The sequence below is a fragment of the Emydura macquarii genome, unplaced genomic scaffold (genome assembly GCF_026122565.2).
Source record: "Emydura macquarii macquarii isolate MOO-44397 ecotype Brisbane River unplaced genomic scaffold, CSIRO-AGI_Emac_v2 contig_1348, whole genome shotgun sequence".
Lineage (NCBI taxonomy): Eukaryota > Metazoa > Chordata > Testudines > Chelidae > Emydura > Emydura macquarii.
Window position 1 is genome coordinate 16664493 of NW_027131485.1, and position 144179 is coordinate 16808671.

The window sequence follows — 144179 nt, forward strand, 5'->3', positions numbered from 1 at the left end:
CCACTAACAACACCACAACCAACCAACCAGCCAAAAATAATAACAACAATAACAATAATAATGCCATGACAGATTGTATTTAGTTTTGTTTTTACCTTGGGTCATTGGAAAATTGGGAAAAGGTTTGACCCATTCATCAAAACCTAAAATAATGCTTAAAATGAATGACTGCTGATCTTGTCCCGGGACCAAAAACAGGAGGAGATATAAAACCCCAGGCAGACAATGGTAACACAGCCATTAATTCTAGTGGGCAATGAATCAGGATCACATCGCATAATGAAAATAGGAGGGGAGCCCATTTTTCATTGCATGTGGGATGGTGCTGCTCACCATCCAATCTTTCTCCTGAGAATATCAAGAGTTAAAGGCAGTTTGCCTTTATGGTGTATACCTCAATTTGCCTCTAAAGAAAACTTTAGTTTAGAGCTATCAGATAAGGGATGAATTAAATGGCCTTTACTGTAAACCTTGTCATTATGTGAAGTAGAACGCACATTTTCCCTTAGGATTATCGCCTCAGATTGCTCCTACTTTGTATTTATTTATTTTTTAAAGGCTGTGTAATTAAATAGTATTAACTCTTTTATTCGTGGCTGTCACTCTAGCTCACATGCAGTGCTGGAATTATGTGGAAGTGTTGCCATTCCAGTGGCAGATCCCATGTGAGATTCCTGTAAGGGCACATCAGACAGCACTAGAGGAACGTTTGTTCCCGTATTCTTGTACATTAGATAGCATTGACACTATGATATGTGAAGGCTACTAGGGTGGAATTTTCAAGAGCATTCGGCATTGGTCTAACTTGATTACAACTGAAGCTATGCTTATTCCTTAAATAAACTACCTTTTTGTACAAGGTTTAAGGGTAAAAGTGAAGGCTCAACTTCTGCCTGGTCCTGAAATATAAATATTTTTGGGTGAGAAATGGGATGGGAGCCTTGGAGGAATTGGGTTTCATTCTCAGCAGAATCCTGCAGTCTTTACTCTTGTTTTGTCCATTATTTGTATTCTGACCCGAACACTTAACCCACACACGTGGGCCGAAGTCAATATGAATATTAGCCATTTAATGCATATTGCCATTGACTTGGAAATGTATACTGTATTTAATAGACTGTCTGACCTCAAAGAGGTTTCATGGGTGTGAATGAGAGTGCAGCTTGGATTGTTTCCACTACCAATGTTGTTTGCTGGCAAGAATTTGTGTAAAGCCACATTATACTTGAGACATTGGACGAGTGTACTAATTCTTGTGATATTCTATACCTATCATGTAAGCAGTAAAATGTAAAAATTAGCCTACTTATTCATACTGTCAAGAACAGTAATAAAAGGCATTTGAGATCCTAAAATGGGACTCCAATTCTGAATGTAAGCAAGCTTTACTGCTTACATAAAGTGGTGATCTACACCTCAGTAAGCACAGGTTCAATCAACTATATGGCTTATACATAACTATTTACAGTCAGTTATGAATGCAATCATTAACGTGTTCTGCATTTAAATACAATTTTAAATTTTTATATGTTCTGTTTTAGATATACCTATTCTTTGTTATCCAGAGCCTTGCCCCAGAAGTTTATGCTATATTTAATTTAAACTCTAATTGTGTCTTATTTTTTCATATGAAGCTATTTTGACACACAATATTTACAAGTTTATTTTGGCCTTTTCTGCAGTGCCCTTGAAACTCCCGAAGATACTCATTTAAAATAGAAATGCTGCATTTCATAGAAGTTTTTGGCAAGATGTGTCATAGAGATGAGAGAACTCCTGCTCTTTCACTGGTCGTTGCAGTCTTCTTTGTGAATATTACAGATCTCTGTTGTTTATTCCTAAATCCTCATGTTCCCTAGAACAGTGATTCCCACCAGTTGGCCAAACCAAGGATTTTCCCATCCATCCTCCTATTCTCTGTAGTCTCTCTCCTCTTCATCCAGCGACCTCTTCCTCTTACTGCCTGAAGGTCTGGTTTTTGCCTCCCATACTCATGCAGAGTAGCAATTTATTGCACAAATGATTTCAGTGAGAGTAATCTACCGAATCTGAGTGAAGGAGGCACAATCTGGGGTTAGTGATGAACTCATGGCCCTGGCTCTCTGCTGAGCTGCTGTGCACAGCTGCCAGCCACTGCCTATTGGGCTATACATGTTCTAACTCACAATAGAACTTGGGGCACATCAACCCTGCAACATGCCAGATTATACCAGACGGTTATCTGGGGTCACTTAACTTGAGTTCATCATTAATTCTGAGTGGTGCTGAACACCCAAATTCCTATTAAAATAAATGGGAATTGGGGATGCTCAGCACCTCTCAGGATCCAGTTCTAAAGCAGGTGATGATGTGGAGATAGGGGACATGACCAGCCAGATGTTCATGGGAAAAGCCTGAAGAACCAGTATCAGCATGCAGTGCAGTACAAGTGGTTGGAAATCACAGTGCTATACACAAGGAAATGATGTGGCAGCAAATTTCTTTCCTTGTGTAGCTAATAATAATTGTGGTGAGAAAGCATTCAGAACTGTTACACACACTGTTCTCAGCTGGCGAGAAGAGAGACTAGCTTCTTCTACAGTGACAATTCTGAGTGAGAAATTCCATCCCTGCCATGTTTCTTGCTTTAATTCAGTTTGCTTTGAATGGTCATTTCTGACTCGTTAATTTGAAACCATAACAGGAACTGTCTTTTTTCTTTTTGGCTCCCAAATTAATAAAAGAGACTGATATGTAACTTTCTCACTATTTATGCCCTCAAAAATCATTTTATTCTTTTAATCTTCAATTCAAGTAATGCCATCTCAGATTAGACCAATGGCCCATCTCGCTCAGTGTCCTTTCTGTAACAGATTCTTAAAAGGAAGGAGAAAGAAATCCTGTAATACACAATTATAGAATAACCTGCCCATAGAAGAAGTTTCTTCCTAACCATATGTAAGTTTAGTGTTTGGTATATGCTCAGAAACATGAGCTTGTAAAAAGAATTACTGTCTATATTGTATGTGTGAAAGTTTTCATTGTATTTACAACCAGAACAAGCTTTAACATTCTGAAAAGAGACAAAGTATGCATTTTAAGAGTGCAGTCAAGGACTTCTTTTAAATAATGTGATGAAGAGATAAACTTGCACATCAGTTGCATGTTAATATTTTTAAATAATAATTTTAAAGCTATTTAAACTAATCACCTTCACTTAAAAATGATGGATAAAAACCTTCTCTTGTTTACACCTGAGCAATCCCGGTGAAGTCCCATAAGATCACACTAGGATAAATGAGAGATTTATACAGTCTGTTATGTTCAGAGAAATACCATGATGTTCAGGGACAAGTGACTGTGTATCTCTGACTCATGAAAAAAATAAAGATGAGTGGAAATTTATGTTATCAACACTGCTTCCCTCCCACCTCAGAAAAGAAAACATCCAACTACTTAACAATAATTTAGAGGTAACTACATGGTTATTAGCAGGACAATCAATAATTTGTTATGTAGGGAAGTAATTGTCAGGTCCTCCATATGAGATTTCACTAGTAGGTATGCATTTTCAAATTGATGTGATGTGTTACAAAAAGTAGTAAAGCCTAGCGACATTTGTGGAAGTTAAGTAATGATGCATCCTCTGGACTTCTTTTCTTAGAAGCTTTACACTTATTCTTTCGGGTTGTCAGAGATACAGTTCATCTTAATTTTTGCCCTTGGGCTAAATCAATATTCTCAGGGTTGTGAAGTTTTGTTAAATGGTAGAATTAATGTACAACGTTCAAGTTCCTTCACAGTGGTGTATTGTATAAGGGAGACCGAGAGCATGTATTAGCGAAAAAATCACTCATTTTATTAGCAAATAGGCAACATTTTTATCATTACAAGCCTGTCAGACAATGTTTCCCAAAGGAGTGCTGTATCCTGAGGATTTTTTATTTAAGATCTGTAGCTTCTTATATATTTATATTCCTTATATCGAATTTCTACTGTGATTATTTGTGCAAGTTTGCCCAGTTTATATTTTGGTTTAAAATAAATACCATTTTTAAATGCATATTATGTTCATGCAATGAAGGAAGATTCCACATTGCAGGCTTATCTGTCTGTGGCATGGTACATTTCATGGTTGGCTGTTCCATAGGGGTGAAATATATACATATAGGAGTGGAGTGACTGGGTCACGTGTCAGGAGGCCATTTTGCAAACACACAATGCAGTGGCCATGCAAGAGTAATCTGAATAATGTGATTTTTAAAGTTTGATGGCTTATACGCCACCAAAGTGAGATAAACCATGTGTACATCACTATGTGTATAGCATGAATTTACCTCCAGTGGTGTAAAGAGTGCGGTTCTAGAGCTGTTTGCTCATGAGATCTCATACCTGGATATCTCACTGGATGCTTAGACTAGACTAGGCCTGGATTAACCAATGTGCACTTAGTGCACTTGCACAGAGCCACCATCTCAGAGGGTGCCCCCGACCGCTGCAGGGAGGGACAAATACACACACACACACCACAACCAAGGGCTGTGGTGCGAGCCAATGAAAGACAGCAGGGAGCTTGGCCAGCCCTGCAGGACAGGAGTTGCTGTGGGATGGGGTCACTCTCCAACCACTTCAGGGCCTCCCACTCCCGAGGGGTGGTACCTGACACCTCCTACCCTAGAGCCTTACATGCTGTGGGGGCAGGGAAATTGGGGGAGCCCCCAAATGCCAGAGTGCACAGTGCCCCAAAATATTTCATCTGGCCAAAAAATCCCCCCAAAAACAACCCCAAAACCTCCAGCTATCAGAGGTCATTTATCAGGCAGGTGAGTTTGTTTTCAGCATCCCAAGCACTCTGAGCCTGTGCATGTGTGGATGTGTGTACACGCTCATACTCATGTGCATGCTCGCATCAGCCTTCATCCACCTTTGGGTAAATGTTTGCCACTTCCAGTTACTCGGCCTAGTTCCTGTATGCAGAGTTATAAACAACATTAATGACAAGGTCCCCTGCTCCCTTCCATTCCATGCAGTAGAGGGGAGCAAAGAAGCAGGAAGGATGGATAGCCTAGTTATTAACGCACAGTATGGGACTCTGGAGACCTGCATTCAATTTTCTGCTTCACTTCAGACTTCCTATGACCTTAAGCAAGTCACCTGTGCCCTTCTGTTCCAGAGGGGTAGCCGTGTTAGTCCGTATACAGCAAAAACAACAAGAGTTCCGTGGCACTTTAAAGACTAACAAATTTAATTTCAGCAGGCATAAGCTTTCATGAGCCTCAGCCTCATTTCTATCTACTGCATCTGAGGAAGTGAGCTGAGGCTCATGAAAGCTTATGCCTGCTGAAATTAAATTTAAACTGCCACAGACCTCTCATTGTTTTTGCTGTGCCCCTCTGTGCTTCAGTTTCCCCATCTGTGAAAATGGAATATTAGCACTGCCCTATCATGCAGGGGTAAAGATAAACAGAGATTGGGATGCACTCAAAATCTACAATAGTGGGGGCTATGTAGTTATCTGGAATAAAATAAAAAGATACAATTTCCAACCAAATGTTGCCTAAACCTGCAGGAGTGGTGGTGGCTAGCTTGCATTGCTTCCACCTGAGAATGTGAATGATACTGCCAGGGGCAGTAGGAAGAGTCTGGAAATCTTTGTGTGGCTGCTTTGATAGAAATGGGAGAGAATTTCCAATGTATCCTCTGGACTAATGCATTTGCACTTGTCACATCCTTTTCCCCTCCCAGTCTTGCAGTCACAGCACCCTCCGCAAGGTCTCTGTAGCAGCAGCCTGACATTTTTTCTCATTATTCAGTTTTCCCTTTCCATGGGTGTTTAGCCCTAATACATTTATTCTCTCTTTGGGGAAATGATGTAACTTCATTCACCAATCACTGTGGACTAATATCATTTTGGACGTCACCAAACCTAAAAATCATCTTCCTCAGAATGAATAAACTCTGTGTATTAAGCAATTTGGCAACCTTTGGATGGGTGATATGTAACCAATTTATACTAACTAATTCCTTGGTTTTTCTGGAATATTACAATCTGGAGCTCTCAGCAGACATTTGTCAATTAAAACTTGGGGGAGGAGAGAATGAGGAATGTGTTTTGTTTTTGTTTTTTTCAAAAATGAAAGTTTTCTAAGGTTTTTGAAAAAAAAATCCAAAGTTTTTAATTTTTCAGTTTGTTGTTTTCTCCTTTTTTTTCTTTTTACTCTACTTTCTACCCTTTTATCTTTTTTTTTTTTTTTCATTTTGTATTGAAAAGGGGGAAAATAAAGAGGAAAAGTGTGAAAATTCATAGATTCCAAGACCAGAAGGGACCTTTATAATCATTTTCTCTAACTTTCTGTATAACACAGGCCATAGAACTTTCTCAAAATAATTTCTAGAGCAGAACTTTAAGAAAAACATCCAATCTTGATTTAAAAATTGCCAGTGATGGAGAATTCACCACAACCATTGGGAAATTGTTTCAGTGGTTAATTGCTCTCACTGTTAAAAATCTGCACTGTATTTCCAGTCTGAATTCAGCTAGCTTCAACTTCCAGCCATTGGATCAAGTTATACTTTTCTTTGCTAGGTTGAAGAACCCATTATTAAATATTTGTTCCCCACATAGGTACTTATAGACTATAATCAAGTCACCCCTGAACCTTCTCTATGTTAAGCTAAATGATTGAGCTCCTAAAGACTACCTATATAAGGCAGGTTTTCTAATCCTTTAATCATTCTTGTGGCTCTTCTCTGAACCTTCACCAATTTTCAACATCCTTCTTGAATTGTGGACACCAGAACTATACACAGTATTCAAGCAGCAGTTGCATCAGTGCCAAATACAGCAGTAAAATAAACTTTCTACTGCTTCTCGAGGATCCCGTTTTCTCATCCGTGGATTACATTAGCCCTTTAGGTGACAGTGTTGCACTGGGAGCACAAGTTCAGCTGATTATTCACCAACCCCCTCAAATCTTTTTCAAAGTCACGGCTTCCCAGGATAGAGTCCCCTATCTTGTTAATATCTCCTATGTTCTTCGTTCCTAGATGCATACAGTTATCCATATTAAAACGCACATTGTTTCCTTACACTCAGTTTACCAAGTGATATAGATTGCTATGTATTAGTGACCTGTCCTCTTCATTATTTACCACAACCCCAATTTTTGTTTCATCTGCAAACTTTATCAGTGATGATTTTATGTTTTCTTTCAGGTCATTAATACGAATGATAAATAGTATAGGGCCAAGAGCTAATCCCTGAAGTACCTCACTGGAAACACACCCACTCAGTGATGAGTCTCCATTTACAATTACATTTTCAGACCTATTAGTTAGCCATCTTTTAATCTGTTTAATGTGTGCCATGTTAATTTTGTATTATTTTAGATTTTTAAGTAAAGTATCTTGCAGTACCAAGTCAAATGCCTTACAGAAGTCTAAGTATATTATATCATCACTATTCCCTTTGTCAACTAAATTTGTAATTTAATAAAAAAAAAGATGTTAGTTTGACAGGATCTATTTTCCATAAACGCACATTTATTGGAATTAATTATATTAATCTCCTTTAATTCTTTATTAATTGAGTCCTATAGCAGCAGCTTCTTATCTTGCCTAAGATTGCAGTCATACTGACAGGCCTAGTAACCTGATTAATCTCATTTACCTTTTTTAAATATTGGCACAACGTTAGCTTCTTTCTAGCCTTCTGGAACTTCCCTGGTGTTCTAAAACTTACTGAAAATCAACATTCACGGTCCAACAAGCTTCTCAGCTCTGGGAGGCAAGTTATCTGGCCCTGTTGATTAAAAAACTCTAACTTTAGAAGCTGCTGTTTAATACCCTCCTGCGATGATATTATGGAATAGAAAGAGTGTCATCAGCGGGTGCTAGGGGAAACAAAACAATAAAATAAACAAACAAAAAAACCTCCTAAAATAATCATATTTTCTTTTTCTTCAAAAAACTGTAAAATTTTGAAAAAAAATTGTTTTTTAGAAATTTTGCTTGAAAGTTAACAGTTTTCCAACTAGTTCTGCTACTAACCCCTTGGAAAGCTCTCTCTTGTCCAGTCATAGCCAGTTGGATAGCACACCTGAACAGTGACAAAGCTCCTCTCATATGCACTTCCTTAGTAACTATTTATGTACAATGTATAATACAGCCCACAAAAAAGTGTCTTGAAATAATACTAAGGTTGCCAAGTCAAGCACTCAAGAGATAGGACATGACAGTACAGCATTAAGGCTGCAAAGTCTCCCCACTACCTGCCGCTGATTCTGGCCCCCACATACACACTCTGCTTCCTAGTATTGGTTTCCTTGTCCAACTAGTCCCTGTCAACCCACCTCCTCCAAGCTCAATGTCCCATTCCCACCCCCACTTCACCCATTACTCTCACCAACTCCCAGTCTCTCCACCCAACCACCTCCCAGCTTCCCTTCCCCATTCACTTCCAAGTCCCAGTCTCCCTGCCCAGCCAGTCCCAGTCTCCCATCTCACTCTCCCCTTGCTCCCTGTCTCAGTCTCACCAGATTCCTTGTTCCAGTCTACTTCTTTCTCTCCCCCTGGTCTGGCTTTTTGCCCCCTCTACATTGCAATCAGACGGTTTCTTCCTCTTCCTCTCATGCTGCCTAGGTCCTGGTAGGGATTCACTGAGAGCACCACAGTGACAGGCCTTCTGCTCTCAGTTCCAGGGCCCACCATGGAGCAGTCATTACAGGGAAAGTTTGTCTGCATGCCTGCAGCCCAGGGCTGGAGCATGCTCGGATGCTCCATAAGGATGATGGATAAGTATAACCCCCTTACACATGCTCGGTCTGGTCAGTATGAGGATGTGTGAGGGGACAGAGCATGCTCAGAGAAGGTGGAAATTTCCAAGGTTTTAGTTGTTAAGCTCTAGCAAGTCTCTACTGAGCATGTGCAAACAGTATTTTTTCAAAGGCTTATAACTTGGCCAAATTTGAGCAGATTTTCACTCAGAGGGCAAAAGGCATATCCCTCACAGGAAGGCCAAGTCTCTGCTCCAAAAGAAGGGGTAGGGGAAACAATAGTGCTGTTCAAAGAAAAGGTCACCAGAATGTGTTAACATGGGGCAAAACAATGTGTTTTCCCTAGTCTTGTTCTGAGAAAAGGCAGAGCCTTTTAGATGAAATCCCACAGCCCCCATCTTCCTTCCCCCCCACCCCCTGCAAAAAAAAAAAATCAGCCTTAGCAGATACCTAGCTTGGAAATTCAGCCCAAATGGTTAATGTTTTGGCAAAGTTATTTATAAGCAACTAGAAAGAGGGTCTTACAATGGGAAATGTCACCTGAATGTTTTAATGGTCTGCTGTGAGACTCCTCTGGCAGTTATTCATATGATATGTACAACATAGGAGCAATTAGTGGGTTCTTTCTAACTCTCTTTAGTACAAGATTGTCCTCTTCAGTGAACTTTTTTTATTCTTTACATCATGCCTTTTTGGGGGCTGTCCCTTTAAGTTTATCAGAGCTAGTATAGCTGCATCTCTAAAGCGGCCATTTCGTAACTCTCTGCCCCATACCACATCTCCTCCTCCTCCAGCTGGGATAAGTACCTGTTGTCTTTCCCTCCAAGTTTAGTTCTGGTTGTGGAGGAGGCAGCACTATTTATCTACCTTGTTTGTTATGGGTCAAGTTGTTTTGTATGGACATGCATGTGACTTAATTTACATGTGTCCTGTGTATTTGGTTGGTCTACTTCAGCGTGATTTGGGGCCAACAGGTAAAGTAGAGGTGGTGATAAAGAGTTTTGTGGGCTCTTTGTATTGCAATACGCATTTTACTGGAACCACAGTGGGTCAGACAGTTTTCATGCCAACTTGGTGCAAAGCCACAGTTACTCTAGTGCTGTCAATAGATATTCTGGCTTTTCACAGAGTTACTGGAACAATGTGTAACTCTTATCTAGGCAATCCTTTAAATATTTTCAACATGTAATTGCTTAAAAAGATACCCTTCATAAACAATGGAATTCAAAGAAACTTAACAGCTCTTGATCAGTGTTTGTATATTTCACTGCTGAAGGGAGAGAAGGTAAGCAAACAACTTGTATTCAGCTGAAGCAGAGGATAAATCTAAAGTATAGAATCATAGAAGATTAGGGTTGGGAGGGACCTCAGGAGGTCATCTAGTCCAACTCCCTGCTCAAAGCAGGACCAACCCCAACTAAATCATCCCAGCCAGGATTTTGTCAAGCCACATCTTAAAAAACTCTAAAGATGGAGATTCTACCACCTCCCTAGGTAACCCATTCCAGTGCTTCACCACCCTCCTAGTGAAAAACTTTTTCCTAATATCCAACCTAGACCTCCCCCACTGCAATTTGAGACCATTGCTCCTTGTTCTGTCATCTTCTGCCATCAGTGAGAACAGCCTAGCTCCATCCTCTTTGGAATATTTGAAGGCTGCTATTAAATCCCCCCTCACTCTTCTCTTCTGCAGACTAAATAAGCCCAGTTCCCTCAGAATCAGTAACACTATTGTGAACAAGTGAACACCAAAGTGAATATATTACTGCTATTACCAGGATCATCAAAAACATGCATCAGTTTATTTTTTAGCCCACCTGATCCAATCACTGAGGAACTCTGATTTAGCGACATGTCCACTGGACTTATTACTACTGTGTAATACACTGCAGTTGCATTAAAGCAACTTATGGAAGGAATCCAATGGCTCAGCTACATGGAAGAAAAGAGGGCAGAGAGAGAGAAAACTAGATGATTTTCAAGAGGTGCAGGATGTTTTGCAGGCACTTCCTATTAAACTTGTTTAAAGGGACACTCAAAGGATAGACACAAATCACTTTCTTAATGGAGCTGATTTTCCATTAAAGGTGGATTATGGAACAAGGGAGGTCATTTTAAACAGGAGGATCCCCAATAAGGTGTGCCTCTTTAACACAGGTTTGATTGCCGTAGGACATTTCATCACAGAGATTCTGAATGTCTTTCAACTTACAAGCTATTTATGTGTGAATCACTTATGTGCACTTGAAGGCAGCTACTTGTGGGGAAGAATTGCAGCAGGGTGCAGTAACACCAGACCACTGTGTAGGAGAGGAAGTGATGAAGGCTGTGTGTCTAGTTGATACTGCAGGTGTTCAAGTTTTCAATATTTATATTTTAGGTGTTCATATTTGCAAAACAATAAAACAGTCTGAAGTGGCTAAAGACAAAATCCTTGATGAAAATAAAATGGCTGTCAATGCCAAATGCCAAATCCTGCTGCCTCTGCAGTAAGAGTAGATATGGGTGAGTACTGAAGGCAACATTAGCAAGAAGCTCCCCAGAGTGACCCTAGCAGAGTTTGTGTCCTCTCTGCCCTTCTCTTGCAGCTTTTTCCTGGAGCAAGGTTCAATACGGCTCTTAGTTTGAATATCTCCTTTCTAGACATGCATTTGCTTCTCTTTCATGTTATAATCAGCATTACCTGTTTATCACACATTTTAAAGCAAATTTCCCAGCCATTTGATCATCATGCAGGAGAAACAGATGCTGTGTATCAGTGCAAAGATAAAAGGTAGAAGGGGAAGAAGAAGAATGCAACAATTGGTTGCAAATCAAGTTGTGAAGCTCAAGCAAAAATACAAGTGGAAGAAAGAGGGAAAAGAGCTTTATAACCTCAGTATCGGCAGGAATTACAATTCACAGAGAACAGTTGGTTTCTTTTACACTGAGTTAGTAGATAAGGATATTTATCTGATGTTGTTTGCTCTGCACATAAACTCTTCTGATTTAGATGATAGATAGAAACCATTTATACAGATAAACACAGTAGGGGTCTAAACATGGATCCCTGTGGAACACCAGATGTGAGTAAATGAACATTTGATTTTCCTCTTGTCTGCTTCTGACAACCTGATGGATAAGAAACCATCCCCCTGAATTCCCTTAAAACCTGATAGCAGTAATGCAGATGATAACATTGAGAGAGATACGGTATTTATTAAATCTGCTCTCTAAATATTAATAGGACAGCATCTGTGATCTTTCTACTCTTTACTGTACTTCTTAAGCATGGTGTCACTTGCTAACAAAGATAAATGCACTGTATAGAAGCAGAGGATTTAAGACCACAGTGGTGTTCAAATGCTTAAGGTTCATCTAATTTAGAAATTAATATCCTACATCACAATTGATTACATAAAAGGAATGTGAGAAGTTTACAAAATTGCTTTCAAAATGGAAATAGATTTTGTGAATGGAATAAAGACAGAGGCCACGTTAATTCCTTTTCACCTATTCTCCCACATGGTTCTAATGCCAACCACTGAAGAGCTTATTAGCAGCAAGAGCTTCAACGTTTTATAAATTAGAAATATCATCTTAAAGTGTCAGCATCTTTCTCTCCTTTTTACCCTCCCTCTCCATTTCCTCCATATCTCAAAGATGAAAGCTTTGCAGAGGAAAAGGCCACTGGGGGCTATGTCTTGGCCAGATGCTTTTATTCAGTATGTCATGTCTTTTCCAAAGTTAGCTGTCAAGTGCACTTGTAGTTCAAGCATTTCTGAAAATCTCTACTGCTGTAACTTCTCTCCTGAAGCTAAAGTAACCAATTTTCCTACCTTACAAAAAACTCAGGATCTGAACTCCCCTGAACTTTAGAGATGCTTGAAAACCGCCTCATGAACCAATCCCTGAGAGACAATTACACATGTCCAAATAAACAAAAAACTGGAGGGCCAATCCTCCACTTTGCTACCGCGTTGAATGCAATGAAAGTTGCAAGGGAATTGCAGTTCTATTGACACCAGGGGAGATTGAGGAGTGGTAAAGAAAGGTATCAGTTGGCCTACAGTATTTGGGCAAAATCCCCTCCACAGTGCTAAGGGCCCACACAAAGTTTGTGCCACTTGAATCCCTCTTGAGACCTCAAAATGCGGCATTAGTAGGAATTAAGTGCAGGACCTGTGCAGGCCCTCTGCACAACTGGGAATTGCACCCTTCCAGAGCTGGACTGATCCAACTTAATGCGATTGCACTGTTATCTCCTCCTTTTAGCACCCATGCTGTGCAGTGCAATGTGATGGAACCTACAGGAATAGAACAAACAATGGCTCAAAAGATGGAATTGACTGTAAAAAATTAGGCTCCTAATGTTATGCTTAGGACCCTAAATAAAAGTAGACTGATTTTTCAGAGATGCTGAGCACCTGCAGTTTTCATTAACTTCCATGGAAGTGATGGATTCTCCTCACCAACAAAATTCAGATACTTTGATGTGGATTTAGGAGCCTAACTAATTTTGGGGTGATGTTATTAAAGTGTTAACTATGAATTTGAAATGCATTTGGCTAGAGGGTACCCATTTCTTTTGCTGGCAGTTTTCCAAGCTCTTCTGCAGCAAATCTATCAGCCCAAACTTGAATCGGTTGATTGGTGATTGCATGCTTGTCTCACGCTGCTGGTTCTTTACTGGGAGTTGAACTCAGCCTTACCTGTGAGGTAGCAGCTATCCTCCAGCTGATCTCAATCTAGTGGCTTAATTACCATTAATGACCCAAGCTGTGGAAGGGTCAGTGAGGACAACATGGAGAGAGAGAAGAACTCAGTCAGGAGGAGACATCTCAGGAAAGAAGAGGTAGGGAGTTTCTGCTCTCTGGGAAGGGCCTGGTGAAGGCAGATGGAAGAGATCCCTAGTGGTGGAGTTAGTTCCTGTGGTGGCCCTGGAAAGGCAGCAAGCCCAGTGAGGCTGTCCTGTGGGTTGGTGTTACAGGGGAGAGTCAAGGAGCTGGGAACACCTAGAGAGGAACCAGAGGAGAGGCTGTATTACCATAGGCTACTGGGGAAACAGCACAAGTGGCCTAGGGAAACAGCAGCATGTCTAAAGGAGCAGACCTACCTGCTTAAGACAGGATCCCTGCTCCAGAACCCAGAGCAAAGGGCCTGGAGACAAGCAACATAGAACACAGAGTGTAAAAGCACCAACAAAAGGACTGTTAAGCCCAGGACTGTTAGGGCTGATGACTGAGTATGGGCTGAGGAGTAGCCCAGAGGGGTGAAGAAGGGAATCTCCTGTTGGGTCATTTGGACTTTTAGCTGGACTTTTGCTACCCCAGAAGGGGTCCCGACTAGACATGACTTAACTGAAGGGCCACTCTGGGGTCAGAAACAGGCCATTGCAGGACCAAAATGGCAGTAACAGGGTGCTAGAGGAAAGACCTTACAGTGCCATGCTCTAACACCAGAGGGAGCTATGGTGGTGAGTGCAACTGCTTACAATATTGAATTCGGTAAACACAATGCAGGGTGTTTAAAATAATTCCATTGATAAGAATGAAAAGCTAATGGTCTTCTACAAAAAAGATCCACACGGTTTTTACCACTCTGCTAGTTAGAAATTGGACTGTGGTATGTGAGATGGAATGAAACACCTTACAATATTTTAATCCATTAATTCCCATGCTGTCTTCTGCCTACATTGGGAGGTTGTTATGACAGCTTAGTTCATTAGAAACAATTTTGCCCCATTTGCTTTGGAATCCTGTGCTGGTTAGTCCATCAATGTGTGGAATGCAAGTTTGTAAATAAAGGAACTGCGCTAGTCATTCATGTCTCCACTCCACTGTTTTACAAAGGGGTTGGAGACAAATTTTATAAGTAGCAATGGCACATTTTGACACAGATGCTAGAATTCTGCTTAGAGACTAGTAGGATTATTTTTGAGGCAAAATGTGTGTAAGGCTTTATTTCTTTGAGTATTTTTGTGTTTCAGTACAGGAGTGTTTGCCACAGTTTTGTGACATAATTCCAGTTCAGCAGCAGGAGGCTTTTGAGAGCATCACGGTTAAAATCATGCTTCAGTCCTTTGAACTGTTATCATGTACTGTTGTTATTGGTGCAGAATGATTGCTACCTTCCCACTCTATAAACAACTGCTTTTCTGGAGGCATACAGAGGGAGTGTCATACTACATGTTATAGTACAATTCCTACTGCTGTAGGATGTTTTAATTTTGAGTGAAATTGTAACAATTAAGTAGCCAAGGGCTAGATTATCATGGGAGATGAGTGACAAAGACTTCTCCTACATCAGTCATTTGTACATGCCTTTGTAGCATGGCTTTTATTAAACGATTTTTAGGCCTTTCCCCAAATTTCCAGGATAATAGTTCAGAGACCTGCTAATTTCTCTCCTGAATGTATACCAAGCTGGCGGGTCCATTGTGCTGTCACCAGCAGAGTCAGTGATGTGTACCCTGCACTCTGTTCCTCCAGTTTGAAATGGTCTCAGGTCAGGGAAATCGGACCGAGCCTTTCCTCCGCTCCAATAAACTGTGCTAGCCTGAGTGCTCCAATCAAGCTAGCAACAGAGAAATTCTTTGGCAGGGGAGTAATTGGGACCCTAACGTTTATACTGGAAGAGCAAAAATTCTCACAAAATCCCAAGACCCCTCTGCTCCCTGTGTTTTCTTATTTACTGGCACATACAAAAATGCTTCCGAACCAGTGACCTCTCCAGTGTTGCAATTGACTTCATCCACTTTCAATGAAGGAGCCAAAGAACCTCCATTTTTTCTTGTCTGGATCTTCAAGAGGCTGATCAACCTAATGGGTGTAGAGGTCAGAAGCATTATTCATAGGCACATGTAGAGCACCCTTCGGGGCTCTTTTTCTCTTTCATTATCAAATTGACACTCCTGCCTTGGTAGATGCATTTGGGGACAGGAGGATGCTACAGGCTGTATTTCTGTCATTTCATTTCTTCCTTCATCCAGACTTGCCCTCAATACTTGGGCAAATCCTCACATTAAATCATTAATGGTGAAGAAAGGAATGCTTCATAAGCAATTACATTCTGATTAATGTTTTGTTGTATCCCTCTATTATATTCAATGCTATAGCTGACCCTCTGTGTATCCCCTTCATATTCATTTTCTTTTGTTCTTTGGTGCAGATTCATTACTCCTAGGTAAGAGTGCTAATTCGGGTTCTTTCTTAATTCAAAATCCTCAGGTATGATGCTTGAAACTCCCTCATTTGTCTACACCAAGGTAATTTTTGCAAAAAAAAAAAAAAAAAAAATTCCTTCCTTGCTAACACTCTTTCCATTTCGCTGGTGCTAGCTTGTTACCTCTTGTGCAGATGGGCCATTAGCATTTTAAACTCCACGTCTATTAGTCCTGAGCTGAGTAGGGTTAGATGGCATAAGGCTTAAAATAGACCGGACTTGAGTCACTTCAGTATCAAAGCATCCAGAGACCGGATGATTTTATACAATAGATGGGGAAAGCATGAACTAAAATCCTAGTGAAGAAGAATTGGATTTAGAGGGAAAAATGTTATTTTTCATGCTTCCAAGATGACACAAAAACAACATAAAAATAATAGGGCATTTGAAATACCCTGTGATTATCTCTGATTCTTTGATTGTACAAATACCAAAAGCTATAGAGCTACTCACTGATCAAGTTTCAGTTTTGATAGAATCACTGTTTTTAGTTATTTTACAGGAGAAAACCATCCTGAAACAATCAAATTCGACTCCTTACACTTACATTACCTGTTGCAAGGGGGGGGACTATGCAGGGCACCTGGGCCTGTACGGAGCCCATTGAAGTCATGGGTCTACCTGATGGAGCATATTGTAGGATCAGAGCTTAAGTGAGTGTTCATTTTACATATGCACAGAAAAAAAAATCAGTTCAATCTCCTCAGCCCAAAGGGTGCTGGAAATGCTAACCTTTAAACGTAGGAACATGAGTGAAATAGAATTTGTAATGGAATTGCTCCGTTATTAATATTGAACGGCAACTTAATGTTAAACTGCATTCATGTGCTTAGAAAACTGGTGACCAGAAAGGAAAGGAAAATGTCAATATTGGGTTTCAACTGAGAAAAGAGCTTTACTGGCTATTATGGACACTGTGTAACAATCTAACCCTTCCTTTTTAAAATCAAAAAAGGAGATATTGAAATATTACTGCCAAATTTCCATGAACCCACCCACGCCCCAAAATCCAGAGATGCTCACTTGAACTAAAAAGAATTTGCCTTGCCCAGACTCACTGTTCTTTGTGTTGGTGCTAGGCCTTTATAGGAGGCTAAAGGAGAAAATACAACTGGACTGGAGACAGTAGTAAAAGGGTCACAGAGGAGTGAATACTCATTTCTGTAATGTTCCCATTTTTCATTCTGGATGGAAGGTGCCCTTCTCAAACCCTTCTTAATGAAAGCCCAGTCCCACCTATCAATCTTAGGCATGAATATGGCTGCTGTTACCATGGTATGTGAGGCCTTCCCACCCTTTATTGTATGTATCCTTACAACCCTCATGTGAGGGAGGGATGTACTATTATCTCTATTTTACAGATGGGAAACTGAGACACAGTGATACTGACTTGTCCAAGGAAGTCTGTGTTGGAGCAGAGAATTGAAAGAGGCTTTCCTGAGTCCCAAACGAGTGCCCTAACCACTGGGCCATCCCTCTCTTTTACCTTATTGCTCTCTTCACCTCCCTTGTGTCCTAGTCTTTCACTTTGAAAATCCAAACTGCCTGGAGGATGGAAGGTTAGGTGGCAGCAGAGCTATAAGTTAAAAAAGAGGTGTGGTGCATGTAGGCCCACCACCATATTTTAGGTCCCAGCCTTCACCAGTCATGAACTATATCACTTCCTTGGATTACTAGGGAACCCTGGATTGGGAGCTGACCTCTCCCATAGTGTGGTGTAGCAGTAGGATGTGAACATTTGTTAACTTGTTGCCATGGCCATATACATATAGTCAGTCAGACACAGACCTACTCAGATGAGAATGTTTCACCTGTGAGTTGTTAGCAGCACTAACTTTTGTTCTGTGTGTTTTTGTTTTTATTTGTAAGTGCTAAAACATGCACTGTACCTAATTCCTGATAATATAAACATCCTGTACAAGGTTCTGTGCTAGTCTGAGGGCCAAATTGACTTGCACAGGTACAAAGGAGAGCAGAATTTGGCTCAAATGTATGAAGACCCTTTGTAGAATAAAAAGCAACAGAAAATGATAGCTCCTTCAAGCTTCCAAAAAATATTTTCCATGCAGTTCAGCAGATGACAATGAAAATTCAGTATGTATCATGTTATAAACAACAGAGACCCTCGGTACAAAGCACAAGCAACAAAATCACAAGTCACAGGGTGTGGGGCAGGAAAATCCAGTAATAAGTGCCCTCATTGTATTGCATGCGTCTGGAGGAGATTGTGCAAACCTGTATGCTGGGCAAACTCGCCTTTTATTATTATAAATAATCAAGTTTTGCAGGCAGAGCAGCTCAGGGACCTGGTGACTGTGTGCTCAGCAGCACTCCATATAGCTAATTTAGAAATGAACTGTGCATTATGTCATAGACTTTCCTGGGCCTCAACAGGTGAGCGTGGTGGGAAAGAGCCTGGGATTATGCCCTGGGGGCGAAGAAGAGTTGCTGGAAGCTATTAGCCAAGTCCTCCGCTCAGTGCCCAAGGTCACCTTTCCATTTGGCTTATGCACAGAATGGAAGAAAGAGCGAGCAGGAGTCTCTTTCTCTGGTGCGCCCACGTGCACTCACGCACAAGACAAGGCAGAGTTTAGCCCTCAGGATGAGCTCAATTAAAGTCAGTAGAAAGGAGAAAAGCAAGCACTTAAAGTGCTACAGTATTCGGGAGCTCACAAACCTGGAATAAATGAAAATATCAAATATTCAGCTGCTGCTGTAGGAGTTTCGGTAGTCAATGTTTTATTGGTCAATCTGTGTTTCTCTCTCTCTCTCTTTCCTTCTTTACTTCCACTGGATGTTTTGGGATGAAAAGGTCAATTAAAATAAATGAATTGAATGATTCAGTGTACTTTTTCCTCCTCTCTCCATCAACACAGCACACTTCAAACGCCTCAAGCACGGAATGAAATCACCCAGAGACAAAGTCTTTTCTTGAGCTTGGCAATGTTTGAATTGCCCATTGGAGAGGCACTGCCACTTCCAACTTCTTTTGCACAAAGCTCACTTGCTTATAGGCAGCCCGTTAAATGGACTCCATGTTGCAGAGAAAAGTGTGCCCATGGGCAGTTGCAGTAAGTGTGTGAGATTTTAGGAGTTTGACAATGTTTTTTGGAGCGGGGGTAGGGAGGAGGAGACGCATGAAGTGGGACTTGTAGTTCTGCTTCAGAAGAAAAACAGACATTTCCTAACCTCTCCAGCCGAGTCATAAGATTAACAGAAATTAAGTCAAAATTTTTCTGTTATGAGATGAAGAAAAATCTGCCTGCTATTTGGGAAGTGTTATACCAGTGCATTAAACTAAAAAAATGTGTATCTGCTAATGTTATAATGTTCCTCTATCTTTTTATGATAGGCAGCCTAATCCAGAGGGCAGCATGCTAGATTGAGACTCAGAAGATCTGGGTTCTCTTCCTGTCACTGGTATGTTCTTGGGCAAGTCACTTCACCTCTTTGTTCCTCCGTTTCCCTCCCATCTTTGTATCTGTCTTGTGTATTTAGCTTAAAAACCATTTGAGGCAGGGACTGTCTCTTACTATCTGCCTAGCACAATGGAGCCCTCATTTCAGTTGCGTGCCTCCAAGTGTGATTGTAATACAAATAATAGTTACTACAACTGCTAGAGCTTCTGAATCCAGACCCCAATATTGCAGTTCTGCTCCATCTTCATCTTTAATCTGGTAACACAATCCACAGGGTATCACTATCCCCAAACAAATTACTAGCATGAAAAGCAAAGGAATCATTTGCATTGCATATTATTCTAAACTTAAATTTCACAGTAATTGAATCTGCTCCTGGAACTACAGTTTTGTTAGTAAATTTTTGGGTGTTGGAACTAAAACGGCAGGAAGCCAAATCTTTTACCATTTGCCATAAAGGAACAGAACATAAATGTAAGCAGGGTAGAGAAGCTTGAGCTTCAAGCTCCCCATAATCGCTTATTAACCTTTCAGATCATGCTACAAATTCTATAGACTCTGTCTCACAGGCTTTCTTGCTTTCATGGATGGGAAACATTTACAAGCTTCTATGCATTTGCCTGCTAAATCAAACCCAAAATGTCTTATATGCTGAGATGTAATTTATATTATCAAAACTGCAGGACCCACAAAATGCAGAGCAAATGAAAAGTGACTCAACCAGTTTTTATGTAGAGGCACAGTGCAGAGCAAAAAATAAAACAGCGATTAACAATTGATGATGGGCAGTCAAGCTAATCCTATGCAAGCCATGCACAGAGGAACATGTCTCAGGGTGGAAGAAAAAGAAAATAAATGCAGTTGAGAAAGAAAGGCAAGAATACTAAATCTCAAAGTACTGCATCAGACAATGAATAGGTGAGTAGCGTAGTACTGAAAGGGTAGAATTACATATTAGGTAGGTCTGTTTGAAACTCCATGACGTTGGTTTACCTGGAATCATTTAAAAAAATTGCACTCATTATTGCTGCTATTTTTGTGTGCAGTGATATCCTTGTTGTGTCAAATATAAAAGGGTCGGTTCCTGCCTCAAGGACCTTGCGGTCTAAGGATGGACAGACAGATAAGTGAAGGAAAAGGCAACAGTGAAAGAAATTTCTATACAGATCAGCAAAATTTGTTGTAGGCATCCTTTAGGGTTTTTTTGTTTTTCTGTTTTCTTTTTTGTGGGTTCAAATCTGCTGAGAATGAAACAGAATGAAAACAAATTCTGAGTATGAGTCAGCCCAAATGATGACATTGGCCTGCCGCTCAAAGGACTGAGTTCAAACTGGTTTATAAACTAAACCTTAACTCCAGAAGCTCAGCTCAGTCTTGTTCAAAACTTAGTCTGATTTCTCAGAAAGTTCTGCTCAGTTGCACTGAATAATAATACTTCCGTTCTTCCATGATCAAAATGGTCTTTGGGGGCCTCGTATTATCTATTTAGATTGTAAGCTCTTCAGGTGTCCTGTTGTATTTGTACAGAGGTTTTGTACAATAGGGCCCCAATCTTAGTTGACTCCTCTAGGTGCTACTGGGATACAAAAAATTAATTCTAGCTCTAGAAATAACACCCCTGTCCAGATCCATTTGTATTTTTCACCTACAGTGAGGTCTGTTGGCAGACGTCACTCAAAGAGATGACAAAAATCAATTACTTGGAGGAGGTACTTTGTAATAAAGGCAGAGCATTGCAGATGATGTGCATTGAGAAAGGAAGTTGCTCAACGTAAAGCCTCACTTGCACAGGCTGCATTGCCCTTGCTTCTGGAAGTCAGGTTCGAAGTATTAAACTGTTTAGCTTCTGTTTAAATATTTATAGTTAAAAAGAAGAGTGGCAGGGGGCAACCCCCCCTTTACCCCATAGCCATGAACACCAGGACTATTAGTTTATCTCAGGGTTGCTTGGCATATCTGATGAGTCAGTCCAGTTACCCAGCACCAAGTGCATGGGTACTACTCCAGTGAAGCTGTGCTGTCAGGGAGTCGCCCACTAGCGCTAGTTCCAGAATGCTCCAGAGTGGTCTTCAGAGCACAGAGGGGAGCTCATGCCAGTTAATATTAATTTGGAAATCAGACTAGATGATCACAGTTGTCTTTTGGGGGCCTTAAAATCTATGAATCTATACCCCTCCCTACCAGAAGATCACTGGTCACTGATAACAGACCAACTGCTGTGCTTCTGTTGCACCTACCAATGTATTTTGACTATTATTTGCTGTCATAAGGTGATAAGGATCAAATCAAATCCTGCCTTTTGTTGCTGGGTGTTGTTCAGGCTACTTCTGAAAAATTACTGGCTGCACCAAAATGGGGTAGAGTTTGCTGTAAGCCCTCCCCAGATCTTTCCAAAAGTATCATATGACAATCTGTGGAGCAGATCTACATTCTGAGTTTCTAATGATTTATGAATGACTGTGATTTCCATTAAGCTGCAGAAAGGGGATAGTGTGTCTCTCCCAGTGCTCAGAACCCCATTTGTTTCTGTTCTTGTCAGCAGTTTGCATAAGTGAGTGATTTTATTTCATGTGAGAGAGGAGGCAAACACACAAGTTATCCCAGCAGTGGAAGATTTGTCAAATAAAGCTTTTAATAATGGTGTTGTCTGACAGTTTTATAGTGCTTCAACTTTTGAGCAGTTTGAAGGTGGTAGGTTTTCAATAAAAATTAAGTCCTTCTCTGGAGGAAACTCAGTCCCCTGTTGTTTTTAAAAGAACTAGTCCTGGGTGCATTGAAGCACCGTAATCCACTATAGAAAGTAAATCTCAATCCTTTTCTGTACTAATAAATCTTGCAATCCATCATCAGTAGGTGTTGTTTGTAATTTTCTCCCTAGTATGTCAAGGGGGCCTGATAAACCACATTCCTAACCAAACTTGTTGGGTGATCATTATGTTGCTCACAAGAATAAATTATTCAGTGTAGTTCTCTGTAGTTTAGTTAAATAGTCCAGTGATGTTTCCAGTCACTTTTAATTACTACTTTAATTTGTTTAAGGGGTTTAGTAAGTTATTCAGGTGAGGGGGAAAGGGAGAGGGAAGATGCTGGTTTTCACAAAGTTAAATCCCACCTCTGTTCATAAATCATTGTACATCATAGGACAACCACCATAGTGACTGAGGACGTGTTAATAGAACACCAAGAGTTCTGAACTGCAAGAAACTCTCTTGTTTAAGGCTGGGATTTTCACAGGAATCTAAGGGAGTTAAACGCTCAAATATCCCAGTTTAAGTGGAACAAAAGGAGATTGAAGGATTAATACATAGTATGCATATAGTGTTTCTTTGTCTCCAATTCTTTAAAAAAAATTAACTAACCCTTGCAAATATGCAGAAGTAGGTAATAATTAAATATTATTATCCCTATTTCACTAATGGGGAATCTGAGGAAGAGAGATCAAAGGCTTGATTTTGCCAACCTTGTTCACTTTATGTGTGACCTTGCCTTGAACAACTGATGGAATGAAACACTACTCACTCACAGTAAGGGGTGGGGAGTTGCAATTTACAGTGTCAGAACCAGGATTTGAACACGGGAGTTCCTGTGTTCCTCCTAGTTTTGTACTTCTACTACTAGCTTACTTCACTACCCAAACAGCTATCACTTAGCTCCTGCAGTTTCAGTCAATTGATACTTACAGGAAGAACAGGGTAATTAGGTGGCAAGTAACTTGAAAAATTCACCTCTATTCACTGGCCATGTATTTATAGCTCTCGTTCTAGTTTTTGCTTTCTTGTTGTAGGACCTGATCACCAACTGCTGAGCTTTCTTATTATTATGGTGGTGGTGGTGGTGGTTTTCACAGCACCCAACAGTGTGCCAGGTGCTTTATAGAAGAAACAAAGAGAGGTGGTCTGTGTTCCAAAGATTCTAGAAGTAGGTCTAATCAATGTAACAGACAATAGCAAAGGTAGGTGAGGGAAGAACAAGGTAACAGCAAGGAGATTATCTGATGCAGTTTAGCTGTGTGCGCACAGAGATGTTTCTGTCTAAAAGGATTTTTAAAATAATAATTAGAACTGATTGAAAAATGAATTTTTTTCATGCACATTTTTTTTAATTGCCCCTTTCTTGAATGGAAAATTTTGAAATGTGAACTTTTTGACCAGTTCTAGTAATAATTATCAACTCCATGTTCACAGTCTGATTCTGCTGCCTTCTCTTATTGCGGTGGTACCTACCTCTAGAAGTAACCTCATTGATTCTTGTAGCAAGGTTGCAACTTGTTGGGCAGTCCCTCGGGGCCAGAGTTCCCTTTGCTCTGCTCTTACCTCTTTAGGGCCCCTTACAGTGCTTCCACAGCCTCTCTTATAAGTTCTACGGCCCTCCACTTAGGACTGGTTTAAGGAGCACAAATGGTTCCAAACAGTCCCACCAATAAAGTCTATCACTGCAATCCAAAGGTTCACATGTCTCTTTTATCTCTTTTGCCATCCAGGTAGAGCTCTTCCCCTGCCAAAGCCTGCTCTTCACAGGGTCACCTCTCATAGCCGTCTTTCCCTGGAGATTAGCCTTCTGGTTGTGATTTCCTTTTCTTACCAGTGTGTCCCCTGTCCTGAGGGAGATGGAGGTCTATATACTACTCTCCCCCAGACAGCTCTTCCTGATTGGCTGGAAGAGAGTGGGAGCCCTGCCCCACCCTACACTACTGGGCTCCTGGGTTTTTCCCTCACTCAACTCCTTCTTTGAGCAGGGGGTTGGACTAGATGACCTCCTGAGGTCCCTTCCAACTCTAATATTCTATGATTCTATGATAATTCTAGAGGACTTTTCCCTCTTCTGCTACCAGTTCCTGGGCCTTTGTTCATTCCAACTCCCTGAAACAGGGTCTTCCGGTCCCCTCTACTCCGAAAGGGCTGATATGCCTCATTACAGATTATAATAGGCATGCTAATGGATTAAGGTACTACTGGGCGGGAGTAAGGGTGGAAGAACCTGATGCATGCTTCTCGAGTTTTCAGAGGATCAGGTAATGTGGTTAAGCCTCCTAATGGGACACTCAATATTAGATAGCTAGCTGACTGGTTACCCAGGGCCAGATTCTTCCCCCTTTTCTCTGAGGAGCACCTTACTCTTGTAGTATTCTCCTGGAAAACTATGATTAAGGGTGACAAAATCTGGACTGTAGATATTGGTGGCTTGAAGCCTACTCCAAATCCCATAGAAGTCAGTGGGAGTTGTGTTATGCTTATAAAATAAACAGCAGGATCTTATTCAGGGGGACAAGGCAATACGCCATGTTTATTGTGAATACAAAGATTTCAGAAAGCAATTGCCTGCACACTCCACACTCTCTCTCTCTCTCTCTCTCTCACTCACACACACACACACACACACACACAGTTCTACAAAGAACCTTAGTTGCTCATGTTAGTCCACTGGCCAGCTGGCTAAGACACAAGGGAGGGAGCAGGGGTCTGCCAGTGCACACTGATGCTCCTCAAGGATGATAGTAGAACCAAACCCAATGTCCTCATCTTTTTGTCCCCTTTTGATAGGGGTAAACTCTTACGCCACTCGATGGGTTCTGCTTCGTCATGCTGCATCTGCATCCTGGTGTGATTATCAATCCCCCACGTTTTGCAAGCATGACCATGGTTGTTATTTTTTTATAGTTTATTTTGTTTCTGTTTTTTAAGGTGGATTCCAGGGTCATCAGGGTGGGCAGTCTTTGGCCATCAGGGTCATAAAAGTTACCTTCACTCCCTTGAACATCGAGGCTGGTGCCTTTTTCCGTCACTCTCTGGTTTCACATACACAGATCACTCATTCATTTATTTACACCCTAATTTTTTAACATTTACTTAAAACTTGTAACTGGAAGACACAAGTGTCCTTCAGAAACAATAACATTTCTTTTTATTTAAAACATTCACTATTATTACAAAACATCCTCATTTAACATTGAATCTTTCTGTTTCAGAACTTTTGCTGATGTTACATTAAGCAGTATATTAAAACATGTGTACTTCAATAATAGCAACAGTTTCACAGAATGATCTTTGGTAACTTTACAAACAGGATAATCAATTATCAGATATTAGTTTCGGACAAACAGACGGTGGTTTCAAACAAACTTATTAATAGTGAATAGATTACCCTACATATCCAAAATGCAAAGCCTCACAGAAACTGCTGTGGTGGTTTGTCACGTGCCAAAAGAATAAGGGTATTTCACATTGAATCAATATAACAGAATCAAGCTTTGGGCCTACAGTTGGATCAGGCCCTTGGCCCCTGATTTTTCCCTGTTGTAGCCTCAAATTTAATGTACCAGTGTTTCCCTTTTATATTCAGTCCACTCAATGTGTCTCTCTTTTTTCTTATAATAGTGTCCAACTCCTTTCTCCCCTCTCATGAAAATCCAGCAAGCCCTTTCTCCTTCAGTTGCTCATCCTGTTTGTCTCTTTCTCTCTGCTTTCCTCCTGCTCCTTATTTTTCTTTACCTCCCTCCGTCTCTCTCCTGCTGTTCTTAGATGGCTTGCTTTGCTCAAGGTCTGCAGACTGGCATGAGAGCATGCATGGAACAATATGTTCCCATTAAATTTACTCTCTCTGAATCCTTCCCAAAATTAAATTGAATTTTTGTTTGTTCAAATTGCATAATCAAAATCTCCCTGGGTGCAATCACTTTTAATCCAAAACCTTGCCAACTTTTACAATGATAAAGCACTATTAAAAAAAGCCTTCTCCAATATTTTACAGGGACAAATAAATATACTCCTTAAAATGAGGGGTTTATTTACAGTTCAAATTAACCATTAAAACCTCAGTGAGTGCTGAGCTCCTTATATGCCGAGGTTGAGTAACTGGTGGCCCAGGTGCTAGATCTGGTCTGCTAGATCATTTTGTTTGGCCCACCAATCAGAGGAGACAGCTCTGTGAGCACCTGGAGTGAGGGAAGAGGTGAGAGATACTTGCCAGAGTGGAGTGGATTACAGAGAAAGGGGGTGTGAGGCAGCTCTTCCCACTCCTTTGAGAAGGAGACAAAGCTGCTTCCTGGTACCTGCTGAAGTAAGGGCAGGAGGCAGCAGCTCCCTGATAGCTGTGGGCTTGCTCTGGGATGGCTTTGGAGGACAACACCTGTAGATAACTGAACAGAGCTGTCCTGGGACAAGGGCTACTTCTTCTCAACTGCACCACCCCACCACATGATTTTAGTTGATTTTGTGGCCCTCTGCTACCTTGCCCATCCTTTTTATGTGTAGCATTTTTCATCCATATATTTTTTAAGCAGTTTACAAAGGAGCTAGCATTATCCCCATTTTATATCTGGGGAAACTGAGGCACAGAGGGGCAGTGACTTGCCTACGGTCCCGCAGCAAGCCAGTGACTGAGCCAGGAATAGAACCCATCCCTGCTGAGCCCCAGGCCAGTGGAGTGCCCCATCCAATGGTCCATGCTGTAATTCAGGCAGCTTTTAGTCATCCCATAAGCATAATTAACCAAATATCTGTTTATTAGTTTGTTTGATGTTCATGCTAATGCTGGAATCCTGCTTGTTGAAGATATGACCCTGCTAACCCTCTATGTAACCTTAGCCCTAACACTTACTCATCACCATGAGGATTTGATGGATTAAGCCTTTAAAGAATATCCTTTAGCCCCCATAGTACACGCACAGTGCTCACACCTGTGAGGTGCTGACTGCCCTCAACTCTTATTGAAGTCAGAGAAATTGAAGGTTGCTCAGGGGCTCGTGCATCAAGGTGTCCATTACAATCACAAATAGGAATTGGCTTAAGGCTGACCCTTGGTGTAGACCTGCCTCTTCAGTGAATGACTGACTCACTGTAGCCAGCGCTGCTTTCCACGGCGGTGGTACTGCCCTCATATGTGTCCATGATAGTCTGAACATACATCTCCAGTAGTTTGCATGACTGCGGGCACCATCATAACAATTCTCTAGGAACTCTGTCATAAGCCTTCTCTAAACCCACAAACACTCAGTGCAGTGCTTTATGTTTCTCCCTGTACATCTCCTGAAAGAGTCAGGCAGCAAACACTGCATCTATGGTTGACCTTCCTGGCATAAAACATTGGTTGTCACTTACTCAGTGCTCCAGCTCCTCCTGAAGTCTTTTCTCGAGAATTCTTTCCAGCCATTTCATTGAGTGGCTCGTTCATTGAGGGGTCTGTAACTACTACATTCTTTTATACTTGAAGATAGGGACCTGTGTGCTCTTCCTCCATTTTTCAGGCATTTTTCCAGTATGGAGAATTAAATTGAAAAAGTCTGTCGTTATATTCTACTCTTGTTTCACATGCAAAATTTTATTGACATGAATGGGAGCTATTGGAGCACGATGAGTAGAATATGCTATCAAAATTCATGGTGCTGTGAGAAGAAGCTATGTTGTCTGTAGTTTTGACAAATCTTTTTCACTTGTATTTTGGACTTTCCAACACCCTCACACTTCACCTGTGAAGAAATACAAACAAGGGTGGGCACTGTAACCTGTGACAGGTCTAGTGGAAATGTCCCTTTGAAATAACTGTTGGAATCTGTATTGTCTGTAGAGATTAAAGATCCTATCACGACCTGAGGTGTGGGTGGTCAGGTCTAGTGGTCAGAGCAGGGACAGTCAAGCCTACTGGTTGGATCAAAGGTGGTCATGTCTAGCTGTTGAAGCTGGAGTCAGTGCCATTAACAGTGCTGAAGGTCAGGGCCCACGTCAGGAACCAAGCAGGGAAGTAGGGCTGGAGTAACACTTCCTAGTCTGCTTCCTAGTGCACTGGAGTGGCACATCCTGTGGAAGATTTCTCTTTGTGTGGCCACATTCCAAGGCTTCAAAGTATTTAAAGTGACCTTAACCACTGTGGGCTAGATCTTGAAGTTCTTACTTGGGGCTACGTGGTGTCTTTACTCACAAATTGCACCACCATAGTAGCAGTACCGGACGGCATTGTTATTCAGAGGCATACTTCTGAAACACAACTCTCTCTCCCATTACTCCAAGTGAGGCTGTAATTTATGCTGGGCTATATCAGCAGCAGATTATGCCAGCCTTGCACTGACTCAGCTGTGCTGGTTGGTGGATTGACAGGTGGGGTGGAGCCAAGAAGATCCATTCCCTCTTCCACCTGCAACTGATTCCTGTGAACCTGGAGCCAATGTCAAGGTAGCCCCCTTAGGGCAGCAAAGGAGTTTCTTACTCTCTGGTACATCCTGCCTAGGTGAGAAGTCCAAGTCACAATGCTGGCAAAAAACTCCCAGTGACTTCACTGAAACCTTTTTGCCTACGTGAAAACAAAGGGGAACGAAATTGGGGAAGGTCTTCAGAATTCGGCCCTGAGTTATTGAATAAAAGAATACGTAAGTGCGAAGTCTCAGACAAAGCAGTAGTATTAAATGGGTTTTCTGCTTGATATGCTTGGCTATATTAATTGTCACCCACAAAAGCAGTTTTAATATTGAGAAGGCTAATAAAACACATGGTTTAGACCATAAGAAAATAAGAATCATTGCATTAATTGACTATTGAATAGCAATAACTCCAGGCTGGGAGGTGCTGAAAACTCAGAGACAGGTTTTTCAGCATCTTTCTGGACAGGCATTCTTCTGAGCTTTAACAGTCAGCTGGCTGCTTCCAAAATGTGAATTGAGAACATGGGAGGGGTGTGAGAGTTCTCAGGTGAAACTGGGAGTGTGAACCCTTTCCTCTGTAATTTCTGGGATGGTAACTGCAAGAATAAATAGTTCTCTATGTGAGCAGGACACAAAGGAAAAAGGAGTCAGACAACTGAGCTGGTTCTTGGACTTAAGGAGAGAAAGAGAGAATGATGACACCCATTGTCTTGTAATCTAAAAGGCCCTAAAAAGATAAAATATCTACTTTCCATTCACACTGAAACTCTGTCTCTTGCCTCACTTAAATAGAAAGCTTAGAAATAGCCAGGTGGATGCCTCCTCCAGAGAGAGCTGGGCAGTGCAATCAGTTTGTTTTCTAGATAACAGGAAAACAGATCACATTTTTTAAAAATGAAACCTAGTTGACAAGGTAGCTGATTCACATTTAAGTGTTTTTTTTTTTATAGTTTGCCTTGACATTAAGGTGGAGAACATAGCTCAGCTAAGGCTATTTATTTGCACAAACCCAACTTATAAATTGGGAACAAACAAATTCAGCAACACTGTAAAGAAACCCCAGCTAAATAGTTGGAGTGAATTGAACAAAGCTTTTGTGGGAAGAATCAAAGGGTAGAATCATAAACTAATGTTATAGGAGACAGGCTAATGATGTACCACTGATTTGTATTATCTAGGGTTATAAGACCTTGAGGGACCATATGGTCTTCTCTGGGATCTTAAATATTATCACAGTACCTCCCTAGCCACTAGGAATAGAATGGCAAAAGATTACCTCTCCATCACCTTAGAGATAAATCTTGAGACCTTGGCAACCTTTGGGAAAAAATATAATTGTCTTCTTAATTAAAATTGATTTTTCCCCCCAGTGAATGTACCCTTCTGTGGCTCTCCCTGTTGTATAGGCTGCTTGTACATCCCTTATTATAGCACATATTTATGGTCACTCCTCACTACCCCCAGCCCTGTATGATACTGGCATTGGCATCTATCCAGGGTAATTAACTCCTTCAGAATACACACACTTTGTTGAATACTGCCCAGAATAGCTGTGGGGCATTTTTTTCTTTTTGGTTCTGATTAAAGCCTTTTTAATGGACTGTGTACCCAAGACACTTAGAAAAACAAAACCCAAACCACATTCCTTTATTTGTAAATTGAGGAAAACTCCTATGAAAACACTGAGCAATAATAAATGTGGACCTCCTACAATGCCATATTACAGAGTCACATTTCAGAGTAGAGTACCACTTTCCAGATGATCTAAAATGCAGAGTCAGAGGGTAGGAAGAAAGAAGGCAGAAGGAAATGCTTTGAAAATTTTTCAGTGAATGATGTTAAAATATCAAGTATTTGACAAATGTTTGAAGAAATGCCAGGCTGTCACTACATTTTTTCGAGCATTTCCAGTTACAGTATGTCAGTCAAGCAGGTGCCAACAAAACAACTTTCCCAACAGGTGCCAACAACCGCGATTGAACCTAATACCTTCAGCAGTAAAAGCATAAAACTACCATTCGAGCTAAAGGAATAACTCAGGTAGGTAGGATCAATAGTAAGCTCTCATCTTTTGTGTATGAGCCTCTAGAGGTAGACACTACACACCTTGAACCAGTTTGTTAAGCGGGGCCTGACATAATCTTCATGTATTCTAATAAACCTTTATCCCCACGGTGTCATTGGGATGGACACTACCGTGGTTGACACACTGGGGATTGAATCAGGGACCTGCACAGTTTGATTTAATGAGCCAAGTTTCTGTAGTTGGGGGCTCTGACAGACTCATATCCTCTGCAGTTTGAGTACAGCGGGGTATGTGTAACACACTTGCCAGGAGAGGGAAGCCCCTTTTCCTGATTATTAATTGATTGATCATTCCCTACTACAGTAGAGTAGGATTTTTTCAATCTCTTTCAGATAAGCAAATTTGAAATCTACTTCTCAGCTTAGATGAAGCTATATTGATATTCTCAGATGTAGGGCACTGGAGGTGAGAGAGAAGAAACTTAGTAGCTTGGTTTAAAAAAAACCTAACTGAACATATTAGTCATCAAATATTTAAACCATCAATATCACACATAGATGTGCAAAATGTTTAATTATGTATCATTTCAGTTATTATTCATGTTAGATCTTAGACCTTAAGATGTACATACATTTAAAAAAAAAAAAACTTCAGGAAATATATCCAGGGTGTAGAGCAGCATGAAAAATCTGCAACATTACTATGCGCTTTCATCTGGTGAGTGAGTGACAGGGACGAGGGCTGAGTTTTTTGGGTTTTTGTTTTGTTTTTCTAGATCATTAAGTATTTTTACAGAGCCCTGTGTGAACAATAGGTCTGCCTTTAGTGAATGTTTCTGCTCATATACCTACATTTCAAAGGAAGATCTTTAAAGTTTTAAGCTGACTGTCTCTATAGGTTCTTATGCTGCCTCCATCACTGTAGAATCTGAGTGTCTTCCAGCTGCATTAAGTGATTAATTGATGTGATTAACATTTGTCACATGTGGTTTATTCTTTCTCTCTCCTCCCCTCCTTGGAGAGAACTGATGATGTTTTGTTTTGGTAGGGTTTTCTTTTGTTAAATGTTTAAATGTAGAGAAGGTGTGGTTCAAGGTGTGCTTCTTGTACTTGGAGTGGAAGGTGGTGAGGTGTGACAGCCTTTAGTTTCAGGGGGGTTTCTGATGCTGCAGATACTCTTATTTGGGAAAGCATTTCCAAGGTCAGGCCTTAAACTCTTAAATTCTTCTGTTTTGCAATCTGAGAAGCACTAAAATACAACACACAAGACCTATTTGTACCAGAAGTGCCTGTGGAACACCTTTATCCTTCAAGACTTAACCTGGATGTTCAGAATCTGCATGGAATCAATAGCAGGCCTCACAGGGATGGCCTGGAGGCAAGTGTGGGCAGAGTCAGGTGTTCACATTTTAATGGGGAATTCTGAAAATGGTGGGATATAGAAATACTGTGAAATACATTTATTAGGAAATACCTTCTTGTGCTAAATAGAGATTTTAAAAAGCATGTGCCCAAGTCCCTAAACAGACTAACTTCAAGACTGCTGGTAGTGAGACCAGAACTTGGCTCTCAGGCAGAATTCAGTCCTTTGTGTTGAGAAGTCTCCCTTTATGCAGCCTGATTAACAAGCATGTTCAATCTAATTTTACGCAGAAACAGCATTATCCAGTGGTCATTTCTGTTAATGCTAGTGAGTGTTTTCTATGGCTACCCCAGGAGCTACTTATACTACCATCTCCTCCTGAACAGGCATGCAGAAAGATAGTCATTGACACCGAATACAGACATAATCTTGTAATTCACATCTGACTCCACCTATGTGCTCTTCAGAAAAAAAAAAAAACATTAGCCAGACCTAACCTAGACCTGGTAGAATATTTCTCTAGTGCACTGGTCTCTCTGTGAAGGTCACAATAAATAAATAAAAGCCATCCCATCTCTTTTGTTAATGTTACAATAAAGTGACCAGCAAGCTGCCAAGTTTAGGAAAGCTCTGGTGGCTCTCATTGTTTTAGGGAACCATCTGTGACTGAGATGTGACCCTAACAGCATCCAAATCAAGAAGGCAAGGCACTCATTGCTATCTAGTAGTAATTTTTAGCTAGCCTGACCAGTTGGATACATTCAACTGACTTACGTCATAATCTGTATCTAAAAGTGTCAAGATATCTTAATAGAAAGCTAATAACGTATGTTGGCTGGGAGTGTCCCGACAAGAGAATCACAGCATAAGAGCCTTTTGAGACACTTGGAGTTACAGGGCAGGCAGTGACACAACCCCTCACTGGTCTGGATTGCACCCCAGAACATGACACCAGCAAAATTTTATAATCAGTCAGTCATTTAGGAAGAAACAACCTGAGAAAAACCTAAGATCCATATTTACAAAAGTGCCCTAGATTTTGGATGCCCATCTTGAGATGCTTATTGCTTGATTTTTTTTAGAATCTCCACTGCTGTCTTTTGGAGCAAATGCTCACAGCACCTCTGAAAAACAGGCTCTGCGTGTGTCAGGTTGGACACCTAAATATAAAGGCACCCAAATTTAGTGGACCCTTTTGAAAATTATGGCCTGTTGCTGGCTGGCTGTTTGGCATCGCTATGGGCCTTCCGATGGCTGCAGGATGAAGCCAGTACTTGTGATGGGTAACAGAAGAAATGACACTGAGAGCCCCACTTCCTTCTACATACACACACTCACCATCTTCCGCAGGGATAAAATAGCTTGATCACAGGCCTGGATGCCATATTCCACCACAGTCCAGAGTCAACATGCCCCTCCATGGTGTGTGGCCCATTTCTAGACCATCTTCATCTGTGAGGCAAACGGAATGGCATTTTTGGCACAGCTAAACATTTTTGCCCAGCAGGAAAGATTAGAGGCCATCTATGAGACAGGACAGTGAACTTCTAGCATCCCAAACAGTGGACTGTCCGCCCTAATCTTACATCCCCAGTTGCTGCATGGAAGTGTGGTGATTGCCCCACATTTGGCATATACCCTGTTAGGGACTTGATGGGGCAAAGTGAACCCTTTCACTCTCTTTAAGGACACACGTGCTTAACTAAAAGCAGAAAGTAAACCGGGAATAGTAAACTACAAGCCTGCAGGCTGTCTACCATTCCAGCAGCTAAATAATATTTGCCATTTATTTGTGAATAAAGTTTGTTTCCTTATGAATGGAGCTTTAGTTATATGTACCCTGATTTCAAAGCATCCAAGAGATTTATCCACATTAAAAAGTGGCTGTTAAGAAAGCCCCTGTTGGAGTCAGTGGGAAAAGAACTGGGTTCCCAAAGATGATACTGAACTCCAAGCATGTTCCTTTTTATATTGTGCTACAGTATACCTGTTTGTGCCTTTAGATTGAAAGCCTGTTTGAGGTAAACATTTATTGATGTGGGCAGTTCTCTTGTATAGTTGTGAGTACATGTATAGAACTCTGTTTTCTGTATTTCAGGATGCATGTGGAATAGATACCTTGTTGACGTGAGTTTGGGGTGTGACGTTTCTCAGGGGTATTGAAGGCATGAATTGAATTGCTCCAGCTTGGTTCTGCTCTGAGATTTCAGACTCTTTTAAAACTCAAAGCAACTGTGGGGCGCATGTGATCTCATATGGAGGAAAGATTCTCTAGATCCTCTTTCAACCACAAATGTCAAGACTCACATAGGCCTCCTGTCATCCTAGCTGCGGTGCACTGCACTCCATCTCTTCTCTGCTTCCCAAGCCCATAGGGGACCACTAGAAGTAGAGTGTTGGTGTAAGCAGTCCCTGCATATGGCCTTAGACTATGGAGCATGTGAATGTGGCTTAAAGCCACCCTTTTCTTCCACTCCTATCCCTGCCCCAAGTGCAGGAACTGAGAATCAGGACTAATGTTTACCAGTATTACAAAGGAACTTTTTTGTTTTGTTTTCTTTTCTTTTAACTTTCCTGTCACCTTTGTGTCCCTCTTTGGAGGGAAATGCGCTGAGAGACCTTCAGGTCTGAAATCCCTTTATATCAGAAATATGCATGCCATTGTGCTCAGTTTGCTAACTGCTTTCTGATTGGCAGGCTCAGTGCACGGGGAGTGAGGTCATTAATAGTCTTCCTGCAGTCCCTCTGGAGAAATAGCATATAGTAGTAGTTGAATCTCATATGATTCAGCTCAGTCTTGGAAATGTTGATCCCATGGGTTGCTCAAATGGGTTTCAAATTTCTTTTCAGTTTCATATTGTTACCAGTCCTAATTTTTATGGAACTCAGAAACAAAACAAAAACAACAATTTCTACCAATGATAAAGGGGGCCATCTTCCTTAATGTAACAAAGTTCTCAGACAGAGCCCAGTGAATTTCTGAATTCCCCTGAGCAGTATGGGAGAGTGACCTTTTGCCCTAAAATTCAACAAATAGCATTACAAAACAGTAATTTAACTACCATATTGTTTAAGTCAAGCATGCATGAAGCTACATGGAAATACCATCATACTTTAATGCATTCTCTCAGTAGTTATTTAGATAAGTTGACAATGGCACAGAATTATGTTAAGCCAGTGCACAGAATGAATATTATATGTATTTTTGGTGACCTGCCAATTCAAGGTATCCTGCTGTGATGTGTGTTGAGTATTTTGCTATAAATGACTTTTTTTCCCCCTTTTATGCTAAAAATGCATTTCAAACCTGTGAATTCTGCTGCTACTTTATACTCAGTATACCTGTTAACATCATACTTTTTGTTCACTTAATATCTGTGTCTGTCACCCAATTCAACCCCAAACATGATTTTTACTTTTTCCAACTATATTATGGAGAGATGGAGTCTCTCCACAGTTAAGGGTTTGACTATTTTTGTGTGATAATCCCAGTTTTTTAATCGTCTTTTCCTCCCTAAATTTTTCCATACTGACCCAACCTGCCACGCTCCCAATGTTAACTTCTTTACTGGGGGAAAAATGTGCAGAGGAAAATGGGAGCATTTTGGATAAATTGTGAAATCTGACAGTGTGAAAACTCAGAGGTATTTCACTTTTTGAAAATTGTTCTTTTTTTAAATACCGCTTGAACTCCTTCAGAGGTTACAACCACCACATGAGATCCTGCAGAGATTATAAAACTGGCACATCTAGATTCAAACCAAGACCACAAGCAGAAATGACTAATCTCCTAGATAAAGCTGTTATCACAAGATGTCCAGCACAATTTTTTAAATCCAGAAAACATGTTTAGACTAACTCTATTTTGGATAAGAATCTGAACCTGTCAGAACTTAAGGAATTATTATTACAGTAGATCCTAGAAGTTTCACTTGAGATCAGGCCCTACTGTGCCAGCCACTGCACAAACATTGGTTAAGAAACAACCCTTGTGTTCTACAACCTAAATAGACAAGACAGACAAAAGGGTGGGAGAATTGGGATATTATCAGTCCCATTTTACACATAGGGAACAGCAAGAATACACACCTTGTCCAAAGTCACGATGGAATTCTTTGTCAGAGCAGGGAATTGAACCCAGATCTCTAGAGACTTAGTTCACTGCCTGAGAAACAACATCTTCATTATTGTTTGTTTGTTTATAGTATCCCAAAATGTATTTTGTGCTTTACAGAACAGATAAAAACACCACACTTGACTTGGGTTCTGTCCTGAAGAGCTTAGGGTGTGGTTTTATTTCTTACTGTGCCGTATATTCAACTCAGCTTCAGGACTGATATTTTCAAGCATGCAGAGAATTGGCTTAGCTCTGTTCTCACTGAAGTCAATAAGGGTTTTACTAATGACTTCAGCCCTTGAGCACTTTTGAAAATACCACTCCCAGGGTCCAATTCAATATAACACACTGACAAACTAAACCCTGTGTCTTTTAAGATTCACCTATCTCTACTCTAACCATGCTTCTTTCCCTTCACTCCCATTTTCGATCAGGAAACTGATTAGCAAGTACTGACTTAACTACTATATCAAAATATTGCATTCTGAATGTACTAGTTAGAAAGGATGTAAATTATTGGTACATTTATGGTGATGGCCTTCTATATGTACAGAATAGCCTTTTGTTCTATTTGGTATTTTATTTAGTCTTCTTGACAGCCCTGTATATCCTTGTAGGATGTCCTATATGATTATGAGGTTCCTGTTGTATTCGCGAGACTGAATTCTGATTCTGTTGGGACATGTGTTATGCAGCATTTTAGTTACACAGCAAGTAAAGTAAGATTGTCCCTAGAGAAGGGTCTCTCTCACTAAAATACAATAATAAGGGAAGAACCACATCGTAACAGGGGTTAACTCATGGACACTACCCCTCTTAGGGTATGTCTGCACTACAGAGAGACTGTACCAGCAAAGGTGTGCTGGCATAGCCCTGTGGTGGAACTGCAACCTATACCAAGTCCATCTGTTGGTGCAGAAACACCTCCTCCCTGAACAAGGTCAGTTATGTCAGCAGAAGCACCCTTCCCTTGGCATAGCTGCGTTTACACTGGGGGTTATGTCCGCATAGCTGCATCAGTCAAGGGTGTGGGTCTTTCACACCCAGGCTAATGTAGCTATGCTGATATATTTTTTCAGTGTAGGCCAGGACTGTGTAGACTATTACTACTACCTTCCACGCTGCCATAAAATCCCTGTGGCAACTACAGCAATTACTTATATAGAAAAGTAACCTTGTGATAGAATTTTTAATGTTTTTGAGCTTCTTTCAATGTCGTTTAGCAGATGGGATCAAAGTGGTGAGCAAGCACCATGTCACCAGGTAGCTTGTGACAGACCACCGGCAAATTCTCCATGGGTCACAGTTTGAAAACCTCTGTACAAGAACATGGTTTATGCTACTTACCATTGCATCCCCTCCCCTTGAAGATCAATGCAATAATTCTAACAGAGCTCTATCTATTTCTGGAGTGATGTTACCATATACGAGAGAAAGTATGTGCATGCATGCGCATGTGTGTGTGTATCGGTCTGTTCTATTTGATTCCAGTAGTGCCCCATAATCTGCTGTACAAATGCAAATGAAGGCATAGACCCTTTCCAAAGAGCTTCTCATCTAAGAAGTAAAGCAATAATATGTTTGTTAATTATCTGGACTGTGCAAAACATAGGATGCCCTTAACTACTTAGTTCCTTTTCTTTAAGGGATTGATTCTGCAAAGTACTGAGCCCCATCAACTCCCAGCACTCAGCACATGGCAGGATGGAGCCACTTGGGTTTTGTAAATAACATGATGAATAGCTAAATTGTCTTCACTAATGAATCTCAACTGGTTTTTTAAACTGTTTCAAGTCCCAGTATATTACAAACCTTTAACAGCAAAACTAAAACAAAGAAACTCGGGTAGTGATGTGCCTGAAGCAACTAGCATAATTTATCACTGCAGGCCTGATGATGATCACGCTTAAGGGTATATTTCCCTAGATGTACCTATTCTCTGCCCATGTCCCACGTCATCTTATCCATTGTGCTTCAGAGGGATGGAACTTGTATCTTACGACCATTTGAAGTGAGGAGGTGTACATATAAATACACACACACACACACACAATGTAATATGAGATGTGTGTATTTTAGTACAAAGTACTAAAAATCAGATGCTTTTCATTTTCTTTTCCAAGTTCTAACAGGATTCAGTTATTGTAACACAGTAAGAGTATGTAAGGCAAGTAAGGCACAGTAAGGCAAATGGACTCAACAAATGTTCAGGTCATGATTATATTGATTTTGGTTCTGGAATATTAATTAGAGTAAGTAAGATTTGCATCCAGCATGAGCAGAGAGCTGCATTAAGGTTTACTTTGGAGATCAAAGATCAGTGCATTTTGTTATTTCTAAATCAATTGACGAGTTTCAGGTCTAGGGAGAAAACAATGGCCTATATAAGATGAAATCTTCACTGTTAATTTGTTTTAAGATCTGGCTTCTTTTCCTTTTTTCAAGCTCTCAAGTTGTTTTAATATGTTGGGGCACAGGGGATTTCACATTTATTTCTAAGCAGCAACTATTGTGTTTACTAGAGGAGATGAAACACTTTTTTGGACACTTTGAATGCTCTAGAGATATTAATATCTAAAGCATGTAGGGATAATGACATTAGCTCTTGCACCTCACTAAATTATTTCACCGTATTAAACAGTCCATTTTCTGCTGACAGGGCATGAATTTCTCCTGATAGGAATGGAAAGCAAAATACTGGCCTAAACTTTCAGTGTCAAGATATATCATTGGATCAAGACTTTGTAGATTACATATATGGCAGCCAGGGGACATGTGGATATCACTTTGTATGGTTTGGTGAGGCAATTGATTTAACAACAGATAACACTTTCCCCTACTACTCAACGTAGATGCTACTTTCATCATAGTGAAACTTCAAGTGAGAAGCCAGATATTTAAGATAAATTAATTGTTGGTACACGTAACAATTATTGATTTAACACAGAAAAGGCCCAATCTTGTTTTCACTAAGCTCAATGGAAGTTTTGTCATTGGCTTCAAGTGCATCAGACTCAAATGCAGTTAAATCTTGATAAGACAAGACACACTGTGTATGTGAATGCACATAATGTGTACTACCTAAAACTCAGGATTAGGAAAGCAATTTTGAATTAGATTTAGAAATAATTGGGGAAATAGTAGAAGTATTTGGTGGAGTGATACTTCTTTATTCTAGATCTCTCTCTTTTTGCAAACCTCCCTTAATCTCACAAGATTCCTTTCTTCCTTCCAAGATGAAATCCCACCTCTTATTTTCACAATTTGACATTGTTACCTTTTGACCTTTTAATTCTGCAGCCTCTGAAGATAACAATTGCAACTCTCATGACCTTAGTCTGTCTAATTCTCCTGTATGTTACTAATGTAATAACACACTATTTCAAAATCTGATCTCAGTTTTCTTGGTGTGTAGGCAAAGCCTCCTTTCATTTTGCTACAAACATTTACTCATGACTGCCTCCTCTCCCTTCTGATGTCCAGTAGGCAAGACCAGCACTTTGCTGACCTTGCAAATTCATCATCCAAAGAGATATTTAAACCCGCTATCCAATTCATCTTCATTGTTTCTTTTACCAACAAAATGAACAACCTTGAGAGCTGTTATTTACTATAAAGAACCTCCAAATCCAAAATCTAATGGGCAATAAAAATATAGTAGCACATAAATTTAAAAACTGTGAAATGACGGTTGCATTTACATTAATGAGATGTTTTTCTGTTTTGTCAAAACAGCGGAGGGAAAAACATGATGTGAAAGTGTAAGACAAGGAAAAACCACAACTAACCCTCATAGACTAGGATTCCACATGTGAAAGTATACAGTAAGTGCCCAACTTACATTGAAATGTGCTCAGTTGCCTGTGAAAGTGTTCAACTGCCTGTTTGCATTCATCCAGATCTAAATTTTTAGAAGTTTTAAATACAATTGCATTTAAAAACAAACCAAAAATGCCTGCATTAAGGGCTGTTGTTAAAGTTGCAAAGTCAAGCACTCAATAATTAGGAAATATCACAATTCAAGTTGCCATGCACTGCATGAGGCTGAGGTTCTCTGCAAAAAATAGTATGTCATTTTAAAAAAAGCTGTCTCAGAATGCACAAGGAATCAGAATAAAGGTTGCATGTGGATTCAACAGATTCCTTCGGTGAGGAACTGTGACTAAATGGATGGGCTTAGGGTGTACCACTGGGTTCTAGTCCCAATATGTAAAACTTCTCAGTGGTACATCAGGACTTAACCAACAAGGGCTGTGAAGGACACAGAATTATTCAAACCAGTCACTGGGAGATGGGAGTTCATAGTCTCTAGCTCAGTGCATTTCCATCTAGGTCAAAAGTGTATTTTGATGTGAGAGGGCACTCCCTGATGCCACCACCCCTCTTCCTTTTGTCTGTGCTCCCACCAGGAGAGTCAAGAACAAGAATCTGCCCCTGCTTTATTTCAAAGTCCTGTTGCAAACCTTTGTTGAATTTAGAGGTATTTTTTTAAGTTGGAAAGATATTTATAATGTGATCTGTTAGATAACCTTAATATTGGTATATAATGGGTTGCTACCATCCCTGTTGTAAGTTGAATGCATAATTAAGACAGAGCTCAGCTATCAGGTGAGTGCTGATGTAACTTGCAGCTAGCTGACATCTAGTTGATTAGTCCCATATCAAAAAAGGAAAGTTGACAATGTAGGTTTTCACACATTACTAAAAATTTCTCTCTGGAATACAGAGACAAAGTGACCGTTTTTCATATTGTGAATGTTACAAACTGAGTTTCTCAGGACTGAACTGCCAAATTTAGATCTAATGTGTGTCCAAACTTCCCCCAAAATGTGGCTGTGTTTAGATATGGTGTTTTGCTTCTACACAATCAAGTTGAGAAGAGCTTACTAGTAGACGTAAACTATTCATGAGTGTTCAGATCTGGGACTTTGGTTTTGGGTCCATCATTACTCAGCACATTAACAGGACAATGCAAATCAGAGAAGCACTCACCTTCAAAACCTATGATAAGTAGGTTTATAATGCATAGAACTTGAGGCCATGTGTGAGATCAGTTTTCAGGTAGCACTAGCCATTATGTTCACTGGAGAATTCTTCATAAAAAAAGCCTGATAGCATGACCTGGACTATGGCAATTACTTTGGTGGCATAGACTACTGTTAAAAAATGTTAGGAATCTGATGTGTAAAAGAAGCATCACATTGGACATTTGAAACTATCCTTTACATATCACAGTGAAAAAAAAAAAAAAAAAAAACTTAAAGGGAACAAACTTTACAGAAGAAACATCAGGGGACAATCCTGCATGGAACTCTCATTGGTCCCAGGTATTTGAGTCCATCTTCCAGGAACTGATGTAATACCTATCCACAATATATTCTGCTGATTTCTTTGTAATGCAAGAACAGCTGTTGAGCAAGAAGTCTGCCTTTGGCAATATCTGTTAATTGATGTTTCCATAAAAATGCAGCAAAAGAATGGTGAGATGTCTAATTCCTAAATACATAATGACCCTAGACTCTGCTAAAAGAAGCAAGTGCTTAAGAACAGTCCTTCTGTTGTTGCTGTTTGTCAAAGATGCAAATACACAAAATCCCAAAGAACAAGGCGAAAGGTGAATTGGGAGTTTTGGAAAAGATCCAATATTAGATGTTTTACAAACTGGACACAGTGGGCCAGAGTCACTGCCTGAGTTCAGCCAGCTTCCAACAGATTGTGGGGCAACATGTCAGAAATTCTACCTGGAGTGGGGTACTTCTTTGCAGTCAACCCTTCCTCTGCCAGGGCATATGGAGCTAACCAGTGCAGCTCACTAATGTCCAGTTGAGTGGACCAAGGCCAGAGCATGTGGGAGATTGCTGATTCAGTGCATCTCCTATGGAGTCTCTGCAAGAAGTTAAAGCTGCTAAGTTAAACCTGTTAAGTTGTGCTACCCTGACAAATTACCCCCACACCTACAGGGTGAAGCAAATCCACTGGCGAGGCTTCAGGTGTCATGCAAGAATATAATTATGCAGCTTTACAGAGCAACATGATGTCTCTGAAAGAAAAATGGGAGAGTTTTAAAAACACCTTCCAGCACTGAGTACCTGAACTGTGAAGTTTCACTGTCTTGGCTTGTGGGTCAGTTTATTCATTGCAGTGGGAAGACGAAAGGCAGCCTAAATCAATCTATGTTGACCTATGTGTAGCTCTAAAATCAAATGCATAAAAGGGGTGATTAAGGTAAATAAACCTTTCAGAAAATTGGTCTGAACTTGCTTATAGGCAAAATTACCCGAATTTGAGCAGTCTTCCTATTAAAGTAAAGCATCACATGGCTGAAGTTTTGCTCTTTTATTGGATTTGTGCCAAAAAGTAACAAACTAGAATTTTCTGCCCACTCTCATTGTGCTTAAAGTGAAAAGTGAAGAAGAAAGGATGTGCCACATGGTCTTATCTTGCTATGAACTGGGTACCTGTTATCTGCACAATTCACATCCATCTTGGGAACAGCTGCATGGTGGGGCTGGGAATCCTAGATATTAGAAATGGAAATACCTATTAGGCATCTTATCTCCCCTAAAGCCTGTTCAGGATTGTTAACTACAGTATATTTTAAACCTTGTAATTTTAAATGATGCAAGCTATAAAGGCCTATTCAGCAGTCAAATTGACTTAACCCTTAGCAAATGTTTCCTGCTACCCATTCAAAATGTTTGATTTCTTAATCTTATTGCATAGGTGCAGAAGCAGGGACAACATTGCAGTTTGTCAATGTTACCTATCTGCATCTGAGTTTTGCTTTGGAAATCAACAGAGTAATGTTTATTACAACCAGAAAAATTCATTTTAGCCTAATTTCAAAACCACTCAGATACTGGGGGGGGGGGTGTCAAGATTAGGAAAGACTCTTATGAGGTTCACATTCCAACTGGACCATGATGGTAGACTAGTTCTCCAGTGCTGCTGAGAAGTGCTGTAAGTTCTTGTGATATTTCTTACTTAATCAGGAAAGGAAGGACCAAAAGTCTCATGAGAGCATCTGCTCTTGTGAAATTCCTATTCCAATTTTACTGATACAAGTGGTTCAGATAAACTCCAGATGAGCATTTATCAGCCTGAATGGTTATCTTCACCATCACCAGGTGATTTTGAGATTCACTCACCACTAATAAAAAGATGTGATTGAAAGCAAGAGATGCTATTAAGTACCTCTCCTCTACACCAGGTGCTCTGACTCACTGCAACAAAACATTGGGAAGTATGCTGCTAGCCACTTTTCTGTCCTGCACTTCAGTACACAAGAATATCACGTTAGCTGTCAACACACCAGTTCCACAACCAAAAATGAGAGCCATTTGATTTTTAGTAGATTGTTTATAACTAATTATTAATAAGACTTCAGAGAAAATGATAGCAGAATTCCCAACTGCTGGCTGAGGTTCAAAGCCATACACGATGCAGTGAAATCTCATGCTCAAAGCACGTCCTGTCAAAATGTTTGTTTTGTCATGGAAAGTCCAAGCATCATCCAGTTCTAACTATAACTTTGATTTCTGAGAGTGAAAAGCACATCAGCAGTAAATGGATGTACTGTACAGTACATGGCCCAACTCAATGCTGTGGGGGTGGCTGTGTTTTAAGAGAAACTTTGAGAAGCTTTCTTTCTTTCTTTTTTATTGGCTCTCTATCAGTGAAACACCACTCAAGTAAGATTAGGGGGTCTGATTCTGTGCTACACTTGCAGGAGATGAATAGGGGCAAAGAGATGTTTTTAAGCCAGCTTTGCCATTTCCTATTTCCAAGACTTTGGTCCCCAGTGTAAGAGCAGCCTCTGGCTGTGCTAATTTACTGTAACTGCTTCTGGGCTGCCTCTGGATTGTGATGCAGCCCAGAATACTCACAGCACCATGAATTATGGGTCCTCGTGTCCTGGCTACTGGCATACCAGGGATTGCTTGCAGGTAGTGCTGGCGTAACCTACATGCCTAATAGGGATATATCTCTTTAAGAGATGTATTATGGGGTGGAGGGAAATGAGTTGTATCTCTTATTAAATAGTTGCTACACAGATGAGCAATTGGCACTCAACATTCAGAAGTTTCTGGAATTGGGTGTGGTAGATATGGGCATGCTCAGTAGGTTCCCTATTGCTGGACTCAGACTTCATGAGGGTAAGCTGTCAGGGTAGCTGCTTTACAAAGGTAATGTGCTGTGGTGGGTTGGAAGAAGCTGAGTTAAAGTGCAGAAAGTAGGCTGTTTTTCCTAACTCTGAAGCATTTTGCAGTAGGGGTTTTTAAATCTGTATACTTAAACTGAGTGATTGGTTAATTAGTTGACTAGCTAACTGAATGATTTCAGCAAAGGAAGGGTCTGCATGGATTCTAGCTGGTGATTTCTGTAAGCAAGTGCTTTTGACTCAGAAGACTCTATACATTTTGGTGATCAAAGCTTGTTACTGAAACTCAGGTGAATTCAACCTAAGCTTTTGGGAATGCTGAATTACTTCTCACTGTGTGTTTGTGGGGACTGACCTGTTTAGATTTAATTTTTTTATGTATAATTGTGAAAATAATGTACATGCATTATAAAGTTGTGGTGTTATCGTGTAGAAATTAAGATGGTGGTGGTGATATTTATATTTCTCTGTCATAAGATTTTTATAAAGTTGGTACTTAGGAATTAAGTTAATTCATTTTGATCTTTTGGACTTGTGTGGAAAGGTTGACCTGGTACAATCCTTGCTGAAAATCCTCAAGGAGTGAATTCTAGCTTGTCATGTGCTTTTCTGTGGGAGATGTTTTTAGACACCAGAAGGAGGACAATGAAGTAAACTCTAGCCCACCCAAAGGTTACACTGCCACTGGGGAAATTCTCTTCCAAACCCTTCCCATGGCCTGCATGCCACTACAGCAGGGAACGACACCCCTCCCATAAAACCTGACTTGCACCAATAGCCATCAAGTGTGTTGCCACACCAGCTCTTAAGCACTTAGCCCTAAGGCATACACACTGCTGGATGTTGGAACCTCTTCTATTAAAATACAGATGCAGGTGATTTTCTCTGTTCCTTTTCAGAAAGTGTCCTAGTATCTTTAACCTCTGCAGAGGTAGCCACCACAGTTAGCCAGGTAGGTGCATGGAAGTATCCCCATTTAAACCCTATTAGGGCTGAACCTCCCCCAGCCTCGCTCATCAAACGCCCAGTGTCAGCAGAGAATACTGCCTGGTTTACTTTGGGTCATTTTTTACACTCTCTGGGTTTGTTTTAGTTTTCTTTCTGTGGTTCTGTGCCAACATGTTTAAGTTGAACCAGTTCCTACAGGCAGCATAGGAACCCTAGAGCAGAGTCTTTTGTTCCCATGTGAGTTTCTTCTCATATCAGTGAGCTAAACCAAAATTGGGTTCTAGCTTTGTAAGCAGCTGCAGTTAAAGAGAACGTATTTCTTTATATCGGCCCATCCATCCTACTCAGATCCCTTACCACTTTTCTTCTTCTGGATTTCCCTGTAATGAGAAGGGAGAATGAGATTTTTTTTACCACAGTGACACTTCTCAGGCTCTCTCCAGAGCCTGATCATATTTTCAAACTGTGCCCAGTGGAGACAGCTTCAGACTTTGACATGTAGACTTGCTCCCCTTCCTTACTCTGATCAAGGTTATGGGGGAAAAATGCAGTTTGAACCCTTTGGGATCTGGCAGAAAGTTCAGTTTGCTAGATTTTGGTTCTTTTTCTATTTTGTCGAGAGCCAGTGCCTCCATACCCAATAACACCCTAAATATGTCCTGGAAAATAATCTACTCAGTGACTGCTCTAGCTTCAGGCACTGTGCAGGGAGGTTCTTAGCTTTAAATCTTTTTGTAGTGAGGTTTAGCTGAAAGCTGTTGAAAATTACATGGTCAGCCTTGGAACGAGCAGTTCAATGAAAACCTCTAGGGTTAAGGTGGGGAAGTGAGCAAGACGGCACAGGCACATTCTGCAAATAAATAGGCAATAGTCTATATTGATGAACAGATATAGTGCCTCCAATGGCTTGTGCTCAGTATGAGCCAGCTGAATACAGCATTTAAAGAGTAGTACGTATGGTAAGATACGAACAATTCAATTTGTTGAAAGGCATCTTAGCCAAATTTTTCAAAAGCATACGCTGATTTTTGGATGCCTCCATTCTTGTGTGGGCAACCTGATACAAATTAGGACCTGATTTTCAGAGGTGCTGACTCTCTGAACTCAAATTGATTTTCTTTGGAGTCATGGGTGCTGAGCAACCTTGGTTGTCTCAAGCTGGGCACTTAAGATTAATGGGAACTCTTTATAATTTGGACCAAAACGTATAGCCTCTTCAGTATACTCTTTGACGCTCTGTACATTATATCACCATGATTTGACAAGTACTACTGTAATTTGAAGAAGAAATCCTTTGGTTCTGCTTCATGCAATGGGACTTAATGGGAAAACCCCACTTTTGATTTTGTTGTTGTAAAGAATCCATGTGGATATTAAATATGACAACATAGTCTTGGCAATGAACCATATATTTTTTTAATTGAGAATTGTTTCACCTTCTGATTGATAGCTGTTATAATTTGAGTGAGCTGTCATTAGCCATGTTACATGTAATGTTCCTGCTAAAAGAAATAAACGTAGTTTAACTGAATTTAAGGAATGCAAACCAGAAAATGTTTGCTGGATTTTATTAAAGTTCTGTTACTCATTCTTTACCGATAATCAGGAAGTACCTACAGAATACAAAATGGTATCATCAGCATAAAAAAGAACTGAAGAGCTTGCAGCGCTATATTATTACTATAAATGAGAAGTCAGATTGGAACTAAAATAGACTCTACTGTAACTCCATTAGTAATCAAATTTGGCTGGGAAATAAAACTGTCTGATTTAACATACTGTTTAAAGATAGCTCTGGAAACAGCTCAAATAACCTGTAAGTCTGTTTAATAAAACAATATGGTCCACTGTAGCCAGCATTTTAGACAAGGTTATGAAGGCAGTTCCACAGATGGGTGGAACAGAATTGGAAATGGATCTGTCCAGCCACAAAGTGGAGCTTGATTTTCTCATCCAGCCATGTAGCTATTTACTCCAGTTGATGGAGTCGTAGCTTGACACCACCTTTGGGGCCCTCAAGCCTGGATGCTGTTCCAATTCCCAGAATAAATTACAGGCTGCTTTAATGTGGGTCAGCTGTCATTGGCTCCCAGGAATAATTCTGGCAGCAGCAGATCAACCAGGCACCAGGACACTCCAAACCACCCCATTTTGCTTGGCTGTGCCTCTAGTGCCAACAGTCAGCATGAGGTGGAGTAGGAGCTGCTATTGCATCCATCGAAGCATGAGAATCCGTCATTCGACAACTTAGCTAGGTGTAGGGCTGACAGAGCAGCACAAAGCAGTTTTTATGCACCCGTGAATCAATCACAGGGTAGGTGACAAATCTGTGTGTGCTAGCTTTAGGCAGATTGACTCCACTACAGGTTCTTTGTCTTTTCTAACTCTTCAGAGGCCTGGTGGTTTTAAAAGGAATAACTTCAGGATTGGAGAAGGAAGAAAAGGCAAGTGCCTCATGATATTCAACAGTGTTAGTGTTTTTCTCATGGGGCAGCCTGTTATATGAAGCAAATACCGACTTCTGGGGAAGTAAGGATCAAGATATATTGACCAAGACAAAACAGAAGTCAGTATTACCTCAAGAGTCAATAAATCCTAATGTTGACCAAAATAGGAAATCAATAAGTATATTTTTCTAGTCATTCAGAATGTCATTGTAACTGCCTGGAAGACTCTCCCTTATCTATCTGAATTCCAAAAGTGTGACAGATTTTCCCTTTGAACTAACACTTTGAGGGGAAGATTAAGTTAGGGATCCAGAAAAAAGCTGCCTGTTATTTCATTCTTATGAATTAGTCAGGAAGCAAGATGTGCTTCACTCCGAGATGAATGAGTTTTCATTGAACTCAGCTGCTAGCTGATGGGTTAACTATACTTCAGCTTTGTTCAGAGATTTGAGTTCAGGAAGTTTCTTATTTGATTTAAACTACTTGGTCAATCTCAAACATGGGCCATAGTGAGGTTGTGCATATAGACAGTAAAAGGCACGTTAGCCTAAAGGGGCCTATCAAGTACTAATCAGACTTTGCTTAAGATCTTACATAGTTCCCTGTGCTGGGGATAAATTCCTTTCTCAGTGAAAAATCCCTCCCACGGCCACGTTTTATGGTAAATAATATGTTGACTCAAAAGGGTTGGGGAGGGAATTGGGAAGTAGGCCTGGCTTTCAGGGATATAAAGAAAAGGAAGCCAATGCTAGTGAAATGAGGATAAACAAGCAAAGAGGAGAAAGGCAGGGAGCTGTAGAAGAGGCAGCTACCATGAAAGTTATAATCAATCATCATGGTTCTATATAATCCTTAGATCTGGCTCTCATAATCAATAAGGGTACTTACAATGCTGGCTGTAGAGCCGTGCAGAAGACGGAAAATCCATTTTGCAAAGGATTTCAAAATTTTAGCATTTGTCTTTGTTCCGATTAGGGACAAAACCAATAAATTTAGAAATTCTCAGCAAAAGAACGTTCTGAAAAAAATGTATCATTTCAACACAATTAAAGTGTTTTTGTTTTACCTTTTTATTTTATATTGTATAATACTAAAGAAGTGACTGGTTGTGTTACATTTGGACCCAGCAGAGAAGGGGATAGACCCAGAGGGAGCTGATAGAAACACTGTCCTCTACTAAGGGTAGCAAAGTAACCTGTAATACGAGGTAGTGGATGCTGGTCTGCTTATAAAATTAGATTGTGTCATTTTGATAACTCCACAAATTTGGACGGAGCTATCTTTCTTGATCACTGGTATGACAGGCATAGCCCACTCGCTGTGTGAAATCAGTGACAAGACTCAGGTGTTCACTAAACAGTCCAAATCAGTTTTCACCAGAGCTTCATAACATAAGGCAGCACATTGAGTTTGCAATATTTTGGCTGGCTTTAACAGTGAGCTTCAATGACACCACTTATCTGTCCAACTTCTTTTTCAAAAACTTGGAGTGTCCGTCCAGTATTTCTTGAAGATTTCAAGGTGCTTCCATGATTGCCTTGATTTTGGTCCAATTAACCAAGAGCTTCTTAAGCCAAGATCTGCCAAATAATGGTGGATACTTTCCTCTGATCACATACAAGGGTAAAATGACTGACTGTCCATCTAGTTGAACTTTCAACAGGAGTATCCCTTTTGTGACTAACTTTTCTTCAATATAAGTCTTCAAAACAATGGAGGTTTCTTCCACAGGAACTCGTGACAAAGTCCGTAATATGTAGCTGCAGAAATCAATGAAACAGCTGCTCCAATATCAAGCTCTATTCTTGTAGGAACTCCTTCATTCAAGGGTGTGACCCAAACGTCATCTCTGACTCTAGTTTCCGATAACGTGCTGTGCTAGGTTTTGATCAGTGTCACTAGAGCACTTGTCTTTTTCCACATTATGAATTCCTTACTTCTATCCTTTCTTACATTCAGCATTCATAGGTGCCTTCTTGGATGGATGGTTATCCTGTGTTGCTAGTTATTGAACTGTGTGACAGGTCACATTGGTGTCTTTTCTTCTGGCACTATCTGAAAACAACTTGACATTTCTAGCAATCCTCAGCATGCGAAGTTTGTGCATAATGGCCACGTGGAAATACCTTACATCCCTGTGGTTCTTTGTCTCACCAATTCACAAGATGCACTTGTCAGTTCACACTAAATTCCAGAAAATCCTTCTCTGTTTCCATTGCAACTGCTACTTCCACAGCCTTTTTGAATGTAAGCACTGATACAGTTAATACCTTCTTCTGGAGCTGGGGTCATTGCATAATCCAGAGATGAACTGGTCATGCAGGGCATCACCAAATGTTTGTCCAAAATGACAGTGTTCTGAAAATTTCCTTAGAGCATCAACAAACTGCTACTATCTTTCCACTTCCCTGATGTTGATGATAGCAGAATGATATTGTTTTAATCATCGATAGGGTAGCAGAAAAATATTCCTATGTTTTTGCAGTAATTGAAGCATACGTGGTAGTTTCAGGCACAGTTGGGACAATAGATCACGCAGCAGTCCATGTGCCTTTGGACCTATCACTGTCAACAAGTTTTAAGCTTGTTGTTCATCTGCTATGGTGTTGCAGGTTACAAATTGCTCAAAACATTCGAGGTACACCACCCATGATTCATGGTTGTTGTCTCATTCACTGTCTTTTTTTTTGTTAGTGCACTGGTATCTGCGCTCGCTCTGCCTCTTCTGGCTGCGTGCTTATGCTACAAACTGGAGAACTCTTCTTTTGGCTGTACTTGGGCTCTCTCTGCTGGCTAGAGACCCTCAGTGCCAGCTCAGATGCCTGTTTGCCTGCCTGCCTGATTGCACATGGTCAGTCAATATGGCTGCTTGCTTTCCCACCACTGCTTTGTTTGAACAGCTCCGGCAGTAATTGCAGAACACTTCTCCTTTGTTTTGTTTTTATTGGCCTACATCTGCTTTCTTGCCAGCTGGCTCATGCTGTCCCAGCTGCAAAAAGCAGTCCTTTCTATTCCTAGGGAAACTTTTCCCTTTTTTCTTTATTATTTGCTTGCATCTACTTCTTCTTCTTGTTCAGGCAATGGGAGCACTGGACACTCCTGGGACAGAAATTCTCCATTGCCAAATGTTATATTTGGACCCAGCAGAGAAGGACAGGGACACAGAGGGAGCTGATAGAAACCCAGCTGTCTGTTGTGCTACCTGTATTGTTCAGGCTGCAAAACTGAAACCAACATGAATTGAAAATGAGGCTTTGCACTGGGAGGGAGTGCTCAAAGAGATTTAAAGGGACAGGACATCACAGGTTGTTTCAACGTCATTGAAACTTCCCCCCAATTTGTTCTCATAAATGAAATTTCAGTATAATTGGCGCAATTTCACAGAGTTCTTTGACTTTAACAGAACTGCATTCTTCAATGGAAAATGAGTTGGTGATGTTTTTCTGATGAGCTCTAGCTGTCCGTTTGGTAGACCTATCTAAACTGTAAACCAGATTCTAACCTTAGATCTTTATATATTCAATTCCAGTAACAGTTAGGAAAATGAGTGAGTATAACAGGCCTATCTCACCTGCCTGAAAATAAATATGTTCAAGAAATAAGCTTGAGACAATGTCTTAAGATTTTGGGAGAATCTAAAGAATTTGGGGGCCTTTCTTGCCTTATTCAACACCCACTTGAAGTAAATGAAAGTCTTTCCACTGGCTTTCCTGGGTTTTGGATCAGACCCTTAGTAGAACAACCAGTGCAAAGTTTTTACTAGGTCTGTGCTTGTGATTCCATGAAACCAGTAGGGAGCAGCTCGCAGACGCATTCCCAAAGTGAGTTTAGGGAAACCCTGGAAAAGAAGACAATTATACAATTTCAAAAATAAAATGTTTCATGCTGGGTAACATGGCCTGACAGTGGAGTATTTTGAAATCCTTTGTGGGATGTTTTATTCCATAAACCAAAACTTCTACTTGACAAAAGTGATTCTCTGCATAATCCAAACAGCTCCTTCTCTGCAGCAGTGATTATTATCCTATTTCAATAAAAGACCTGTGTTTCTATAGTAATTATCGTACCATATCCCTAATTAATTATTACTCAAAAATATCTGTTAAAATTCTTGCCAGCCATTTAGAAATAAGCACAAATTATTCCCTTTGATCAGACTTGCATTGCTAAAGGCACATTAAAAACACAAAGTCTGGAAAAGCCTTGGAAAATCAGCCATCCAGCCAAAATTATGTTAACTACAGCAGCAGCCCTTACTCTGCGTATTCTAAATTTGATTGTATACAAAGAGAATTGTTCTCTTTGGACAAGATTTCAAAAAAAATTAAGTTGTCTATAGTTCATAAGATAATGCAATCAGCAGCTAATGGGAATGAATGGTGTAACAAAATCATAAAAATATAGATTCAAAATCTTCTTGGAGTCTCAAAGCACATCACAGCTATCAGCCTGGTACAATTGCTGAGACACATCACCGCTGGGATGGAAAGCAGCAGCCATCTGGTGTTCAGAACACTGCTCAATAGTCGGAGGAGGGGACAACTCGGCCAGGAATAATGAGGATAAACCCCTAATCTCACAAAATGCTCCAAGAAATGTAAAATAGAGAATATCTTAGAATTTCAGGTTTTCTCTGAAAACTCCAGGGTTCTGAGATTAGTTACTGTGCCACAGTTCAGATCTGGGTTCCAGGTTTGCTCTTTAAAACTCCAGTGCTTACTTCCCCACCAGGCCCTCCTCTTCCATTGTAATTTCTCATCAGTTCTCATTTTGAAGAGCAATAAAGGAGCCTCTCCCTATGTTTTCATCTTACCATGTAAACTGCTTTCAAATATGGACTGTCCAAATATAATAGATACACTTCCTTGTTAGCATTTGTTTTTTCCTCCCAAGGTGAGTTACACCAACTTCAACTATGTTAAAGAACTGGTCAGGAAATGGGGGTATGGGGGTATTGAGGCGTGGTTTTTTTAAGAATGGTTCCCCTTTTTTTAAAATTTCAGTTATTAAATTAGCTTGAGTGGATTAAATGCAAACCTGGTGGGGAAGAATGGGTCTGTTTCCTGTAGGTAAGGATGTGAGAGTCTAACAGAATCTAGCTGAATGAAATGTATCTCTGTACTGGTGGAGAACTTGGAGACAGGACCATGGTGCTGGAGGCTAGTGTCCTTCCATGCTTTTCAGGCATTGCTGGGGTACAGTTTGGTCCCTTGCCCAAGCCCAGGCAGCCTCCAGGGCTCCACTAACTTGTTCCCCTTCTCCAATGGACCCTGCTCTGGAGGTATTCTCCATTTAACTTTAAGTTAGTTTCCTATTCCTTTGTCTCTGTAGCATGAAAGCTCATCTCTCTACCGAACAAGGGGACAGGGCCAGCTCTAGGGTTGGGCAAGCAGAGCAGCCACCCTAGGTGCCCAACTACCAAGGATTATTTTTTCCCTCGTTTAATTGGCTGGCTATTTTTGCGTTGCTGTTTGGCTGTGGGAGAGGTAGATGTGTTTAAAAACTGTCTCTGCCTGGCTGGCAAAATACCTACACCACCTGGGCAACGGGGAAGACATACAATATCTCATTTGGTTTACATGTCTAAGCCAGGGTAACATATCTTTTCAGCATAACCTTCCAACATTACCTTCCACATGCTGACTGATTCTGACTTTAGATCAGACATCACCCCATTCACAAGAAAAAGAAGGCATTTCTTCAAGCTTCATAGTCACAGAAAAATATTTTTACAGTACTTCACCAATACACTACAGATTGCCCAGCAACGTTCTTTAGCCCTTCCCTTTTATAACTGATCTAAGAAAGCTATCTAAACAAATCACTTATGGAAAAGTGATGTGGAATTTAATAGAAAATGAGAGCTCACCTTTCTGTAGTTTTATTGGACTTTCCTACAATATTTAATAGAAAATGATAACTCTTCTATAGGATGGTTTTAAAAACAACCTGGACAAAGGATCTAAAATTCGGTTCAATAGGTTTTTTCAGAGTAGTTTCTAAAGAACCCTGTTGGTTTCACTTGATACCCCTATAGAAAGGCATATAGAATGTATGACCCCATATACTAAATTAGTGAGGAATAATATCCTATTAGTTCATAAGAAAAATGAAATATTATTTCCATAATATCCTGCACTAGAGAATGATTGGGAATCTTGCACTAGAAAATTCTAGGTCTAAAACTCTGCGTTAATATAACAGAGCAAAAGATGAACACGGTCCCACAGAAACATGTTCATAACATGAAGGTTCACTCCAATAACCCAATCTTTAGATTTTTTCCCCATATAGGCGCATACCATGAACTCATTTAAAAGTATGTAGGGCAGGTCTACAACCAAAAAATTAAGGTGCCTTTTCTCCCTTTGCTACATATGTGTGCTTGTAATGGGAGTTTTGCGCACTTCAAGAGGAAAATAAAAATTCCCATATGCTATAATTGCCAGAGGGAGTTCGTAAGACTCACTGATGGTAAATTAGTCAATTGCGTATAGATTTTTAAAAACAGAATCAGACCATAAAAATCCTACATATAATTACTCGAGCATTCATTTCTCAGATTGTCTCTTTGCTGATATTAAAGTCTGAATGTTGTTCACTAGAGAGTGACTGATATTAAAGAAGTGATTGACAAACTTATTACTTCGGCTTTAAAAATAAGTTTGCCCAACTCAAGAGTCCTTTCAGGTCCCCTGAGATGTGTGGTTTCTTCTTCTTAGTAAAAGACTTTAATTGGAAAAGATATATACGGGGGGGGAGACTTGATTACCAGTGGGGCTGTAGTATTGTATTTAAAGTGTGTAAACTCAGTATATGATTCTTAATGTAAATATCTAACGGGCTTGGTGGGGGCAGCATAGTTCACTGGTTAGGGCACTGGATTGGGAGTCAGGAGACCTGGATTCTGTTCCTAGCTCTGCCACTGCATTGCTGTGTGACCTTGGATGAGTCACGACCCCGCTCTGTGCCTCAGTTTCCCTATTGTACAGCAGGTATAATGATATTGACCTAGCTTTGTAAAGTATTCTGAGATCAATGGCTCAAAAGGGCTGCATGTCAGCCAAATGATATTAATATTTTTTACTCTCATCATTCCTAGATAATAAATGCCTTACTTATTACAGTATAATATTTGTAAAAGAGCTTAATGTCCCCAGGATCGAGCCTTATGGCTTTAAATAATGTTTTTGCTCAAAATTGTGGTATGTCACTGTAATCCATAAACTGCCTAAGGTCAGTATTTCTCTGTTTGACTGACTGGGGCTAGTCATGCCCGTAAAATCAAGCATGTGTGTAAGGACTATGGCCTTACTATTGAGCACAGCACTGTCTATCACAAGTAATCCCACTGGAATCATTGGCCCTATGCGCAGTAGTAAGCAGGACAGCCGGCAGTAAGTGTTTGTAGGATCAGGCCCAATGCTTTCAAATACAAGACCATAATCAATCACTGGACTGTAGGAGCTTGTTCCAAAGCCCATTGAAATTGATGCAAAGACAGCTGTTGAATTCAATGGGCTTCAAATTAAGTCCTACAATCTTCATTTGTTTTTTATGCAAAGCCCCCAGTGAAATCAGTGGGAGTTTTGCTTTAGTCCCAATCCTGCAGACATGTGTGAACATACCTAATTTTAAGCAGAGAGGCCAGAATTCAGGAAACCATCTCTCTTAAGCACATGCTTAAGTCCCATTAGAATCAATAGGACTTAAATACAGGCTTAATCAAGGAGTGATGGGGTTAAGGATCATTGCTTTGTGTGTCTGCTACCAGAACAGGACCAGATATACTCACCCTATCATAGCTGTTAAGACTGGAAGGAATCATTAGATCACCTATTCTGACATAACACAGGCCATAAACCTCACCCAGCAATATCTGCATCAGGCCTGTAATATCTCTCTGATGTCTATAGCATGTCATTTAGAAAGACACCTAGTCTTGACTTAAAGAGGGTAAGTGATGGTGAATCCACCATGTCCCTAGGCAACTTGAAAACTTTGAGCTTGACTCTTCACCTCTGTACTTTTGTGCTGTCTTACACTAGTGCAAAATGAGCACAGAATGCTTCCATTCCAGCTTGGAATGATGGCATCAGCTGTAAGATATCACATGAGCTGCAGAACAAGAGAGAATCAGGGCCTTGCTGTTCAAATATATGTCACTACTTCCTCTCCTTTCACCCACATGCACTCTGAGAAGCAGTTTTTGCCTTTTAGCAAGCCACTGGACTGAGCAAAATTGGTTCTGTTTTCTTTAAAATGTTGGGACATTTAAGCATCATATTGTAAAAGCAAAAAAGAAAAGAACAAGCAAGCAGGAGCAGAGAATAGTTTAGGTAATAATAGTTCAACAGCTTCTAGTGGAAATGCCCTAATCATTTAGAAGCTGAAATCCAAAATCATGCAGGTTCTAAAATTTGAGAGACAGCAGCTTGTGTAAATGTCTGTAGTGGAGATTCCCTGCTCTCAAAGCATGTTATTATGGGGCCAGGCTTTCTTTGAATGCTGCCTGATGCCAGTGCAGATGAAATCAGCAGATTGTAGTGTAATAGGGTAACTGCTTACAGAAACTGGTGCAAACAGGGAAGCAGCAGCTAATCGGATTAAGGGGAAGTCTATCACAGCCACAGCTGTCAGTGGATTTTAGCAGATTTTTGTTATCACTATTTGTGGAGGAAGCAAATGATAGAGGGAATCTAATGAAGGAGATTGAACTAATAAACAGAAGCACTTTTTGATCTGATAGCTGCTCTTCTGAGTAAAGTGCTCTGGAGGGTGCACAGAAAGTTTTGCCAAAAGGCTTCTACAAAGGAAGCAACCTGTAGCCTGTTTTAAGAAATGGGAGGATACAGTGATCCTGACCTTTCCCTCTCCATCCCAAAATTATTACAGAAGTGGGCTATTCTTAAATCCAGCTGATCACCTTTTAGTCTTTGTAAAATGACCCAAGAAAGGAGGGCTAAGGTTTGTTACTGACTCTTTATAAATGCCATTTAGCAGCATGCCTGATGGGAGGGAGGAAGCGTATGCAGAATGAAGTTTACTAGTAATGTGTGGGCCTGCTTCTTGCCATGGCCTTTTTGTTATCATTCACAGCTACACAAAGAGGGCAGACAACTGCTTGGTAGCATTTGGCATGAACAGCACTTAATTTGCACAGGTGTAGATGATGTTCCGGATCATCCCTCCCAGTCCCCCCCTCACAGTCCTCTGCTACCACCAGGTAGTTCCTTATCCTTCTCTGCTCACGCCGGGTAGTCCCTCACGGTCCCCTTGCCACCCTGAGGGAGTCCCTCAGTCTCCTCTTTTCATCCTGGGACATTCCCTGTGCTCCCCTTGTCATCCCAGGGTGTTCCCTTGTGCTCCTTTTCCTGCTTCACGTGATTCTTTATTGTTCTTCTGCTCCTCTTGCTCCTTGTGATTCACTGCAATCCCCAATGCCATGCTTCTCCCTTGTGTCTTTTGTGGCTCCTATTTTTTTGGCCTCCTTTGTCACTTCTCTCTCTGCCGAGCCTTCCTTCTTGCTCCCTAGTTGTCTCTAGCCCCAGTGCAGTTCTTAAATGAACCTAGTCCAGATTTCCCCAGGCCCACCTGCCCCTGCTGCTGTCTTGGGTGGGAATTTTCTGAGGCTGTCAGGCAACAGCTGAGCCTGAGCTGCTGAGGTCACAGCACTGTTTCATTGTGTTGAGTGATGAGGAGCACAAGGAGGGTCCTAGATAGGCTTGAACACCTTCTGTGTCCCCCACCAGTCCCCTGACTCACTTGCTGCCAGGGATGGACAAGGCTCAGGAATTGGGGCAGCTGCTCAATACTCCTTTGCAGCCTAATCTTTCAGACACCAGGGGATAGAAACTGAATGGACTAGAATGTGTGGTGATGGCCTCACCCAGGGGATATAGAGGCATAGAGATTAGAATATTTTGGCCTTATTGTCCACTTGTCCCAGGCACTCCCTTGTGGACCCCGTCTCCTTCTGGGCACCTAATCTGAGACTTCTAGGGCCTGATTGGTCAGAGAATTTAGCATTATCTAGCACTTCATATAGTCGGCAAAGCACCCATTGTCTTTATTATCAGTATGAATGCTCAGCACTTTCTTGAGTCAGGCACCCAAAAAATGAGGAACACATAATTAGTGGCCATCTGCAATAATTCTGGTTTAAGTGACGTTCCAGGGATGACATAGGAGCTCCGAAGAAGAGGCAGAGATGGAATCCAGTTCTTCAGAGAAGCATTCAGCTGCCTTAATCATTAGACCCTCCCTCCCTTTTGTTCCTGCAATCCCCTCCCTCCATCACAATGCATCTTCCAACTCCTGCAGCAAATAAGACAGAGTCCAGCAGACAAACTAGACAATTGTCTGCTCTCTACTTCATGACTTCTCAACCTGGGGTGTGTATCCCCAATCAGATCATGACCACCTTCCCTTTGTTAATAGCTAGATGAAAGTAGAGTGTCAGAACTATGGAAGGAAGATGTAACATCAGGTCACAGAATGGAAAAAGATTTATTCGCTCTTATTAAACCACAAGGTACAGAAAGGTCAAAAAGAGCAATTTTCACAGACAAAGAATTTAATAAATATAATTGGAGCCTATATATCACCATTGAATAAAATGGAGTGACACCTGATTTGCATCTGTGTAAATGAGATGGGAATCAGACCCTATATTTTAATATTTAGCTCATGAAGGACAGAGATCAAAGTAATTTCTTGGGCCCTGTTGGCACTTTCATCTTGAACTGGGTTTCAATTCAAATTCACTGTTGTGTGTGAATTGGGGGGAACATTCTTTAACTTTCCAATTCCCCCTTCATTATATATTTACATCAGAACTCAGTGCTAACTAACTGGGATTATTCAAGGCAGAAAAGCAGTTTGGATTTGCTGGGTACTCACTGTGAATGAGGGTTTTTCTTCCACAAGCTATGTCAGAATCCTTTAATCCAACCATGGCTTTTTTTTTAATGCATGCAAAACAAACTGCTGTATCAGTGTGTTCAGTTCTGGAACTAATTGAATGGAAGGGATTTACTCCAAGCTACGGGTGAATTGGAAAAAAAACAACTTGTGAAATAATTTTATTGTTTTAAAAAGAGCAGCAGTGACCATAGGCATGGAGGGTGTGAGGGAAATGTTGTTTTCTGAGACTTGTAAAAAAATATTAGTAGGTGCTTCATGATAATTTGGAACATTGGTTATATTTTTTAATGGAAATTAGTGTCATTGTTTCAAAATAATCTTCTTAGTCTTGCTGTTACTGGGGAGCCTCTATCTTTTGGCTGCATCCACCTATTGTCTCTCATCATATATTTCAGCCCCAATCCTGTAAAGACTTATGCACATGCTTAACTCTAGGCACTGTAAGTATTCCCACTGAAGTAGTGTTACTCCTGATGTGTTAAATTAGCTATGCCAGAAGTCTTTGCAGGATGGTGCTTGGGCTGTCCTTCAATGAAATGTATGTACAGCACTGAGCACTGTAACACCTCAACTTCTGATTGAAGGTCTGGGATGGAGTCATTGGGCTTCTGCTTTATAGGGCTATTTGTTACCCTGGAAGGGGTGGGGTCTATAAGTGACCCGGTGTGAAATCAGGAGGCGATCAAGGCAGAATCCTCAGAACCAATGGCTCTCATATAGTCCCATAACAACTCTCAAGTGTTTACTGTGGAGCAACTTGTCTTGAGCCCTGGTTTCCTTACAGCCTGCTAACAAACAAAACCAAAATATTCATACAGTAAACATCCCAGTAACCAGGTCTATACTAGAGCTGCCCAGGAAACTGAATTTCAGTTCCAGGAAATAATTCATCCTGAATCAGGACGAAAAGCCAAAAACACACAAATTTTATAGAACTGAAGTCCTGCAATATTTTGGTTTGGAAACACCAAAATATGGCATTTCTGAAAGGAAATATTGTCCCTGAAAACCCCAGCTGCCCGCCTGGCAGACTACAGTGAAGCTGACTACTCTGGAAGGTGTGGCAGCTCTCAGTTGAAATTGCCATGATTCTTGTCAGTTTCTCTGCTGCCCACCACTGAATAGCAGCTGTGAAACTGACCAGAGGCTGTTGTTCAGTGGTGAACAGTGCTGAAACTTACAAGAATTATGTCAGTTTCAGTCAGCAGCTGCCAGGGCTTCCAGGGGTCGGCATGGCAGCCCAGCTGCCAGCCTGCCAGTGACCTGGGAAGCTTATGGTCCTCAGTAGCCCTCCTGGTGGGCTGATGGGGAGCCTGAAAGCCCTGTGAGTGCTGACTCTGCCACAGCCTGCCTGGTGGGCTGCCAAGGAGCTGGGAGCCACTGACCCCAGAGTCCTAGCTGCACCAGGAGAATCCAACAGCCTGGGGAGTCAGGTGGGCTTCTGAGGCAGGGTGTGGGCTGACAGGAAACCAGCATGTTTCAAAACCTGGCTGGCAGGCAGAGTTCCCTGAATTCCTTTAGGGATTTGTCAATATCAAGCCATTTCTTCAAAGGTTTCTCCTTTGACAAACTGGCGAATTGCAATGAAAATCTGCTATGTCAAAATTTTCCTGACCAGCAGTAGTCTACATACAGTGTTTATAAATCAATACAGAGCAGCTCCATGCCTGTCACAAAACATAGACACCCTTGTCAGATGATGTTCCTGTCGCTTCCTACATTATTTTTGTGTTCCTTCACTAAAGCCCAGTTCGTGTTCCCATTGAAGTTAAATGGCAAAACTCTATGGACTTTAATGGGAACAAACTTGGTCTTGAAGTGTTTCTGGATGGTATTTTGATTACTGTGTTGGTGGTGTAGCACGGGGGGATATGATAGTTTAAAACAGCAATTGCTTGCCATTTGCAAACAATTTTGCTGAACATTCTCACTGCATTTTCGAAGGATTTCTACATGGAAACTTGCCCCTCTGCTGCAACCCCTTTATGCCAGCTAAACTGTCAGCAGACCCAGTTCTGACATCTCTATACTCATTCCTCTAGGAGGCCCTGCTATAAGAATATTCCAGGGTGAGTAGGGGCCATGTTGGAGTGCATTGGAGATTAACTGAGCTGGTCCTGGTCTGGTGATTCTGTGCTCCTATGTTGGCCTGCATAGGGGCCACTGCAGCAGGGGTGCAATTGGTATGGCCCTAGTCTGAGTTGGGGCAAAAACCACCCCAACTGGGTGAGATGCAAGCCTCCTTTTCTCTGCCTTTGGGCTAGCAAAGGCTCAGGGGCCAATCAGTCTCCTAGAGTTTTTAGTTAATAAATGTATTATGTTTAGCATGTACTTTGCAACATATATATAGAGTGTGTGTGTGTGTGTGTACCGTGCACATGTTTAAAATAATATTTTCTAGTTTCATACAAGTCTTTATAGCAGAGAAGGGTAACTTCCTTAAGATCCATATTCCTCTGACTGATTTTACTTGGTACATATACATTTTATGTAGCAGATCAGGAATCCAGATAGTTCACCTGCTCTCAGACAAGACATGTATGGTCCAGGATAATAATCACCTAACCTTGTATCCTAGAAAAACATCAAGGTCTAGAGTAAAATTTCTAGAGCTTAAGTGATTTAGGTTCTTCAGTACCAAAGTCATTTTTGAAAATAAGACTTAGGCTATTATAATAGCACCTAAGACCAAGTAGGTGCTTTTGGACATTTTATTCCTAATTTTGGTGGTGTCCCTAATGGGAACATAGTTAACAATTTAACTGAGGATAGAACAGAATTTCACTCATTCTTAAAAAGCAGCAAGAATAGCAGGAACAAAAGTTGTTAAATATCTTTTATATCAGAAAAAATGTGTTTAACTCTGAAAACACACACAGAGCAGGGTAAATAAGAGTCTGAGTATTGAGTAAGACGGGACAGTTTGACATATACTGGTAACTACACTAGGAAATCATTCTTCACTGAAGATCTCAGGGACTATCTGATGAGGTCCCTTTATTAAGCCACGTTGCCAGTAGGAACCAGCATTAGGAAAAGAGCAGTACAGAATAAACTAAAGCCTCCTCTAAACTGGGGAGTTTAGCCCCTGGTGCAGCTGCAACCCCCAAGCCCATCATGTAGACAGGGAGGGCTGCTTTCAGTTGCACTTTGCAGTGTAGCTCACCTCTGTTTCAAGCAGGAATAAATAATAGCTATGCCTGTCTCTGCTAGGGAATTACCCTGCTGCAGTTGCACCGAGTCCCCAGTTTAGAAAAGGCCTTACTGGTTCAGATGTGTATAGTATCCCATACCCAAGCATTAATGTCTCCATTTACCTTGGGCTAATCTTGATGGCTCCCTCATCTGCAGCTGTTACGCATCTACAACAGGAGTGAGTAGTTTTCAGTAGAGCTGAATGATAGCATGAACTTAAAATGCTCCTCTGGATTTTAAGCGGTTCTTATATTTGACCCTGGTTCAGCTCATTCTGTCCTATCTGAGTAAATTATTAGTACACAGTGGGGCTTATTAGCCTCTCAGCATTGGTCAAAGGGTCTGTCATGTATAGCCATTGTAGGACAGGGTGCTAGCTCTCCTTCCCCTTTGCTTTTGCATGCCAGTGAATAGCTGCACTCTTACCAATGTAAGCAAACTTGTCAAATTGACAAACATTCTAAGTAACAGTCCAACAATTATCGCTTCAGGTACTTGATTTCTTTGCTCAGTTTGGTCTAGCCTCTTAATTCCCTTCAGCTTCCCCCACAGGATCCTGAACAAGACTAACGTTTATCCCCCCCCTCACCCCCTTCATAATTTTGTCCCCTCCCTCCAATTGCATCAGCTGGTTGACAAGTGAGAGCCATTCAGCCCTCAACAAGCCTTTAGGCCACAACTCATTCAATCAGGATGCTACCGATTTATGGCTCCTTCACTCGGGACCCAGTCTCCTGTGCTGACACTCTGATTTGTTTTGGAGACATTAGGGATTTCCAGAAAATATTGTTTGCTCACTCAGAAGGTATGTGAAGTGGTTTGTTATGCAAACAGCCTGCAGCTGCATTACACAGGGATGGATGAAGGTCCTTGCCAGAAAAGGCAGGCCTGCTTGTGTCTGGTCCCTCCCTATAGGAAGAGTATTTTTTATTCAGGTAGTTTCCCATTTTCTAGCAAGGAAATATCGTAATTTACTTTGTGGGCTGTGCTTGTGCCTATGTTGCATTAAGAGACCAAAAAAAAATTATGCTTCCCCTCCATTATCCATCACCCTGTCAGAAGTGTGTAAAGTATATGCCATCTTGTGTTGACAAGCCTAAAAAACAGCTATGATTTTCAGTATGGTTTGAAATTAAGTCTTCTGTTATATGAAAAGCAGGCAAATATAAAAGATCACAGGAAAGGTCTAATATTGCCCATCTGCTAACTCCTCTGCAAATTGCAAGGGGAAAACATGTATATGACCATATGCATGCAGAAACTTCTTGGACCTCAGAAATAGCTTTTCTGTTTACTGCCTAGACTTGCACAGGCAGTAAGAAAAGAGACCTGTATTTTTCCCAGAATTTGTAGGTCAAACAGTAATAATGGGTGGGTTGCGAAATCTTATAAAAATAGCCTTCAGAGAAGTATTAAATATAGACAATCTCTCTCTCTCTTTCCCTTACATATACTGCTCCAAATTAAAAAGAAAATACAACAGGCTAAGACTTTTCACTTACTTTGGGTTTTAACAATATGTGGCCTGATACTTCTCCCTTGTATGTTGTTGTAACTTCATTAAGTAAAGTGGAAGCTGTCAGCAAGAGGAGAGTCAGACCCAGAGAGTACAGCAGAAGAGCTTATTACATTGGGCAAACGTGGCAAACGAAACATAGAACTAAATAAAAATAGTTAAGACAAGATAGCATGTAAAAGGAAGATTTATTTGTCAATTAAATACAGTTCAAATGGCCAGCAGGCAGCTGATGAGACGGTGCTACTTTTTGGTGTGAATACTCAGGCTAAGCAGGGTTGGATTGGTATTTGGTTCTCCAGGAGACTCATTCATAGATGGCACTTTTCTCTGTGGATCCTCATAGAACCAAAGCTCCAATATGGCATTAGGCAGCGTTGTGCTGGTACTCTTTAGCTAGAAGTGAGCTCATGGCCACTTGGGGATAAGACTCTATGCTGCAAGCCTAGGAATGTTACTGGCTCAATTCTAAAATAGATAAATTCTTTCAACTTCAATTCACCCAGCGCTTTCTTCCTGACCTTCCTGGTCCCCAAAGCCTAATGCAACCTTGGGCAAAGAGGTGTGATCAAGGGGAACAGAATTTGGTTACATTAGATAGGGTTGGTCCTATAGAGCTGTTCCATAAGCTCAGCCTCAAATGTTAAGATCAAGTCTACCCATAGGGATCACAAACACGTCAGCAAAATCTCCCTTTCATTGGTATTGAAGGCAGCTTGCGGACTTGAAAGATTCAGCAGTGGGTTAATAGTTAGCCAGTAGTTGTGCTTAAGGTCATATGTAAGCTTGGAAGGATTTATTTTTGGTGAATGTCAGTACACATCTATTTCATAGTGCACAAACAAACCGACAAAAATATTTCCATCAATAATAATTGAAATTTACAGATAGGCCACATAAGAAAAATGCTGACTGAGAACTTTAGAGTTTGATTTCAGGTTATGTATGTATATTATTTTTCCATGTGATGCTGACCATTTGTGTACTAACAGTTTTAAAGCTTCAATTTTTTAATCTCAACTTCTACTATCATTAAATAATTATTTGACTCCCCATAATTTCCCACAACTGTCAAAATGTAAATCGATAAAAAGAAAAAAAATAATTAAAAATAAACTTTCATATTATCCAGCAAACTTATTTTTAAATGAATTCTGCTGAGCCTAGTCATATGACACCTTGTCCTACTAGTTGACAGCTTCCTCCAGCAAGTGCCCCAACACCTTCCTCTTGGCCTCCATTAGTTAGGAAGGGTATGGATCTAAATCTAGATGGCGGGGGGTGGGAGGAAGGTCTCCCAGTACCTCTAGAGTCTCCATGAAAATCGTTGGACAAAACTTAAGGAGAGGGGAGTTCCAGGGAGCGGTGCAAAGCTGCAGAAGAAATACGAATTCATATGAGTGCCTCATCCTCACTTTTCACCTCTGCTCCCCTCCTCCAGTGCGTAATTTATGCCAGGACTGAGCCCTGGCACCTCTAGACTTCATAGCCCCAGCAACTCTGATGCTACAGTCAGTTATAAATGTAAAAAAATTGCTTGAGCTCCAGCACCTAATTGCTTGAGCCTCGGCACCTCTTTCATTACAAATTAAGCACTGCCCTCTTCCCGTGCTGAGGATCGATAGCCATTTAGAGAGCCCAGCTAGGGGAGGTGCTGCAGAGGTAGTAGAACTTTTCTATACATGAGTCCCAGGAGGATGTTGGGACCCCATTGAAATACATGCCCTCAGGAGGAACAAATTCACAAAGCTGTAATTTGTTGCTGTTACATTGTGTGACAAAACGTTCTGTTCACTCAGTGATTTCTGCAGCTACCAAGTTTAAAAAAAAAAAAAAAAAAAAAGACTATAAGGAAGTGATCTCAATGTTTTTTAATTTTTTTTGTGAAAATATGAGCTGGTGTTATCAAGTGTCTTTAGCAGGTCCTAAGGTAATATCGTAAATACAATCAAGGGGAAAAGTGAAAAGATTGTTCTTTGAGCGTATATTTTAAGAATGCAATTACCAAAGAAAATGACATGAGGTAGAAAATTGAAAGTCTTCTGTATTTTACTGCATATTTTATCATTTATTTTAAGGTATTCTCAAGTGTCTTGGACTGATAAATTTATAACATTAAGATCTAGCCTGTTAATTGCTGCATCATGTCTGGGTAAAAAAAGGTGTATGCTTTCAAGTTTCATTTAAAAAAAAATCTGTAAAAGAATTTGATTGCGGGATTTGCCCATTAGAAGTGTATGAGACTTGAAAGAGTGCAAGTGACTTTAGTGTAGCTATTATTACCTGCCTATAGAAGGGGTCTGATTTTCCAAAGTGTTGAGCACCTACCAGCTTCCAGTGAATTCAATAGAAACTATTGGGTGTTCTGCCCCTCAGAAAAGCAGACACCTTTATTGAGGTCCCTGAATATGGATTTAGGAGCCTAACTTTAGGCACTGCTTTTTTAAAGATTTTGCCATGATGGCAGTCTGGAGAGCAACTATATACAGTCAGTGGTTATTATTTAAGATTTCATAAGTGATTATTTCATAGATCATAAGGCCAGAAGGGACAACTATGATCATCTAGTCTGATCTTCTGCATAACACAGGCCATAGGACTTCCCTGAATTAATCATTTAATCCACTAACTGTGATTTGAACCAAATCCCTAGGATGGGATTGAGGCACACAGATTATGAGCCCCAAGGCAATTCTCTGTTTGTTAAAATATGAAAAAGCCCCCAAGCCATTCTTCATTCCTCCAGAAGTCACCAACAGGCTCAGATGAATTCCTGACCCATTCCATCCCTCCCCAGCCCACCTCCTCCTATCCATGGGTCCAGGGCCACATGGAAAGCTTTCCACAGGAGTCTTGAGGGGTGTGTGTGGTTAGATCTGCCTGCATGAGGCTTGGTTTCTTTTATAACTTACTCCTTATTGGCATTTTTTCCGATCGGTGGGGTGAGATAAGCAATGCAGTTACAGCTCATGTCACATGATAGGCATCTAAGGGTAATGAAGTGTACTGGGCCCTCTGTGGTCCCATGGAGATTGGTTAGAGGAGACAGTGCCAGGCCAGGCTGTATTATCTTGTCTGCATAGGATGCTGTCTCCCCAGGGACCCAGGGGATCTTGGTAATGTATTACCACAGGCCAGAGTAGCCTTAGGGCCTGTGCTGGTGTGACTGTTTGGGGAAATCTCTCTGTGTGATTTTAGGAAGCTCCTGAATCATGGAATGCCTCAGTGGATGTGGAGTCAGCCATTTGCTGTCAGGGCTATAGCATGTCCCTTCCAGACCAGGACAATGATGTCTGGTTAGACATTAATGGGCACCTATCCAAGTGAAATCACTCTGTTGCAATGGGTCGGCTGAAGCCAAGATAACCAGTTTTCTCCATCTTCTGGGGAGAAGGGGGAGCTGGAGTTCTGGAGTTAATGCTAGCCTTTAAATCATGTGTGGGTCAGAGAGACTCAGAGATACACACACGAACCTTTGGGCTGGACAAAAGAGCACGCTTTCTTAGCAATAGGTCCTATTTAACTGTGGGACCAGCCGAGGTCAAAGGAAGGCAAGCTGAGAGAAAGCATCTCCCACTCCATGGTGCAAGTGGGGATTCTGGGTTCAAGTCCAAATAACTCCAAAGAGGTGAGGAACCTGAGGCAGGGAAATACATGCAGGTATGTTTATTTTTGCCTAGATCTTTGTATCCCCCTTCAGTGGTCTCTTTTCCAAGCTGAACAGTCCTATTCTTTTTTAATTGCTCATTTTTTGACTGCTGCTGCACATTGAGATGTTTTCAGAGAACTATCTACAATGACTGAGAGGATCTTTCTTGAGTGGTAACAGCTAGTTTAGACCCCATCATTTTGTATGTATTGTTGGGATTATGTTTTCCAATGCACATTACTTTACATTTATCAATCCTGAATTTCATCTGCCATTTTGTTGCCAGTCAACCAATTTAGTGAGCTTCCTTTAAAACTCTTAGTTCAGTCCAAAGCTGACTGCAATCTTGAGTAATTTTGAATCATCGACAAATTTTGCCACCTCACTGTTCACCACCTTTTCCAGATCATTTCTGAATATGTTGAAGAGCACAGGTCCCAGTACTGATTCGGGGGGGGCCTGCAATTTACCTCTTTCCATTGTGAAACTGACGATTTATTCCTACCTTTTTTTCCCTGTCTTTTAACCAGTTACTTATCCAGGAGATGACCTTCCCTCGTATCCCAGTACTGCTTACTTTGCTTAACAGACTTTGGTCTGGGACCTTGTGGAAGGCTTTCTGAAAGGCCAGCTACGTTATATTCACACAGATCACCCTTGTCTGCATATTTGTTGACTCCCTTAAAGAATTCTAATGACTGCTGATGCAAAAGCTATGTTGACTCATCTCCAACAAATCATGTTTATTTGTGTCTGATAATTCTGTTCTTTACTATAATTTCAATCAATTTGCCTGATACTGAAGTTAGGCTTACCGGTCTGTAATTGCCAGGATCTCCTCTGAGCCTTTTTAAAAACTTGGTGTTATATTAGCTACCCTCCGGTCATCTGATACAGAGGTCGATTTAAGCAATAGGTTACATACCAGAGTAAGTAGTTCTGCAGTGTCATATTTGAATTCCTTCAGAACTCTTGGGTGAATACAATCTGGTCCTGGTGACTTTTTATTGTTTAATTTATTAATTTGTTCCAAAACCATCTCCAATGACACCTCAGTCTGGGACAGTTCCTCAGATTTGTCATTGGCTCGGGTATGGGGATCTCCCCCACATACTCTGTAGTGAAGACGAAGATGCAGGAAGATGCAAAGGATTAATTTAGCTTCTCTGTAATGGCCTTGTCTTCCTTGAGTGCTCCTTTAGCACCTCCATCATCCAGTGGCCCCACTGGGTATTTGGCAGGTTTCTTGCTTCTGATGTACTTTAAAAAATTGCTGCTAGTTTTTGTGTCTTTTACTAGTTGCTCTTAATTCTTTTCTGACCTGCCTAATTATATTTTTAACATTTGACTTGCCAGAATTTATGCTCGTTCCTATTTTCCTTGCTAGGATTTATCTTCTGATTTTTAAAAGATGCCTTTTTTTGCCTCTAACCACCTCTTTTACTCCGCTGTTTAGCCATGGTAACTTTTTGTGTGTGTGTGGTCCTCTTAGGTTTTTTTCTTATTTGGCATATATACTTAGTTTAAGTATATTTTTAAGAGTCTCCATGCAGTTTGCAAGCATTTCACTCTTGAGATTGTTCCTTGTAATTTCCCATTAACCAGCATTCTCATTTTTGCATAGTTCCTCTTTTTTAAGCTAAATGCTGCTGTTGTGGGTTTCTTTGGTATTTTACCCCCTACAAGAGTGTTAAATTTAATTACATTATGGTTGCTATTCCTGAGCAGTTCACCTATATTCACCTCTTGGACCAGATCTTGTGCTCCACTTATGGGGTCCAACGCCAGCTGCTCCAAAAAGCAGTCATTAATGGTGTCCCAAAATTTTATCTCTGCATCCAGTCCTGAGGTGACATGTATCTAGTCAATAGGGGACAGTGGAAGTCCCTCCACTTATTATTGGGTTTCCAGTTTTTTAGCCTCTCTAATCTCCCTGAGCATTTCACAATGACTGTCAGCATCCTGGTCAGGTGGTCAGTATGTCCTAATCCTATCCTCTTGTTGTTCAAGTATTTAATTACTATCTATATAGATTCTACGGTACAGTTTAAGATGTCTACTATATTTTACTTTGATTTCTTTCACGTACAGTGCCACTCTCCCACCAGCATTACCTACTCTGACATTCCAATACGTTTTGTATCCTGATAATACTGTCTCTCATTGATTATCATCATCTGACCAAGTTTCTGTGAAACCTATTATATCAATACTCTTATTTAATACCAGGTACTCCAGATAACTCACCTTTGTATTTAGACTGATAGCATTTGTATATGAGCACTTATAAATTTTGATTGTATTTAGTTGTCTGCCTTCATGTGATGTAATTGAATGGGACTCTTTTTCATTTGACTATTTCTCTTCAGTTCAAACCTGTATTTTTTACCGACTTCTATCCTCTCTTCTTTACTAGGATATAGAGCATCCCCTTTAATAAATCCTCCCCTAAGCGATGTTTGTGTCCAAACCACGTTCTTCTGAGCATGTCAACTTTCCCTCCGCCCTTAGTTTAAAAACTCCTCTACCAGGTTTTTAATTTTATATGCCAGCAATCTGGTTCCATTTGGGTTTAGGTGGAGCCCATTCTTCCTGTATAGGCTCCTCCTTTCCCAAAATGCTCCCCAGTTTCTAATAAACCTACAGTGGCGTACTGTGGGTCTCCAGCACCCAGGCCTGCATTTGTGCCCCCCCACCTCATGCACCCTCCGCGCAAGGCACAAGGGGTCCTGGCGCCATACCCCAAATGCCCCAGGGAGCGGGGTCTATACCAGTGGGGGGGGAGACCTGGAGGGGTGAAAATGCAGGCTTGGCTCTGCTGCCCCCCTGTCACACTTACCCACTGTGGGGTGCCCACCTCTCCTGCTCCAATCGTGCAGACCAGCGCCTTCTCGGTTGGGGCAGCCTCTCCCCCAGCCCCAGGGAGGAAGGTGCGCTGGGCCAGCCCTTCAAGACACGCAAGGGCAGGGGACACTTGAGGGGCCAGTGTCCCCCGCCCGCTGCGTGTTGTGAAGGGCCGGCCTCATGCTCCCCCGTCTTCCCCCCCCCCCACACAGGCTAGCACCCAGGGGCCTGGTCTCCTCTCTCCCCCCTTTCAGTACACCACTGTAAACCTATATCCTTCATCCCAACACCATTGTCCAGGGTCACTGGAACAAGTTTTATAGTGCTGAGAGCCATTGAACCAAACTGTAAATCCTGTATATAATGGAAACCACTTCAAGCCAGGGGGTGTGATAGTAGCCCTAACGCTAGTACCTGTGCCATTCTCACCCATGCATTGAGAGCCTGCAGTTCTGCCTGTCTAACTGGTCCTGCACATGGAACATGCAGCACTCCAAAGAATGCTACTGGGCTTTAATCTCTTACCTAGCAGCCTAAATGTAGCCTCCAGGACCTCTCTTCTACTTTCCTTATGTCCAGCTAACCATTCCCCTGATGGGGGTATCCTCAGGGCTGAGGATCTTCTGATTAATAGTCCCCATTATCCAGAGAGCTGTAAAACAAAATCTTGACCAGGAGATAAATTATACATCTCAAGCTGATTGTCAAAGTCAATTTTGACATTGCACTCTGCTCCCTGTCCTCAAAGAAAGGGTCTATTGTGAGTAGAAGTGTAAAGTTAGGGGGGAGATCTTCAAAGGTGCACATGGGAATTAGTCACCCAATTTCCATTGGCTTTCAGTGGGACCAGGTATCTAGCTTCCCTTTGTGACTTTCAACACATCCCCCAAACGTACCATCTCATAAAACATGAAATGCAATGGGCAGATAATGGAGAAAAAAATCAGATTCTTATTCAGTTAGGCTTTGTTAATTTTTTAAACAGTAATACATCTTTTTTTTTTTTTTTTTTCCCCAAATGGAAGCAGATAAACGTTTGTATCACTCATTACACACCATGCACATCTGCATTTGTCTATCACATCCAATCTATCCAACCTGGAGAGCTTTGGGATGTTTGACTGATGTAAGAGAAAAGAATTTGAGAGATCTCAAAATGTTGCTTTTCCCTTCACTCTTGCACTGTCTAGGCCAAACTCTGCTCTCAGTAGCATTGGTGCAAACCAGTGGTAGACAATGGGATTTCACTGTCACAAAGGAATTTGGTTTTGCCATCTTTGTTCTAGTTTGTATTTTAGAAGTGTTGCTCATAACAAAAGTTAAGTCTTCTGTCAAGTCAGCATTGCTGTTGTGTTATGGAGGGATGTGAGAATTTATTACAGAAATGAATTTGTGTGAACATTTCTGCTTCTTTAGTTACTCATCTGGGTGGAAGATAGTACAGGAACTTTATACTTACTGATTTTTTCAAGTTCAACTGCCAAACTGTCTCTGACTGATATTCCCATATTAAGTGTGCGAAGCTTTAACACTTGACTTAACAAGTGCCTTTAATTTCACTGAACATAAGTTATTGATCATGATGCTTGTTGCTGCCAAGCTCCATCCCTGATGGTTAATTGAGCCATTGATTTTTTTTTTTAACATTAACAAAAGGGTAAACTTTCTATTGTAAGGTGGTCTGTTTTGAGCAGGGAGGGAAGTAATGTAGCTGTGCAAAAACCACAATGGGTGAAATCTTGGCCCCACTGAAGTTAGTGGCAAAACTCACATTGACTTTGGTGAAACCAGGATTTCACCCAATACAGACTTGATCTTGCACCTAATGGTTTTAATGGAAAAGTTCCTATTGATTTCAGTGCTGTGGGTTGAGACCATATATTTGGTATAGACTTGTGTGACAGGGTGTACACCCCATGCTATCGTGGAAAGGGTTAATGAGGCTGAGAAGGGGCCAATTAAGCAGATAGACCACACCTTAGAAGAATTAGGTGGCCTAAGTAACCCCTGACAGATGGTGGAGCCTAGCTGAGAAGGAACAGGTGGGACTAGTATAAAGCCAGGACGCTGACAGTGGAAAATTGCTGTTGTAAGGAAGCTGGCAGTCACTCTCTGGGCATTAGAGAGGGAAAGGAGGAAACCTGGGCAGAATAGAAACCCTGAGGATCCAGGCCCTAAAAGAAGAATTTGAGCAGAAACCTGAGAGAGGCAGAGTAGGAAAATTATCTGGGAAACCACAGTAAGGTGGGATGTTGCAGACCCTGGCTATAGATTAGAAGGTCCCTGAGCTGGAACCCAGAGGGTGGGCCTGGTTCCCCTACCAGCCACTGAGAAACTGGCACAGTCTGGGCAGTAGAATTGAAGACCACATGAGACAGGCTAGTGAGACTTTGATACCAAGGAATGGGGAAAACACATAGAGACCTGGCCAGAGGGCCGGCCCATGAGTCACAGATGGAGAGAAGCTGTGTGGGGAGAGAACAATGGAAAGGGGGGGAGGCCAGATGAGAGTCAATTCCTCAGACACAGCCACGAGGATGGGCCCCTTGACAAAGGCTTAAATAGTAATAGACCAGAGCCTCAGTTGGTGTGAATTGACATAGTTCTGTTGAAGTCAATGGAGCTATGCTGATTCATACCCCGTGAAGTTCTGGCCCTGTAACTACATTGCTTACCTTATTGCTATGTGAATTACCTCATGTATGTGTTTCATATGGACAAACTGGCAGTCATTTTTAGATTGAAATTAAAGGCAAGATTTTCAGAGGTAGGTACATGAAATTGCATCAGTGTTTGTGGGTGTATTAGAAATGGAGGTACTTAGTGACTGTGTGGCACATGCAATTTCACAATGCAGTTACTTGGCCTTGTGGACATCAAGTGTTTACATCCCTAATTGCAGTTGTATGCAGGGGTGGTGGAACCAAGGGAGCAGCAGGACTAGCATCCCTGCAATGGAAATGTTGCGGAGACTTTGCCCCCATGGAAACTCACATGTGCCTGGGGCCTTCAGGTGTGGAAATGAGAAGTGGTACACAGAGGGGCTGGAGAAGCATTCATGGGACCCAGGATCTGGCTGGGGAGCAGGGAGTGGGACCCAGAGGGGCTGGAGCAGCCACCATGGGGTCCAGGATCCATCCAGGGAGCAGGACCATATGGGCTGAAACAGTTGCCATGTGGTATGGGATTGAGCTGGGGAGCAGGTAGTAGGACCCAGCAGGGCTGAAGTGGCTGCTGCGGAGTCTAGGATTGGGTCAGGTAGCAGGACTCCGAGAGGTTGGAATGGCCTGGGAGCAGGTGGGAACCCCTGGGACCCTTCTTTCCAGCCTGGAGCTGACTGCCTTTGGGCCCTGTCTACCCCCCAGCTGAATTTTAGTACCCCCACTCTCACCACCGCCTATCCTTTCCCTCTCCCCATTCACAAGGAACCTTTGCACTCCCAGATGTAATGTACAGTTGAGTGCACTGATATCAAGCTGATAACTACTTGTGATGGGGTGTAAGTCTTACACAGGTGAACAAAAGGTTTACTAGAGTCTGAGAGTTCAGTTAGCCCCACTTGGCTGCGAGACTAAAGGCGCCAGCCCCAGTGTGTGGAGGTTGCTTTACTTGAGTTTGGTTTGGTTGGGATTTTCTGCATTTAGTTGGGGGAAGCCTGGGAGCCCACTGCTATAAGATAAGAGTGATACTGCAGAGGAGGCTGGGACAGGCAGAAGACACCATGTTGATAATTAGAGTTGTGTGGGACACTATTTGTATGAGATATTGAGGAGGGGTGAGACTTGAAAGTGACCTGGCCAGAGGGCTGACTCACGAGACGAGGCAGAGCACCACAGGGCCCGACTGGCTATCAGCAGGGAACAGCAGATGAGAAGAGCCTGCTACCCCCTGCCCAGTCATGAGGGAGTGTGGTTGTCATTGAGACACTCTCCTATGCTACTGTCTGATTTCAGGTATTTTATCTAAAGTGGACTTATTCTATTTCTTTTATCCATAAGGTGTGTATCAAATACTTAGCAGAAAAAGGCACTCCCACTCTCTAAAAGCCTTTTGCATCTCTCTGTTTTTTCATATACAATTGTCACAATTTAAGTGCCATATATTGGAATGATGTTGCTATCTCCTTTGAGTCTACGTGTCATGGAATTAAGTTTGCTCTTCTCCATGGAATCCACTGTTTTTCATCAGCACAGTATTCAAAGAGTTAACTCTTTCTCTTGAGCTCTAGTGCAGACTTATATGGCAATATTAATAAGATATTGTCATTGTCCAGGGCAACTGCACCTGTATTGCCCTTCCATGGTCCCTCAAGGACACCCACTCTAGGCTCCTGGCTCCTCATTCATCACTTTTCTTGGGCAGAGACCCACATCTTTCTTCCTCCTGCCAGCATTTTTTTTCAAGTTGTACAGTTCACCACCTACACTGATATCTCCACCAAGCCAGACTACCTAAAGAGGCATCTGTGCTTTGCTTTCTCTTTGAAGGCTTATGAACAGAGTAATTGCCAGCAGTTGTAAGTTACCACACAGCTTTTGATAAGCAAGCACATTTATTTTTAAGGTGAAAGCATTACAGAGAAAACATGAAAATAATCAAAGTTCCTATACGCATGCTAAAAACATACCAGAGATCACCTGTCACAGTCCTCTCAATCCTTCCCAGGCAGAACTGAGGTCTCCGTTAGACAGAAGGTTCTGTTTGTTTGCTAGATCAGAAAGAAGGATGCGAGTCAGGATAAACTCAAGTTATTGATGCATAAATCATTTCTTTGTCTGTTGCTCTATGGAGAGTGCAGTTTGCAGTAGTATATGCGAGCCTCCCCAGGAGGCGGTACATTTCTGGAGGTGTTACAACCTTAGTGAATTTTCATAATTACCCCCCACTGTTCTTCATTCCTGGACGAACTGTGGCATTACATAGAATTACATACAGTCCCTGGCCCACAATGATACATGAACTTATAATATTGCAGGAAATTGCCAATCTGTCAGATGTGACTTAACAAATGGCAGTCTGAAAGGATTCATTATTGCTGGCCTTTCTACAGCAGCACATCTAAAATAAATACTTCTTCGAGGCTACTGGAATTGTCTCCATATTCATGAACCCCTAAACAACATTGTCACAGTTTGACTACAACTGCTAAGAAATCAATGATAGTTTACACTTTTGAAAAGTTGGAGTTCTTTGTAGTTTCCCAGCTGGTTTCTAGAAACATGTCTAAGATGGTTTTAAAGGATGCCAGCTTTTTCTGAAAGCCAGGAGTCCCAAGAAGAGGTCTAAGCAGCAATGATGATTCAGGTGACATCAGCATTCCTCATTTCCTGACCTTGTGCAGTTGGCAGTTTAGTGAGGATGGAAACAATGCTGATTTCTGAATACTGTCAAGAGTGAGCTGTTTGCTGATGAGTTGTAGGAGGCTGGAAATCTATAAAACTTTATAAGTGCAAAGAGGAATGAGAGGGCATTGTTTTCATTGCTTTTGATTCCCAAGTTTGAAAGTGAATAGTAACTACAGGCTGAGAGACTGCAAGGGCAAGATTAAGTATCATTTATTAATTAGTAAAATTTATTTTAAAAAAGAGAATAAAGTAACAAAATCTTCTCGAATTTACTGTCCCAGACAAATGGGTGGGCGTGCCAAGAATGTGATGATAACATAGCATTAAATGACAGAGCTACTGCAATACAAATTCTTCTCTGTTGAAAAATCATCATAAACATGAATGTTAATTCAAGATTATCTGGTGTCAAAATGCCTGCCACTGGCAGCTATTGAAAAAGGTGCTGCTATTTTAAGATATTTGTGTGACTTTGGATCAGATGCTCCTGAACTAAAGCCTTTATCTTATTCCCACTGAAGTCAAACATTTGGGTCCAAAGGGTCAGATTTTCAAAAGAGGTCAGCTTCCATTCACATACTTAAATAACCATTGAAACTGATTTCCATTGAAATCAGGGGGGCCAGGATTTCACCCCAGGTCTTAAAAAACAACTCAGCTCCCACTATGATACTCAGGGCCAGATTCTCCAAATGGCTTAACACCCAATGCACTGAGCTCGTTTGAAAATCTGACCACTTATTTGTTTGCGAATCCCCACAGGTCTTGAACCCAGGTCCCTGGCCCCCAGGCAACCTTCTCATCCCACCTGTCATCTGGCAGCTTGCTAGTAACTAGTGGGTTGAGTGGCTAATTGAACTCTGGCCCCAGAAGTGGCACCACCCACATGTGCCCTGATTGGAGAAGCATCCAGCTGCACTATTTAAGTCAGAAGGAGGAACAGGATGTTGTCCATGCAATGGGGTGATTTTCTGGCTGACTGCTGCATCAGACACTGCTTTCTCACCTCACTCCTGTGTCCCTCTCCACACTTGTCTCTGATCCCTGCTTTTCCTGACCTGTTCCTGGTTTCCTGGTTTATTCCTGGCCACTGCCGCAGTTCTCCGACTCCAGCTCTTGGCTTGACTCGCTGACTCCAGCTCTGACCAATAGGACTGACTGCCCAAACCTTGGTTATGACACTTGCATGCCTAAGTCAGAGCCAAGAAGCTCTTTTCAAAATTTTGGCCTAAATGATCAGGACATGGCTAGCTGTCTTTGTATGATCAGAATTCAGCATGTCTGCCTTAGCACGGAAGAGGCAACTGCTTTAGAAATTAAAGGATAGTCAGTTGACAATACTGTGCAAGTTTACAGCACCTCATCTCTATAGATCTTACAGCACTTTGTAAACATTCACCTTCCCCCCCCCTCACATCAATCCCATGGGGAGGTATGTTTGTTTTACTGCAGGGCAAAGAGTCACAGAGAAGGGTGAGGAGACTTCCACCAGGTGACAGAGGCAGACATTGTGATCACGAGGATATGCCCTGCTCCAGGTAGGGGATATCTTGTTGAGGAGGGCCATAGAGCAATCCTCCCACCCCCATGCATTGGTCTTGGGGCTCAAGGGCAGCATTGAAAAAAGCACACACAAGATGTTTGGAAGAACTGGAGCAAGGGTGGCTGGTGGATAAACTGTCCAGTCCTGATCCCAACCCTAATGAAGACAATGAGAGTCTATCCACTGACTTCTTTGGGGGTGTGAATCAGGTCCTAGGGGCTGTTTAGGACTCTGACTTCCATCAAAATATCAAAAGGACTGAACATTCATTAATATTCCTTAGATTTTTGCTTGTGTGTGCTCACGTCTAGATGAGTAAATTACCCAGCCTACCCCACTCTCTGTTTCCTTGTCTCCTCCATATCCTTATGTTAAAAACAAGCAAACAAAAAAAATCTCTCATTTGGTTTGATTTCTATCCCCCCAACGTTATTAATTCATTCACAGTTCAACTTCTGAGTGAACCAATACAAGGACGCTCAAGCTTTGATTCCAGCATTTACCTAGGCTAGTACAGAAACAAGTTTCCAATGGGTATCTGTAAAATTAATACGAATGATGTACAAAATTCCAGTCCACCAAAGGGATTTGTTTTTAAGCTCCTCTGAACCACAGTATCTGGATGAAAGCTCTGGTGTTTAGAATTAATGATGTCTTGGGTTAACTTACACAGCTTGCAGCACTACAGTGACACTGTAGTTTGATGACTGTCACTGTTGGTTGGGTCAAGAATAGCAGCTGCAAACATAATCAGTATGTTCCCTCATTTTATCAGCCTGGTGCAAGAGGTAGTCATTTTTTCCAGGGGACAGAATTAATGGGTGAATGTGCTGTGGGGATGGCACATGCTGCCTCCAGTTTAATTGCTGAATTAGAATCTTTTTAAACCCTTGGCACCAAGAAATGCGATTTCCTGATGCTTAGGGCTAATGCGGTGTTAAGTGCCGGGAAATCTTGACTGATAGTGCTAAGAGTTAAGGAGGGGTTGGGGGGCGGGGAGATGAAATGAAGGAGATTAATTTTACCTGAAGTGTTTAGCTATGTGTGTGTTAAGGATGTGCATATATGTCTCTGTGTGTAGAGTGTGTGTGTGTGTGTGTGTGTGTGTGTGTGTGTGTGTGTATATAAAATGTTAAAATATTAATAATATATTTTCTATGTTGAAAAGAATAATCAAATCTCATTTTTTCACTAAATATTTCTACATTTCTATTGGTGGCCAAGCTGGAAGGGAAAAGATTTATAGCCATTCTGCAGGAAACTGTATCAAATAAATAATGGGGGCAAATTAAACACATTGATTACCTATCATTCACCATCCTGGAATCTCTAAATGACTAGGATCTAATTTAAGAAAGACTTGAAGCAGGATTAAATTCCCCAGGAACCTGAATTACTATTATTATTACAAATGTTCATTAGGTTCCAGAAGAATTCAGCACAGATTAAAAAGGCACCTATGAATTAAGACTAGCTATTAAATTTGGAGGGGTTTATCTTTATTAATGGCACTTTTCTTATTCAGACAGTCTAATAACTGGCAGCATTAAACCCTTCCAGGTTGTCTGTGTGTTCGTGGCTTTCATCAGTTTATTATCAGAAAACTTATGAACCACCCGCAATAGTAATATGATTCTCATGCTACATTTATTAATCCTGGTATTAGAGTGTGATTTAGAGAAATATTTAGGAGTATTTGACTGGGATGCACATAAAGTACAGAGTAGATTCTGCAACCTTTCTAAACAACAAGACTCTAGAGACTAAGGCGTGGGAGAAGGTATGGGGAGCCTCACCTCTTGGGTTTTTTTTTTTAATTGGCCTAGACCCCCACAGATGTGTGCCTGGAGAGCTTAACATCATTGTATGCAGTGTTGTTGTAACCATGATTGTCCCAGTAGATGAGAAAGACAAGGTGAGTGAGGTCCAATAGAGGATAGCTTCTGTTGTGAGAGAGCAAAGAAGAGCTCCGTGTAGCTGGAAAGCTTGTCTCTCTCATCAACAGAAGTTGGTCCAGTAAAAGATATCACCTTACCCACCTCGTCTCTCTGGAGATCTGAACATTTAATACCATGGGGTTCAGACTGGCTGATGTACCAGACCCTAACAAGCTACTAAACCATCCAACCTTGTAGGATCTTATCATCGTCAGTGGGAAACTTTCCACTGATGTTACTGGGAGTTGGATCAGACCCACAGCGGAGTCAGCTAAAGGCTAACAGTTTTTTAAGATTATTCCTTGGGTTGGTTCTTTAAACAGTCCAAGTGTGTAGCCAGGTTTGTCATGTACAGTGGTCATTATTAAAAGTCAGTATTTGCCAGCATTAACCACACAGTGGTACCTGTGCTATCACAGTTGTATCGTATCTTGGCAAATATACAACTTGGGGTATGTCTGCACTTCTGCTGGGAGGTATAATTCCCAGCTCGGGTAGGTGTACACACGCTAACTTTGATCCAGCTAGGTACCCTAGATTCTCGAACCAGATTGGACTGTACTTGGTCAGCTTGTCCAAGCCACAGCCCATGCTGCTGTAGTTATAGTGCTCTTCAAGCTCAGTCCAAGCTATCATGTGTATCATGAATTACACCTCCAAGGTGCAGTGTAGAATTGCAAACTCTCATGGTATCTGTTGCCAAAAGTAAACTTAGTAACAGTGTCCATGGGATTTCAGGCCATTTCCATAATCATAGGGGTTTTAATTTGCTGGAAAATTGTCTGTTTCGGTGAGTCTGGTGGACCATGCCCCTCCAATCTGATGGACTTGTTTCAATCTATAAGCTCCAGTTCAGCAAAGTGCTTAATGTGATACCTAAGTTCTATTGAGTGAAATGGGATGTAAGCATATGCTGACTGGTCTGCTAAATCAAGCCCTATGACTTTGCATATTCATATTGTTTATCTTAAATGTTACCATTTTAGTATTCCAATTATAAAAGTTTGACAGTATTTTTCTCTTGCTATCCAGTAGGAGTTCACTCCGTGATTGTCTTTGTCCGCCTGTTGCCAGCTCCTCTAGAGATGTCCAATATGATTTCATAAATTTTAATTTACAAAGTACTTGATGCTTCAGGTGTGGTTCAGTGAAGCCTTAAATGCATGCGTAAGCATGTGGGTAGTCCAATGGAAGTGGATAGGTTAAATGAATGGATTCAGTTTTCTTCTCGGGATGTTTTCCTCTCATTGCCTCATTTCAACCATAGCACTTGCTGTCATTTTCAGCTCCTCCTCCTCCTCTGCCATTTTGAGCCAACCTCCTGACATTTTGGTTTGGGTAAGGAGACCATTATCTCTGTAGTCTATCATCATAAGGAACACTGTCTACTTCAAAGAACCTCCTTTCAGATTAAGTGCTGTCACTCATTGTAATGTATTTAAAGTGCCCCTGAATCTAACTCTCTGTTTTCCCTCCTTGTTTTGTCTCTGGTTGGGTGTTGAATATATATTCTTGGATCATTAATATATTGGAAAATTACAATAAAGACTGATGTGAGGGGTAGAGTTGGTTGGGAAAAATTTAATCAAAACAGTTTTCAACTGGAAAATGCCTTTTTGACTAAACCATTGATTGATTGATTGTGAAATCATATCCATTGTAACGAAACTGTTCCCAAACAAAAATGGTGGTGGGGTAGAGTTTTTAAAATGTCAAAAAAAACGAAACCGTTATTGTTCTGAAAATGCAAAACAGGATTCCATTTTTCATTTTGAAATGAGTATTTCTTTTGAAATTTATTTTATTTTGCATTTTAAAAAAGGTTAAAACCAAAAATACTTATCAGATATTTTTTCAGAGTTTTGTTTTATGAAAAATTTCAAAATGTTGGGTTTTTTTGTCCCAAGTCCGGAAAAAGACAGTTTTAAAAACCTCAACACTTTTTGTGGGCTGGAAAATCCATTTTCTGGCCAGTTCTATGGAGGAGACAATCAGACTTCAAATTAAAATACCTATGAGACACCAGCTGAATAGAATCAAACTAATAGGAGGCAAACCTTGGTTTCCCTCTGTTCTAATGTGTTATGAATACTTTTTCCTCCCTCTGTTGGACTCTGCTCAATTTTATGATGCCAATATACAGACCTTCTTTTCGTAGGCACTTTTTTCCTTTCATCTTTATGAGTTCCACTTCTTATTTTTTTAAATGTCCTTTTCACTGGATTTTAAAACATTAACAGTACAAAAAAGGCCATGAGCCTAGGAACAGGAGCAATAAATACCATGGTATATAAGAATTATATATTGTACACGTCCGCACACATGATGACAATACAAATCAACAGCAGTACGCTAAAATTGGGAGAAAAATCTTAGGAAATGGGATGGGGTGCTGTCATGTTTTGGTGTGAGCAGAGATCAGTATTCGCTTTATATTTTTCTCTCAAAAATCGGGGGTTCAAAAATAATAAGAAGAGGTTACTTGCACTTTAGTGTTATAGATCTTGGTCTATATTTTTGAAATTTTACTATTGATTTTGATTGTCTTGCATTTCTGGGTTCCCAGCTTGCGACACACTAAAGGGGCCTGATTTTCAGAGGGCAAGCTTCTTCTAAAAACCAGGACTCTTTCTCGTGTCTCAAGCGTAATACTCATAATCCCCATCTTTGCCTGTGTGTTACCTGCTCTTCTGGAGATGCCCAATGCAATGCGTTCCTCTTAAACTCTAATATAATAGTATTCAATGTTTTAGACACCAATCCAGAAAAATACACAATTCTTTATGTATTTTTTTTAAAGTAAACATAGACCACCTATAGTTACAGCAATAAAAGGCGGGGGAAGCATCACCTCAAATTTTGCTAGCCCTCTTGAGGCATGGATCAAGTGCTTTGGAGCGTTTTCCTTTTTAAGGACACGTATGTAACTTTAATGAGCGTATGTCTGTTTGCTGAGAGCATTGAGTTATGTATTCAGCTTAATAATCAATGTATGATCACTTAATTCTCTGAGATCAGGACTGGGAGATCTGGGTGAAGTCTTTGGGAGCTGGAGACATCAACCAACTTATTCGCAATTCTAACTTCCCCCCCAATTAATATTTTGGTAATTATGGAGTTGTAACATCTTAAGAATGGGTTTATTAATTGTACTAAAGCAATGCTTCACCTAACACTTAGACAAAATACAAATTAAACCTTTCTTTTATGCTCAACATGCTTGGAATATTTGGGGACGGGGGAACATATACTTCTGAACCTCCTGTCTGAGTCTGTAAATGACCTAATCCACTCAGTGTCTGTTCTCGCAGTATTTTTGGTTCATGCGTGAACAGAAAGTACTAGAAACTTTATTGAAAAGTCCTTTGTGAAGCTCAGTATTTGCAGAATAGCTTAGATAAGTACCAGAAGTTTGATACCTATGCGTAATGAACAGGGCACTGCACTGCAAGTGAGATCTGGCGTACGTCCCTAGCTATGTTGTTGTGATTCCCACATTATGTGCTTCTAAAACTTGGCAAATGTTAGAAGCCCACAACAGGAAACTTAATGCATTCCATTAGAGATGCTTGCAGAGAATACTTGATGCCCGCTGGTAGGATAAAGTAACTAATGCAGATGTGTTCCAAAGGATTGGCCAAAGACTATACAGACAATGATCCAAAAAAGAAGGCTCAATTTAAGTGTCTGATTTATCATCATGATCTCTTGCAGGAGAAAAATATTCACATCTGATTTGGGCTTCACTTTAGTAACTGATTATACAGCCAATCATTATAAAAATCTCATATTTTCAGAAAATCACACTGTTGACTCCATAGCGCTTCCAAACTCCTTTTTAAATCACAGTTGAATTCTCTTGGTTTTGGGTAGTCAACTTTAGGGACAAATAAAATTCTCTCACTTTCATATGTCATGTCTAAGGCACCAATCCTTACAGCTGACTCCTGCCTACAAAGAGCAGGGACCTACATTTGGTTCTCAAACCTTTTTGTAGTTAGTTGCGGTCTTTGATATTCAGTGACTTGATCAAAGTCCAACCACAGGAACAGCAACTGCTTGGAGTTTATAACATCTTTTGATAGAGAGTGGATTCTCTGAAGTCTAGCTATACTTTTTCCTACTCTAATTGAAGAACTGTCTGTACCGGTTCTGTTCCAAGCAGCTAATTTGCACTCAGAATGGAATATATTTGCTTAGATTTCTTGTTAGCAAAGTGGTTCTCTTGTCTTGCATTCTAGCCTGTCCTTTTTTTTCCTTCTATGCTTATTATGTCGCATCTTTCTTTGTATAGCTGAATTGAAAGCCTCAGTTAACATAATACAAAAATATATATGTGAACAAGTTTCTCCTCAAATATTTTTAGGTCAGGGCCTCTTTACTAGGGAAAGATAAACGTTGTTAAGTTTGAAGCTTTCTGGGCCTCTTAAGTTGTGTTTGATGAGTTTGCAACCTAGATCAAGTTCTAGGTTCTTGGAAAATCCTTTTAGTTCTTGGACTTTAAACCCATTTTTGAGTGATTCATTTAAAAATCCCAGACTATTCTGTGTTTATCCAATTCAGATGAAAAACTAACTTGGGTACTAATGATTGACACTGAATGCTTTGTGGAAGGCATTGACAGACCCCCGGTGATTGGCATGGAATTGAGACCTGAATCGAATGGAACAGACACATCCCTCTGTAGTGTAGAATCCAAATTCAGCAAGATAGTTAAGCACATTCCTAACTATAAGCAATGACTTCGCTGTAACTTCTCATGTGCTTAAAGTTAAACATGATCATTTTTTTGAACTGGGACCTGCACAAGCTTCTGCCCAGTATATTCTGCATGAGCTGAATGTATATATTAGTGAGGATGGGTTTTGTCTTTTTCTTCTCCTTCATTCACCACTTCTCTGTGTTTTTGTTATTCATTCTGACCACTCTCTACTTCACTGTTAAAAATAATCTATGGGGTTTCATTTTTTGCTCCACTGGTGCATTTTTCACAGTCTCTCCTGAGTGGAATTCAAGTCTGAATGGTAGAACCTTTTTGAGTTCGAGGTGAATTTTCAAAGCCATGGTGAGTGAGTGGGTTTGAAATTAAGCTACATAAGTTGTCTCATCTCTACTTGGAGGGACTGATTTTCAGAAGTGATGAGTTACCCACAAGTCCGAATGAAGCAAATGGAAGCTATGGTTACTCAGTAGCACGGTAAATCAGCCATAAAGGTCTAGAATCACAAACTCTTCACACAGTGGGCCAAATGCTCAGCTGCCGTTGACTTCAGTGGATGGAGGCTGATTTACACCAGCTGAGGATCTGGCCCATAATGTGCTCTAATGCAGTGTTTCTCAACCTTTTAAGTAGCAAGTACTCCCTAACTTCTGAAAATTTTAATAAGTACCCCAACGTTCAATTTTCCACAGGATTTTATATTTACAGACTAATATGAGCCATATGTTGGAAGAAGGGCTGAGTATACAAGGCCATGATATGACAGATGTCAGATCTAGTGTGGGTGGGGTTACCACCTTTACACCAGAGGTGCACAACTCAAGTATGTACCTGGGCTAGAGGTGATGTTGGCCAAAGCTAGGAGGCTTTGAGCAGCATGCCAATGCTGGGGAATATAAAGCGCCGTGCCAAATGTTTTGCCATAGATTTGAGAGGAGGAATGGGGGTGAGAGAGACAGGAAAAGAGGGTAACTGGTAAAATCTGGGGTTGTCATGGTTGTCAATTTCACTGTTCAGCTAGAGTTTTCTGGGCACTGGGCTTTGAGCCAGGGAGGGGAGCTGCCACCTGGCAAGTTGCAGGCAGCTGCCACCTAGCTGCCAGGCCAGGAGGTGGGTGACTGCCACCCAGTCTGAGCTGGGGCAGAGGAGGCTTTCGCATTGGCTGGGACCCAGGGATGTGGGCAGGTGGCTGCTGCCCGTCTTCAAGCAGGGGCACTGGAGGCTGTCCCTTGGCTCGGAGCCAGGGCATGGGTGGCTGCCACCCAGCTGCGAGCCTAGCTCGTGAGACACAGAAGGCTGCTACTGGGCTCCCACCTGGGAGCTGGGACCTGGCGGGAAGCAGGGGGCTGCCACCCGTCTCCCAGCTGGGAGCTGTGACCGGGCGGGAATTGGGCTGCTGCTGCTGCCCAGCTTCCCCAGAAGTTGGCAGCTGCCGCCCGCCTCTCCTTCTCTCTGTTTTTCCCCAGGTACCCCCTCCCTGCCTGTGTACCACAGGTTGAGAAACTCTGCTCTAATGTTCCTAAAAGGTAACACATGTCTTTCCATTGCCATTTTACTTTTAACCAAAAGTTTAGTGTGGGATTCAGCTGCTTTCCCAGTAATCTTGTGTGTTTGGTTTTGTCTCTTGCCCAGGTTGACTCAGTTCTCTCCTTCCTGCATGTGCCCATCTAAATTGCTCAATTGTGCAGATAAAGTTTCAAGTTTTCCCTTCCAGGGAGGTCACTGAAGCTTGTAATTTGTCACTTCAAGACAGCAGTTCCTCCAGCAAATCTCTCATTGAATTTTCCTTGTGCATATCAGAGGTTGAGGTCGCATGGCCCCAGGTTGTCTTGTCTCTATGGAGAAAGCTGGCACTGGAGTATTTGATTGCTTCATCGCAGGCCCAGTTTGAAGAAGTCAATCTTTTCTGGCTTGCTGTGCCTCTGGGGCATATTTCCTCCTCTATGCAATTTAGCAGTGATTGGCTGCTTTAATAGCTTTTGAATAAGATTGCTCTTAAAAGTGTTTCCGCCAATTTCCCTTAGTTAAAAAAGCAATATGTGGCATGGAATTTGCACTACCAGCAACTTGCTAGTTTGGATCTGGCCACCTTCCTTTGCTTCTGCTTTCTCCCATCTTCTCAGTATAGTAGTAGATAATTAGGGAATGGCATTTACGCTTTCCACTTCTGATGCCTTGAAAAGGGACGATGCTTATCATGTTTGCCTAGATGTAGTCTCATAATATTCCTGTTAGAACTCCTCCGCTATCTGCAGGAGCCGGAATCTATCTGTAATTACTTTTCCACCATAGTTCTCTAGTAAGAATATCTGTTATCACTCCATGACAAGTTGTCTTCTCATCTTCTTGGTGACTTCTGTGTCTTGGATTACGTTGCTTCAGATTTTTTTACCTTGCTCAAAGAGTTCAGCTATGCTTATCACAATGAAATCTTTCTCCATACATTTAGTTTCTTTGTTGGGTGGTTTGTTTCACTAGAAATTTATTTCCAGATACCCTATATTACTAGTCAATTTAGTGCTGCAATTTTAACCTTTCCATGCATTGTCATGTACTCTCTTTACTCTGTGCAAACTTTAGACTCTCTTCCTTCAACATGAGACAATATCTGGTACCATTTTTATACAGCTTTTGTAAAATAATTTCTGCTCTCACCCTGCCAATTTCCTTCTGATTCTTTCTCTGTAGGTCAGCTAGCATGACTTGTCTATCCACGTGAAGGGTGCCTCTTCTAGTTTATCATATGAAGTTCTGTTTCCATATTCACTTTCATTGTTTCGTCTGGAAGAAATCTTATCTCGTTCTTCTTCGAGTGATTGTGCACATACCGTCCACTGTAGGTGTATGTGCACCCCGTGCATTTGAATCAGAGACTTTTGCCAGCAGCAGTAGTAGTAGGTGTCACGTGTGCTCTGCTCTCCTCATGTACTGAGCTCAGGGAATAAAAAAGGAATGTCCATCACTTCCTCTCCATTCCTTCTCACTGCAAGTGGCAAGAATTGAAGTTCCCTGTAACTTAACCTTTGGTTCTTCATCTTTCAAAACCATTTTGTTGTATATAGTTAGTCTTAGTGTATAAGTTAGTGAAGTTTGCAATTTTAGGGAAAACTGGTGGGTTTGGAATGAAAAAATCGGCAGGTTTTAAGCAGGGTGCCACATGCAGGGCTGCTATTCTTGTCAGAGATAGGCGAAGAACTGCTTGATTTGTCTTGGTGAGGGGTATGTGAGGAACAAATACTGCAGTAGTACCTCCTGTCCTACACAAAAAGAGGTATTTCCGCCTCAGGCCATCTGATGGAGGTGATGTGTCCCTCTCTGGAACCAGACCCCAACCGCAAAAGGACTGACTCTGCATCAATGAGGAGCGCCCCTCCAGCTGCTCTGGCTTCCAAACACAAATCCAGAGACAAACACCACTCTTCATCCTCCTCAAAGTGTTCCAAACCATCCTTGTCCAACTGCAATAGCGGATGGAAGTTCCAATTTTTGCCTCATAAGTCCCCCAGTAGATCCTCCATTGCTGAGCTGAGGTCTAGCCACAGACAAAGTCACTTGCAAGTTCCATCCATCGAGTCCAGCTCCTCTGGGGCCATCAAGATCAGTATCTTCACTATCACTGGGTCATGGCAATGCTGACTCTGGCACCATAAGCACCCCTGATTAAGCATTTATCTATTTCAGTGCCTTTGAATCGGCAAGCCTTCCTTGCATTGAAGGATCTCCCGTGCCTCCCATTGCCAGACTTTCTACTGTTGCACCACCTGGCACATCAGCTTTGATGGCACTGGCACCGGCACCATCGGCCTAGCCAGCACCAATCTTGTCACCTTTCCAACTGCCTCATCTGCTGGATCCCTCAGATGGTTCTTCTCTTTTGGTGCCTCTAGGGCAGCAGGTGGTGTCTTCAACACCAAGACCCCCACAAATATTAACAGGAACTATCCCTCCTTTGATCAAAGACAGCTATATCTCTTCATTGCATTCTGACCACAAGAGACCAGCATCCCCATCCAGGCCATGTAGGTCAGCTTATAGACTTTGTTCCAAGGATACTAGACCTAAGAATCAAGTCAGGCACTCTTTGAAGGAGACCCCAGTGTGGTATGCCATGGGCACTTGGAAGAATGGAGTACACTCTGTCACCTTACTTCCTCTGGAGTCTCATTCCAGGAAGAGGTCTCTTTTTCCTGCACATGAAACCTCCAGTGACTCCCTTCTATCATCACTCAGCTGCCCTATCTAGAACTCTATTGAGGAAGGGAAGATGACAGAGGAACATCTAAATTTTCTCCCCCATATTTTATCTTCTCTGGGTGCGGCTGTCATACCAGAATCAACATCGTCTCCTCCAGAGGATTTTAAAGTATTCCAGGACCTTATGAGAAGAGTGGCCAGATCTATTCTGGTGGAGCTTGTACAAGATAATCCACACAAGCTTCTGGATATCTTACAGATCCCTGGAAGAGTCACCCTACACATTAATGAAGCCTTGCAGGAACTGGACAAAACCCTTTGGCAGACCCAAGCCTCCATGCCACCCACTGCCAAGTGGGTAAACAGACACTATCAGGGTCCGCACCAAGGCTTTGAATTTTTCTTTACCCACCCAAATCCAGGCTCTAATGAGTGTTCCAAACAGTCTTATCCTAGAGCTACCATACATAGCTTTGCGCCATGACTCAAGACTCCCAAGATGACACCAACTTTGGCAAATCAGTGTTAGTCTCTTTTCAAATAATCCAAAATGGGTTCAAACTACAGCACAGCCAATTTAGGTTAAATCTGAGGAAAAATTTCCTAACTGTAAGAACAGTAGGAGAATGGAACAGACATCCCAGGGAGGTCATGGAAGCTACTTCAATGGAAATTTTCAAAAGGAGGCTTGATAGCTACCCGTCTTGGATGGTTTAGACACAACAAATCCTGCATCTTGGCAGAGATTTAGACTAATTGACCCCTGTGGTCCCTTCTAACTCTGTGGTTCTATGATGTTATGAAAATCCCACCACCTGAAAGGAAACTGCTAGTGAGTCACCCACAGAGGAATGTATATGTGCACAGTCACTTGAAGGAGAAAATGGTTACCAACCTGTACAGTAAGTGGCATTCTTCGATTTGTGTTGTACCCATATACATTCTGCAACCTTCCTACTTTCTCTGCTACTTTGGATACTAGTTACTGTTACTAGTTACTGTAGTGCAAGGAAACAAAGAAGGAGGTGGCAGACAAGCTGATGGGAGAGAGCTCTCCCATCAACTTAACTAATCCACCCCCAATGAGCGGTGAAAGCTATGTCAGCTGAAGAAGCTATCTTGCCAGCATAGAGCTGTGCATACCAGCACTTAGGTTGGTGTAACTTGTGTGGCTTATTTCATACCCCTGAGTGACATAAGCTGTACTAACGTAAGTGGTATTGTAGACATAGCCTTGGGCAGGAGACAGGGGCATGCTTTTGTGGCAGGAGGATCCTATTTATATACAGGACCAACCAAGGATAAAGAGAAGCAAGCTGACCAGGAGCAGAAAGGGGATGGGGGAAGAGGGAAGAAAAAGAAATTGAGACTGACTCTGACTCCATGGTTTAGAGAAGTCATGTGTAGGAGTGGATCCTGGGCACCTCAGAGGGCTTTGCTCAAGCCCAAATACTTCTCCAGGGACTCAGAAATGCATGCAGGCGTGTTTATTATTTTGCCTAGATCTGTGTAGTTCTTGTGCTGCTAAGTAAAGAGTAATGTCATTTACAATCCTATGCAGAGTATGTGTGTCTGTTTGCTGTCACGTGTCCCTGAATGATTAAATGATAAACTCAGAGTACCCATAATGTGGAATTGTGGGTAATTATGTGCTTAAGCTACTGGAAAGACTGGGGAATCAGCACCAGCCCTGGGGTGCCCTAGGGCAGGTAGACCATGTGGTTCCATTTCTGTGAGTGTTAACAGACAGAGCATCTGTCTCCTGCAAATGTGCTGGAGAGGCCAAGGGGAGAGAGAGTCCTGCAGCTTCCTCAGACCCAGGGAAGCTTAGAGCATATGGGTCCAGTGGTTTGGGGACCCAAACTCAACAGTGAGAGGAGGAAATCAATTGTTGGTCTCCGCTGAGTTGACAGAGTGCATGTGTCCACCATATGAAAAGCACAAATGGCCTCTATTTATCCACACAACTACTACAGTGTTCCTGACTGTGCTGTAGTAGTATGGATAAATAGAGGACTTTAGAATTCATCCACCTTTTGTTTGTACGTAAACACTTAGAACTAAAAACCGAATATTTTCAAAAATATCTTTCAAAAAGCCAGTGTAATGCTATCAAATGACTCTGCTGAGGCAAAGAATGGCTGATTTTAAAAAAATAAAAAGGCTGCAAAAACAGTTAACTGCAATGTAAAGAATGAATTTCCCAACATCTTTCAGTTGCAGTGTAAGAAAATCTAGTAAGATGATCTGTATAAACCCATAAAGTTTCTTAAACTCATCTTTGGAGATCCATTCCTGGGCACATTAATATGAGCTGTAACAATGTATGGTTGGGGTTTACAAACAGTAAGGTCCCCAGCTTTTAATGGCTTTCAATGGGAGCTGGGTGTGTAGCTCCCTTAGGCTCCTTTGAATATCCTAGCCTTCAAGCCAGATGTGACGAATATCTGACTTAACAAATTGCACATCCCTTCTGTCTTGGAAATTTAAAAAAGGTAATGTCATAATACTATTAGAGAATCCAAAGTAACATGACATTTGTTGCAAAGTGGAAAGGGAAACTATTTGCATTTCTAATAGGAGCCACTGGGAAAAGAGAGAGATGAAGAAAAATCAGCTAGAGGAAATAGGTTGACGAAAGCTCTGCATTGTAAGAGGGTTTTATTTCTTTGTTGCTTTGTTGTTCCTGTGGGTAAATGAGTAAACCTGGGCAGTTCAAAGTACATTTTCCAGAATATCTCCAAATTAATTTGATCTCCCACGTTACTAATTATTTTTTCCTCCTGAGAATCAGCTATTTTGCTTCAGCAAAAACAACGAGAGTTCTGTGGCACTTTAAAAACTAGCAACTAACTTCAGCTCTCTTCTTCAGATGCAGTAATACAGAAAATAGGTAAATCTGTATTACTGCATCTGAAGAAGAGAGCTGAAGTCTCTCGAAAGCTTATGCCTGCAAATATTAAATGTGTTAGTCTTTAAAGTGTCACAGAACTCTCGTTGTTTTTGCTGTATACAGACTAACACGGCTACCCCTCTGGAACTCTTCTATTTTGCTTCAGGTTATGGTGAGAAAGAAAGACGCAGCTTTGTTACCAGGGTCAAAGAGTGACAGTGTTCTCTCTCTTTGCATCCTTGAAACAGCATGCAACATGTTGTGAAGCGCAAAACCAGCCCACATGTTCTTGTTTGGATGATTGTACTGAAGCTGTTAGCACTTGCTGGGGTGGAGAAGACACTAGATCAGTGCTTAATTTGTGCCAGGGTTTGCCAGGGCTGAGCCCTGAAACCCCTCTAGGTTTGGCAATTCATCGGTCCTGCACCTCTGGGCTTTCTGCATTAGTTTTGGATGTAAAAAACTGTCTTGAGTCCCAACACCTAATTGCTTGAGCCCCAGCACCTTTTGCATTACCAATTAAGAACTGAACTGGATTCCTCTGTGTCCCTTTTCTTTTCCATCTCCAGGGAATAAGCTCACTTATTAGAAGCTCATTGTGCTGAAGTATAGCAGATTCAGGACAGATTCCAAGCAATGGAATTCAACATCTGTGTTGAGAACCTTGGAAACCTTCTTAAGCAATAATGGTATTTTGCATCCTTTCAGCTAAAGGCTTCAGAGCACTTCAGAAGCAGAGATAACTTACCACATCCATTTGACAGAATGGTATGAGGGTGGGGGTTAAGGGCCTGATTCAAAGCCTATTCAAATCAATGGGCATCTTTCCACTGATTTCAATGAGCTTTGAAGCAGGCCTTACAGTAGCTGCCCAACGTCATACAGTGTGTCAGTGGCAGAGAAATAGAACTCAAGATTCCTGATTCCAAGTCTCCTTGACAACTCTGCAAGCAGTGTTGGTGGAAGAGAGCACTCTAAGAAAAGCACTGTGGATTAAGGATAGTCAGCATGATTCTGACTTGCAGGCATTTGGCAGAAATATTACTGTCATTATCAGTAAAGGAAATTCGGTGGATGGCAGGAAAAGTACTTACAGACTCAAAAAGCAATTGATAAGCTTTCATATCTGAAGTTAATAGCTAAGGTGAAGGATCAGGAAATAATAGAAGGCTGAGAGCAGACTCCTAGAGGCAAAAAGCAAGGGGTAAACATAGATGGTAACATTAACAATATATACATAATTTATTGAAAGTAAGAAAGCTTCAGTGACCGAGGTATATGAAGGAGGAATGGGAGTGTGACCCACTGTACCCCGTGTACACCCTTATAGTGGGACTGTATATTGTCTAATGCAAAATATGTCATGTAAGGTGTTTTCGGAATGCTCATGACATACTGAACATTATTGTTACGTAATATCCCCAAAGGTGTTCCTCACATGGTTTGAATGGTTCCAGGCAGATATCAAGCAAAGTGAGGGTCACACCTTGCAAAGACATGCATACAAGAACAATGGACAGGCTTGAGCACCTTTGAGCACTTTGGCTCAAATGGAAAAAATCATGCCCGTTGCTGGACATGGCCGATCACCTGACCCTCAAACGATGTTGAGGGAACTTGTTAAAAGCAGACACATATTTGTCTCAGGGTTCTCCCCTAGAATCTATCTTCCAAGCAACATCAAGGACTGGCACCTACCCAAAGGCGAGGCGTGGTTGCAAGAGGCATCACAGCCAGCTGTGGGTAAGCTATTTTCACAAACTGAGAATCTAGTGAAATATTAATCTTAGTTTCAGATGCAAGTTATCTTTCAGTTAATTGTGCCTAACTCCTTGATGCATTATTAATCTCTTGATTTATATTACTGTGACTTAAATTCACTTAAAATCTTGCTGTAGTCAATAAACTTATTTGTTTGTTTTATCTAAAAAAGTGCATGTGGATTGAGTGTATGCAGAGACCTCACTTCGAGTGACAGAGCTGCTGCATATCAATTTCTTTGATAAATTGACAGACAAATCTAAATAAGTTTGCAGGTGCAGTGTACAGCACTGAACCCTGCAAGATGGCTGCTCCCGGGGTTGCATCTGGAGCTGGGGGTGTTTTCGGGGGTCTATCCAATAAGTGGCTGGCCAGAAGCACTCCTTCAGTAGGTCAGCAACCGATTACTCGCAGGAAGCCAGGCGTGAGCTGACCCAGGAGTAGGTGGTTCACACAGCAAAGTGGGGTAAATCGAGGTCCAGGAGTGAGGAATTGGGGTTACACAGCTACACACCAGTCCAAATTGCAGGGGGAGAACATCACACGGAGAATGACAAACTAGACCATACATAGAGCCAAATCTAGTAAATGCTTGCAGAGTCTATCAGTATACCCAATAACAGAAAGGGGACAGTCCCTTTATGGCCAGAGGAGGTAGTTGGTAGTTACCCTGTTCTTTTTGTCCAGAAAAGCAAAAGAAGCAGTCACTGGGGAAGAGGAACTTGGTCCTGGGGAATAGTTAACGCTGGGATGGGAGAAGGTCTAGGAAAAACCCAGAAAATTGTTCCTTTATGGTCTAAGACCAGGAACCTTGTAGAGTGGGTGGGGCAAGACTCCCTTCTCTCTCAGCCAGTGCAGAGAGGTGCCTAGGATTACTAGTCCCACATGGGGAGGATCGATAGACTGATTAGTTGACTGGATCAGTGACTAAAAAAGGAGTTCCAAGTCCAGTCCAGGGAGGAAAGCTGCTGAAGCTATCTGCTGGAGCAACTGATGGCGGGAGGAAGAACTCAGCAAGGACATAGCCTTCCTTCCCTAAGCCTGAGGCGAGAGTCCACAGGCCAGGGAGGCCACAACTAGAAACACCATTCCAAAAAGGATGACTGGGAACCCTAAACCTGATGAGAGAGTAGAAATGGGCCTTTTGGGGAGCTGAATTACATTTAATAAATTATACCCAGGAGAGAGGGAATATTATTTCAAAGATCTTGGCTCTGAATGGATTTTTCCGGGAACTTAGTGGGAAACTGAATCAGAATGCCTGCAATGGGTGCCTGGGATGGCACCTGTCCACATGAACCATACCTGGGGCAAAGATGGTTGAGTCTAGTGTGGAAGAGAGCTGCTCTACAGCTTCTCTTGGGGCTGAGGGCACCTTTGCAGCTGAGCTCCACACAACCCTGCTACTCCTAAGCAGCCCTCCTTGAATCTGCAACATTCTCTGTTCCTGTTATGTGGCTGCTCCAGCCCTATAATGCAACCCACTCCTGGGTGGAGATTGGAGGTGGACATCTAGGTGGGTGCTTTCCACCCACTTTGTGGGGGGTACTTGACCCATCAGAATCTGCTCAAACATCCTCGAGTGTGGAATCCATCATGACTCCATGGCCTGTGAATACTATGAGTCCAGGTTTTGGTGATAATGATTTTGCTGATATTTAAAAAAGCAGCTAAGGGAATTAGGCACCCAGTCCCCACTCAATGTCAATGCTTTTTGAAAATTAGGCACCCAGTCCCCACTCAATGTCAATGCTTTTTGAAAATCCCACCCTTTTATCAATGGGAGGATATTTCTCAGCAGTCAGTAGTTGAGATCCTTGTCTAGTGATATGATTATCAATGAAAGTTGAAATGGTTTTGCCATACACCTCCAATACTTTGGGTTAATTGTTGTTGTTTTTGAACAGGCATTTAAGAGTTAAGGGAAGCTCATCCTGCAATAGATAATAGTCTGCCAGCATTTCCATTACATACCAACTGCTTCAAGTTAAATGTGAAGCCACTCAGTCTTCTTGGTACATTTTCTCATTTGTGAAATATAGACTGTATGATGACTGGGTGAAAAATGGGAATTGTTTTCCATGGAAATTTTTTTTTAAATAAAAACGTTTAATTTTGTTCAAAATTATATCCCAAAATATTCCAATAAAACAATCTGGAAAGAAAAATCAGGATTTGATTAGAATCAAAATTAACATTTTTCCTTTTGAATCCATTTGAAATTAAGTGTATTTGTTTCAAATCACTTACTTAAAAATATAGCAAATTTGAACATGAACGTTTTTCTTTGAAATTTGAAAAGTTATCTATCATTGTGTCATGGATGTGCATCCTGATGCAGCTTGAATCTGGGGTACCATTGAACCTCCTTACTTTTGTAGGTTGGGCTGACTTCCAAATATGCTTCTGCTGATGATACACAGTGTCCCTCCAGATCGTGTTATCACCCAACACAACAGCAGGTGCACCCCACACCCAACTGAGTCACATGAATACTCTGCCTGAGCCACACATGCACCCATCATTGAGCCAGGTATTAGCCAGTAACCCCCTCAGTCCACAAGCTCTTCACTACACAGGAATGCACCCTGAGATAATACCGTCTTGTGCTGGACAAAGATTTGTCCAGCGTAAGCTCATTAGTAAGTCCACTTCCCCTCTATGTGAGGAAGTCATGCATCAGCTTTGTAAACAGAGCAAAAATTGTCTAAATACTTCACTCAAAAACACACTGATTAAGATAAAACATTAAACAAGTTTATTAACTACAGAAAAATAGATTTTAAGTTATTATAAGTTGTAAACATAGAGAAACTAGAATTAGTTACCAAAGAAAATAAAAAATATTACAATCTAAATTCTAACAGAGTGTGAATCTAGAAATGTCTCACCCTAAGAGATGGTACCAAGCAGTCTACAGATCTTCAAAGCAGGCTACAGATCTTCAATTCACAGACAGAGACTGCTTTCCCCACCTGGGAGCCCCCTCCCCTTCCCAATCCAAAGTTCTTTGTCTTTCAGACGTTTCTTCAGGTGTTGAGCTATGGGGGAGTGAAGACAAGTGATGATGTCACTCCCTTTCTTTCATAATTGGTTTCAGCTTGCTGGAACAATCGATGCTTGTGACTTGACTGACCAATGAGGACAACCCTTCAGTATCCTGTTGTGTACGTGCTCCTCTCTGTAATCAATCCTTGTTCATGGAATAGGCAAGAGATAGCTATCAATGCTGTCTGGCCACTCCATTGTTGTGCCTGAAAGGCTGTTTGTAGGAGTTTCCACCTTGCAATATTTTATAATTTCATATACTATGGTAGTACATAGAATCCAACAAGATATTAATGTTGTGCAGATCAAGACTTTTAAAATAATACCACACAAGGCATAACTTGTCCAGGACTTATCATAATTATATGACACTGCTGAATATGGGGTTTCTTGGGTGTTGTTTTTAGACACAGTGTCACACATTGAAAAAAATTTTCAATGCAAACTTTGGCCAGATTCCTATATGCGTATGCGTGCGTGTGCGCATGCACATATTGCTACATTTTATTTAGATTAATTCAATAGTCTTTGCAAACAAATCTTTACATTTGGGGTATGTTTCTTTTTCTTTCATACTTTGAGAATAAAAATTACCATTTTGGGGGGGGGGGGGGGGGGCAGGGGAAAAATGCCATTTCCATGTAAATTATGCTGAAGACCTAAACAACTTGCTTCAACAGTGCAAAGTGCCTGAGAGTCAGTGCAACTGAGGGCAGATGGCCTCCAGCCCACCTATTGTAATGCTTCATGTACCATCGTTTGGTACCCCAAGTATCTAGTCACAATCAACAGAAGAAAATGAGCCTACTACAGAAGTTCATTTAAAGGTAAAAGCATTCATTTAGCTAATTCTCTTTATTGTCCAAGAATGAGAAACTCAGAAATTAAGTCCTAGAAGTGTTAAGTAGAGGTCAAACTCTGGCACTTCATATGCATGTAACTATAGTTTAATTGGTTGTCTCTAATTTGAATACCCCAATTGTGTCGTTATTTTTAATTGTGATGAGCGGTTCTAATGTGATCATAAATATCAGTGGAGACAGGCAGCAACCTTGTCTTGTCCCTTTACCAACATTGTACGAAGAAGATATTTGTAGAATTATTGTGACAGAGGAACTAGTTTATAATACAGGATAAATGTGACCTAAAACAAAATCACTATACAAAAACATAAGAGCCAGATCCTCAGCTGGTGTAAATCAGTGTCTTTTTTTACAGCAGTCAATGGAGATAAACTGATTTGCATCAGCTGATTTGGTCCAAGATGTTTTCGTGAACATGGCCAGGCATAGAATGAAAGTGCTGCCTTGAAACAAAAAATGGCCAAGCAAAAAAACTACAGTTTTGTTTGTTTTTAGGAAACTCACCTGGATTTGGTTGATCATTCTGTGTTTCCATGGAATGAGCAAAAAGATTTGCACATATTTTACAATGCTAATTCATTAGTGAAAGGCACTTGTAAAGTTATTTGGACACCAGAGGGTTTCTTTCAAGGTCATTGTCTTGTAAATTTATCCTGGCTTGAGATGTTTGCCTTACCCTCAAGAATATACTTTGTTCAGTTGTTGAGTGAGTGGTTCTACATAGGAAATGCAAAAAAGCTGTGATGCTCCTGTTTTTCAAGTAACTATAAAAATGGTTAGATGGAGCAATAGTAGGGAATTGCTATATACTCAGTTTAAAAAAAAAAAAGACTCATGATTAAATGGATAGAGCAATTTAATGACATCCCACATGTTGCTAAAGTACAACAGTGATGAGCACTATAAAAAAAAAATCTAATATCAAAGATACATCGATCAGTTGGACATTTCCATAATGGCCTTTTGACAGGATCTACACCATAGTGCATTGTGGCATATTAAAGAAAACGTCCATACAACAAGAATTAAGTCTCTCTTTAAAAAAACAAAAATTGTAGGCATAAAGCTTATGAGCCAAATACTGCACCTTGATTCATTTTATTTGAAGTTGCTCTACATATTCATTACTATTGTAAGGGAAACAAGAATCTGTCCCACACTCACTTCTCCAATTCCTTGTATTATAACATCAGATCAAGACTTATTTCACTTTTTTGTAGAAAATGGTAAGACTCTTGAGCATGAGTAGGAGAGAGAGAAATAATCCTTTAGCTGCCACATGGTGCTTTAGATGACTTAAAATAACCGTTGCATTTTTTGGCAGATATGTGGCATGTTTAAAGCTATTCCATTGTTTTCTGAGTGCCGAATATCAATCTAAGCTAATGGGGGCTGGTTTTACATGGAGTGTCAAGGAAGTGTATAGAATTATCATGTCAGGACTATGTCAGCAGAGTTAGTGGACAATGATAATCTAGTAACACTCACCATTATTCATGGCTTTGTATTGCCAATTGCTAGCTGTCATTGCTAGCTAGTGGTAGTGCCACTTGCTTGCTGTGATTGCTGCTGGGCACTTTCTTGGCTGAACATGACAACTTCAGGGGTCAGAGAGAGAAAAAATAAGTGTGGTATTCTCTCAAGTTCCAGCTTGTTATGATGCCAAAAGGAGAATGCACTCAGCCAATTGTGCATATATTTTATGATGATCAACCTTTTTTTTTTTTTTTTTTTTTTTTTTGCTTGCTTTGATCAGCAGTGAAATAGTTAAAATACTAATATTTTAACCATTTGTGCTTCAAAGTTAATACTTTTTGTCTGAATTGGGCCAATTAACATCTATTTTAGAATTATAATTTTAGGCTCTTTACACACTCAGGCAGATGTCACTGCCTCAGTTCACATCTGTTCCACGCTGCTAAGATTATCAAAAGGGATTTATTATTATTATTATTTAAAAGGGAAGCTTAGACCCTGAAGCATAAGATGCAGGCACCAGATAATGTACAGGGCACCAAGCCACCACAAGGAGGCCCAGTTCAACTCCAGATTAGCACAGGTCCTACCAGAGTCAGAGTTGAGAGTTACTGTAGGCCAGAAGTCTGATGATGTAGCACAACTGCTGCCTATGAACCATTGTAGCTCTGCTGCAGTGCGCTGCAGGATGGCCATGCAGCAAGACGAGTCCATAGACTGAGAATGTCACTAATTGATTACATGTCTCTCTGTATCTGACCTCTACTAGGCAGGGAGACTAGGTGCTATCAGGAATGGTAACTCCTGTACTGTGGGCCAAATGCTGCTTTCATGGACATTGGTGTAAATCAGGCATGATACAAGTGAAGTCAGAGGGGTCAATCCCAATTTACATCAATGTAACCAGGAGCAGAATTAATTCCGATGGATCTCATTTTATAATTCAGTCATGAAAACGAACACTTCTCTCAGATTTCATTGCTGGCTCCTCAAAGATGCTAACTAAAGGTCATTCATGTTCTTAGTAGTAAGAAGGGACTTACTCTGACACTCTTCAGAAAAATTTTGCCCATTCTCGCTGCAGGTCTCTTCCTGTTTACTTTGGGATTCAAGTAATAATAAATCTGGTTCCTTACAGAATATGAAAAGACTGATGGTTTTATTTTAATTAAATTGTGGTGAGGGATAAATTAGCACTTCCCACACCTTGCTTTTTGTTTTTAAGTATTTTCCCTCCTGCCAGTGCCTTACCTGAAATGTGCTACTCAGTCATTTGGGTATGTCTGACATGATCATTGCTGAAAATATATATTTGTAGTTTTACTATATTTCTCTTTGCGAGGGATGGGGGACTCTGCCGTTTCCCTGAGTATGGTACATCTTATTTACTGTCCTGAAAAGGGTTACAGATATTGTAACCAATATTAGATGATAAACAATAAGGACTGGATCCCACTGTGTTTCTACACATTGGGGTCTTGCATAGTTGGTCACCGAACAAGGATTTAGGGCACAAGTCCTATTCAGGACATTACTTAAGCACACATTTAAGAACGTCCTTAAGTGCTTCCCTGAACCAGGGCCTCAGACCTGTAAGATGCTGCTTGTCTGACTTTCAGAGATGCTGAGGACCACAGCTCCTAAGGACTTCCATAAGAGTTAATGCACCAGCACCTCTGCAGATCAGGCCATGAGTGTCTCCTGTGAGTTTCTGCATGCTCTGAATGCCCCTCCTGAGTACAACAGTGGGAGTTGGGGACCCTTGTGACTTTCCAGGATCTGGCCCTAACTATCTTCACATCGAATATACAAATATTCCCCAGGCTTCTTTGTACCTTCTGTTACACAGACATGAAGGAAAGAGAGATGTGTCAGAAGTAGGGTGACCAGATGTCCCGATTTTATAGGGACAGTCCCAATATATGGAGCTTTATCTTATATTGGTGCCTATTACCCCCCCACCTCCTGTCCTGATTTTTCACACTTGCTACCTGGTCACCCTAGTCTGAAGTAACTAGATACTGTCGCTTTCAATATACGGTAAGTACTTCAGACCATCTTTATAGCTTCAGGTATTCTGCCAAAAAAATTAAGATATTTGTTTATACTTCCCAGCAGATCTGCATGATAGGATTCACGTTGTACAAATCACTCCTGAGAAACAGGGTTAACACTTTAATATGTTTTTAATTCATAGGTCAATTTGGGCAGCTCTGGAATGTATAGCCACAATTAAAATGTTACAGTCCCCATTATACCATCTCCTGACTCTTCATAGTTCCAACAAGTGCTATAAATACCATTGTTATGCTAAATTATGGATCCCAATGTAGACATTTAATTTCATGGTATGTTAAAAGCCGTGACAGCCCTATTCTATTAAAATGGGGCAAAAATCTTTATTTCAAAAAAAGCCTAAATGCTCAGTGGTATTTCTCCAAGAGGGCCATTTATCAAAACCCAAATCTAAACAGATAAGTTTTTTGAAATTATATATTTCCCACTGGCTAACAAAAAGCATGGCATGGCCACACTTTTTCCAAACATTCACTGCAATCTCAAAAAGATATAGAGATGGGAAATAGAGGGACTATGCTGAACCTCAGTTATGCAGTATTACACCATCTGGTGCCTATGGCTCCATCAAAGATCAGCCTTCTCTCTTTATTTTTACAAAAATAGCTGAACAAGCTCCAACCTTCAGTGATTTTCCTAATATGCTACAATGCGATTGGTGGAGCCTTTGATATTGTACTACTACCCAAACCTGCAAAGGTTTGCTTAACTTTGGAACTGTGAATATGTTATTCAAATAACCAATATCACGGGATCTTTTTCAGGGGATAAGGCAACAAGCCACGTTTATTGTGAATACAAAACTTTGGTAAATAGTATCAATAATGCAAATAACCAGGAAAACAATATCAACATTGTAACAATTTTATAGGAAATAGATCCCATGTAAATCTATGGGTTTTTGCTCTGTCATGCTGCATCTGCATTTGGTATGATCCTTAATCACCCACATTGTTACAAGCCTGATGAGTTTTTGTTCTTTGAAGTGGGCTGACTCCAATGTTATCGGGGTGGACTCCTCTTCGGCCAGTTGAGTGGTAAAAGTTATTATCTTTGCTCCTTTCTTCCTCCCTCAAACGTTTGAGGTGAGGCTGGTGTTTTCTTCATCATGTTTTGACATCCCTTACTTAGACCAATTGTTCAATCACTCTCCCTGTCTACACCCACCTCAATTGCTCAGCCATTCACACTCCAATCACTCAGTGCAAACTCGTAGCTGAAGAACTTCCATATCTTTTAAAGCAAACATTATTTCATTTTTGACTTAAACACACATAAAATAGGATTTTTAGAAATATTCTGAAAGTGGGTAAAATCAACAGATAAAATTGTCAGTGGAGTGGTTTTACAAATAATCTTAAAACGGATAGAATTATTCAAAGTAAAGATAGACTTGAATTATTACTAAATAATATGATTTGGAACCATGTCAAACTGGAATGTAGGACTTACAGAGAATACCTTAGACAAAAATCTGAGATCTCTTATTCCAATGATATGCAGTAAATGAATATTTTAAGAAGACTAAAGTGAACCTTTCAAAGGGTAGAACAATAAGAGTCAGTTGAGGTTTTAGCTTTTGATTAAAAGATACTGTGTATCAGGCTGAAGTGCCTCTTGGTGGTGGGGGGAGGTGTTTGTGGCTCTGTTCTTTCATGTATTTCATAAAAACAGGATTGGGCCAACAAATAGTTCCTTTGACTTTATGCACGTGAATAGTGTCATTAAAGAGAAGCACATGCTTGGCAGGATTGGATCCGTAGACAGTATGCTGACTATACAAAGAGAAAACTATGCCCATCCCATGTTAATTCTCAAAACATTATCATCACCAGGCTTGGATCTTTTCGTGAGACTTGATCAGAGCTAATGAGTTTAACCCACCATCTCAGATATTCTACCTGCACTTCTATAGGTGCCAAAACACCAAAACTCAACAACAAAAACCTTCAGCACCTATGATGCAGTTGTGTCATCAGTTAAAAAAATCCATGGGATATCAAACACTGAAAATAAGGAGCAAAGCAATAGAAATAAATAACTCCCAAGCTACTGTACTGATGATATGATTGAATTCCCAGAGTGCCAGTTCCATTGCCCATTGAAAACAATAGGAATCTTTCCACTGATATTAGGAACTATTAGGTTGATTCCTAAGACCCTGCATTTAGAAATTAAATGAAGCTGCTGCAGAATTTTCAGTGAACCATGCCACAGCGCTGAAGAATCCAGAAATAATGGTGTAGGATTTAGGTCCAGCTTAGACTGAGGCAATACCGTTTGGGTACCATTAAAGAAGCTGAAATACAAAGAACAATTAAAAATCTGAAACTCAATAAAACATCTGACCAAAGAGCTATTGCCCCATATTGGGTGTTTGACCCATGTGCAGAGTTTCCATTGTCAATTGTTGTTTACATCACAACAGCACCCAAAATGTGTCAAGGTATAGACGAGTTACTGCAAGACACAGTCCATGCTCCAAATTACTTGCATTCTAAACAGATGAAGGTACAAGGGGAGAAAAGTTCAAAACACTTAAGTGGTCAAGGCATCAAGCAGCCAACCTCTGTCATTTTTTCCAAATTATTATATCTCAGTTATTTCCAAGGGTCCGTCTTCCTGGTCATGATCAGCCAGGTAATTTGTAGGTGCCATGGTAGAAGTGGATTTTTAGGTGGAGGTTGAAACACTGAGAATTTAGTAGCCTCGGAGGTTCATTCAGACAGGATATTCTGCATGTAGGAAGCTTCGAAAGAATTGTGAGCAGGTTTTTGAAGGTGGACTTGGTGTCGTTGCTAGATAGAGGCAATGTGAAAAGAGCCACTGACAGCCATGTGAAGGGGGCAGAATATTTTGGGCTTTGAAGGTGAGGACTGTGATGGGATTCAAAGAAGATTTGACTTGGAGCTTTCAGTAGTTGAGGTGGTAAATAATCAAGGACTATGTGAGTTCATTAGCTGCATAGACAGAAAGGGAAGGTTGTACCTTAGAAATATTGGATCATGGACTGAAGGCTATATGACTAGTGCTGCTGGGGTCTTTCAACAATATAATGAGCTTCTGCCTCTAAATTAAAACTTTTCTTTAAAGATCGTGAATCCAAAACTAACTGTGAAGGGAGCGTCACAAAAGCATTAGTTATTTTCATTCCTAAACCTGACAGTGATCCAAATTTTCATTCCAACTACCATCCCTTTTCCCTTATAAATTAAGGTTGCAGAGCTAAGTTATTGGCTTCTAGGACTGAAAAAGCAATTTCCCGCACCATAACTCAGTCCCTGGTTGGATTTGTTATATGTGGATTATGCACAAACAGTGCTAGAAACCTCTATAGCATTATCTCTTGAGCCAATAAGCTTTTCTCTCCCACCAAACAGCACTTTCTAATGACACTGTGAAAGTGTCTGACTGCCTAGAATGGGATTACTTTTTCCATAATCCTCCAGTGTTTTGGCTTTGTCCCACACTTAATAAATCTATTTTCTTCTTTATAAAAAGAAAAAAAAAGCACCCCATGAGTTATGATTTTTGTGAGTGGTATTTTCTCCCATTGCTTATAATAGAGAGGTATGAAGCAAGGATTCCCTCTCTGCCTATTTCTTGGCTCTGCTAAATGTTGTTGCTATAACTAGATGAAGTGGTACATAGAGGGCCTATGAACTGCATGAGTACTTACACTATATTGCCTACTGTAACAATATCACTAGCATGGATGGTTTGTTTTTGGGAGTGTGGACAAGTTAATTAGTTTTGAGTTTGATCCATTTCCAATAAACAATGTGTAGATCATTGTACAACTGAAGATAGATTTGGTATCAATATCAGACAAACGTGTTGTTTTTCTCTACAGGTGGGTTTAGACACCTGATCCTGCATTAAACACTTATTACCAGGAGTAGTGCTTATTACTGCAAATAGTTGCACTGAGTTCATTGGGACTGCTTCATGGTAGGTAGTAAGCACTCCTCCCAGCACTGAGTAAGTGTCATTTCAGGCCTTACAATGTTAACCAATTACTAAGGTCCAGATATCTTAGTGTTCCCCCACTACACCCCCATCTTCTTTATTCTGTAAGGGCTAGATTCAGACTCGGACTATGTGCGAATGCAAGGGAGCAACAGAGAAAAAGAACCCCTTATGTAGGCTACCTTGAGTGCAGGTGTGTAAGAAGTGAGCAAGGCTAAACGCCCACTCTCTCTCCCCTTAGAGGAGAAGGGTGAAGAATGGGCAGAGCCTTGGTTACACCTCCCTTCTTGCTGGCCAGAACATCTGAGTCAGCAAGGATTTTATAAGCCAGCACTAACTTACTGTCCCTCAGGAAAAAGCAGAGAGTTACAGTGACTCCCAGGCTCTGTATACACTAGAAAGGATTTGTCAGGATAGCTGTGCTCATTCGTTTGGCAATCCCTCAATTCGAGGATTATCTCTGCCATAGGATTTACATATGAGTTCTGAGATGACTCAGGAGTCCAATCAGTGGTGTACCAAGGGGGGCCTCGGCGCCAGCCTGTGGGGGGCACCAGGCTGGTCCTTCATGATGCGCAGAGGGCACAGGACTCTCCGCCCATCGTGAAGGGCTGGCCCAGAGCGCACTTACCCGCCACTCCAGCTCTGCAGCCCAGCACCGGCTCGGATGGGCGGCCTTACCCCCGGCCTGGGGGGGGGTGGGAAGGTCCTTCACAATGTGTGTGCTTTAGGGGGCGCAGGAGCAAAAGCCCCTCAGCGCTTCCTCTCCTGTGCATCGTGAAGGGCTGGCCCAGCCCCTCTCCCCAGGCCAGCGGCGGTGAGGCCGCCCCATCCAAGCCAGGGCTGCACCGGGAGAGGTGGATGCCAAGCACCGGATAAGTGCGGGGGGGGGGGAGGAACCAAGCCTGCATTTTCCCCTCCCTGTGCTTCACACCTTCTCCCACAGGTACAGACTCCCCTCCCCAGGGCAGCTGAGGGTTGGCGCCAGGACCCCTCCTGCCCTCGGCAGGGATGGTGTGAGGCTCGGCAGGGTGCAAATGTAGGCTTGGCCCCCAGGTGCCGTAAACCTTCTGTATGCCACTGAGTCCAATCCTGGAACCACAGATCTGCCTGCAATAGGTACAAACATTTCCCAGCGGGTCAGCTCCCTTCTGGAAGAAAGTTTTTCCTTTTTCCTTCCTTCTCTCTCTCTCTCTCAGATTTGAGGGCAAGACTCTTGTCCTCAAAACGGGCCACTGCCTGATGGCGGGTATGGTGCTATTCAGGTCAGTTGGTGGCTTGCTTCTCCCAACTTATAATGTCCACGTCTGTTTTCTTGAGATATGCGTTCAGTGAGTCTTTGTAGCATTTCCTCTGACCACCTCAAGATCTCTGATTTTAGATAAACTGAGATTAGAGGGCTTGTTTTGGGAGGCAAAAATCTGGCATCTGCACACGTTGTCCAACCTAACATAGCTGGTGCATTAGAATCATTGCTTCAGTGTTGGTGACATTGGCTTCAGTGAGGATTCTGGCATTAGTGCGGTGATCTTCCCACTTGATGTGAAGGATCTTCCAGATACCTTTCCAGACTCTTAAGGTGTTGGCGGTAGGTCACCCAGGTTTCACATCCATAAAGGAGTGTAGGGATGACAACTGTCTTATAGATCTGTATCTTGATGTCCTTCCATAAGTCACAATCCATGAAAACACATCGGAGCAACTTCCCAAAGGAAGCACTTGCACATTGGATCCTATGCTGAATCTCATTGTCAATTTTTGCATTTTGAGACAGTTAGCTACCGAGGTAGCAAAAATGTTTGATTGTCTCCGAAGTCTGTCCCTCAAAAGTAATTTATGGTGGATCATGTGCAAGACCTGAGGCAGGCTGATGCAGTGCTTCAGTTTTCTTGATATTAAGTGAAAGTCCTAGGCTTTGTTAGGCTTGTGCAAAAAAATCCAGTGTGGACTGAAGGTCATTCTCAGTATGCACAAAGATAGCACAATCATCAGCATACTGAAGATCAATAATGGATGCCCTGAGGATTTTTGAATTTGAGCGAAAACGTCAAAGGTTAAAAGCCACCCATCCATTCTATATTGAATATCAACTCCAGTAGGGAGATGGTCTTTAGCAAGGACCAGAATGACTGCTAAATAGATAGAGAGCAGGGTTGGAACAATAACACAGGCTTGTTTAACCCCAGTCTTGATCACAAAAGGGTCCAATCTCCAAGCCATTACAAAGAACGGTAGCAGTTATCTGATCATGAAGAAGCCTTAGAACCTTAATAAATTTTGGAGTACAGCTGAATCTGGCCAGCACCTTCCACAGGGCTTCATGATTCACAGAGTTGAAGGCCTTCATTAAATCGATGAAGGCCATGTACAGGTCCTGATTTTGCTCCTGAGACTTTTCCTGGATTTGGCAGGCAACAAAGATCATGTCGGTTGTCCTGCAAGATGGTCTGAAATTGCACTGAGTTTCTGGTAATATATATTTCGTCAGCAAGGGGAAGTAATCAGTTTAAGAGGATACGGGCAAGAATTTTTCCTGCTGTGGATAGCAACACAATGCCTCGGTAGTTTCCACATTCCGACTTGTCTCCTTTCGTAAAGATTATAACAATATTAGCATTTCTCAAATCTTCTGTTATTTTCTCATTTTATCAGCTTTGAAGAAAAAGTTTGTGGAGCTTCTTTACCAGTTCTTCACCTCCAAATTTGTAGACTTTGGCTGGTATGCCATCTGGTCCTGCTGCCTGGTTTTTCTTAGTTTGCATGATGGCTCGTGTTAATTCTTCAAGGGCTGGGGGATCAGCAAGTCATTCTCTTTCATGATGTTGTGATATGGATTCAATAGTGGCATCAGAGACAGTTGACTCACGGTTCAAAAGTGACTCAAAATGCTCCTTCCATCTGGCTTTGTTGGAATGATTATGTAGATATACAGGTATATCTATCCTGGTGAAGGTACAGCTTATACCAGGAAGAGAGTGGTTTTTGCCAGCCTAGTTTATACCAGTTCCTTGAAATAAGATACATTATCAATATTTTGCACCAGGGACAGGGTAATGGAGAACCAGGCCCCTTGTCTCCCTGCCAAAGACACCAAAACAAAAATGAAACATATGCTTAAACTTGGAGGTTCAGAAAAGTTCCAGATTCTCTCCAATTCTTTATTTAAAGAAAAAAAAAGAGAGAGAGAGAGAGACACCACCCACCTGTCTAAACTGATATATTTTGGGAACCTCCGGGCAAACGCTTTTCACAAAGCAATCACTCTATATCTGACCTTTCAGTCCTCATCTTCAAAGGAAACCTGCACAATACCTTCAAAAGGTGAGCATGGGAACTTAAATTTGTAACTCCGCTAGACACTAAAATCATGGCCTTAACAGGGACACTGGTTTTATGGCTTATTACAACAATCTGTAACACACTGCTGCTTACTAACCTTACTTTGTCCTATGACTGCAGAGGTGTTAAATGCCCTCTTCATTTGAAGTGGTGGTCTACAACATGTGTGAATTAACAATCTGTCCCAGCTTGTACATAGCTGTGACACTCTGGTTATCTTTTCCAGACCTGAGGATGAGCTCTGTGAAGCTCAAAGGTTGTCCCCTCTACCACCAGAAGTTGGTCCAATAAAAGATATTACCTCATCCACCTTGTCTCTCTCTCATGTGTTGGGAATTTATATTTGAAGCAACCCTTCAATGCATCATGTAGCAAAGAAAGGTTTAAAAAAGGAATATTAGTATGTATCTTTCAGCATCTTTCTCGGATCTTCCAGCTTTGTACAGTCAGTTAACGGATAGCAGGAATGTATATATTTCTTCCATTTTAACGTAGAGTATTAGGGAAAACTTTCTAATAACAAGAATGATCTGATAGAACAACTTGCCTCCTGCATTACTGTAGTTATGAATAAACTCGGAAAAGATACTTGAGTCAAGACAACCAAAATAGAAGGAAATTATATGGTAGGATTTTCCCTGTTTGTAGGGAAGCTGTCTTCTCACTCAATAGTCCTACACAGGAAGGTTAGTTCTGATTCTAGTGCCTTATGTGTGTATGGTCCTTCAAAGTGCTGTCAGTTCTGTTACATTCTGATTCTGCTCATCTGATCAGGGACTGATCTTTTTGCCTCCAACCCTTGCTCTGCTTTGAACCATCTTGGTGCCATGGCAGTGCAATTTACATCAATATGCATCCTTATCATTTGTGAGCCAAGAACAAATAATCTGGAAGCATTTGCAAGTGAAGAGGGACAGGTTTGTTTACTGGATCTCACATTTCTGGCAAACAGCTGAATGTAGCTTTAATAATGAGCTGCCCATAATTGAAGAGTATTTAATCCATGTTAATACACATGCACTAAACTCGCTAATTGGGATTGTCTCTTTATAATGAGCACATTCCTCTTGCTTTCTCAACTGATACTGAAGTGCTGATACAACAGAGAGTGCACCTCACTACATGAATGCAGCTAGGAGGCCCCAGTGCATGGAAATTTTTGAAGAAAACATATGGTAAGAGAAATGGCTGAAATCCATAGACAGCTTGCCTAAATTACAGTGCATCCATTGAAACCAGGACACATGCTAAGCTGCTGAAAGCAAAAAGGTGTCATTAAAAAATGATTCATATACCTTTGCCATAATGAGTGCTCACATCTGAGGATTTCCCGTTGCATGATCAATATTTTCAGTGCTGTGCAGACCAAAATACTTTTGTACGAAGGAAATATTTATTATTGCCGAAATCCATAATTTGCACATATACATTTTTGCCTTAAGGAATCTGAAAATAATTATTACTTTTTTATTTTTTTCAGACCTGCCTATATCCTAACCTAGTGAGTAAACATTCATGCACAGCCATATGGAGCAATTTCATAACAGCACATGGTGAGATTCTAATGAGTCTTACCATACTGTGCCTGACAGGTGAATCTTCAACTTTGATTACAGGAGACCAAAAATAATTCATACAGGCCAATAAAGTCTGATTCAAATAAGTCTCGATTATTTTTGCTGTCAGCAATTCAGAATGGTCCATGCCATGTTTTCATTTTCAGGCCCACAAACTGGCAACAGGCCATAATGGATATTTATTGGGCTCTCAAACCCACTGAGGCTTGGTTACTTATTTGAGTATTATAATTGCCAATATACTGTTAGTCATTGACTGGTCTCATTGAAATGTAGCTTAGATGTTGTATAAATTCAACTCCTAAAATTTCAACAATCCTTTTGAAGTTGGCGGTAGGTATAGTTCCAGGAAGCCCCATTGTGCTAGGTACTGTACAAACACATAGCAAGAAACGGGCCCTGCCCCAAAGAGCTTGCAAATGATCTTTTGTAAATTCCAACCAGAAGACGGACAGGGTCAGACTCAGTCCTGATGTAAGTGGGTGTCTCTCCATATAAGTCAATGGGGCTTGAACCCTCTTAACAAGGCAGACTTTGCAAGTGAATAATTAGATGCATTTTAGGCAGTATAATCTAGTGGATAAAGCACTGGACTGGGACTCAGGAGTACAGGGTTCTAGTGTATGGCTCTGCCACTGGCCTATGTGGTGACCTTGGGCAGGTCACCTCCTCTCTCAGTGCCTTGGTTCCCCTATCTGTAAAATAGATACTGAACTTTTGTAAATCAGTTTGAGATCTCCTGATGAAAAGTGCTATATAAGAACTATGTGGTATTATCTTTCAGGGAAATATATATCTCAGAGGTATTAGAAACATAGAAATGACCAGATTGGATCAGATCCATGGTCCATCTAGCCCAGTTTCGTGTCTTTGATATAAGCCAAAACCGGATGCTTCAGAGTAAGGTGTAAGAACCCAACAGTAGGCAGCTGTGGGGTAATCTGCCCCTATATACATCTCACCTGGGTCTCTAATAGTTAGAGGTCAGCTTAAACCCTGAAGCACAAGGTTTAATATTGAAGTGACAAACTCACCACATTCATTTTCTGTGACAAATTCTCTAATATTCACTTTGATTGCTGTTTCTAGCAGCACCGTTTGCAGAGAACTTGGGCATTAGTACATCAATGGGGGAGGGGTGAACACAACTGATGTGAATTAAATTATTTAATTGAGCAAATATTTGTAGACTCTTCTGAGGGATTTGCCCAGTTCTAGTTCTTTTTTTACCTGAACTTTCTCACCCATTTCTAACAGACCTCTTAATAAAGGTTTTTGGCTATATAGCTGTCACTCTGATTTTCATACAGTGTCCTGTTAAAAGTAGTTTTTAATAACAGCCACAGTAGTTTTTAAAGTAGCTGCCATCTTTGTGTAATACTTTACTATTTAACCTCTGGAGGAGGAGAAATGATTTTTTTTTTCTTCCATTTAGTAATAAATTCATATTGATTTAGTCTCCAGAGGACCTGGGCTCCTTCCAGCAGTTCTCAGATATGGAGACCAAGATGCTTTTATTATCACTGATATTAGAGGCAGCTGAGAGAGGGGTTACCCATTCTGTATCTCCCCATACAGACAAAACTTCAAGGACCACACATGAATGCATGGGTGGCACATGACTCCTGCCTTTGGGGCGGCTGGGCGGGGGGCACTGGCACTTGGACCATGTCCCTGCCCCCTGCTCTGCCTCTCCCTGCAAGATCCCATCCAAATTCCATCCTAGGCCCTGTTCCCACTCCTCCTCCTCTCCCGAGGCCAACCGCCGCTTGCGCCTCTTCGCCGCCCACCCGCCGCTCACGCCTCTTGGGGGAAATGGCGAAGAGGCTTAAGCAGAGGGAGGGAAAAGAGCAGGAGCGAGGCCTGGGGCGGAGCTGGGGTGGAATGTGGGCGTGGCAGAGAGGCAAAATAAGAGCTTTTGGCAGCAGTTCTTTAAGGAGGCTTAGGCTTAGTACACACTTAATGGGAAATTCGGCAGCAGTTCACGGGAGTTACACAAGCTACTCTGCGTAACTTGCATAACTCCTATTGATTTCCTAACTTCCCTTTAGTGTGCCATCTCCATCGCGCTGCACCTTTTGAGGAGATGTTTAAATTGAATCAACTTCTGGCTCGATTGAGCAGGTCTTCACTGCCATTCAATCGATCTGGATAGATCGATCTGATGGGGCCAAATTTGCCACCGTCAGTGTGTACATACCCTCAGCCTCCGCAAGCCTATTATACTTGCCGCCTATGCATGGATGATGCAAGAATTCAGTATTAAAGATTGAGTGCAAGGATCAGGCCTAGTGAATAACACTTTGTTATTCTGTCCATGATTGTTACATCATCCATGAGTAGTTTTTGAACTTTTCTGTTTAGAATTTACCTTCAGTGGATAGTACTGTAGCTGTTGCCATAAAAATAGGCTAATAAGAGCCTATTTCTGCTGACCTAGACATGTGAAGCTCCCACCAATGTGAGTGGGGGTTGCACATGTGTTTCTGAAGATTCCTTCTTGGTACTGCCTCCAGTTTCTCAGCTTTCTTACATAATCAGCAGAGTTTTATCATCTCACTCTATTCCTTTCATCCCCTTTCCTTATTTATCCCTGTCCTTCCCTCTTTGGAAGTTCAACAGGTGAAATTGGTGAAAAATGAACATTTATACCTGTTCACAAACTTGTATGTAGTGTTGGTGTAACTGGGTTGGTCCCAGAATATTAGAAAGACAATGTGGATGAGATAGTATCTTTTAGTGGACCAACTTCTACTGGTGAGAGAGACAAGCTTTTGAGCTTATTCACAAAATTGGTGAATAGGTGGGATATGCCATTTCTGCTTTGTGTGTGACATTTTATTTAAAGCTTTATCTCTGACCCCTCTTTTCTTACCCTTAATTCGCTTTCTTTCTGCCTTGAAGTTTGACATAATGAAAAGATAATTAGGACTCCAGCTAGTCTTTAGGGTTTCCTTGGCTCCTCATACACATCTACAAAAACATATACCGTGAAGTGTCCCCTTATGAAAAAGAGAGCTACAGATCTTGACTATCTTGTACTTGCCCTCCATTTCTTTTCCCTCTTTTACTTTGAGTGGAGCTTTTAATCTTTAAGTAGAGATGATATTCATTAGGAGTAATATAGGTTACAAATTTAGTCTCAGTTTTTAGTTAAAGAACCATCTACAGCAGGGGTGGGGAACCTTTTCCCTGCCAAGGGCCATTTTGATATTCCTACCTTCATTCGCGGGCCATGTCGCCGATTCCGCCGCCGAATTCCCCCCATCGCCGCCGAAAAGGGGCAAACGGCGGCAGGGTTTCGGCGGCGCGCACTTCCCGCCCGCCCGCGGGCTGGATCAAATTCTTTCGCGGGCCGAATCCGGCCCGCGGGCCGGAGGTTCCCCACCCTTGATCTACAGATTGATGTGGCCAAAATTTTCAAAAACAGGTGCCTAAAATTAAGATCCTAAATAAGAGGCCTGATTTGCAAATGTGCTGAGCACTCAGCAGCTCCCATTACTGTTGAAAATCTGGTCAATTTTAGATGCCTAAATATGGAGTTGTAACCTAACTTTAGGCAACTATTTTTGAAAATGTTGCCCCTGATTTCCTTCAAATGTATTCGTTACTCTTATTCATCAAATGCTTTAGATGACTAGCATTCAGTTTAGGGGCCAGATCCACTGCTGCTATGAAGTTGCTCCAATGACTCCACTGTGACAGGGCCAAACCTGATGGCTATAGGAGAGTGTTGGAGGGTATATATATTAGCCCCAGAATCAACAAATCCTTGTTTCCTGGGTGATTCAGCTGGGGTTACTCCAGGGCAATTAGGCCAGCTGAGGCCAATTAAGGAGCTTGCCCCAGCAGTTAAAAGCCTTCCTGTCAGGCAGATAGGGGCAGCTGAAAGGCAGTTAGGAGGAGGGGAGCAGAGCTGTGCTGCGACAGAGATTGGCACAATTGTGGTTGCTACCACAACACAAAAGGTACCATAGTTAAGGAGAAGCCTGCCTGGGCAGGGCCAAGGGTCAAAGGCACAGAGGCCTGAAGAGACCCGGCCTCCCAGACAACTGAGTAATGGAGTTGAGGTGGGGTGACCTCACCCAAACAGGGGAGGATCACAGGGACAGACCCCCATGGCGAGGAGGGGGGGAAAACCCTCACCCCAGTTCCAGGAAGCGGACCAGACTACTGCACTGGTGGCACAGAATGGGAAGGAGGTGAACATCCTGCAGTGCTGAAGGAACAGGTCCAAGACTATTTAGAAAGATTGGACATACACAAGTCTATGGGGCCAAATGCAATGCACCCGAGGGTGCTGAGGGAGTTGGCTGACGTGATTTCAGAGCCATTGGCTTGTATCTTTGAAAGCTCGTGGCAATTGGGGGAGGTCCCTGATGACTGAAACAAAGCAAATATAGTGCCCATCTTCAAGAAAGGGAGGAAAGAGGATCCAGGGAACTACAGACTGGTCAGCCTCACCTCAATCCCTGGAAAAATCATGGAGCAGGTCCTCAGGGAATCCATTTTAAGGCACTTGGAAGAGAGGAAGGTGATCAGGAACAGTCAACATGGATTCACCAAGGGAAAGTCATGCCTGACCAATCTGATTGCATTCTATGAAGAAGTGACTGGCTTTGTGGATGTGGGGAAAGTGATGGATGTGATATACCTTGACTTTAGCAAAGCTTTTGATACGGTCTCTCACAGTATTCTTATCAGCAAGTTAAAGAAGTATGGGTTGAATGAATGGACTATAAAATGGATCGAGAACTGGCTAGAGCATAGGGCTGAACAAGTAGTGATCAATAGCTCCATGTCTAGCTGGCAGCCGGTCACAAGCGGAGTGCCCCAGGGTCGGTGCTAGGGCTGGTTTTGTTCAACATCTTCATTAATGATCTAGAAGATGGGGTAGATTGCACCCTCAGCAAGTTTGCAGATGACACGAAGCTAGGGGGAATGGTAGATACCCTGGAAGGTAGGGATAGGATACAGAAGGACCTGAACAAACTGGAGGATTGGGCCAAAAGAAATCTGATGAGGTTCAACAAGGACAAGTGCAGAGTCCTGCACTTAGGATGGAAGAATCCCATACACAGCTACAGACTGGGAACCGACGAGCTAGGCAGCAGTTCTGCAGAAAAGGACCTGGGGGTAACAGTGGATAAGAAGCTGGATATGAGTCAGCATATGAGTGTGCCCTGGTTGTCAAGAAGGCTAATAGCATATTGGGCTGCATTAGTAGAAGCATTGCCAACAGATCGCGAGAAGTGATTATTCCCCTCTATTCGGCATTAGTGAGGCCGCATTTGGAGTATTGTGCCCAGTTTTGGGCCCCCCACTACAAAAAGGATGTGGAGAAGTTGGAGAGAGTCCAGCGAAGGGCAACAAAAATGATGAGGGGGCTGGAGCACAAGACTTACGAGGAGAGGCTGTGGGAACTAGGCTTGTTTAGTCTGCAGAAGAGAAGAGTGAGGGGGGATTTAATAGCAGCCTTTACCTACCTGAAAGGGGGTTCCAAGGAGGATGTAGCTTAGGCTGTTCTCAGTGGTGGCAGATGACAGAACAAAGAGCAACGGTCTCAAGTTGCAGTGGGGAGGTCTAGGTTGGACATTAGGAAAACGTTTTTCGCTAGGAGGGTGGTGAAGCACTAGAATGGGTTACTTAGAGAGGTGGTGGAATCTCCGTCTTTAGAGGTTTTTAAACTGCGGCTTGACAAAACCTTCACTGGGATTATTTAGCTGAGGTTAGTCCTGCTTTGAGCAGGGGGTTGGACTAGATGACCTCCTGAGGTCCCTTCCAACTCTATGATTCTATGACCACGAGCAGTGAGGCCAAGGACAGGCGACCCAGGGAAGGTAGTAGCTCTCATGGACTAAGCAGTTTGAGGCTACTCCTCTCAGGGTCTCTGGGTCAGGCCCGTGGTAGAGGGCGGGACCGGGCCCCCCTGTTCCCACCCAGCCATACCACCAGGGTAGTCGAAAAGGGTGCAGGAGCTGCAGAGGGGCAGAACAGGCCTCCCTGGCCATACCACTTATGTTAAAATAGATGTATAAAATGTATTTGTTTAGAAAAAGTACTTGCTATCATGCCCTTTTCCATAGTAGTCATGGTGGACTTTGGAGAAAGCTGTGATATTGGTGCATAGAGGACTTCTTAAAAACTAGAACCACCATCATGGGAGGTGGGATGTGCTAACCCAACCAGAACTGGAAGCTCAGGAATTTTGTCATCCTAATTTAGAGACCAGATGCAACACTAATGTAAAACCAGCAACACAGGTCAATTTAATTTCATTTCTGTCACAAGGTCCTCTGAAGGGAACATAATGTGTGCAAGTCACTGCAGCCCCTAGCTGATGGCTCACGGGCCAATGACAAGATCTCACATGCTTGGTGTGAAACTAATTAACCCATGTCAAGAATGGATAGTTAAAAGCAAGTCACTAATCTCTTATTTTGTTCACCAAATGAAGGGTCATGATTATTTGAAATCACTGCTACTGCTGAAGTTTAAAGGAGCAAGTAAATGGTTAAATACGTAGATTAATAAAATTGTTGGGCATTAGAGGAAAAGTAAAAGCTGGAAAAAAATAAGGGACTTTTTTTTATCCTGTTTTTATGGCCAGTGTTTAGTAAGCTTAAGATAACAAAAATGCAACTGCAGCACCAGCTTGTCTATGATATCTAATTTTCAAACAGACATAAATACTACAGAACAACTTGTCACTTTAAAAGGGTAAACAGAAAAATCAAATAAATTAAGTGACATTTAAGAAGTTCAAGGTTTATATTGCTGCCACCAGGGAAATCAGAGACCCAAAGGAAAAAATAGTTTCTTTAAAGCATCGATGTAATAGGGTTTGGGGAGCACAAAATCTAATTTTTCAACAGTTGTCTGAATAATTTTCAAGAATAATTTTGGAAATAAAATGTTACGAAGAATTAATGCTGTTTCTCTTTAATTGTAGACTCTGTGTTTTGGAAATAATTTTAAGTAAGGTGACTGAAATTTAGTTCAGTAGAGCTGTAAAAGACTAATTGCAGTCAGGTGAATAGAGGAAGGGAAAAAGCTCCATCCGATCGTAAAGCCCAGAGACACTGCTGTTTTGAAAACTGCATAAATTGTTGCTAAGGAAAGAGGAAGTAGAGGATGAGGGAGGAACTCTTTTCAAGGATAAAAAATAATGTTTTAGAGGGAATCTCACAAACTCATTTGTATTTTGATTTTTTTCCCCCTTGGAGCAGGGAAGACTAAAGGTGTGAGGTTTTGGTGGTTTTTTTTTTTTTTTTTTAAGAAGTGCGGAGCACCCACAACTCAAAGAGAACTGAATGGGAACTGTTGGTGTATAGGGCCTGAGTCTTTCCAGAGATGCTAATGACTTGACTGACAGCTAGGTCAGACATGAAGTGTTTCACTAGGGGTATAAACCCTCCTAGAAAGGCCATCGCAGGAGTAGATACGAGTTCCACTGGTATGCTGCAGACATGACAGGCAAAACCTCTGAAGTGGTTATTTCCTGGAAGGCTTGCTCAGGGCAGTCTCTAGCAGCAGATGTTGTACAGTTGTTCTCTTTTTTCCAGTCTGCAGTTAGATGTTGCTGTATTACCTTGTAACTGAGGAAGGAAGCAATTACAGGGGCAAGGTCACCTCCCAGGCTATCACTGCATATCAAATGACTTGCTGATATTTCTAACCCCTAACTGCAGGCATTTATTATCCACAGGTGCTCTCTGTGTTGCGTTGGGAACACAGGAGTTAAAGGCTTGTCTTCACTACAAAACTGAATAGTGTTAGCTAACTAGACTCTTCAAGGTCATCTAACATGATGCTGACTGTGACTCTTCAGTAAGTGCAGAGGGTTAGTTGTATGAAGTATTGCATCAGCTAGCTATGATTAAATCTGAGTTTGACTACAACTAGCCGACTCAGTGCTGAACACGACCCATCCTTGTCTATACTGCCCAGTGAGTCATAATCATGTTAGTTATCTCATCTCTTCAAGATCTGTATTTTCATGACAAACCTCTAATTTCAGTGGTTAGGTTGCAAAACACATATCTACAAGACTATTACTTGCTAAACAGTTTCTTTCTTGATTCGTTTGCTCCTCAAAATGTAGTAAAACACCTTAATTTTGGTCACACTTTATGTTAATCATTTACATTTATAAATAGTTTATAAAGTGTTCATAAAAGGATTCCCATATGTTTTAATAAATGGTTAATCAATTCGTATAGATTGTTAGAAAGTCCAACCAGTCAGTAGGTTGCAATCATCTGGAATACCTTGTACTGATGTGCGTGCAGCCATCTATAATACATTACTCGTAACTGTAACAAACTTATCACATCTATGAACCATTTATTACCCCTTTATAAACTATATGTATAAATGAATGTTGAATATAAATAGTGACCAATTTCTTTAAAACAAAAATAACTACCAGAGCCTTTCTCTACTGCCTGCCCAGTGCCAGAGCCTTTCACTGCAGCAGGGAAAGGCTCCAGCAGCTCCCTGTATAGGGGAAAGGCGCCAGCAATAGGGAGGCAACGGGACACTATCTTGCTAAAAGTAGCAGTGTAGACATAGGTGGCATTGCATGGGTGACTAGAGAGTTGGGTAGGTTATATACTCTAAGTTCTGGTGTGTCTTTGCTCACCTAAGCAGTGCTTCACTATCTATACTGCTATTTATACCCATGCTAGCTGGGCGTGTAGTATACATAGTCTATATGTTGCTGTAAGTGTGGACAAAAATCCAAGTATAGATCAAACATCCCCTATAGTTGTGAAATTTGTAACTATCCCACATGTGCAACAATCAATGTTTGCGTAGAAAAATTAAAGCTTTGTAGCACTTACACTGTCCTAAAGGGTTTAATAAAATGCTGAGCGTTTATAACAGGTGGAGCTGGTAGTACTATTTATAGTTACGGGTGCCCAACACTTTCCATTATAGGACCCTGTTTTCAGTAGCTTATAATTTTGTCAGGTTTAAACCCTTCAAGCTGAAATTTCACAAGCTGGGTGTGTACCTCAGGCTGAATTTTTCTGGTAAGTTTCAGCAAAAATGGTTCAACCATTTCCAAGAATGAAATTGGGGAGAGAACTGTTTGTTTTCCCCATGTTAAAACAAATTCTTTAAGCCGTTTAATTGGAAGCTCTGGTGCCTTCATGCTTTGGACTTGAAACTGGGCAGAGAGGCTGCTCTAGTGTCAGAGATATGCCTTCTGCTGTCCCTGTGAGGAGCTGCACAAGTTATGAGCATCACAGAAAATTCAGTTTGCACATGAGAGAGCCAGGTGTGGGCAGTTAAATTCTCCAGAGATTCTATCCGTACTGGGTATGATCCAGCTCAGGATTGCAGGGGTTAAGTAATGCTTTCCCTGCAACTGCTTCTCCCAGCATCAGTACTGCCAGGCACCCTGTCTCTCCTGTGCTCACAGTGCATCCTCTTCCCCCAATGGAGTCCGGACAGAGGAGGAAACAGGCTGCTTTGAATGAAGAGGGGTGAGGAAAGATGCGGGACAAGGGCAGGGATCAGGGAGGGAGGATGTACTGGTAATTATCTACATTTGCAATTGACTTGTAGATGGCTTAACACCCCACACCACCTTGTTGTTTAAAGGAGCCTTTTATGACCACAGTTGATTTTAACTGAGATTCACCTCTGAGACATCTCTTCCAAATCAAATGGCTCCATGTTGACTCATGGTGAATTCAGATACCGGTATAGTCCCAACCTGAGATTTTAGTTCTATTTGTATGGCACGTCAGTAGCACTAGAGTCTCATCTTGTCAGTCATTGCTTGCATCCAGATGTATTAGCTGTTAATAGAGGGAGATATCAGTTTGAAGTGACTTTGGGGGAAAGTTAATGCATATGGATTTCTAATACGTAAAAGAAGTTCCAATATACACCATGAGTGTACATGGAAAGGGCAAATACAGTGACTGGGTCTGATTCCAGTATAACTCTATAGGAGAAAACATTTAATTATTGATCCACTAGCACCGTACATTCAGCTTCACTCAGACTTGGAAAAGAATGGAATTCATTTTGAAAAAGGTCAGCTAGCTACAGTACAAATATTTGGGGGTTTTGTTAAAGGAAACACAGACAAATGTGTTATGCAGAGCTAAGTCAAATGGTGGTGATTTTATGTTTGCAATATCCTTGTTGGTCAGGGGTTTTGTATTAATGTGTGAGACACCTTGGGAGTTTGCTGGATAGCACTTGAGATACTGATACGTAGCTAATCTAAGTGGCCCTTTGAAATGCAGTTGTTGGTTAGTTAGAAATTCCAGAAATAAATAAGCCGTTAGCTCTTGCTCTGACTTACTCAGAATGGTCTTGATTCAGAGAGGCACTCATGCATGTTCTTAAATCCATCCTTATTCAGGGAAGCTCTTAAGACTCACTGACTTCAAAGGGAGTTAAGTATGTGCTTAAGTGCTTCTGCGAATAGGGATGCTTCCCTGCATCGCAGCTGGTACATACAAGTTTTATATCGCAAAACCAAAAGCCTGGAGGGTTTAGATTTAAAATCCATTTTATCCAAACTTCCAAAGTTTGTGGGATTTGGATACATGGCTCTAGCTCATTTCTAACTAAAAGAATATTCAACTCGTAACATTAGAAGCCAGAGAATGCCCAGCTACTGAGGAGAGAGCTCACCAGTATCGTCCAATATCCTACAGCGAGGGGGAGTAACACTTGTAATACACCCAAGAACTGGAGGAGCCAAGTGGGTATTTTATCTCAGTACTTTTGTGTCTGTAGCATTAAGATTCCCAGAGAGAGAGAGGTGTGTGTTAGTGACAGCAAAGATCTGTTAGTTTTATGATACAACACACATTCATTATTGTGATTCTCTTTTAATTACCCCAGACTTTTCTCTCCAAAATGAAAAATTCAACACAGATATATATCCGCTAGAAAGCAGATATGTGCAAAAGAGATGCACACGGTATTCCTCTGTTGGCAGTACAAAAAAGAAAGGTCATGAAAAGCCCCATAAACAGCCTATATTACCAGGAAAAAATGCCTCAGTAAATGTCTAACAGAGAGCTCCCCAGCTCCCAGTCGCCGTTAAGAACAGGATTTCACATTCAGACATTAGAACATAAAGCTTTTTAATGAACAGAAGATGTTTTTAGTCAAATTATTTTCCTTTCATATTTGTTTCCTCCACTTGAACAAAATGGATATGCTAAATGAGTTCCTAAGCTTATGTAAAAAAGTCACTGTTAAAGTGGACAGTGTGAATCACAATTTTTAAAAAGTACTATTTAAATGGAAACAATCCAGACATCATTAAAATAAAGTAGAATTCCTTCAGGGAGAAATTATTTCTGGTTTGATTTCTGTCAAAATGACTTTGACTTTCAGAATTCTTTTACAAAATGTTTCCTGAGGCTTTGCCTTTGTGAAGGGTATTTAAACAAAGGAGCTATTTGCTTCTAAACAGGAGGAATCTAATAAAAGATTCCATTCAAATTAAATATCTCTGCCTTTTTTTTTTTTTTTTACAGAAGCATTTCTTTATTATTTTATATTGTTTTATAACATGTCACTAGATCAGCACATAAATCTTCATAGTGGCCACTTGACAATCTCATTAATTTTCTGTGTCTATTTCAGTCTAAAGATAAGATATAATTCCATGAAGGTAATTTATTTCAAAATCAGGTGGTTTGTATTTTTAATTCTGTAGGTTTTTTTTTTTTTTAAATGAATACAACATTGATGATAAACCCATGAACACAATTTTCCCTATGGACCAATATTATAAAGGGAAAAATGGATAGGGCCTGATTCTGCTCTCATGCACAACAGTGTAAATCAGGAGTAACTTCATTGGAGCCACAGCAGGATTAAAAACCATGTAAGCCAAAAGAAACCAGACCCAAAGGCTTCTGCAGAATTTTAAAAGCAAAGGGGTTGAGTCTCATTTACAGTACTAGGTCCCCCTTTACATTGCTGGAGTGCTGTGACAGAGTTTTAGTGTCAACGAGAATTAGGGTGAACACACATCCCTTTAGTTCTGTAATACTTGAGCCTGATTGACCATAGTATGACTCTGCCTTTATGCTTGTGTGACTACATTGAAATCAGTGTAGCAAATAGGCACCTACTTTTCATGGATGGGTCTGTCACAGCTCTTGTACTGTTCAGTGCAACTGGTCAGCCTCATGGAGTTAGGCCTGCATAAACTGGACTGTTGTTGTGAGGAATCAGATCCCTTACATATACCAAAGCTGTTTCTTTTCTCCACATCTCTCTCTTTAAACTTCAAATACATTTCCAGCAAACTACCCTCAAAGCAGCATTTTCTGTACTGGGAGGTACCTACGTGTTTGGGCCCTGATTCTCCACTGCCTTACAGTTGTGTAGTCATTTGCATGTGTAAAAGAGGGGGTGGTAAAGTTCAACCAGATCTACATTCCCCACTCACTTACCCCAGTGGCATTGTTTTGCTCCCACTTAACTACATCTGCTAAAGCTTTACTGATGCTTTTCTTGTTTTATCCAGTGTTTTGCAAAGCAACAGCAGGCATTTTGTGGGACCCAGCCTGCAACTCTGCAGTCTCTCTCCAACCTTTGTGGGGACCTGGCAGAAGAGGAGGGAAAGGGAGAAGCCAGTCAAACTCTCTGATCCTCTTCTTCTCCATGGGTGGAGATACGTTAGCACTGAGAGAACCTATGTCAGCCTTTGGGCTGAAATGAGGCTGCAGCATCTCCAGTGTTGGCCTCTCACAAATATACTTTGTGCATAGTCCATTACTGGGTCCCCATGCTGGATGGCTGAGTGCATGCCGTAACTATAGACTAGGAAACAATATCCGGAGCCTGTTTGGCACTAATATTCTTAGGGAAATAATCAACTTCTGAAGTACAGCTCCTGTGGCTATATTTTTAAAAGGCTGGCTATATATAGCCAATAATATCTGTAGTTATGCATTATAATGAAGATATTAATATTGCATATGTGAAAGCAGAAGCTGGTCAGCCTAGGGGGCAGGAAGGATATTTTCCCCCATATTCAGTGGTGAACAATTGTCTTAGTGCTTTGGGGGTTCTTTCACTTTCCTATGAAATATTGGGTATTAGCTACTGCAAAAGCCCAGGCTATTGATGGAGTAGAGGCTTGATTAGGTATGGTTGGTTCTGTGTTCCTACAGCAAATTGTTTTCTGCACCATAATATCCAATTTTCACTGTTTCTGTTGTATCGTTTGTCAGGTTCAAATACTTGTGCTTGCAAACCAACATTAGCACCAGAAATAATGAGAGAAATTGCATGAGATGGGAGCAACCTGCCTTCTGGTGACTTGGACCTTAAGCAAATATAAAAGGCAATTTCCTGCATTGTCTGAGGAGTTTCAAAACCATGCAGAACAGAGTGCATGGAAAGCAGCTTTCAAAGATGATTTTGGAAATTGCTAGTGTTTGAAACCAGCTGGTGTAACAAGGTTATTGAGGTGAATAGAGAATTGCTGCCTGGAGACATGTATTAGAGGGATCAGAAGATGTTGCAAGCAAGTTCAATATCAGTTGCTATTTTTTACAGTAATTTCTTTGCAACATTGACCATTGAGAACAACCACCCTTCATTTAACCAGCTAGGCGACTTTCCCCCCACCCCCTTTTAATCTTCCAGTGGAGGCAGCTGCATAATACTTTTTTTCAAGGCAAGTGTCTGATATATTACATCAATCACTAGAGTTTCTTGTAAGACCCACATTAGACTTTAAACCTCGACCTTAAAAGTCATATCAGCATCATAATTTGTAGATATCTGAAGGATTTAATACTAGATCTAGGGAGCAAGGTGTTGGAGGCTTCTGTTGTGAACCATGACAGGTAGAAATAAGATTCTAGTGTTCTCCCAGAGGGACTTTTTTTCTTTTTCTTCAAGGAATTATGTTGTTTTTAAGGGGATGTGCACCTGTCTGTACAGTGCTTAGCACAGTGGTACTACTGTATTATTAAGTAATAATGAACAGTAATAATGGATACCAGGCAGACAGCCTTGGAGAGAGATGTGAGGTTTCCAGATCAGCTATATCATGGAAAGTAGCAGTGGAGGCTTCATTGCATCAGACAACCATGGTCTGGCAGAATCTCCCACCTCTAGGGGTGTGAAAGTAGTTCAGTCTCCATGGCCCGCTCAGTCCTTGCCTCACCACTGGGACTGCCAACAAGGTGACAACTCGGGGTTTTGAAATGGTGGCTTCTGTGATGTGTTTACCTGAGCCCATGGAAATGGGCTGTGACCATCAGCTCACTTTCATATAGGATGCAAAATGCTCTTCGGATGGTAAATGACCATAGCCATTTACCAGGATCTGCAGTCCTAAAAGAGCCTGGCTCTGTAACCACTTAATCTGCTGAGCCATCCAGTTCACTTACATATGTGCCAAAACACTTTCAGCCTCTCATCTGCATGAATAAAACATGGGTAAACAAAAAGACCCAGATCAAGCATTTCCCCCTAATGCGCAACTGTAGCTAATGCCTAGCATGGCTATTGCCTGCTTCTCAGCTGAGGAGTCGGTTTATCCCTATTAGCCTTCTCCAGGCGAATCTTTAGCTCTGAATATTTTGTAGATCAACCCCTATGACAAATGCACAGCACGTTAACGCTCTCCCGAGGGCCATTGTTCAATAGCTTTTGAATGACTCATGTTCTGGATCACCTGTGCCTAGAGCCACTTATGGACCTGTGTGAACCTTACATTCTTCGCAGGCAGTTCTCTGTCTATGGCGGTTCTTCTTGCTGGTTGTTTTCCCCCTGTGATAGCGTAACCAATTGTGGCTGGGACTTTCAGAAGAACCAAAGGGACTTATGCACCCAGCTCCCATTGCATTTCAATGCTATTTGAGTGTCTAACTCCCTTAGTTTCCTTTGAAAATTCCAACACGTGTTCTCCTTCTGATATTTTATAGGAGCTACATATTCTGACCACTGATTCAGAAAATAAAAAGTGCTGTTGACTGGAAATAGTGTAAACATAGTGTAAACATTCAGTTTTGTTGGCACTCATCTTAATCCCAACATGCTTCAGACACATGCAGAGGACATAGCACAGCTTCAGCTGAATTATCCAGATGGAATCTCTTCTAGTTCACCTGACAAGTCGCTACCTTTGAACCAGGGGAGCAGATAAACTTGGGAAAGAACGTTCTAGTGGTTAAGCACAGGACTGGGAGTCAGAAGATCTGCATTCTCTTCCCAGCTCTTTTACAAAGTTTTTACGTGGCCTTGGGCAAGGCAGTTAACTTCTTTGAGCCTCAATTTCTCCTTTTGTAAAATGTGGTGACAAAAGCTAGCTCTTAAGGATATTCCAAGGGTCTGTGCATTAATTTTTGAAGCTCACAGATCCTCAGATGAAAGGTGTTATACTTGTACAAGATAGTCTTGTTATTCACAAAACTCCTGACAAAAATTGACAGTCCCTTTCTAGCTGATCTCTTGCCGACGAGCAGGGTTTATTAAATTCAACACCCACTTTGGTACAATGTTCTAGACCTTTTCTATCATATAGGCCTGTCATGGGGCACTCTACTCACTACTGGACGGCGCCACTTCCTGGTGGTTCTGGGGATTAGCTCTGTTAGGCCAACACTCCTTCTGGCAGTTGCATTCTGTCTCGGTCTTTCTCTGCAGCCTGTTTTGTTCCCAGAACTTCAGCCTCCTCTTTGTAATTCAGCCTCCCAGCAAGGGCTTCCAGCTTCTCTGATCCCTCTCCTACTTTCTTGGCTTCCCTCCCACCCCGGTCCGGGTTTTCCAGCCCAAACACACCTCCCTTCTCCCAAAGAGTGACTGCAGACTACTTCCCTGCAGCCACTCTCTGTTGCCAATTTCCTGCCTTGATAGTCCCAGCCCAGCTCATTCCTCCCCATCTGGGCTCACTCCCTGAGTCAGGGGATTTTTTTAGCCACCTAATTCCCCTCAGGTTAATTAGCCCCCTTCTCAATTTACATTAACCCTTTCAAGGCAAATGTGGGGTGAGCATCCTACCACAAGGCAAGACAGTATTTGTTTTGTTATGCATTGTGTTGAGACAGGGAGGGTTAGATTATTAAAATTATTTTACTATGATACTGATACAGTCTCAATGTGCAATCAATTAAGAGAATGTATAAATCTTCCAAAGTCAGGAAATCAGTGTTTGAATCAAAGCTCTATCTGAGTTCTCTATAACAGTGTGTTTTGTTAAGTTAGAATTGTGATTTGGTCATCCTGAAACCAAGACGTTACCCAATAGACTCATGCTTAAACTTGAGAAATGTCCTGTCACATACTGACTTGTCAGCCTCTTAGGGCTAATTGAATAATATTTGCGCTCTAGAATTCTGCTTGACTAATCCTACCCCTCACCATTTTATTACAGCACCTCTAGAAAACTCAGACGATATGTCTTAGAAGATAGTAGTTCTGAGGGAGAACAAGTACAATGAAACCCCAATATCAGGAACAAACAAGATTTCAGAACTTCTTAGGGCTGTTGGATTATCAAAGGGGCAATGGTTGCTAATGCGACAGGAGGGATTCCAATAAAAGATCCAAATGGATTTTGGAGTGTAGCCGTAGCACACATTCCACCACCACTGTGCCCTGAAATGGAGATTCTCCTATTAAAAACTAGTTTCCTGAGACAGAAGAATGCATGTTGCATAGGAGTTTCCCAAACAGAATTTTTGTTTACACCTGAAATTCACCTGAAGTAAATAGCACGTGCCAAGCAAGGATTTCCACAGAGCTTAGAAACTGGTGGCCCCTAGTATACACAGGGACCACACTGTTTTAACAGAGCCTGGCCATCTATTACACATGAAGTGACCTGGGGCATACCAGAGGCAGATATCTGTTCTTCATTTCTGCTACTTGGTGTAAGAAGTACTGGAGGAAGGTTGGAGTGTGCGGAGCAGGGAGGCAAGTCTGTGCCCATGTGTGGGTGGAAGGGGAGGGGAAGTGTCATAAAGAGGTATTTGGTTTCTCCCGCAGTGATAAGGCTGTATTGTAATGTTACTTACTGTGACAGAGCCACTGTCTATTTCAGTTAAAGCTGGTTAAGAATGTTTACAATTTCTATGTAAACTTTTTATAACCCTTTTCATTTATTTAATGTATACAGCTGTTTGGGATTTCTCCAAAAAATTGATTTTTTTACCAAAAAGAATCCATGAAAAATTCTGAAACTTTCGTGCAAAAAAATCCAACCCATCATTTTTCAATTGTCTCTAATTACAAGGTAACCCAACCCTGTACATTGACCCTTTCTTTTCCACTGAAAACCTACTGGCTGTTAATAGCCTTGGGATGGCTGTAGAAAATAACGTTCTGCAACAGCTTCTGCTGGCATAGACCCTTCAGCCACGCTGAGTTCTGCTGATTTCAGCATGAGCATAAGGGTCTACACTATTGGAACGTGTCAAGGATTTGGACCGTAGTCTGTTTGCCAATGGCCTGCTCCAACCCCCACTGAAGTCCAGGGGAATCTTTCCACTGTCAATGAGACCGGAATCGAGCTTCAGAAAACATAACCATAGCCAATATAATATAATAGGTGCCCTAGAACCATGTACAATCATTAGTGAGACAGCAAGGTCTCAATAAAATCAGCCAGGTTGGCTGCAGGTAAAGTGAGTGACTAATGACCTCCCTCCCTCCCTGCAATTGTTTATAAATAAGGATTGCTGGATCGGTGCTTTATTCTAATGAGCATTCTGATTAAATTAGAGTTGGCTCTGACTTCCTGTGGAATGTCTCTGGATTTAGCCCACCAAAATGGATCCAGTATTGGAAAAATATTCTCTGAAAGAGTATTGTGATGTCACAAACATAGCATTGAGACCTATAGAATTATGCAAAAGTAGATGAGCTGTGAAAGGAAGAGAGACTTCAACTCATATTTTTAAGGTGATTAGTAGAAGTGACTAGCAGAACTATGAAATACATTTATAAAGGCATATTTTTATAATGGTTAAATCCTTATTTAAGACAGTGCTAAAACTCCTCTTTGGTTGATGTAAAATCAATCATGAAAGGGAAAATCATTTGGGGTTTTTCTGGACATTTTATTTTAGGACACACAACTGAAGCCTGCTTATTCCTTCCCTGGTTTGGTCTACTCATGGGTAGCGTTTTCAAAATGGTGGTTTCATGTAGCACGCCTACTACATGCAAGAATTTTATAATCATTTACACAAAGTAATTTCCTTTGTTGCAAAACTGGAAACAATGAAGCACCCCCACCACATGTTTAATCTCAGCACATTTTTGGGATGTGCTGCAATCTACACGATATCTGAATGTATTTAATAACACGTCATCCACCTATTGGCTGAATTATAGCACATGGCATCAGCTTGAGCAGTCAGCTGACTTGTTTATCTTCCCCCCTCACCAATTCTGTTGAGTGTGAGCAGAGTTATAGAAGTTCTTTTAAAGCCATTAATAGAACAGAGGCAGAAGATGATGAATTAAGGGAGCCTCCATTAATTTTTCATTTTGACAGATTATCGTCTGTCAAAAGGCAGAGGAGAGATGCCTCTTGTACACAGAGCTAGGGAGCTTGCTCTTTGTAACACAGGCTTATGTTTTTCGCATGAATTAGGTAGTGGGCACCAAAAGGATGAAAAATTCATGACAATCTATAATTTACATGCTGGAAGATAAATAATGACCTAAATCCTGTCATTAAATTGGTCTTTCATTTTTCTTAATCCCTGGGGTGATGAATCTGATTTTGCAACAACATTTAATATAAATTGAATTTTCTTTTTTTTTTTTTTTTTGATGGGGGCAAAGCTGTTTAAAGTACCTTTGTTATAAATAGCTTAAGCTGTACAGTACATTGCCTTAGGCTCAAAGACACACCAGCCTATTAATGTAATATTACATTAAGATTGACATTAATTAATGTCAATATTAACATCACCTTTTATAAACCAGGCTAAGCTACAAAAACTCATAAATACTGTTGGGTTTGGTTTAATTAACTTGGCTTTTTCTAAAAAAATAAAATAAAATTACTGATGTACAGTGAAGCCTCCTTTATCCAAATGGAATTAATGTGGATAAATGGGTGTTCGGGTAAATGGGAGTTTTCAAATGGTTTAATACACGTCAAGGGACGTGACCTCATTTCACATAAATGAGGCTTTTTCAGAAAGCTGAGGCTAGGGTAAGTGAAGTTTCACCGTGTATAATAAATAATAAAAGTGGAAGCTTTAAAAAAAAGCTTAACAATTTCAGCTGTAGGATAGCTCAGCTGGTAAATTCCCTGGTGTTCTGCTTTGAAAAGACAGAACTCGGGGTATGTAAAATGGAAACCCTTGTGTAACTCCCTCATTTCTTTTAAGAAATTAGCGTACACATTATGGGAACATGGTTGATAGCTCTCTACATGACTGTACCTATGAGTGTCCAGATTTATCCCCACAAAACACTGCCCAGATCAGCCCCTGCTTCTCTAGCAGTTGGTCTGCTTTCAAGATAAACTTTTCTTAAAAAGAACAAGGCTCTGATCCTGTAAGTTGTTCCAGTGGGTGGGACCCCTGCACTCATGCAAAACCTCACAGAAATTCATCGGGGCTCTGCAGGGGTGTTCCTGGATGGAAGAGCCTCTCTAGCCACCAGCAGTGAAATCCCAGTATTGAGACATACATGGCCCATAACACTTCCCCTGGGAACACACTCTCCTCTCTCCATTTGAAGGAGGAGGAGTCCCTTACCTGACTTCCCCTAACTTGGGCTGTTGCCTTCCTTTTTGTGTAATTGGCACAGATCAGAAAGAACAGAGAATATAGGGACTATATTATCTTATTCAAAAGTATCAACTTGAACTAACTGAAGCTGAGCAACCCATGGTTACAATTAGTAATGATAAACAAAGCAGAGGTTGTAATCACCTCCATTCAAGGAAATCTAATCAGCACAGCTCTGGTCATCCTTTTCTATCAGATTGACTATGGAACAAATCATTAATGATGATTACAGAAACTGAAAGCTGAAGTCCATTTAGCTTGGATTTACTAAAAAATCAGGTATCTTCATGCACTACTGACCATATCCTTTTTAATATGGAGAACATTGTAGTGCTGGCAAAGATCATGTGGCTTTAGAACCTGTTGCAATATAAAAGAGAATTGTTCTACCCAGCAGGATTCACCATTTTATCAGAGTGAAGATTTGTTTATTTCTTTGTTAGAATTGTTGCTAAAGGCAGGTAACCTAATGTAGTTAACTAAATACGTTAGGTCTCATTCTTATCTCAGTTACCCTAGTTTAATTTCATTGACTTCAGTGGAGCTACTCCTGATTTACACTAGTACAAGATTGGAATCAGGCTCATTAATTTCAGGGTTGAGCCATGCCTCAATTGGAAATCAGCTGTTGATTATCAAGACATCTCTTCTCATGGAAAGATATGCCCACTCTTAGCCAGAGGCACTAGGAAGAGCAATTCTCAATGTGGCACTCGAAAAGTTAGTTCTACATGCAAAGTGAAACTTATATGGGTGATCAGTGATTTTGCTGGAGAGTCCTTTTTGCATCATTTTGTAACTTTCTGACAGTAGGCTAAAGGAACAAGACTAGGAAAGTGAAAGACTGTAACTTTAAAACACCTTTTGAGAATATCTGAAATGTACTAGGATTACAGCATGCTAAGGGATGAGATCAGCAGGTGAACAATTGTCTCTGAGGGTTTGAGCAGAGAGGAAGGATTGTCCAGTGGTAAGGGTACAAGTCTAGGACTTAGGAGACCTGCATTCGAGTATCTCCTTTGCCAGAGCCTTTGCCAGAGTAAGTCATTTAGCTTTTCTTTGCCTTGGATCCCCATCTGTTTAAAGTGGACACCACCAGCACAGGGATGTTGTGAGGATACATACATTAAAGATTGTGTGGTGCTCAAATACTACACTAATGGGGGAAGGCTTGTGGGGGAAATATCACCGCCACCCATGCACACACAGCACTCCCACCTCAGTCCAGAAAGGGTTTAAGAACTCTAGTGGTCATAACCAGCCCCAGAATGCCACACCTGTGTGGCTTGCCCAGCCTGCGGGAAGGGCCTTACTCAGCCTAATTGGGATGGTGTTCAAGCAGTGGTGTCCAGTAGAGCTAGAGCTTCCAAACCAGGATACTGGGTTACTTGCTGAGGAACAGCTGGAGAGCACCACCAACACGAGCCCTCTGAGGAAAGAAAATGGGCTGGTTTATTTCTTCTGTTGAAATCCCCAGGACTAACTCTTCGCCTTTAGCCAGCAGGAGGGTGGGAGATGAGACTTCCTGTGATGCTGGAAAGTCAACTTCCTTTCTTTTGTGTGAGGGAACGGGCCTGGGCCCTCAAGGGCCATGAAACTGATTTCCCATTTTGGCTTGGACTGTTTTATTACCACCTTCCTCCTGAAAGGGGCAGACTTGCTAAGAGGTACAGCAGAACCAGGACCAGGTTTCAGGATGGCTGTCATCCAGGGAACATTTTATGTGGTAAGCGAGGCACTTACCTTCACCTCAAAGAGGTGACCTTGAGACATAACATTTGACAGGGTCATATAACTAGCACAGGTAGACAGATAGATAGGGTCTCCACACAGAGGAGGAAGATTAAGTCCGAGGGTTTCAAAATAGTCTTCAAATAGTGATTTTTCCCTGCTTCACTTTTTGGGTGCTCAACTTGAGACTCCTTCAAGGGACTGGATTTTCAGACAAAGCTGAAACCCTCAACTCTCTGCAAACATGGCCCCTTTGTGGGGTCTCAAATCACCAGTCACCTTTGACAATCTCAGCATTTAATCAAAAAGACTGCAGTAGACTTGTGTTTAACAGTTGCAGTGACAGCGTGGGATTTGGCTTGTTATGAAACACTTCTAGCAGTGGCCAAAGGTAGATGATTTTCCCCCATTACAAAAATTCCTCACAGATACTCACCTGTGGTGCAAGTGCATAGCCCCTGTGGCTTCAATGGAACTGTGCAAATTGCACCTGCTAAGGAGATTGAGATAACGAGCCATATATCTCTTTTACAGACCTCCATTTTACATGAGGGGCCTGAACAACCTCACTCCCATTTCCAGGACCCTCGTAAGGACCAGGCCCAAATGCAGTTCGTGAGCACAAGAATTGCTCGCACCCTACTCCTTGGGGAAGAACATCATCTGAAATGGGCGGAGGGAAATGAGTCCCTGTCCCTACGCCATCCTCACACCAGCCTGCTGAGTGGGGCCAGCACAGTGGGGAGTGCTCACTTCCCTTATCTACCAGGGGAAAATTCTTCCATGAGCCACCCTCAGTGGCTGTGCAGCTCTGCATTGCTCCTTGTTGTGGGCGATACCTAACTGGCACACTTGAGTCTGCAAGCAACAGTATGATTGCAAGTGTCAATCTGACTATACAAGGATTAAACTCACTTAGAAATAACAACCAACTGTGTATGCTGCTCCCAACTTTACTGAATCCAGAACATGTATATCTCTTTATATACTGCTTAGGTCTCTCTTTTGCACAAATACACTGAACTGGACCCATAGCAGTCAATGGCTCAGTATCCCATCACCTTGTATTTATATTGTGTGACTATGACATGGTGTGAAAGATACAGGTAGGTTCAATTTGCAAGCTAATGTACCATGGTACATTTTAAAATCATGTCTGTAGATCCTCTTTTGGCATCTCTCAGTCAATTGCAGGAAATGCATCCTAATGAGTTACTATATAAAGCAAGTTGGACTAATGACAGATTGATTTAACGCAAGTTCATGCCATTAATTTCCAGAGATTGGTAGATTGAATGAGATTCCTAAGGAATATTACAAAAATGTTTCAATTAATTCTAGACATTATTTGGAGTGATGCTCAGTAGCTCCCTTGTATGATCCCCTTCTCTGCAGAGGATTTTAAAATGTTATATGTGAAGAGTTCTGTACAAAACACAGTGCTTGACACCACATTTTATCATATGCCTTTGATGTCAGCATTAGCTTAATAGAAAATGATACCCCACATGTAATATTATCATTATTACTTCATATCACAGTAGCATCTAGAGGCCCCATCTGCATTGTGCTAAATACTGTACAGATATCTAACAAAAGGACTGTCTCTGACCCAAGAGTTTCAATCCAAGTGTAAAATGAGAGACAACAGATGGATGCATCAAGCAAGAATTAAAGTATAGGAATATAAATGAATACCAGTCAATGTAGTTTAATGGAAAATAGGTCTTGTCAAATAAACTTGATTTCATTTTTGATATTAAGTTTAGATAATAAAGGTAACTGTGTAGATGTAATAGAATTAGACTTTTGTAAGATATTTGACTTAGTATCGCACAACATTTGGATTAAGAAATTAGTACCAAAAAGTATCAATAAGGCACATGTTAAAATGGATTAAGAACTAGCTAACTGACAGATCGCAAAAAAATAGTTGTTAATGGGGAATCATCAGTGCATGGGGCTATTTCTAGTAGATGTCTGCAAGGAATAGGTACGTGACCCGACCCTATTCAACACTGTCATCAGTGGACTGGAAGTGAATATAAAATCACTTCAGATTTAAAAAAAAAAAAACCCAGAAAGATTGGCAGAATGACAAATAATGATAAGGACAGAGCAGATACACAGAGAAACCTGGATTACTTGGTAAGATGGGCCCATTCAAACAAAATCAACTATAATACATCTATATCTGTGGAATGAGATACTGTATCTTGGAAAGTGGTGACTCTGGAAAAGATTTAGAGGTCATATTGGACAATGATCCCAGCGTGATGCTGTAGTAAAACATGTTAATGCAATCCTTGGATGTGTAGGCAGGGGAGTAAGGAGTTGGTTTTTACATCAGTATACAGCATTGGTGAAACCAATACTGGAATACTGTGTCCAGTTCTGGTGTTGACATTTTTAAAAGGATGTTGAAAAAATGGAGAGGATGCAAAAAGGAGCCATAAAAATCATTGCTTTAAGTGTAGCTTCAGTGGCCCTTTGAGCTGGAGTTAGAAATTAGGTTCTCCCAAGGATGCACTGTGGAATCATATATGGAGGATAATGGGACCGAGCCAATTTCCACTGAAGTCAGTGTTTGTAGGATTGAGTCCAGTATAATGATTAAAATAGTGTGCATGTGAGTGAGTCCAGCTATCACCTCAAAAACAGAATGACACCAAATATCAGAGGAAAATCCTTGCATGTCTGTTATTGCAAGAAAATTGACACAAGAACAATCTGAGTTATGCACTGATTATGTAGAAGAAAAATCTACCAAGCATTTGCCACTGATTGCTGCCTGGAACTTAATTTTGTTCAGGGAAGGTAAATAGTCTGACAATGTTCCTTTACAATGTAATCTCAGATTTATGGGTCTAGCAAAAAATTACAGTGCATCTTTACTGGCAGTCTCTGCTGAAGGGACACCTGAACCTGGACTATCAAGAGATGTGCAGGATTGAGGAGCAAATAGAGAGCTTGGTAAAATCCTGTCCCCACTGAAGTCAATGACAAAACTTCCATTGACTTTAATGAGGCCAGAATTTCACCTCTTGATCCAACAAAGCACTTAAGCATGTCCTTAACTTTAAGCACACAAGTAATCACATGAAGTCAATCACATGCTCTTATAATTCATGCGTGCTGAAGTGCTGTGCTGGATTGGTGCCTAAGCGCTTCAGTGAACTAAGGTGGGATGAGCTTGTGCTTAAATCTAAGCATGTATTTAGGTTCTTTGCTGAGTTGGGGTCTAAGTTATTTATTTTCAGATTGCACTTTGTAGTATCCAAGAATTTACAATATTAACTGGTAGGGAATTTAACTTCCTTTATACCTCATAAAAGATGAAAAACTGTGCATTGGAATTTAGGTATCCTACTCAATATATGCTTTTGGGACAGCTATTATCCCCATACAAATTTCCTTTTACCAGTTTTAAAGAGAGAAATATGCCATATAGATTCCTGCAAAGAAGAATCAGAATTGAGGATTTAATAATAAAGACTGGCAGTTTATACATATCCATCATTCCTCTTTCAACTTAGGCCTGGTCTACACCTACCAGCAAATTCAGCGGCAGTTGACGGGAATTATGCAAGCTACATAGAGTAGCTTGCGTAACTTACGTCAACTTCCTAAATTCTCTTCTGCACACCGTCTCCACTATGCTGTGCCGACGAGAAATGCGTACCCATCAACACAGCGCTACTCTTTTTTCAGAGGTGGTTTTATTAGATTGACTTCCGGATTGATTGAGCGGGTCTTCACTTCCACTCAATCGAACCGGATAAATTGATTTGTCGGTGGCAAATTTGCTGCTGTCAGTGTAGACATAGCCTTAGTAATTCTGAAGGAAGCGACTTTATATGAAACACCTCTAATGTATATGGTGAAACTGCTTGTTTTTCCACATGAAATTAATAGATCACTGTATTGCCTCCAGAAGGATTAAAATATGATATGCTTGAATATTAGGAAAATTAACCTCTCTATATCTTTGAGTAGAATGTTTTTTAGTGATAATCCATTGCCCTAACTACCATTCACTTAAATGGAAGCAAAGTTAGCCAACCCTCAGCACTTTTGACAATCCCACCCCAAAGTGATAGGTGTCTTAGAAAAAAATTAAAAAGAGACAGGAATAGCAAATTAATGCACTGTGATCATGGAATTTGACTTTTGATCTCAGACATAGACTCCACTCTAGAAAAAATTTCTTCCATTTATCCATACATATATTTTAGTGAATTTTGTTATTTATTGTTTGTATTGAGAAACTCACTTGGAGCCCCAGACATGGACCAGGACCCCATTGTGGTAGGCATTGTACAAACAGAGAACAAAAAGGTGGGTCCCTGCCACAAAGACCCATCTGTTTAAGTAGGTTTGTATTTTTATTGTAAGAGGTTTTAACACAAAGGAAAATAAAATAGAACATTTCAGGATGCAAAACAAATAGGGTGGAAAAGAATGGACTTAGCGCTGCATGAAAGAGAGGCAAACAGCCTGACAGACTTATTGTCACATTAATGACAGGATAGGGATTATAAATATCCACCCCCCAAAAAAAAAATTTGAATAGTGAAAAGAATAGGTGGTGAATGCAGAGTATGATGAGACACACACACATGCTGATTTATTACAAAGGAAAGAACAAAGTTGACAAAGATCAAAATGATCAAGTCTCCAGTTTAATGTTATAATAACTGTCACTGCCAGTCAGAAAAGACCTCTTCTTCAAAGACATCAAGCATCTCAGTGAGTAGCAAGATGAATATTCAAACTTTCAGACAAAAGGAAAGATGATGATTGAAGAACTCTGGGAAGACAATGTACGGCTGATGAAAAAGGTGCTTGGAATCACAAGTATGCGCATTGTAAAATGGAATGCATGTGAGGCAAAAGGGTTGTTTATTATGTTGGAAGAAAATCTGCGCAAAACTTTTCAGATTTGTCTGATGGAGACTTCATAGGACAGTGACACTCCATTAACTTTGCATCCTAACATTTCCTTGGCAAGATATTTTCTCCTGACCACAAACTACTTTCTATCTACCAAAGGACAACAATTGAGCCCAGCACAGCCATTTAGAACAAAGCTCGGCGGGGAAGGAGGAACCACTTTAGTCACCTAGAATGTATATATTTTATTGTTAAACATTTCATTTACAAGAACATGTCAGAATTTAAATTTCTACTACGTAGGATAATATATTCCTTGTCCCAAGGCCTGATACTGCTGACAGTGAAAGCTTTGCCATGAACTTCCATGGGACTAGGGATGGACCCTGTTTCTCTGATTTTTCAGGCACTTGGTGTCCCAGGCTTTCAAAAGGAAAGGGCTATATGCTGCTCTTAGTTAGACTGTTTTAAAGGCAGATGGAAATACAAATCACTATCTGTGTAAGGTTGGGAACAAGTCTAGCATATCAGGATGGGCTTGTGTCACTAAAATTTATTTGACTGGAATCAGAGGAGATATGGTGAGAATCTAGAATTCCTCACGAGCAAAAATATTAGGATCTTAATAACCACATGCTGTAAAATATTATCATGTTACTAATTGGGGTTTCAGGGTGCCAGAACATTGAATTACCTTGTTTGTTGTTGCTTAAGTTAGATTATTGGATCTTAATTGCTTACTGGATATTTTTGTCTGTTTTAAATACAAGAGTATGTGAGAGCCTCACCTGCTCCCATTCAAGTCACTGCCAAACTCTAATCATAGCATTGGGGCAAATGAGGCTTTATGTTGTCTCCGCAGTCTCTGGCTCCTGGAGCTGATCTTTACCAGCTTAGTCCTTCAATGCATGTTAGAGCATCCTCAGAGCTGCTTTAACTTCCATCAGATGCTTATGGCTCCTAAGTCACTGTTTTGGGTGTAAGAACACCTCCAGAGCAGGTGCTAGGAGGGGGTGGAGAAATAACTTTTATAGAGGTTCTTTTACCTGAGACTCTCCCTATGTGGGGGAATTCTTAAGTAGCCCACTAAGCCAGTTTTAAGGCTGCTTTGTCCCTTTCACGGCTGACATTGACTTAAAAGAGCAGGACTCAATCCAGAGTGCATAAACAAGATCAAAAAACAAAATGGTGAAATGCTGCGCCATTCAAGTCAATGGGGGTTTTACCGTGGACTCCAGTGGAGCCAGGATTTCACCCAAAGGGTGTAGGATGAACTAAATCACTTACATACCATTGAAAACAAACACAATCTTATCTGTATGGAAGACTAGAAAATGCAATATTTCCAAAGAGTTTATTGGGGGAAAATTAAAGTAAAAAACCTGAAAAAATACAGCAATGCTTTAATTATGTATTTTACAAAAGTGAGAGAAGCTTAAGAAATTACTCAATAAATAGTTTGTAACAAATTACTGAAGTGTCAATCAACTGATTCATACAGATGTAGGTCAGTCAAGAAAAGGGACAAATAGGGTTTATCACTATACTATGAATCTTGATGGTAGAAAGACTTGGAAATAGAGACAGCAATTATTTTTGGCCTTCAAGGAGTATCAGACCTTACATAAATTAAAAAGGATGGTGTGCAAGTTAAAAAGGTAGGCTGCTGTAGTAGAGCAGTGCATTGCCAGAATACCAATTCATGCTCTTGTTTACTGTAAGATCAAAACTCTACACTCAGTTATATAAGAAGGATAATGTTTCTATGAGCATACAGGCCAAAGGATTTGCCTCTGCTCTTAATGTGTTCAAAATGAAATCAGTATACGAGCTCTTCTGCTGATTGAAAAGGAGACATTTGAATGCAGAGAATCACCTGATTGTTAAGTCAATAACGGAGCTTAATTCAATATGCTAAGATTATTCAAAGCACCTATCACCACAGCATCTGGGTTTCAGACATTCAAGAGCTCAGTAAGAGAAAAGAATGAGATATTACAGCCAATAAAGTGCCAATTCCTTATGATTTTTGCACAATGTCACTGGAGTGTTCACCCACATGGGAATAACTGTGCAAACAGAAGTGAACATCAAAATACCCGTAATGGGACCAAACTATGAACTCAGGTATACACAGGAGCATCCCATTGAGTTTACAAGGATCCATGTAAACATATGAGGATGGATTTGACTCTAAATTGAAGCTGATAAAAATGCTTAGGATGATGATTCTGTTACTTTGCAAATGAATTTGTTGGGAAAATCGTGAAAGAAGATATTACATTTGAGACAATGATATTCTGATTTTTCTAGAAGAAGATTCTGTATTTTTGTTATCATGTCTTGGTCAGAGTGTCTTATAATACAGGAACCTGACATTACTGCACAAGAAAAACCAAAGGAGAATTTAAATGGGTGTAAAAGGAAAAGATTAAGAAAATATCAAGACATCAATTGTCTCCTTTTATGTAATCTCTTAGAGGGCCTCTTTATTAACATTCAGATTTGGTTTTAAAATTAATGTTTACAATAATCTTTTAAGATTATGTAGTCAAGCTGTCAGTCCTGAGAACTATTTTGGTTTTAGATTATTTATTGAAATTTGAAACTTATATTCTTGTAACAGTGCATTCCTCTTGGGGTATTGTTATTCTTGCTAAATGAAGAGGAAACAACATTTCTGATAACTTTATTCTCATGAAATGTTCTTATTTCTTTATGGTGAATTAAACTGATGTGTTCACTTTATGTCCACATATCAGCATTGCAGAAGCAATACAAATGTGAAAGTTAAGAAGCAGTCCACTATACTTTCCGTACATCACACTGCTAATAATACTAATCAGTTTTCAAATCATTTTAAAGGGAAATAATCCCAGATAATTTCACCTTTCTGTTACACTCATGGAAACCTATTTACTCTACAGATGTAAGTGAGGGCAGAATTTGAGTCTCAATTCTAGCCTTGTGTGCTTATAAACCAGTCCATTATGCTAGATTCATAAATGAAGAGGTTCTGGCTCTCTGATTCTTGGAGTCAGATTAATCCCCAATGCAATTTAAGCTGCTACTAGGCAGCTTTAAATTCCACCAGTGTTATAGGGTCCTTAATGGAGCCTATACCAGCGGGGAAGTACAGTGGCAAAACTCTGCTCCATCACCCCCTTCCTTTTTGTCCCTACTTCTTCCTACATACCTCCCGTGCTAGGGAGTGGAGTAGAAGCACCAGGACTGCCTGTGCCACAGATACACCAGCAGGTAATGTTCCCATATGCCAGAGGATTTCTCTGGTGAACATCTGGGCAGTGGTGCTGGAACAATTTATTTAGTGGGGATGCAGAGAGCCATTGAACCAAACTGTAAATCCTGTATATGACTGGAAACTACTTCAAGTCAGGGGTGCCGCTGCTCCCCCAGGACTCCTCGGTCCAGCATTTATGCATCTGGGGCCAGATTATGGCCTCACTTGCACTGTGGGACCGTAACCTGGCTAGAGGATCTGGTCCAACATAGAAAAGAAATATGATTGAAATCTGTGTCATTGATATATTTATATGCACTGTTGATCCTCTATTGCTTCCCATCTTTCCATTTGTTTGACTTCCTAAAGCACTGACTCCAGATCTGTGTAAGCCTACAGTTAGAACAGTGTAATATCCAAGAAGAAAAGGATTTTTGCCGTAAAAGTTAGAGGTGGAGAAGCCACATGTTCTAGTAGATAGAACACTGAACTGGGATTTGGGAGATCTGGGTTCTGTTCTCATCTCTTCTACACACCACTGTATGACCCTGGGCAGGTCTCTTCTCTGTACCCGTTTCCATTCCCACCCTTTTATCTTTGTCTATTTATATGTTATGCTTTTCTAGGCAGGGACTGTCTCTTATGTACATTTGCACAGTGCTTAGCGCAGTGGAGCCCTGGTCTTAGCTGAGGCCTCTAGACACTCCTGTAATACAAATAATAAACCCACCCCTCTTTGGCTACTGATTACCATGCTACCTTTCCCAATTTAAGGCCTTCACCTCACTAGAGTAGCTTGCACTGGTGTAACTACGTCAGTGTTGCTATATTGCACAAATCCCTAATGTGGATGTGCAAAGTGCTCCAAGGAAGGTTAGTTCAGGTATATATCCAAGTAAGCTACTCTGGGTAGGGTCCCACTTTAGTGCAGTGCATGTATCTACAGTGGGAGGCTGTGCTGGTGTAACTGCATCAACAGGGTTACACCAGTGTGAATTTTCTTAATGCAGGCATGACCTAAGAGCTTGATCCTCCACTGCTTGCAATTGATACGGTGATATACTGCCATACAGAGTGCATGTAAATCATGACCATTCTTAACTGTCAGCCCTTTGCACAGGTATAAATGGCTCCACAAGGGGAAAGACAGTTGGGAATCAGATCTTAAACTTTTGCTAAGTATTGGGTTCCCTTTCTGGACTTTAGAAACAATAAACATAGAGTGGCAACCTCTTCAAAGGAGAGATCTTTATATTCCCCCTTACAAGACGGAACTGGGACCGTGGCAGAGCAGCATTGGGTGATGGGAAATTTTGGACAAGTAAAACAGTTATGCTTATGAAAAATACTTCATAATTTCTGTCCACACGGAGCAGACGGGACTCAGCTTTTAAAGTTTAATTCAAAATACCAACACCTGAGAATTAGGGGTAGAAGTGAGTTTTTCTCTCTTAGAAGGGAGGATTGAAAGCTATGGTTCTCGAGAGTCTAGAAGTCCATTACCCTGTGTCTTGCGTAGGAAGTTCTAAGTGATTGCAAATAGTTACCATTCTGATAGAGTTGCAGTTCACACTGGGGTAAATGAGTACACGAAGTGCAAGACAATAAAGAATCTGTCCCCAGGTGTTTCTTACCAATGCTTACCCATTAAGCCGTCAGTATTACCCTGCTACTCCTGAAAGTCATTTGTATTTGTGATACAGTGATAATAGGCATTGCCTGAATGCAATATCTCTATTGGCAACTTTGTGGACCCTATTAAAAATGGAAAGAGATCACAGCAACTTCAGTGACTATTGGATCAATCACTAACTCTGTGTGACAGGAGGGTCTGGTGCTTTTTCTCTGGTCTTTTTCCTGTTCTGATTAACCTCTGAGTATGCTTTCTTCAACAAGCCTGACCTGGCTGTTCAGGAGTAAATCAGGGCAATTAGCCCATGTCTTTCCTGCCTAATTGTTGTTAAAATAACCCAACTGATTCCCAGGTGTCAGCACTCTCTGCTGCTCATTGAAAGAAAAGAAAGTGGAAAAGGAACTAGAACAGAAAAATGCTGCAGCATAAATAAATGTAATGCAGAGGGAGAAAAAAACAGAATATGTTCTTTCATACTCCATTAGGTATCAGATTCACTCAATCATATTGCATGCAACATAAGAGATGCTTAATGTATCATCCCCACAAAGCACTAGACCACTGTGTCATACTCTGCTGAATGCTTGGTTGTCCTCCCCCACAGCATGCTTTTTTAGAGCTAGCCCTTTAAATCCAGCAGAACCAAGCAGCTGCAGTCCTACCGTAGCCATCTTGCAATGGGTAGCTGCAATTTTCTCTTTTCCAGTTGCTAAGTACCTGTTCCATTTTCCCTTTCTTATTGCTGAGTTGGGACTTTCTGTCATACTGCATGAATCTCAGATAAAGAAACCTCACTTTTTTTTTCTAGGATTGAACTGGAATTATGAAGATGTTTTTAATTTTAAACTAAAAGAAAATCCAACTGTTTGCATCACACTACAGGTGCTCTGTTGATGTGATTTTTTTCAATGTGGTTTTTGATGTATTATTTATTCCAAAAATATAGCTTTAGAAAGCTATTTCTTAGTATGAAATGTAATGAGAAATGGTACTTTGTCTTCCTAACTTTCCTCCTTCTGTGTGTGTGTGTGTTAGAACAATTTTTTTAAGACCATACTTGCACTCTAGATCTGAATCAGAAAGAATTAGAACTCCCCAGTCAATGTCAAAGCTGAATGATTGTAAATCAGTAGAGCGGTGCCTGGCAGTACCAATAAGTGCTACCTGTTGAAATGAAAGGGCTACTCATCTTGACTGCTAATGTGCTACATTATTTCTTCCACAGCTATTGCTATTCTTTGAACTATGCATTTGCCAATTAAATCAATTCAGACCAGCCACTTGCATCCTGAAGACAAGACAGTGCAGCTCCAGGAGAACATGAACAATATTTAGCATTTTCCCCATATAGTAGAAGGAAAACAAAGTTAGACCTCCTTTTTAAAAAAAAAAAAAAAAAGGCCCATCCAGTTAAACTAAAATCTGTGGGAAACTGCAACCACAGATTTCATGAATACATGTATAAAGACCCCTAGAAAATATCTCTGACCCTAGGAAAGCCTTAAAGTAGCTATACCTGTAGTATGTGCCTTTGGGTGTCGTCAGGTTGTCTGTTACAACAAGCTGTTCTTTAATCTATTATGAACTCTGAAATTACATAACAGAACAGCAGTGATAATCTTCAATAGGACTGCATGGTTAAAGAGCTATTGCCCAGCTGCTTAAAGAAAGCAAGCACTGCTTCAGATGCTAGCATGCATGTTTGAAAGTTTTAGCATTTTCTGTACTTGGAATCAGTTTGTTTGACTTAGTAATAACTGCCGTGTATACTTCTGAAGATTATTACTTACTATACTATTACAGTGTTTTACAATATTATTCCCAATGCACCAGATGTGTGGTTGAAAAATTAGAAGGTTCAACTTGAAATGATAATATCGGGTTAATTGACATTTTATTTATGTTCATGCAATGCCCTGATCTACTTAAAACATTAAGCACGTGCTTCACTTTAAGCACATGAGCAATTCCATTGAACTCAGTCATTTTTAACTACATGCAGGGGCAGTGACTCATGGCAGCATGAGTTTACCTCCAAAGATCTCAGTGGGCAGCAATAGCAATGACTTCAGTAGGACTAGTCGCCTGGGTAAGTGCTTTGCTGGACGGGGGGCCTCGGTCAGTAGTAACTCTGAGTCTGTGCACATAGCTGTGTAAGGAGTTGTCTATACAGACAATTAGTGTGAGGCAAGATGTGGTGTAAATCTGGAGCGCACTAGTCTGCTGTGCAGTGACTGTCTGGACCCTGCTAATGTGCACTAAAAGTTCTATAATGCTCTTTAATCTACTCCCATTTCAAAGTGAAGTAGAGTAAAGCACACTACAGAATTTTTAGTATACAATAGTAGGCTCTACACAGCCAGTTAGTGCATGGCAGACTAGTGTGCTGTAGATTTATATCCTAGTTTGCCATGCATTAGTTTTCCCTATAAACAAGTGATAAATAAAAGAATCAGGCCCACAGTGGGCTATGTGGGAAAGGATTTGACTGCTTTGCAGTACTGTTTCTAAAGCCATAATCAAAAAGTATGCTATGCATTTGGGTGTTCTCTTCTAACCATGGCCATTTTTAGAACACCTGGGCTGAAATTTTTCAAAGCCATGTAAGGGATTTAGCCACGTATCTTCTGTTAATTTTCACTGCTTTGAAAATCTCAGACCAGACTTTGGAGACCTTTCAGTTGGGAAAAAAGTGTGCCCAGAAAAACTGCTAGTTTATAGGCATATAAATGATGGGAAAAGAGAGAGAGAGTCTACTATTCTCTCTACTCCATTCATTACACTTACATCATTACGTTATAATAGTAGTTGTACAACACATTTTATCTCAGGATCAAAGTGCTCTGCGAACATTGATGAATTTTAACTCTCAACCACACTGGGGTGTCGGTAAATAAATGTTATCCTCCTATCACAGGGAAAGAAACTGAGGTATAGGGAGGTTCCAGAACTTGATAACTCAATGTGAAAAGTTTGGACTGTGGTGCTGCTGGAAAGCTGATGAAAGAGTGAGATGGGAATCCAGAATGTAAAATGGGTTTCATTGTCTTCATAAGAGGCCATGTGGTGTCTGCTGCTATCTCTAGATGCAGAGTCACGTTGCGATGAGTCTCTGCCCTTTGTATGTTGGATGGAAGTTATGGTCTAGTGTAATAGTAATGCACAGATATGAGAAGGAATCGGAAAATGGGTGGTGGGCCACATTTTAGCTGATGCAATAAAACAGGGATTGAGCCAGAGATATTTGGAGTTGAAAGTGCATATCTCTGCAGCTTGAGCTAAAGAGCCAGGCTACATAGCCTGGAACATATCCTCTGGGGATTGGGCTCACAGGGATATTCGTAACGCATGCTGACCCATAGGATACAAGTACAAAAACATGACTGATCTATAATCCTTATCCATTTTAATAGGCAATAAGCATGAATAGTAGGTGTTTAGCCTTCTTGTAAATCAGTAAGGGCTAGATTCTCCAAAGTGCTGAGCACTCTAGTACCAGTGCAGCAAAGAACTCACGCCTGTGCTTACCTTTACCTGAGTTATGCCAATGAAGCCAATGGGAGTCCTTGCAGTGCTTTGATAGATCGGAACCAGAGGCTCAGTCCCTTGCAGCAACAAGCCCCAGGTTCTCAGTCTTGCAAATCCCCTAAATATTTGTGTATCTGTAACCACACCAAATGAATCTTTAATCTAGTTGGCACATGCTTAAAGTGCTTGGCTAGATTGGGCACCAGTTCCTAACGTCGCTGTATGATGATGCAATGGCATTCTCTCCTGATAATTGCGCTATTAGGGCCAGTGCAGAAAGCTAGCCCACAGCCTTACTAGCAGGCTGTAGGGTAGGCATCTCTGGAGAGTGGCTAGGGTAGAAGAAATCCTCTCTCAGTGCTGGGAAGCTGCTGCACTGATGCTACATCTTCCCAGTGGATGAAGTAGCCTTCTGTGGCCTTAATATGTGGTCATCATCATAGTGGGAGGATCTGTAGACTCTGGGTAGCAGCACACTTCATTCACCATGAGCCCCTACAGCGATAAGCTTCATGCCAGCAATGCACAACCCAGATATGGCCTCTCTTAATCCAGCTTCCCCCCTATGCTATGAAACCGCACCGATTCCATAGCCAGGGGGAGCTCTACTGCAGCAGGGTGGAGACAGGAGCTCTTGCTTAATACAACTATTTGTTTTCTCCTCTTTTTGTCTAATACCACTCACTTTATTAGTCTGACCAGGCTGGGTTTTTTTTCCTTTCCATTAATTTTTATGACTGTGGCATTCGTGCATCCTTCCCCAGAGGATCAAAGAAAATAAATAAGGGAGTTAAACTGGAAATAAAGGAAGAACTCCAGTATTTGAGAAAAATAAATAAATAAAATTGGTTATTTATATATCAGAAAGAAATGACTTTGTGATTTAAATGATTGAAAGAAAGATTGTTGCTGAAGTGAAATTAAACTGTTAGTGTCCAGACAGCACAAATCAG

General features: G+C 41.2%; 3 long non-coding RNA genes across 4 annotated transcripts in view; 1 reads left to right on the forward strand and 2 right to left on the reverse strand.

Annotated features, from left to right (window-relative positions):
- Positions 1 to 27497: 27497 nt before the first annotated feature.
- LOC137155330 (uncharacterized) lies at positions 27498 to 28366 on the reverse strand. Its single transcript, XR_010920422.1, has 2 exons — positions 28289 to 28366; positions 27498 to 27839 (listed from the first exon to the last, which is right to left on the reverse strand). It is a non-coding gene; the product is annotated as an uncharacterized lncRNA (long non-coding RNA).
- A 15748-nt stretch (positions 28367 to 44114) lies between these two features.
- LOC137155180 (uncharacterized) lies at positions 44115 to 99293 on the forward strand. Of its 2 annotated transcripts, none has more exons than XR_010920373.1 (3): positions 44115 to 44196; positions 95818 to 95964; positions 99096 to 99293. It is a non-coding gene; the product is annotated as an uncharacterized lncRNA (long non-coding RNA). The 2 variants fall into 2 exon arrangements; XR_010920374.1 differs by lacking the exon at positions 44115 to 44196 and adding an exon at positions 44364 to 44461.
- A 42774-nt stretch (positions 99294 to 142067) lies between these two features.
- Positions 142068 to 144179, reverse strand: part of LOC137155179 (uncharacterized) — a 20689-nt gene continuing 18577 nt past the window's right edge. Inside the window, exon 3 of the long non-coding RNA XR_010920372.1 lies at positions 142068 to 144179. This exon is cut by the window's right edge and continues 4313 nt beyond it. This is a non-coding gene — a long non-coding RNA (uncharacterized lncRNA).